Consider the following 144,179-nt stretch of genomic DNA (forward strand, 5'->3'; position numbering starts at 1 on the left):
CAGATTCAGAATCCTCAGAGCCCAATGTTTGCACCTGTTTAAGTTGGCCAGAAGGGTTGTTGGGCCCCTGCTTCATCCTTGGCTCAATCACACATTCTGGATCCATCTCATTAGCAGCAGTAGAAGGAGCTGGGGTTAATAGTTCAGTTATTTTAGCACATTTTTCTGCATTTTTATTTTTATTTATTTATTTTTTTTGCACAACTCTTTTTTTGGTACGTTTACTTGCTCTAATGAACCAGCAAAACAATCTGAGTTGAGTTTGAAGTTGGAACATTACGGTGATGTAAGCCTACAAAGCTGCAAGCAGGAGAGGAATGAAATATTTTGGGGGTTGCTGTTTCATTTTTTTCATTTTTTAAATTAACAATATATAGGGCCTACTTATGTTTAATTAAATAGGGTAAATAAAAAAATAAAAAATTCCCATTTTTCTATTTTTAATTCATTGATTTGTCAGCTCATACTGTGTGTGTGGAGATTGTACTTTTTGTCCTTCCTTAAGGCAGGATTGGTTTTGAGTATGGAAAATAACCTAATTGATGGCATGTTTCAAGAACTAAAAGTCCAGCGGCCCACCAGGAAAAGTCCCATCTCTCCTGATGGCTGATCTGAAGCTGCTACTGAATATAAAACTTTATCGACAAGAGATTTGTTTGAAGTTATGGTTGGGCATCTTAAAACCACTATTGCGACTCAACTATCGATTGAACAATTGTGTATATAATCAACTAGTTCTGCAGTGAATTTCAAGCTCAAACTGGCCATTCACTTGGAAGATTATTTACAGCCACCAAATGTGAATAAGTTATTATCGTTTAATGGCACAAATCCTTGTCATTGCTTTATCATTGTTGGATGCAAGTGTGTTTTCTAAAATCACAATATCGCACGATTGTGCCCATTTTTGCTTGATTTGTTTGTACGTTTGTATTTCTGATTACACTGCAAGTCACTTGCATAAAAGAGATTCTAGGGCCAGAATGTCATTGGAGTCACATGAAAATATTCAACTGCAAATTGAATATTTTCAATTATATACTGTAAGCACACAATAAGGTTCCACTCTGAAGTGTAGGATCGATCAAATGCATGTTTTTTAAATGTTCACAATAGTTAGACTAACCAGAAAACAAGCTCCTACAAACAGCATGGTCCATATTCTGTGAAGTCTGCATTCAGTTGCTCTCTGGTGGCCATAGTGGACTAATCCAACAGAATTGGCTGCAAGCTAAATTATTGCTGCAGTGGTAATGAACAGCATACTGTGAAAATTAATAAAGCCCATCTGGGCCTGCTTCTATACCACAGCATAGCATTCAGCACTTAAAAATCACTTGGAACTGCTGGGCTCCAGACAACGACAAAAAATAAAATAAAGGTACCGTGGGAACCACTGGCTCATAAACTAAGAATAATGTCAGCAGAATGCAAAAGAAACAACTACAAACAACAACAAAAAAACATAAGTAAATAAATAAGTAAATGCACTTTTCTTTTGACTGTTCCATTCTTCACATTAGGCTGTCTTCCTTGGTCGCTCCCCTTCTTGCTGTGACAATGTTCGACAAAATTGGGATATATTCACTGTCTTATCAGCATTGTTTCCAATGCAAACAGTGATCCACCTTACATCTGGAATATTATCTGGACTACGCTGTTGTGGCCGGGAGCCATAAGGTCTGGGTATAATTGGCCTGCAGACTTATACATCGATATACTGTAGAGCATTACAATGTCCTCCACTGATCTGGAATAAATGCACTATTTTCAGATGCTATTGATCCTGTAGATTTACTTCAAATGTCAGTTGAAAAAGTATTTTACATAAACTTAAATCTGAGGTATAAATTGGCATTCACGTGATTTCAACAGAAGAATGCAGAAGAAGCTTTTCAAAACTATAGGTAAAAATATTCTTTCAGGCACTCATTAGCTGCAGTTAGGTTACTAATCCTGCTAATTAGGCTGCCACAATTCCTACTTACCTCACGGACATAATACAGTTAAGGTTATTTTTCTATAATGGTCTTAAAATTGCAAGACACATTTATTTGGTTTTGTCTGATTGATGTAATATTGCACAATATTCAAGGCTGGATAAGAGTAGTTGATTTATCCAAAGTTAAATAGTCTATCAAATTAACAACAGCCTAAATGACAAAAAAAGTTAAAGATAAAATAGTTTTGTGACATAAATGGACCATCCCTAACCAACTAGATACATCCATGTATAAGCTCAGCCATGAAACAACATCGCTGCTTTCAGAGCATAGCAATAGGAATGATTCTCACAGCTTGGTGGAAAGCCTTCCAAAACCATTCACTCTGCTATATGATGGGTGTGAGGGTAATCTAGAATAGCCCTGACTATCAACTCAACAAAAGCCTTTAAATTTTATTTCATGAAAAGGAAGAGGCATCACACATCTTCAACATGTTCCAATGATAACACCTTTTTTATAACATTCATCTACCTGGTCCAGAAGTACAACGCTGGGATAAACAGTTTATTGAATTCTCGCAAATGAAATCAGTTATCCGAACAAAAATCTGTATATACATAATTCTAAGTAAAGATGACTCAACAATATTCCTCGAAATATACCTCAGAATGGGAGCAAGACTCAATTTACAAACAATTGCCATTCATCCTCTGATATACGTGGTATATGAAAAAAATCAACGGTCTGAGCATGTTTCATGAATTCCATATTTGTTTTTCACAGGAACTTTTAAAAACAAAGTATGAATTTTAGAAAAGTTTTGTGAATGAGGCCCATTGCCTCTGCATCTCTTTCCATCTGTGCTAGGCATGCTTGCAAAAAAAAAAAAAAAAAAAAAAAACCACATAAATTGGTTCTCCGCATCCGCTGGCAGAGTTCCAAGACTCATTCTCCCTGTAGTCATTGGCCTCATTCCAGTTGCTTATTTTATCCATCCTCGTCTCCACTGTCCTTGTGTAACCTGGAGATCGATCAAAGGCCATCTTTAATAACTTAATATTTTAGAAGTTTTTATTTCCCATATCGTTGTTACTACATAGGAAATGCAATCTACCAAAAAATCTTAACACTTTTTCTTTAAAAACAATATTTAATTTTACAGTTTGTACACTGTCACGTTTATCCTATGCTCCTACCATTGAATGCACCTGGCAAATAACTCAATAGTTGGCCCAAGAACTACGGCATGGATCTGCTGATACATAAACACTCAAGCTGCCTTGTTTTCAAAACCTTTTTTTCCTCACTCTTGTATAATTTCAATCTTTTCCTGATGCAATTCATATATTTTAGGCTATTCATTGGCCATACATATTTCATTTCTGAAATATGGGATTGTGAAGCCCCTTGACACATGCCATTGTGATTGAGGGCTATACACAGACATTTCAGGTCACATTTTATTTACAGGTATGTAATGTCATTTCTTAAAGGGACAGATGAGAGAACCCCCAGCCTCAATCAGCTAAGGGGAGAAAATTATGTCTCTTCCCTCTGCACAGGGAAGAGACATACAGCCAAAAAAGCTTTGGAGTGAGTCATCAGTAAAGATGAACACTTATGATTGTATATCCTTTTTTTCCCCCAGTTCTAACTCTTACAGTATGATAATCCAGTAGTTAAGTGCAGATACTGTACCCCCATAGTTGTTAGGTTGCTCTAAATGGTAAATGGTAAATGGACTGCATTTATATAGCGCTTTTATCCAAAGCGCTTTACAATTGATGCCTCGCATTCACCAGAGCAATTAGGGGTTAGGTGTCTTGCTCAGGGACACTTCGACATGCCCAGCGCGGGGGATCGAACCGGCAACCCTCCGACTGCCAGACAACCGCTCTTACCTCCTGAGCTATGTCGCCCCTTTAAATAAAACCAGTTACTTTGTCAGTGTAGTTAGTCTTGTTTAAAGACATTTCAAGAACATGAGACTGCAGATGGGGCCTTTATTTATATGCACTGACACTTCACGTGCAACCTTCTTCTCTGAGGTGTTCCCGTGTGTTATAGGCTGATGGATTCACTCCTCTGCATTGTGATCCATGTCCTGGTCTAGGCTGTGTGTTAAAGTAGTTAATTGTATGTAAATAATAACTTATGACATTGCTCATTTTAACATGAGAATAAGACATGCCTGCCCCTGTAAATGGCTAACACACAAACTCGTTATGACATGGCTGTAATTGTTTAGGGCACTTGGGTGTGGCATGTTACATTACAGGCATTTAGCAGACACTCTTATCCAGAGTGACTTACACAACATTTTTACACAGCATTCACATTGCATCTATTTATACAGCAGGACATATACTGGAACAATGCAGGTTAAGTACCTTAATCTGGGGCACAACAACAGTGCCCTACGTGAGAATTTAACCTGCAACCTTTAGGTTATAAGATCAGTTCTTTTCCCATTATATTACACTGCCGCCCAATGGCATGTTAGCATGTGGTGTTTTTCTCTGGGAAATGATTCAGCAGATGGGCCTATAGGGCCATGTAAGCTCTACCAAAGTCACAAAAGTCAGGGTGGAGCTAAGGAGTGAAGAAGAAATATGAGGGAAAAAAGCAGGAAGTGAGAATAAGCAATTGGAATGAGCCCATTGTCTCCTGGTGCACATAGGAGGTTGTGAGTCGGGGGAGTGATTCTGCAGGCAATTTGATAAGCGTGGCCTGGGTGGCACCCTCTAGTGGGCACAATTGTGACAATATCCCCCAAAAAATACATCAGAAAGGATCGTTATCAGTCAATCGAATGCTTCCAAACCAGGGCTTAAGCAATGGTACCACGATCTGATTGACAATTTATCACTTACTGTTAGGATAATGTTCGAAATCAATACACATCTGAGTCTGGTGGAACTATTTCAAAGCACTTCTGTAAAGATTCATATATGTCACAACAAATGCTATGCTTTTGTAATTTGTTAAATGATTGCATGTTCAATTTGAGAGAATGTAATATATCCAATAATGGCCAATATTGTCGCTTGTAACTTGGCCCACAACTGATATCAGTACTTTTAATGGCAGGCCTAGATTTCGAAAGTGTGAATTAATGACTTATATACAGTGCTTTGAATGTTCATGTAACTTGCCATTTTTGTATGTTGAAAACGTGGTTTTCTTCATTCTTTTTTTTCTTCAAATACAGTCTATTGAGATGGATGATCAACATAAAAAGTTAAAATCTGATTCCTATCATTTCTAATCCAAGACTTGAAAATCCAGTAAACACTGAAACACAAGATCTCAAAGTTCAAACTGAGGGCCTATCAGGACCGGCGGTACAGTTTGAATGTAGCCGAAACTGTGCAAAATGTTCTGAATGTGCTGGAATACAGATGGGTGGGAACCGTTGTTATTCACGCTGGTAAGGAATGACACTGGGCAAACAGAAGCACTTTTAAAATATTTTTTGGGAGCTATATGACAATTATTGCACCACCGAATGTGTGAAAATATTGGCATGGCTCCCTGTATAGCAGAGGGACTTTGATGCTTTTAGCAGACTCCCTGCATTCAATACTTGGCTGTCGTCCTGGTATGCCAATCACAGAATAACTTTTGTTGATAACTAGGACTGATTCTGGGAGAAACCCATTTTCTTTTGTTGCAATGGACTCCATCCAAATAGACTTGGCTCTGTGGTCTTGTTAGGAAATATTCAGAATATGCTTAGAAATGTCTGTGACTGCACTCTTAGTACCTGTTTAGAATTCAATGTGATTAGTGATGTAAAACTCAATGTACCTCAGTCTGGTTTTGTAACAAAATCTGGAGAATGCTACATTGCTACAATTGCTACATTCAATCTGTTTGTCTTGTCCCATCAGAAAAACATATTCCCTTGGTGCCAAAATGGCCAAAGTAATTTTATAAAAATTGCTACAAAAGGAGCCTGCTGAATCTAGTGTTATTCAGAGCACAGTTAAGCTTTGCATTACTGGATATAATATCACTGAAAACCACAACATTTATAATCAATGACCTCCCTGAGGAGAACAAGTTAAAATGACAAGATTGACTTTGCTGGTGATTTTAATTTACATGGAAACTATGGCATAGACTCAAAGGCTGTAGAGTTCATTAATATTTTGCAGGAGTAACTCTTGGTCCCTCTCAGATAATTAGGTGTCATATTGCAAGGCCAATTCATTACTATGGGGACACTGTGGATTTGGTCATTTCTCAGGAGTTGATTCTTGATGTTATTGTATTGGATCATATTTATGTTTCAATCCAATATTGTATGCAGAAACCCCTTAGTATAAAATGAAGTCTCTTAGACTCAATGAGCACTCCATCTATATCTATGGTTAATTATGTGTAAAAGCTCCATTTATTAACATGTTGACAGTTTCAATGGATTGTCAACCATTGACATTGGTAGCATCAAAAACACTAATGCAGTGGAAAACAAAAAGTATTTACATCTCGGTTAACATTTGCAGTGAAACAGTGTAAAACTCACAAATAGTAAAGTGACATTAAAAATCAATAAATGTGCGACTAAAATAAAGTGTCGCACAACGAGGCAGGCCCGCTTTTCAATTATTTTCATTAGTTGAAAATGGATATAATCCTAGAATATAGATTTCTACAATAAATTTGCTCAGCATTAACTGGACTAACCAAACCTCTTTATCAAAAAGTTAGAGCTAGTGTGAGCTCCCCCACATGAATGACTTTGCCCTTCCTCCCCTACAGGTATCCACCAGCCCTCCAAGAAGTACAATGACATGTGTAGTTTCCAATTATACTCAAATTTCACATCAGCACACAACCTTTCAAATAGTCACCCTGATCTATAGGAACCACCTAAAATGATCTGTTAAACAGTTTTTAACTGTTGACAGTTAAAAACAACTGCTGCCATTTCTATATTTAAAGATCTTAAATTTATTAAAGATAAGCAGTTGTTTCAGGGTGGTTTCAGATGAATAAAATAATAAAACCATGAAATAACTTGTGTGAACCACGATTAGATCCTCAAACTCATATAAGCTCCTGTTCTGCAGTATATTTGGTTAACAGCTCCACAAAATTGTCTCTGATGCAATCCTCTACCTGATCCTTCAATCCCAATTCAACAAGATTCTTTGAGGTTTTTTATTGTCTCTGATAATGTGTTGGAAATTTGAAGTTGCCTGAAGACTGTTATAGTGAAACCCTTAAGAAAAATTATTTGGACCGCTCTGTCCTCTGAAACTTATACCAGTAGCAAACTTTGCTTTCCTCGGTGAGAAGCTAGAAAAAGTAGTCTTTGACAACTATATAGCCTTTTTAAATGAAAAAGAGCATTCTGAGAATGTAATTCAACTAGACCCCAAAACAAGCAGGAGCTGAAGATGGCTGTGGTACAGGAGAACATACTCAGAAGTTCAAACTTCATGCAGATGTTCTAGCGCTTAATGCAGAAAAAGGGCCAAACATCTGAGAAAGAAAAATAAGGTTTTCTTTTGCTACAGAAGTGAAGTGAAGTTTGAAAACATAAGTGCACATTTAAACAGTAACTGAAACTGCCTTTTTCTGAGAAATATTGCCAAAGGCATTTTATTTCACTGATTCAGCAAGGTTGATGCATGGATTACAAGCATATTGCATGTGATGCATATTATTGCAAACAGACTTGATTATTCCATTTATCTTTTTTTTTTACTGGTCTTCCAAAACAAAGATTGATAGACAACAGCTGGGGTTTCTGTCAGGCTGAGGGGGAGGCGTTGCAGCTATTTATCAGTCCTTATTGAGTCTAGCGCCTAAGCATGGATATATGTTCTCCTCTTTTTAAGTTCTTATTACTAACTGTGTACAGCCCGATCTAGCTAATAAAAGTGCTAGCGGGAAGTCCTTTTTTCTTGTGTCTGTTTACAGGCCACCTGGGCCTTACTCTGATTTCTTAAGGGAGTTTTTATCACACCTTGCAATTTCAGCAGATAAGGTTATAATTGTTGGTGATTTCAATATACACGTGGATAAAAATGGTGACCCTCTAGGAACAACTTTTGCCTCTATTATTGATTCCATTGGTTTTGTACAGAATGTTTGTGAGCCTACTCACTACCGTGGCCATACCTTAGACTTAGTTTTGTCCCATGGTATTAGTGTGGTAAATCAGATCATTTCCTCATTACGTTCAATATTAAGGCATCAAATCCTCCTGTATCAGACATTACTACAGCCGATCAGTAAACCCTGAGGTTATTCCAAAGTTTTTAAATATGCTTCCGGGGTCATTCCTCTCCACAGAAGAAAAGGCTGATGAATATGCTGATGAAGCCGCTCTGGACCAATTGACTAACCAGCTAACCCTTACCCTCAGGAACACTTGATGTTGTTGCCCCCCTTAAAAGAAGAAACCCTAGTCGGAAAAAGCACACTCCATGGTATAACGATACCACCCGGGCCCTGAATCAGTCCACTAGAAAATTAGAGCGAAAATGCCGGTCAACAAAGCTTGAAGTATTTCATCTTGCATGGAAAAACAGCTTTCTTCAGTATAAGCAAGCTCTTGCTTCTGCTAGATCTGCCTTTTTCTCAAAACTAATTGAACAAAATAGACATAACCCAAAATTTCTATTTAGCACTGTAGATAAATTAACTAAAACAATCATCAGAGTTTTCATCTTATCCCTCCGATCTTAGCAGCAATGACTTCATGAACTTCTTCGATCAGAAAATTGAGGCTATTAGAGACCAGATTTACAAACTGTCTCCATCATGCACTATTTCTGTTCATGTTAATAAACAGCCCTGCACCTGGTTACAACAGGATGATTTACAGACAGCAGTACTAAGCTGTTTTACGCCCATTAGCATGGTTGAGTTATCTGAATTAGTTATGTCTTCAAAACCGACAACCTGATACTCGATCCTATTCCTTCAAACTGGATTAAAGAACTATTTCCAGTACTAGGCCAGCGTATACTAAAAATTGTTAACACATCCCTAGTCACAGGACACGTACCTGAGTCACTAAAAGTGACAGTCATTAAGCCATTATTGAAGAAACCAAACCTAGAACCCGATAAATTGGAAAATTATAGACCTATTTCAAACCTTCCATTTCTATCAAAATTATTGGAGAAAATTGTTGCTAAGCAACTAAGTGCATACCTTAGCTCTAACGGTATCCATGAAGTATTCCAATCTGGGTTTAGACACCACAGCACAGAGACCGCACTTATCAAGGTTACAAATGATTTACTACTGTCAGCCGACCGTAACTCTGTGTCGGTTCTTGTGCTCCTCGACCTGAGTGCAGCTTTTGACACAATTGACCATGGAATTCTTCTGGACAAACTCCAGGCCTGTGTTGGACTTCATGGACAGGCACTCGCATGGTTTGGATCATACCTATGTGACAGGAAACAGTTTGTCAAATTAAAAGAAGAGTCTAGCTCCTCAATAATGAAATACAGTATTCCACAAGGTTCAGTACTAGGACCAGTACTCTTCTCGCTATATATGCTACCACTTGGCAATATTATCCGGGCAAATGGCGTAGAGTTCCACTGTTATGCGGACGATACCCAGATTTATATTTCAATGAAACTTGGCGAAGCACTGCCGCTTTCACAGTTAGAGGCCTGTATTATAGATATCAAGGTTTGGATGCTTTCAAATTTTCTGCTCCTAAATTCAGACAAGACTGAAATGTTGGTTTTAGGTCCCAAAATATTAAGGGAGAAATTGTCTACTCTCACCTTAAACTGTGATGGTTGTTTGGCTGAACCTAATATGGTCGTTAAAGACCTTGGTGTCACCATTGATCCTGATCTATCTTTTGATACCCATATAAAAAACATATCCAGAATTGCCTTCTTTCAGCTGCGCAACATAGCTAAAATTAGACACTTCCTGTCAGTCGATGATGCTGAAAAATTGATCCATGCGTTTGTTACGTCTAGGTTAGACTACTGTAATGCCCTGCTTTCTGGCTGCCCTAATAACTCGTTAAAGAGTCTCCAGCTTGTGCAGAATGCAGCTGCTTGTATCTTGACCAGAACTAAGAAGTATGAGCACATTACACCAGTACTAGCGTCGCTTCACTGGCTACCCATTAAGCATAGGATAGACTTCAAGGTTTTGCTCCTGACTTTTAAAGCTCTGCATGGACGTGCACCTGTGTACATATCGAACCTGCTCCTACCTTATAAGCCCACAAGGTCACTGCGATCTCAAGACGCAGGCTACTTGGTAGTCCCAAGAATTTCCAAGAACCTAAAAGGTGGTAGGGCTTTCTCCTACAGGGCCCCACTACTGTGGAACCAGCTTCCAAAATTTATAAAGGAGTCAGACACAGTCTCAATATTTAAATCTAGATTAAAATGCACCTCTATGCTCAGGCTTACAATCAGTTGTAGTCTGGAGACAGGGTGCGAGAAGCCTGTAGTCATAGAGCTTTGTAGGTGGCAATCCTTTCCTTACTGTCATCTGTCAATCAGCTGTGACCCGACTTTACATGGGCTGGGTCTTGATAGGCGGGTATGGTTGTCTACCCCTCATGACTGCATGGGCTCTCCATCCCTGTCCTAGTAGATATGCAGCCATATTCTACTCCTGGCGGGGTCCCCCCCAATACATACCACTGCCACTTTACTCACTGTCTGCTATATTGCAAATTCCCTAATTGGCGTTTCCACCCTCTCCCCCACGCTGCCGGCGGGGCTCTTGCCCCAACCCTCGAGAGTCGTCTGGTCTCCCCCACCTCTGCGGTCCAGCCCCTCCTTCGTCATTGCCTCCACCCTGCCCACAACTGCCGCCACCTGCTGTTCCCCATCACCGCCACCCAGCCCCACCCATCATCTGAGCCACATCACATATCATATCCTGTGCATAAACTGGCTGACAAGCTGGTCACCAGTCGGCACCCTGAGCCAACCAGAGGAGGATGGGTTTCCCCCTTGAGCCTGGTTCCTTCCAAGGTTTCTCCCCATCTGCCACAGGGAGTTTTTCCTTGCCACTGTTGCCTTAGGCTTGCTCCTGTGGGGGTTTAGGCTAGGGTTGTCTGTAAAGCGTATTGTGACAACTGTTGTAAAATACGCTATACAAATAAAATTTGATTGATTGATTGATTGTAAAATTCTGAAACATATACGAGGAATTGATGTCTGCAGTTTTTCTAGGTTGTTTTTGTCTTGGTAAAAGTCACATAGTTGGGAGCTGAAGAGTCTAAACTTATGAAAAATGTACAAAATAAAATAAAAAATGTTTTTCCAGTTATAACTGAGGAGAGACTTTTTTTTCAGTTGCATCAACAATGGTAGGGATGGACATATTGCTATGTTTAGGGATTGGGTTACAGCTAAGGTTAGGGTTAAGGTTACACCTTGGGTTAGTGTTACGGTTGCAGCTAGGGTTAGGGTTTCACCTAGGGTTAGGGTTCGAGTTAGGGTTACAGGTTGGGTTAGGGTTACAGCTCGGGTTAGGGTTACAGCTAAGGTTTGGGTTAGGGTTGCAGCTGGGTTAGGGTTTGGGTTACAGCTAGGTTTAGGGTTATGCTTACAGCTAAGGTTCGAGTTAGGGTTACAGCTAGGGTTTGGGTTAGGGTTACAGCTAGGGTTTGGGTTAGGGTTTGGGTAACAGCTAGGGTTAGGGTTATGGTTACAGTTAGGATTAGGGTTTCCGCTAGGGTTAGGGTCACAGCTACGGTTAGGGTTAAGGTTAGGGTTGCAGCTAGGTTTAGTGTTAGGATAATAGCTATGGTTAGTGTTAGGGTTAGGGCTACAGCTAGGGTTATGGTTATGGTTACAGCTAGAGTTAGGGTTAGCGTTATAGCTAGGGTTAGGGTTACAGCTAGGGTTATGGTTTGGGTAACGTTTACAGCTTGTGTTAGTGTCAGGAGTCAGGAGCAGCCCCGCGCTGCCTCCCGCCACCTAACAAGGTTTTTTTTTTTTTTTTTCCCAGGAACCCACCCACCACCAGGAGATCAGGACAAGGCAGGTAAAAGGGAAACTTATTTAGTGGTTAATTCAAGTTAATAAAAAAAACAGAGCACGCCACAATCTCGCACCAACCCCGCCCTTCCTTCTTCCCCCCTGCTTCCTCTAGCACTCTCCCACTCCGGCCCTCCCCTTCCCTTCCATGGAGCCCCGACGCAGGTAGGAGCAACACCCCTCACACGCCACACACTTTCAAGCCGCTGGGGTTCCCCTCACACATGCCCACACTCCGCAGAAAAACAGTGTACCCACTCTGGCCCCCCTGCGCCTCAGCCCCGCTCCTGGAGGGGGGGACCTCACCCTGCCGTCTCACAGGGGGAGCCACTAACACAGGCGGGGTCTCACACACACTCACACCTCACACTCCCACACACACACCACAAACAACATAAGAATCAAAATCAAAGAAGGGATGTAGTTGGCCCACGCCTCAATGCTGGGCCACTCTACATCCACAAAAAAATAAAGAAAAAAAAATCAAACCCTCAAAGGTCCACTGTCTCCCACTGTCCACGTCAGTCTCTGGGCTGCTGGGCGGCGCCTCGGACCACTCTGCTGTCCGCTGCACGTTATTGAAATCCCACTGTTTGCCACGCAGAGTCCCTGCTGCGCCCTGCAGCTGGAGAGCGAGTTGGCGCCGGCTCCGGTCCTGGTCCGCGCTTTACAGTCTCACAGAGTGGGAGACTCGCTGTTCCTCCGCCCTCGTCAGGGCTTGTCTAGAGTCTCCCCTCGCGGCGTTGGTCCTTGCCAAAGTAGCGCAGTGTCCTTGCCACAGGACCAGTCCGGCTCTGCACAGCACCGCTCCTCCCCGAATCCCACCACGTTTTCCACTTGGTCCGGGCGCAGCTCGCTCCTCGCGGCACCAGTGCAGCGTCCGGGACCGCCAGCCCGCCACCACCGGGACGGGAGACAGCTCAAACAAAAAAAGAGAAACAGAAATAACAATAACAAAAGGAAAGAAAACCCACCCTCAACAAAAACTAAACTAAACTAACTTAAAGCTTAATAAAAATAAAAAAAAATGAAAAATCCTCATCGGAGGAACCCAACATCCACCCCGGCGTCTCTCGCGTTCTCCCTCTCACCTGCCTCCTTATCTCTGCAAGCTTGTTAGGGCAAACACGAAACAGCTGCGCCACGCCCCCAACCCCCCCCCGACCGGCGAATCGGCTTACGCCCCGATCTGCATGTGCACCCAGACTCCAATAATCAATCCCCCAGTGAATCCGGCACAGCTGTCAGGCTACCTCCTGACATTAGTGTTAGGATTTCAGCTAGGGTTAATGTTACGGTTAGGGTTACATCTAAGGTTAGGGTTAGGGTTTGGTTTAGGGTATCTGCTAGAGTTACAGCTGGGGTTAGGATTAGGGTTACCGCTAGGGTTTGGATTAGGGTTAGGTTTACAGCTAGGGTTAGCTTTAGTGTTTCATCTAGGTTTAGGGTTAGGGTTAGGGTTATATATGCTCTTTATTGGTCTTTTGAGTGGACATAGCCTGTTCAAATGGATTAAAAGTTTGAGGTTCCGTCCACATAGCGTGAAACATTGCATTGGATGGCAACGTCACCTTTTCCATCAAGCATCAATTTTGTATTTCTGCAGTGACAGATTAAGCGCATCATGTCAAAATGAACACCCAGACGAGATGTGCTCAAGTCTTTTTGCATTCGAATGTAATGGGCACAAGCATGCAAGTGATGTCAGGACCATTTAAAACGCTATTCTCACTGCCACTTTCCACTGTCCTTCAGCCTTTGTGCAGTCATTCAGTTTATGCCACAGTGAGTTGATTAGTTACAATTAGCTGCTACCCAGTTATTAAAATTAATATTTTTAAACTCATCTTGTAGTTCATGTAAAGTTGCAAAAACTATTTTGAGACATTTTACTGTGAAAAATAACATTTAGAATAGGATCTGCATATATTTATAATATTTATAGTTTGTAAGTTTTGGTTTGAGTGTGATTAATTAATTAATTAATTAATTAATAAAGGCATGTGGTGCATTCCAGAGGGTAGTTGTGAGTTGTACTGTTGTATTTTGTGTATTTGTAAGTGTCTATTTCAACTTGGCTGCAACCAGATTTTCTCTTGGGGACAATAGAGATCTATTAATTGCTTAAACTTTTCAGAATGGAAACAACCTGCATGCTGATTCTAATCAGGGTAGATGGTACCCTGCTTTGTTGGTACATTCACTCTGTGTCTACATTAAGAGGATAAATACTTAAACCTAATGTCTTTGAGTAATAAAACAAAGTTTGTAAAACATAGACCTGATCTGGGAAATACATGACACACGAGAGATTGAGTCAATGAGAGGACAGAAAGCATAATTCAATTCCCTCTATCAGAGACAAACCAGGCCATTTATATGCTATTCTTTAGTTTTTTTAATTATTTGGTTTACCATCGAGTAGTGATTACCCTCAGCAGAATGAGTAGCAATTACCATTAGCAGGTTTGCCGAAATGGCTAAACATAACATGGCAACCCTACAATGGTAAGGTCTGTTTTTCATTGATCTGAGGAACATAATCTGATTTAAAATGCACATTTCAAGATTATTCACAACGTCCACGGCCTACTACAATTTAGATGACAGGTGAAACCATTTGTAGTTTTGGAGATCACAAAAGAATCTTCTGACCAGAGGAAGGCTTTTTTGTTTCTTCAACCTTGCCTCTAAAAAATAAATCACATTAGAATTTTCCAGCACTTAATGGCCGGTGTAGATTTGGCAAGTTTTACTTAATTAATTACATAGAGTGATTTGTATGCGTGAGTAACTTGGCATTTTTTCGCGCTGAAAATATTTTTGTTCAGATATAAATGCTTCTGGAAATGCAAACTATATGTTATTTTCTGCAGAGTACTGTAAAACTGTATGTTACAGTGTTGAAGGTGGACAGCTTCCATTCAAGTCTTATTGAAAAAGAATAGAAGCTCGGTAATATATGACTCTGCACACTGACACAGAAGTATAGTAATATACAGCTGTGCAATAGGTAGGGCACCATCAATATGTGAAAGAAGCCTTTCTTAGCCCTGAAGTGTGTGGAGAGATTTTGGAAGGATGCCAGAGCTTGATACTGAGGAAACTCACAGTATTGATTCATCTGTACAGCCAAGCTGCAAACTGGGAAGTAGAGACTTCCTTCACTCTGCTGCATTTGCATATGCATGTATTGAAGTATGGCACACAATTCATTGTATCCAGTACAAAAATGTAGCACAGATAAAGTGCTAACAGTACATATTTCTGAAGTAGCATTCATCCTTGTGATTAAGAAAACAAAAATACACAGATGGGTTAATGAACATTTTTTCCTGTTGTGTTTGACCGATTTTTCATATTTTGTAAGACTATAGAACATTTGCAATAATGGTATGGCTTTGCTGTATGTTGATCTTTAAGTCTTGGAGAAATATTATGTACTTTGTTAAAATCAGTTAATGCCACTGATCTTGTGATTTTGTGCCCAAAAATCATAAAGGATAAAAGATCTTATGGTCTTTTTCACAAATAATAAATATTAATTATTAAAATACAACATGTAGCTGCTTACTTTTTAACCTGTGATTAAATTTTGTATACTTGAATACATTAATATCAAACATGATTTATTTGTAATTTATATTTATATTTAATTTATGATGACTTGCAAATTTAAGGGCAAGTTGCTTACACACAATTTTGTTGGGACAGACTACTGGTATCAAGTCCAAATATGATTAACATCCTGTGTCTTAATTAGTATTACAGTGACCATGTTGGTTCAAGAAGAAACAAGTCAACCACCTTTTGAAACTGAAATGGTTTTCAGATACACAGTGCCCCCTGCTGGTGCAGAAAAACACAACACCGGAAGACAAAATATTTATAAGTGCAGCAATGCTTGTGTGTGCACAGCACACCACTATCTAAGGGTGGCTGTATCTATATGATATAGCCAAAGCAGTTGTGCAGTACATATAGGTTTGTGGACATATATCATGAAATGATAAACTGCTAACTTTGATAGAGAAAAGTGCACAAAAAGAACAATATGACTGTGATGAAGAAAATAGTTCTGTGTATGCTGATACATATGCTTTGCACATTCTACTCTGAGGATTGCTTCAGGGGAAACAGTGTGATACTGCTAGGTCTGCATGTTTAATTTTTTCAGTTCGGAATAACATATATAGAATCAAAGGGAAGTAAATCTAAAGTCCATAAATAACCCTTAAATTAGAAGTGTCCAACTAAATGTCTGCGGAAATATTATGTTCCAGTAAAGACAGTTCATTTTTAAAATATGTACTGAACCTCAATTTACTCTGCAGAGGATATCTCATGCAAATCAAACTGTTTGGTGAAAAGTAATATTTTTTAATACATACGTTTCTGTATTTCTGTTTTTGTTTTGGACAATCTACTAGTTGTGTACAAAAAATTTAAATACTAATGGAGCATCATTTAAATAGAATGTTGTTTCGTACAGTTTGTTCATACAGTTTATGCATATTGATAATTCTGTTGGAGGAATAAGTTGGGACACCAGTTTATCTAGGGCATGTGACTTCAACTTGCATTACTATCTAAATCCCCATACAGTCAGTGTATACATTGGATTGTTGCAATCACCTGACTAATTATACAATCAGGGATCAATTGTGACCTTTACTGCCCAATATTATAAAAAGTTCTGTGGTTCGATGCACTGAATGTGACAGTGTGAAAAATACTGCTGCCAGTCATTGTCTGTGCTTAACTCTGTCATCAAGGGTACGAATATACGCAAAGCATGACAAGAAAATATTTCCGACAATATTATGGACCTACCAGAATGCTTCACTGTTGCAACCAAGCGTGGTTATGGAGTTATTTAGGTTGGCACTACATGTCGACTTGTCCATTTCATAAGAACAGAGTGAAAAGATGATTTATTTGACCATACAAAATTTTCAACTTCTCAGACGTCCATAGATTGTGTATTGTTACGTTGTGATGTTGTTAGAGTACCTGACTATAGTTTCCTGGTCTGTGGAGTTCTTGTCAGATCATTTTTAGTGAAAATATCTCAGTCAGTTTAAAAAACTATGTAGTCAGCTGCTCTGCAGTTCTTCTTTACCTTGCACCCACTGTTGGCCTTTGATGAAGATGTATTCACACTGAGTTCTCAGAGAAGATGTAGGGGTTGGGGGCTTTAAGTTTATATATCCCCCATCCACCCTTTTCATTACATCTCCGAGAGCTGTGAAGTACAAATAAAACTGAAGAAACTGTTTGTACACAAAAGATATGTGGAAGTTGATTGTGTAGAACCTGAACCCCCCTCTCCACCCAAAATGTTAATGCCTGAGGAAGATAAAAATTTTAAAGTACTCATTCAACCCCCTCTGTTCTGAATTTGGTTCAGAATATCAGATGCCCTCACCCAACCCCCACAAAATGAATGACATCACTTTTTAAAACTTTATTTGTGAACTGTCAGCAAGTTGAGTCATCTTACTCACTGAAGCTCCTGTAAAATGTGTCCCAACAATCACTCCTCTTTCAAGGTTAGTGAGGACTTTTCCAGCTTTGTGAACCATAATTAAAGACACTGAGCCATGTCTAGGTTCTTTATACATTGCCCAATTCATATCAGGATGCTATTTTTTAACTAATGGATGAGCCATCATGCAAGCTTTCTGTATACTTGCTGTGCCTCATTTATCCTTTTTCCATTTCCCCCCACAAGGAATACATTCACCAATAAAAAAAACACATGAGCTGCTTAATTTAGCAGTTGGTAACTAGTTTTCTTTGTTGCAATTATTTGTAAGAGTTTTGATTGAATGGAGTTTTATTAAAATTTGGCCAGATGGATCCATGTGTCCCAGGCTCATACCTCTTCACTTTTAAATCTGGTTGAAGCAGTACAGAAAACTCAGTGAGGGCAGGTCAAAGTTGAAGGCGGTGATGCGAACGAAGTGTGTGTGAAATATGTCACACTTCCACAAACCACCCTGACATTTTTATCACTGCTACAGAGAGTGCAGTTCCCAGAAAATAATGTGAGAGCCTTGATCTCTCAAAATTTGGTCATCTGGGTGTGAGACTAATGATATCACCTATTCTCAAAAGGAAGATTTCAAGTTAAATTATTTGGTTACTTCCATCTACTTGCAGTGGACTTTCCCATGACCTCTACAGACTTTTACACAGTAAAGACTACATATCAGAATGTTACTAGCCATTAAAAAACTAGCAAGCTATTTCTCCTTTAACATATTATTGCTCCTAAGTTGAATATTAGATCTGGGTGAATGGGTTTAATGGTGTAGCTGTGAATTCTTTCATTACATTAAATTACATTAATTTAGCAGACACTTATCCAAAGTGATTTACAGTGAAAGAGAACATAAATGAACACCTGTCCCAGACTTGGCTAATATTCCCACAAGTGTGTGCAACATCACTAAATTATTAAATGTAAGTAAGCATACTTTGTCTGAAAAACATACCTATCCTTATCCTTTTTCCCTGATTGCCCTGAAAAAAGTTTTTATCATCATTTATTTTTTATTGGTTATAAAGGTAAAAATAAAAATTGAGCTGTTCCTATACAAACTAGGAACTTCTTGTTTAAAGTATAAAAAACGATTTAAGGCTCTGTAATGATAAAAAATCAATATGTGGTAGCCCCTCTATGCTCAATAGATTATTCTGTTTACCAATGCTCATACATGTTCAGTGGCATATTTAGCTCAATACCCTACAATACAAGTCAAGTTGTATAATACTAAGGCATTTGTTCACAATTTGTATTCCTGACAGATTGCATTAGCAACATCCTCATCATATTCTGAAAGCACTGCAATTCCATATAAAACTCTTATGAATTTTGTTTTCCACTTGCTTAACATAATCATTCAATGATGTAATAATATGTAATATATTTTACATTCAATTCGTTTCGTATTTAATTCACATCTGTTCCTCCTTTTGAAGTGCCCTGTTCAGCCAAATGTTACTCAAATTAAAGTGTTCTATTTGATATTCAGATGAACTGTACAGAAGTTTCTTTTTGAAAGTCAAATCTGAATTATTATAAAATCCTTCCAATAGACTGACAGTAATTCTGTTCCAAACTGGTTTTACTTCACCTTTTGGAAACCAGCTGATTCAAGATTGTCCTATTTCACCTGTGACCCTAATGAAAATACTGTACATTAATATAATCTACTACAATGACTGCTGTACCATTCAGAGCATGCGAGCAGAGCAAAGTCTGAGCAGAGCACGGTATGGAGCGGACTTAATTTGACCTAAGTGCGGTGCAGGGTTTCGAAAGGATGGAACATCCCTCTGTTCTCACTCAGTATCGCTCACTCATAAGCTTTGTACATGAGCGGACAGAAAACTCACCCACACTGCCATGTATGCTGCCCCCTTTTCCCCAAACTCCTACCCTGCAGCAAGTAATTAGCAAAATTTTCTAAGCTGTTAGTTAAATAGTTTTGCAAGGAGACCGACAAAAACATGCACCATTAAAGTATATTCAAAAGAGCAAAATGAGGATAGAGAATGTGATGACATGGGCTTCACAAGCAAAGACTCACTGGAATCTGAAGTGACATATAACCAAAAAAGAGATTTTTTTTTTTTCAGAATGCAATTGAATTATTGTAAAATGCAGATTTTGAAATGTCCTGCTCTCCAAAGCATTCTATGGGCTAGAAACAAGTTGCCAGTAAGCTACTGTGAATTAGTTTACTGTTATTGCTGTAATGTGAAATACAGTAACCATTATCTGACTGTAAATACAAACACAGTATAACACTGTAATTGCCCATTGTAAAATGCAAAACTGTACTGTAACCACTGTGCTAAAGACGAATTAATCTGTAGTAGAGCAGTTAGACACCCCCACTATCGCTTCCACCTCTCCCTCTCTTCCCCAGAATGTAAACTCATGCTCACATGCCAGTTCCAGGCTGCCATCCCTTGTGAGACATTGCATTGCCTATCAAAGCCCCCACCTTCTCAATCCCACTTGAAAAATACATTTAGATAACTGCCTTAAGTTTTCTCTTCAACAGATAAAATGCATGTTCAATTGGATTTAGGTCAGGTGACTGACTTGGCCAGTCAATAATTTTCCAGTTTTTGCCTTTGAAAAACTCCTTAATTTAGTAGTATGTTTGGAACCATTGTCTTGCTGTAGGATGACGTTAGGAGGTATTTGGTTGAATCTGAGCAGATAAGATGCTTCTGTGCACTTCAGAATTAATTATGCTGCTGATCAATATTGACACAAATGAGATGCAGTGAACACAATCACTGTGAATCCCCTGCAAAAGTGCTCAGGATAAAAGGAATAACATGGTTACAAGCATTCAAAGGGAAGTTGAACCCTGCCCTACTATTACCAGGGATTAACAGCTAGTGCGTAGAGGCTGGGAAAACTCCTGAGGGAATGGGTGTCCACTGACCTGTCGAGGGATAAAGCAAACAGCATTCTAGCCAGGCTCCTCAACTTGTATTTAACCAGGAGCATTGTCTGGAACTATGTGTCACTTCAGTGTCCAGCTCTGCAGCATGAAGCCTCTGTGTGGGAAGGTATTCTCAAACATCTAATTAAGGATTTGGGATGGGAACCAAAATAAATGTTTCTTCATGAGATTACTATAATCCACTCCATGTAGTGCCAGTGCAGTAATAGAATGATTATTATTATTATTATTATTATTATTATTTTTAATTTGAACCAATCAAAAACCAAATCAAAATAAACAAGGCTACCTGATAATATATAAATTCTAATTATTTTCATTTATTACTAACTTCATTTATTTTATCTTAATTTAATACCTCATAAAGCGTTATTTATCTAATTTGTTATTTGTCTGTTCAAATGAACAGACTCGTCTAGTTAAGATGGAATTTTTAAGCAAGATTCCAAATCTATTGATATTAAATAATGTGAATTTTACTTCAGAAATGTAAGGAAAGAAAATATGAATCTTCATTACAGTTTTCTCCAACTGAAAAGACACGTAAATTAACTTAAATGGTCGTAGGTTCGATTCCCGGGTAAGGACACTGCCGTTGTACCCTTGAGCAAGGTACTTAACCGGAATTGCTTCAGTATATATCCAGCTGTATAAATGGATACAATGTAAAATGCTATGTAAAAGTTGCGTAAGTCGCTCTGGATAAGAGCGTCTGCTAAATGCCTGTAATGTAATGTAAAGAGGAGGAGTTCCCAATATAAAAATTAATCTATCTCTATAAATATTTTCAGAATTGAGCCAAATACGAAAACCATTAGTTATTCCCCACCCTCCCCATACAGTATAACAAATAAAAACAATCAAAGTAAGTCTGAAAAATTCAAACAAAGGAATAGAACAAGAAGCATGGAACTACAGCTAGTGTTCAATGATGCAGCTAAATTCTAAAAGCCAACTTGAAACAGGTGAGTTTTCGGTCAAGTCTTAAAACATTCAATACATTTTGTCTCTGTTATCTGTTGCGGGATTTTATTAGCTTGGGGGCATAAAACAAAAAGAAGCCTCAGTCTTTTTGTGCTTTACCTTTTGAACTTGGAGTTGGCTGGCCACTGCAGATCTGAGGTCGCGTCAAGACCGATATTTTATTAAGAGATCAATATGTGCTCAGGTGCTAGGCCATCTACCGTAACAAGAGAACCGTAAAATCAATTCTATTAACAGGTGGACAGTGCTATCAAAACTGGTGTATTATGTACCATCTTCTCGGTTACTGTCAAAATATACGCAGACATATTTTCCAGTAATTTTAGCTGTTTTCTTTTTTTTACAGTGGAATGGGCGAGGGGGAGTTGGGGGTTAGGGTGGTTGGGGGGTTCGAGGGGGGGTGAACAATGCAAAGCTGTAGTCCAATCTGCTGGTGATTAAGGTATGTACTAATTTCTGTGCATCAGCCTGTGGCAGGAAATAATTTCAAACGTTCCTGAAGTGTTAAAATCTACTTTCTTCATGTGGGATTTAAAGTTCAATTCAGCATCTATCAATACGTCCAAATTTCTCCTCTTTTTATGTTTAAGGCCAGTGTCTCTAATGTTTTCCCTTTGATCTGTTAACCCAATGAGTATGCTTCAGCTCGGAGACTGCCATGCAGTTGGCAGAAAAGCAGTGGGCCCACACCAGAACCTTATGGAACTCCATAAGTAATTTTAAATATTTATGATATATGTTCTCCTAAGGCCACAAAAATCTGTCTACTTATTAGGTAAGTCTAAAACTAATATAGTGAATGATGAATGATGTCAGGACAAATTACATTGCTACCAGCAAGTACAGCAGGCATCCGGTCGTTAATGTCCAGAACTCTTTCTCAGAGGTGGTAAATGTAGGTTCAGAAAGTAAAAGTCCTCCCCAGTATTTTCTTTCAATCACTGGATTTGCTGATTAGCATAATTCCTCGGCCAGGAGGGTGTGAAATCAACTGGCAGTGGGCTCAGGGTGGGACTTACAGTTGGGGCCTAGGGAGCTCATCCTCATTGGCTCAAACCACATTATCAGCAGAGAGGGGGTCATATAGCCTCTGACTTTTCCAGGCAGCATCGAAGCACTGTGACCAATCCACTCTCAGAGTCTTAGGTGTGATGATGGGAGAAGGACAGGTAGCTGAGGTTGGGATCCAGTGAGGCATGGAGGAGATGGAAAGGAGAGTAGAATTCCTCCGTTGCCATTACATTGTCCATTGAAACATTGTTTAGATTTTTTAAGTTAATTATTTCACATTGCAGTTAAAATTGTTTAAATGCATTCAATACACTGGAAGGTGGAATTGTTTACCACAATTAACATATTGCACTCAAGGCATTGCTTGGCCAGAGGGAAATCGATTGTCTTTGCGTGAGAGTTCATCCAGTTAATGGACCATAGAAAAACTAAAATAAAATAAAATCAATCCATCCAACCATACACACACACACACACACACACACACATATATATATATATATATATGTATATACACTCACCGGCCACTTCATTAGGTACGCCTGTTCAACTGAAAACTGCACCCACTAACGCAAATATCTAAACAGCCAATCACATGGCAGCAACTCAATGCATTTAGTAATGTAGACATGGTCAAGACGATCTGCTGAAGTTCAAACCAAGCATCAGAATGGGGAAGAAAGGTGATTTAAGTGACTTTGAACGTGGCATGGTTGTTGGTGCCAGACGGGTTGGTTTGAGTATTTCAGAAACTGCTGATCTACTGGGATTTTCACGCACAACCATCTCTAGGGTTTACAGAGAATGGTCCGAAAAAGAGAAAATATCCAGTGAGCGGCAGTTCTCTGGTCGAAAATGCCTTGTAGATGGCAGAGGTCAGAGGTGAATGGCCAGGCTGGTTCGAGCTGATAGAAAGGCAACAGTAACTCAAATAACCGCTCGTTGCAACAGAGGTATACAGAAGAGCATTTCTGAACCCTCAACACCTCGAACCTTGAAGCAAATGGGCTACAGCAGCAGAAGACCACACCGGGTGCCTCTCCTGTCACCCAATGAAGTGGCCTGTGAGTGTATATAAATTATGCAACAGATAGGACACTGTCACATTCTTTTGGGAAGAAACTGAATCAACTTTAGTTTTGGATCTCTGAATAAAGTGTCCTACTTGAGGCAAACTACCTTGGAATGGTGCTTCCTGTCTTTTTCGTAGATACAGCTTTTCCCCTCCAGATGCATCTAATAAGGCCTTATTTTACTCACAACCTCTAATGATGTAAGCACATTTTTAACTACTGGTTCTCCTGTGCCAAACGACTGGCGGAATTGCTTTTGGCTTCTTAGAAAAACAGTTGATAATTTTCAGATTGGTTTTAGGATTGCACCCTGAACACTCAGAAGCTGTTGTAAAAGTCACACAAATGATCTCAGTATTTTCTCTGTATATTCACTATTTTTTAATTATGGTTCTCAGTTAGCATAGTAAAATTAAATTTAATTTAATACTTTAGAGATGTAGCAAATACACTTGCTGTTCTGTGAATGTTCTTAGGTCTAGCACTGTTGCTGATATGACCCAGGGTGCAGTTTTGCATTATAATTTTCTCTGGATAGGAGCATCTGCTAAATGATTATAATGTAATGTAGGTATCTAATGTGGTAATCAGAAGTGCAAGCAGATGCAGGCATTGATCCTGCAGATCTACCACCTGTCCTTCACAGGATGTCCACCATGTTGGCAGCAATAATGCCTCATGGGAGTTTTCCCCACTGTGTGTGAGGAAAATTATGACTTCATATTTCTCTTCTCGGGCGGCACGGTGATGCAGTGGTTAGTACTGTTGCCTCACAGCAAGAAGGTCCTTGGTGCGAATCTTGGCTGGGGCCTTTCTATGTGGAGTTCGCATGTTCTCTCCGTGTCCGTGCAGGTTTCCTCTGGGTACTCAGGTTTCCTCCTACAGTCCAAAGACATGCAGGTTAGGTGAATTGGAGAATCTAAATTGCCCCTAGTTATGAGTGTGTGAGTGAAAGGTGTGTGTGCCTCTTGCCCAATGCATGCTGGGATAGGCTCCAGCACGTCCCACGACCCTGACGAGGAATCACCAGGTATAGATAATGAATGGATTTTTCTTCTGTTCCATGGCAACTATAATAAATGACCATTGACACAAACATATATGGCAGGTGTTGATTCCACCTGTGGTGTGTACAATAGTTACTTTACCATAGATATTGGACACATGTTTAGGTAATTTTGGACTTTTGGCCAGGGACATGGTTATTTCAGTTTTCATATTAAGTGCCTAATTCACTCTGAGCAAGCGGGCCTATATTTCAGCCTGTAAGCAGAGAAACTCCGGAGAAACAGCATGAGCTCATCTCTGCACTTTCAATATTCATGTGCTCTTTGGTCCTTGGAGCTTCCCCGCAGTGCATTCATTTGCACATCTGTTCTTCTTTTGACACCATCTGGAGCCATGAGGAAAAGCTTGTCAGGAGATTTAATAAATTATATTACTTAATTGATGCTTAAAGATCACAATTAGAGGAGCTAATAATAATCTCCTGTCAGTGTTCACAGATGCTCAGCTGTTTGCTACAGCACAGTCCTGCAAGGCACATGCGCAATACTCCAAGCAAAGTTTTGAAGGTTGCCTGTGGAAATGCATTATGGGTGAAATACCTTCCTGAGGGCCTCCGTTCATAAAGGCACTCACCACAAGCGCTGGCTGACCCCTACAGCCCAGACATTATTAGATGTAATGATGATATTAGCTGGCAGCGTATAGACAACATTGACTATGTTACATCGGGGTGCATTTATGTTGGCTGGTGTTTATCGCCTCATTGCTGTATAAGTTCCCTCTAGTTACTCACCCTGTACTTGAAGATTATGAGCTGTCACAAAAAGATGTGCACCTCCTTCAATTGGCTCTAGGTCTCTGGTAATATGCTGTATGACGCATAGAGTAGGACAAAGTCACCAATTGGCAGGCAAGTGTTATGAAGGAGTGTTCTCGAAGCACAAGGGTGTGCTTTAACGCCCCTCGTTCTCACACTACACAGGAATGACTGTCAAAGGACTAGTTTAACCACACATATTAAAAGATAGTTTACCATGAAGCTGAATGTTTGTTATTCATTTTCTAACCTCGATAAATATATTTTGACTTGGCAAAGAGAGCTCTCACTCTTTGCATATTCAATACATGTCAAAAGGTCCACAGATGAGTTGGAAACCATACAACCACAAAATTTCTACTTTAAAAGGGCAAAATTAATGAATCAATGAGTCATTTTGAGGCTGCATATGCAAACAAGGCTATAACCTCAATCTGAAGTGTCTATGGAGTCCCAGGTGCTCATGTATCTGAGGAACAGGATTTTTTTCAAATCATATTGCAACTGTACATTGTATATTTCTGCTGTTGTGCACCATATTGAGCTGCGCAAATCGGTGTCAAAAGGTACTATATGCAATTGTACAATCGACCATCTACATCATTTGAATGTTGTGACATGAAGAGGAATAATGCGCTTGCACAACATTGCTTGTGTGACTCTGCAGCCACTATAGCTTGTTGGCTTTTCTTGAAAATGAGATCATAAGTAAAAAGGAATAGATAATTTCCTGTTTTAGGATTATCCACCCCTTTGAACATTCAGATAACATGACAATTCTTGCTCAACATTGATACAGTTATGATGTGTATAAATTCTCTTTACTCTCTAATTGGTGTGAACAAAACTATCTTGTGCTGAATGTGCCAAAACAAGGGAGGTGATAATAGATTTCATAACAATTGAAAACCTTTGATGGCCCAACTGTGATCGAGCATGAAGTCAACAAGCTTTTGGACTCTTTGAAAACCTGATATTAAATATAATTTTCATAAATAAAATTAAGAATAGTTATTTTAATTTATTCACAATTTATTGCTCTCTTCAGACATCCTTCTGCGTATCAGATTTTTCCTGCTGCCAAGGCAAACGCAGTCCTGAAATGTTCCTCTCTGTACAAGAATACATTAAACTGTGAGACCCCCCTAAGTGTCATGGAGCACTTGTTGTATCAACTGGTTTTGCATCGATTATTGATTTGGTATTTTAAGCACGGTCGTCCATTTCCATCATTTCTTGATTTGGAGTAATTTTCCCTTTATGTATGCGCTTTTGTTTTTGAAGCGTGATTGTCCTTGTGGGCCACCGTAATGTACACTGTAAGTACAAACATAAACACATCACAAATAAACAAGAACACATATACTGCATGTACATACACATCAACCCAATAAAAGCATACGTGAAAATATACAGAGAAACATTATAGGCATAAAAACACAAGCCTGTAAAAATTCCTCTCGAATACAAACTACTGGAGTTGGGAAAGAATTAGCTGTCATTGTTCTAATGAAGTTCCCTGTTACCTTCTCATTTTTGCTGTACATGGGATGCCATCTTCACCAGCAGATTTATGTAGCTCTGCTTCAGCATATGTCTCAAATGTATGACTGGGCGGCTCAGGGAAGACATTTTTGTCAGCATGGTCACAAAGACTTTGGACACAATGGATGATGTCACCCTAAGGCTTTGTGGAAGCTTCACACTCGTCATCTTGAGTAGCATTTGAAAACAATGCTCAGAGGGCTGCAAGCAGATACAATGCCTGGAGATGGCTTTGCAGGCTTACTCTATTTTTAAATCACAAATGGATGTGAGGTGCGATTTGAGGTCACTGCAAGAGAGCAAGGCAAGCTGGTCAGCTTATCATTTTTCTTTCTGTGATATTGTTGATTGTGGCCTCCTCCTGTTCAGTGTTTTGATAATATATAATTGCAGTCAGATTTCTCTGGCTCCCTGGGCAGCAAGCTCAACCTGTAAGTGATGCATGCTGAAGTAGGTGTTGCCTCAAAAATGAAAGTGTTGTCTCCAAGGAGACAGTTTCCAGCGCCATGTTTCACCTGATGCCTCATCACAAGGTTCTCGTAAGCAGCACTAAACAGCTTGGCCTTTGGACTGATGTTAAATCCCCACACGATTGAATAGCTGAAAAAAAGGCTCAAGATAATCCTGGCTTAATTTGTAGTGACGTAAATCCTGACAGCGTCAATTTGGGGTATCTACAAGGTCTTGAAACATATTTTGGACACTTCTGCAACCTACAATAACACTTCTGCAGCAGTTCAGAGCACCTGCCACACTGCTGCTAAATGTCCTCAATGTACTCCCATCTGATTTTTTCCTCCACCTCTCGTTTGAAAGAAGCCATGTTGAGCAGTATTTTGATGTACTACTTTAGTACAGGGGGAGACTCATTTTAGGTTAGTCTCTGTTATAAATGCTTTGTGAATCTAGTCATGAATGCTTTAAAGAATGAACTCAAAGCTTTCTGGTTTTTTTTTTTTTTTGTTTGTTTTGTTTTTTTGCGAATAAAGTTTAGCATTTACTTCTTAAGCTTTTGGTGATGTTGAAATTCCAGTGTCCTGTAGGCCCATATAGGCAAACGGCTGGTGGGGCAGCAGTGCACAGAGTATGCCTCAATGATAAAATTGTGAAATGGGCCCCCATGGGCCACAGAACATCTCTGCACACACACACACACACGCATGCACATGCACACACAGGCAGGCAGGCATACCCCAAATGGTTTCAGCTTGTTGTGTGACCAGGCGCAGCAGCACAAGAATATTGTTCCAGGTGGTGAGTTCAGATATCCTGTGTGTCCGTTTTGGCTTTCCCTGACAACAAGTGGGTCACTCATTAAAAGGGGCAAACAGACAGATGTCAGTTCATGTTTGTTGCAAACAGTAGCAATGGAGGAGGCCAGATGTCCAGGGACTTTCCCTGAACATTTCTTGGCATTCCCAACAGCAGGCTAGCACCTGCTGATACCAGACAGTCAGAGGGTAAAATCTGAAAGAAAAAAAAAAAGAATGACTTCCTATGTAGTAATCAGCTTGATGTTCACCTAATTTATGCTAGCAAGACAAATAAGCTCTCTCCTACGTATTTCATAAAGGCACAAGTTTATTGCATTTTATGATGGGAAATCTTGATGAGCGCCATAGATAGCATCCCAGCAATAAAAAGATGGTGTATTTTTTCCTATGTTTGAAGGCATTGTTGGATTGTAGTATGTAAGCTGAAAAGTGTGCAGGAATGGTGGTGCATCAGTGCTGTCAGGACAAGGGGTGTCTCTTTTTTGGGACCCTGCCCCCCAAAATGTCCTCTGTGTCTCTAGCATGTGACATGAACAAAACACATGTACTGCTTCTACTCTCAGAAAAGAGGGTTCATCTGTGTCTCCATAGGGGATCCCTATCTAGTTCAAGGGTTCTTTGTCAGGCAAAATGGTTCAATCTAGGAGCTTCCATATTTTTCATACCTACCATAGAGGGTTTCAGAAAGAACTAAAAAAAGCAAAAATAACCTTTTTGTAGGATGATGGAATGAAGGTTCTGCATGTTCAGTTTTGCTCCAAGACCTCACATCATGAAGAAGTATGGCTATATGGCCCTTTGCATTTCAGTGGGTCTATGCCTATGATAGCATGGAGCTTGTGCAGACACTCTGAGTTCATGTTTGCTTATTATTGGCTACTTAGCCAATCAGTTAGGAAATATGCAACTGGAATTTTCCAAGACTCATTGAACTGACATCTTTTGAAACTGGTAAAAAAAAATTGTCATCTGCTTTGTCACAGCCATGTCCAGAAATCCAAGGACAGCAGTGAAACTATGCCTGGACCTGGGTGTTTCAGGGTGTAGCAAGGCAAGGTACATACTGGTATGCTTTTGCTGAGCAAAATAATTTATATTTTTTCCAGAAAAATCAGCATACACAGGGGACCCCAGGTCCGAGTATGGGAACCAATGCTCTATGAGATTTAAAAATATTTTACAACGGTTTCATGTCAGCTATATACGCTACATATAATTAAGCACCACATATTTACTGATATTTCTATGCAGTCATTTTGGGCCAGAACAATTCCTGAAAGACACACAATTCAAGTTTAAGTTCAGGTAATTACTTTGTGGTTGTGTGATGTTTTATCTGAACTCTTTGAGTTTGCATGAGGTCAGAGGGCACAGAACTGCATGCTTCAAGGAATGCGTCTGTGGTCATTGTAGTTATTTCTATGTGCAATCCTAAAAGTGTCAAACTATCGGTGCTATACTGCCTTAGAAATCGAAGACTCAAAAGACCTTATGGTAATTTGCCACTGCTAATAATGTAGAGATCAGTACAAGTGCAATGGGTGGGGTGAAATGCGAAACAGGATGTTGATTACAATTATCATTTAAACTTGCATTAGCAAATCTTAATAAAACCAATTGGATTGATTTCTGCTAAACATTTTTTTTTCAATTCTGCAAACAGTAATTTAACAAACAATAGATGCTCTAGCCTCCACCTCAGATTCTCTATGGATCTAGCCATTGAGCATTTGGGATGGAGACCAACATTGTTCCACAGGTTTTTCCTTGAGCTGTTTTAAAGCTCCTTAGTCTTCATGGTGAAATCTTTGCTTGAAACGCTCTGTCTAATAGAGGGGGGTTTTATTTAATTTATTTCCATTTTTATTATGATTAATAAGAGCAAACAACACTATTATTGATCTATGCCATTGGAATATATATATATATTTTTTTTTTTTTGAATTTGTGCCATAGCAAATGATTCTAAAACTTTGCATTAGGTATGAAGGTATGAATATTTTCTCTGCTGACTGTATGTGTACTAACGGGAGATTGTTTCCTTGGTAACTAAAGGTGACCTATAGATCTATAGTTGCCACAAAGAACATAAATCATAATTTCAATAGTTATTTTAGAAGTCCCAAGCCATAAAAGAACGCATCGTAAGTTCTTATGGTCTGACCCCAGGAGCCATCATTGGCTCAAGCCTGGGCTATGCCATTAGCTGACTTGAACCAGGGTGTCTACAGTGGCAGAATGCAGTATAACTGCTTTAATTCAACAAAGGATGGGGTGCATCCTTGTTTTAGCGCTGAATTATTTCCTTTACTGACAAACATTAACACCAGCAAACACTGCATTACTTCTAAACACATACCAGGTGCCCAGTGGCTGCCAAGATGTATCAGAGAGATGTCTGTATCTTTCATAAACATTTGTTCTGCCATGCTGTGTTGCTTGTAAGGTATATAAAATAATACACTTTAGTAATCACTATAAAATGATATCTTGCTTGAAATATTTGTTCACAATTTCTTTAAGCTGTTTGTTCCTTCCTCCTTAAGTGAGTTGATAATACCTGTGTAAAAACTCACGAGTCATTTTGCTCATTACATGTTGATGTCTCCAGCAGGTGGTGCTGTAACACAATAGTACAGTGCATTTAGCATGGTGCCATTTCAAATGTTTCTAAAATACTTTTTTGTTTTTCAACAAGTATTTTCAAGTATACAGTAACAATAAAATAATATTGTTTGATATGATAATAGCCTATACATCCATCCATCAAGTTTTACTAATATTGTTTTGTTTTGTAGCATATTTACTGCATACTTACAAACTTCAGAGTTTCTGAAAAGTGAAAAGCATTTTGTGTTTGTATGCCATATTCATTTATTCGTTTGTTTGTTTGTTCTTGCTTGCTTAGGTTATTTTTATGTTCTTTTTTTTCAGAAATAATCGGATTAGTCTGAACACAAGAGGGCGTACAAAAACAAGTTTAACTGAGCACTGGTAATTGACTCAGACTAAAGATGTGATTGTGTTATGAATTAGGCGCCACCTGTAGCTAGAAATATGCTAAAAAATAAGGAAGGAGCTCATATCCGGTTATTGCCTTTTATGTGGAAATATGGGTTTAATAGTGCATACGGACGTCATATATTAGTGACACATTCGTAAGCAATGAAATGATGTCTTAAAAGAAATGGCTGGATATATTTTTTTTAATTGTACATTGTTCTTACATTTTAAGAGAACACGCTATCAGTAAAATATAAATATTTTACTTAAAAGCTACCGAAATAGCTACATGCGATAATCAGAGAGCTATCGATACTTGTCTCACGTGAGTTAAGGTTTTTGCGAAGTGTTGTAATTTATTTATTTATTTATGTACAGTCAATGGTTTCTTTTTGTTTCTTGCTGGTCATACCTTCCACTGAAATGTGTGGTAGAAATATCTGTGTTGGCTAGTAAATCCGAAACGAACAACTTGAAAATGTAGCCTAGTTATAACTGTATGGCGTCTATCAATTAAATGCAGTACGACTAAAATAACTTGCTACACACGAAGAAGCCTAACACTCTTCTTTCTCGAGCTAGGCAATAAAAATCAAATTTGCAACAACCTGTACATTCCGAAGATTACACAGGAATGTTTCCTCAGAATAGCACACTTTTCGGCAACAAGTCCAAACACCATTGCTGCCCCACGACCCCTCCCATCAACCCTGATGTATTTTCACAAAACACCTGTCTCGCCAGAAGGTGGTGTTGACTCCACCCCCTGCAAGTCAACACGTCAAAAACGTAATTTTTAATTGGGTTGAAGGGACCCATGATATGTAAATTACAACACATAACTCCTCCTCCGCACCTGACCAAGAGTATTTACTGCTCTAAACTGCATTTTGCCAAACTGCCACTATAGCGTTACTCTGCACGATGTTCCTGTCTTGGACTATGCAATAGGAAACTGTGAGGTTACAGTGATTTGTCGCTCACTGAGAAGGGCTGGGACCGTTATATTTATAAACCCGTTTCCTTCACTGGCTGGCCTATTTCATTTTCAAGATGCCACGGTCGTTTCTTGTAAAGAAACATTTTAACTCCGCTAAGAAGCCAAATTACAGTGAACTGGACAGTCCCACAGGTAAAACTAAATATATTTTTTTTCATTTTCTCACACATTTTGCCGACGGCATTGTTGAATCTACGTCGCCTTAACCTACACACATGCTAGTTGTCACAAAGAGACTATTTACTAGTAGGCTATTGGAAAATGTCATAACTTTTCAGATGGTCTGTATATGCTAGGCTATTTCTTTGAACTTCTTGTCGAGTTGAACTGCTGTCTAATCTATATGTCATGGACTCCACTCCACTGGACCTGGTTCTCTTATGTGTTCGTTTTCCTGCATCTAACTAAAATGTATGTCATAGGCTACGAACAATGTTCCGTATTAATTTGTAAATATATTTTGTTTCATTTTGCAGTGTTAATTTCACCGTACTTGTATAAGGGCTTCCCGGTGCCTGTCATTCCCCAGCCGGAGATTCTCAGCTCGGTGGCATATAATCCTATCACTGTGTGGACTACGAGCAACCGGCCGCTATCCCCTCTACCGAATGACCTCTCTCCTATCTCTGGATACCCTTCGTCCCTCGGACGTGTTAGTCCACCGCCGCTTTCTGATACTTCGTCTAAGGACCACAGTGGTTCTGAGAGTCCGATAAGCGACGAGGACGAGAGAATCCACACCAAACTCACAGATCCGCATGCCGAAACTGAGAAGTTTCAATGTAGTTTGTGCAACAAGTCCTATTCCACGTACTCAGGACTGCTAAAGCACAAGCAACTGCACTGTGATGCACAGACAAGGAAATCGTTCAGTTGTAAATACTGCGAAAAGGAGTATGTCAGCCTTGGAGCTTTGAAGATGCACATAAGGACCCACACTTTGCCTTGCGTCTGTAAAATATGCGGCAAAGCTTTCTCCAGACCGTGGCTGCTTCAAGGACACATCAGAACGCATACCGGTAAGCACATATTAACTTTATATTGACCAACAAATGGCCTAACCAGGGCAAGCCATTGAGATATTTTTTTTAAACACTGAAAGTTATGAAGCAGTATCTAACACCAGAAAATGAGTTCTCGCATTCGCCTAGTTCAGAGATCAAATGGTTAATGAAATTTAATACATGCATTTGCGAATGTTACCGCCCTTAGCTAAATAAGAGATTTGCATCACTGTCAGTATAAGAACAGAACCATGTTTTATACTTGACTTACTTGAAATAATACCGGAAAACGATTAATTATATCATTGAATGTGTATGAAAGCTTTTTATTTTTTAAAAACAAGTAGCCTATGTGCAACGCAGTCCATCAGCTTTGCAACCGTAGCTACACACCATGGAAGCTGTCCACCTTTCTTTTTAATGTTAATGCTAAGGTTAACAGCGTTCTTCCTACATTGTATTGTAAACTGTATGATTGAAATGCGGAATTGTTAATTGTAGCGGCATAGGTTTGAGAGCAGTTTCATTTTCTATTCCGCATTGGCGTATGTTGACGTCTCTTGATTTTCTTTGTTTTTCTTTTTTTTTTTTTAAGGAGAGAAGCCCTTTTCGTGCCCACATTGCAGCCGAGCCTTTGCAGACCGGTCCAACCTCAGGGCGCACCTACAAACCCATTCTGATGTGAAAAAATACCAATGCAAAAACTGTTCCAAAACCTTCTCCAGAATGTCTCTTCTACACAAGCATGAGGAATCTGGCTGTTGTGTAGCACACTGAGACGGGATAAGCAACAGAGACCTTTACTACTCCAGTGGAGGATATAATGAGGTTCTTTAAAACATCTGCGTGATCTCTTTGACTGAAAAACCAAATCCATGTCATTTCAATGTAAAACTCAGTATAAACTCTTGTCACATACATTTCATTTAAACAGTATTGTTTCTTTTTACTTTTTCCATTGCAATCAGTGTTCTTTCTACTGCCAAGTGCCTAGTTACTCTTACTGTAATTGTTCCATTGGATGGATCTGACTCTGCATTAGGCCTTCTCAAGTGTCGTGATGTTCTAACCATTTTCAATTATAGGATTGGTATCAGGAATGGTTACAGCCATTTTTATATTTACCTTGCACCTTTTAAAGCACTGCACGACACATTCCACATGGTTCGTGGTAGCTATACAAAGAGGTGGTTTCCAGCCCATAGGATTTATGAAGCCATTGCTGTATAGGGAATTTGTGCAAGTCCTTTTTTTAAAGAATGAAAGTATTTAAACGCAATAACTGTTTGACAGCACTCAAAATAGCAATACTCTTGTCAAGTGCCTTAACTCAATTTGGCATTTGTGTAATGTTTGTTTCTAAATAATTAAGTTTTGCATTTATATTTTTATATATTTGAATGTATTATGCGTGGATGAAATGAGTGTATTGTATCTAGACTGTTTGAATTGCAAAAGCATGAATGAATGAATGTTATTAGTGTTTTTTACACACATTTTAAATAAAAAAATGCAGGAATTGTATCTAAATGTTTGAGTTTTTGTTCACCAAGGAAGACTTTGAGTAAAATGACTCCATTATTATTGACATGCTAATTTGCACTGTGGGTCTGCAACCACACAATACCTGTGAATTCTCTTGCAAATGAGTGATGTTTCTCTTCACATTTGCATTTATAAAGAATTACAGCATGTTATGCTCATAGCAACTCTAACAATTGACAAGAGCTGTTAAATTCTAGCATTATGAGTGTATTTGTAACTCATGGTGTATTTCTGACCCATGAGGCTTTCCAACTTTCTTTTAGCGATGGATAGCCTCTATCATTGCATCTTTTGTTTTATAGAGGTATAAATGAAAAATAATTGTTTTTACAAAAAAAGGTTGTACATGCTGATACATCTTAGTGTGAATATTTCCCTGTGATACAAGATTCAATACTTTTCAGGATTTAATAGATAATGGATCAATTTTTCTAACTGATTCTCTTTTTGCTGAAGTGAACTACCAGCTTAATTTGTCTAAAATTTGAGTAGTTTATGAATTTTCTACAACCATCTCAAGAAACGGAACAAGGCCATTTGAATGGGATTGTATGGGAGGAACATATTTTAGGAAATCACTGACCACTTAGGGGCTGAACCTGCTCCTTGTGAACCTGTTCAGACATCAAACAACCTTGAAATTTAACACATGGATACAATATTGACCTGCAGTCACACGCTACTCTCTTTGAAGGCTTCAAATACCCCTGCCCTTTCATTTGATAGTGTAGGTGTTACTTTAAAGAGTAAAAGCTAATCACAACACCTGTGAAAAAGATCACCTATGAAACTGCTGGTAAGGACATAGTTTGTAATGTTAGTTTATAATAAATTTAAAAAATCAGCCTCTTACAGGAGTACAGTATACATCATAACATTCAAAAATGCAGAGACATGTTTTACTTTTTGCCATGTCTAATTGGACTGTGGCCATTTAAACCTGTGTTTTTTGCAGAGGTGTGGGATCATGCTTACTACATATATAAAATTTCAAAAATGGTAAATATTTTCCACAATAAATATTTTATGAGATGCCAAAGGATCATCTGAAGAATGTGCTTGTATTCTTGACTCGAAAGTGACTTAGAAATGTGGTTTTTTTTTATCTGAGACAGTCAATATACATACAGCGTGAAAATTCTCAGAGGTTTTAGACAGGCATGTCTGAACTAACAAGCGACAATTGTAGAGTAGTGTAGCAACTTGTAATTTCATACTGCACTACTTTTCATACTGTCTACTCTTTTAAATTGTGTGCACATGAAGAAATGTCTTTTATAAATTCTGTATAAATGCTTTGTTTTTAACTGTCATTTTATTATGTTGTAGAACTTTTCTGTTGATTTCTGGTTAACTTAGGATATTGCTAAGATCTTTAACATGTAAACAATAGTGCAGGAAAAAAACCATATGCATTATTAGCATGAATAAACTCACCCATAACTAGAAGGTAGAGTAATATATCAGCCTCAGTGCTTAAAAAACATTGAATCTGTGTATTATGCAGAAATACAGTGACAAATTGGAAACATACCTGGTGAGAGTTGTGAAAAATGTACACTGACAAATGAGACCGCATATTGATGAGCCTGAAATACAAAGCTTCAAGTGCAGGTGTGCTGTTAGACATTTTTAAGGAAGCAAAGTAACTTGCCTGTGTTTGAAAGCTCTGATATGTGGTATATACAGACTTTCATTTACAAGTGTATGGGGTTTTACGCAGCTTTTTCTTTCAGGTTGTGTGGAAAGAAAATGGGCTCCCTTGTGACAATGGTTGGATTCCTAACAGTTTGAGTCACCAGCAGGCACTTACCTCAGGTGTCTGCAGAGCCCCCATTTCATTGGAGAAGAGGATCTGAAGGATATCCAATCTCTCTTTCTGAGGCAGAAGCAGGTGTCAACAATCCTAGAGAGCCTCAAGCCTAAGCCACCGTAACACACAGTACGATTCGTCTGCAGTGACGTTGCACTATGGGTATCAGCCTATATGTTAGACTGCTTCCATAGGTTGTAGTGCTGCACCTTGAGTATTACAAACTCATTATTTTCAGAGTACAATGTTCTGGTAATGTTGTAGTTACAGCTTTATGAATTGCACACACGTTTGCTTCAAGATTCATGAAGAAATACAGTAGGGTTTTCAGAACACCATAAATAAATGTAGCTCCAGATGTCTTCTTCATTTTCATAAACATGGGGTGGTGATGGTGTTTTTTTCTGTTTTTTTTATTAATTTATTTATGGGGGTGGGGTTTACAGTCAGTTATGAGGACATCACAGTCAACTAACCAAAAAATGTAATGGAATTTGGTGGCTTTAGAAATAAGCTGGAGAACTTGTCCATTTTGGCAGTGGAAAGTTTTAAATAAGCTGAATGCATGTTTTGCAAATCACATTTATCTAGTTTATGGAAGATTGCTAGAAATACAACCAAATGAGCAGAAATACCTGTATAATAATGTAACCACAATTTCAGAAATAATAATATGAATTGTGTACCTTAATCCTGCATACACACACTTGCAGTTATAAAGCAACTTGAGCAGTTACACTGATACGTTAATTCATGAGAAACTATTAATAGAAATAAATAACTATTAACAGAAATGCTGTGTAATATAGACCTACATGTGTTGAATTACCATCATTGCCTAAAGAAGATGAAAGGCTTTGCTGAATACTAGGCCAATTGAAAGCTCCAGCCATTGACTTTTCATTGTCTGTCTTGAGTACTTCTCATTCATCCTAAGTCATGCCAAGCATCGTAAATAAACAATCACTTAATTGACCATATTCCTCCTGCTCGTCTCCTTTGTATTATATACAATAATTGTGCAACTGTACATATCACTCTACCGTTTTACTGGAGGATAGACAGAATACCAATGTTTTCCTGCGCCCAGGGTCTTTATGGTTACCATCAGAACTCTGACTTCAGAATAAAGCCATACCCAGACAGCTCAGCAGCAGCCATTTAACTTTTCCCTTATTTATTATGCAAAATAGTTTCAAGAATTAGTGAGCACAACTCTCAAAATGTTGGGAAGGAAATTGAAAATGTCACTTATTTGTTCATTTACTGAGCGTTAAGGACAAATCTCATTTAGGCAGCTAAGAGTGGTTCACATTGACAGTTGTGAGTTGATGTAAAGGAGAGGGGGAGGGGGGCATCAGGATTGGTGCATTCTTTCAGACCTGCTGACTGAAGAGTGAATGGACAGCATGATTCCACTATGACTATTAAGTGGAACAAATAAAATTAAGAATCTCCTCTGAGGCCTGATTGTTCTTCGCAGAGCGTGATCCACGAGCCCTTCTCAGAGCTGACCTGAGGAGAAAGAGATTATTGTTTGCTCTCAATTTCTCCAACTGCCTGAAGGGATGCACCCTGTTTATAGAACCCAGACTTTCTGCTAAAGAGTGCTTTTATTTCATCAATCTGTTCAGATGACCAGATTGTATATTTTATGGAACAGTTTAAATAGAGTCACCAAAATGAAAGTGAATTTTTTTTCTTCCTTTTTTGACAAACCAAAAACAGGTCCCCTTGTTGAAAAGGGAACTTGTAAGACTGTGTTAGGAGAAAAAAGCTTACAGGTACTTTAATGCTATAACAGGTAGTTTAATTATGTAACTTGTATTTTATTATTGTAACGGGTAATTTGATGTCAATGCAGGTAGTTGATGCTGTTACAGATATTTTAATGCAGTTACAGTTTAATCCTATAAGTAGTTTATAATAGAGTAGTTTCTGTATTTCATATATACTTCATATTCATTGATGTTAAATTGTCATCTTGGCTGGTTTAACTTTGAATCTTCGAATTTAATCATCTTAATTACCACCATTCATAAATTGTCTATTCATATTTGAAACCTGTGAGAATATATTTTATATTACAACACATCGATTTAAACATTCTTAACTGGAAAGTCCTCAAACAAATAATGAATTGGTGAACTTTATAAACTGTGTTTGTAATATAAATAAGGACAAATAAGTAAGGACAAATGTTGTTTGAATCCAGGCCAAAGAGGTAAGTCATTCTGGAACGCCCATAGAGTGTGGATGACATGTAATGGTAGTATTTAATCAACATCAATTGACATGTAGCATACACGTCTTACATATTGAACATGACTTAAATAAATTATTAGTTTGATAGTCCATCAGACTTAAAATATATGATATGGGCAATAGCACAAATCATTTTCCATGTCTCTTTTCAATATGATCTCCAATGGAACCATGTATATCCCAACTATACAGAAAGATTCTAATACAAAGATTGTTGTCTTTTGTTTTTTGTTTTTTTCTTTGGCTGTCACAAGTTTCCAAAACCACAGGATGTGCTATGTAGCAAACAAAGTCAATGATATTCCCTGACATCGTTTAGATTCATTATTCAGCTGGGTTCTTCTCACCTTTTGCTTAACATGATCAAATATTTGTCTATTTCACATTGATCTCTCTTTAAGGAGATATGCTGTGTGGTGGAAACCACATGCACCAGGCAGTTTTTCACTGAACTGCATTAAAAGCATCCACATGGTCGGTCTTTCTTCCACATTTTGGTCCTTCTTTGATGTACCCCACTGAACGTGCATCCAAAAACTCTACGCTTAATATGAACCAAATGATAGCGCTGACAGTGAGGTTAGCATGGCATATATGATCCAATTTTAATGGATATATAGATGTATAGATATTTGAGGGTATAAGAAGTAAAAATGAGTAAATACATTGTCTGTAATCAGTAACACATTACAGTTTGATTTGTAGGGAAATTGTTTGTTTTCCAGCAATGGTCAGTACAAGTGCAGAGCTTATTTCCATATCAAATATCTGGAAATTGGTGCTTGTAGGTGACATACAGTTAAGCCATTATTCTAGTTTGTGGATTGGCCCCAAAGCCTCAGTTCAGATCTGAACTGTTGTGGCTGGCAGCCCCAAAGGGCCTTGCGTAATTAACCAAAGTGTCACCCCAGGAGGAAGGGACTTCAGTTGGCAAGATGTCCAGTTGGCAGTATGTCTCACTGTGCACAGCATCCTCTTCTGGTCAATCTTTTGGTTGGTTCAGACAAGTCAATGACTCATTTTGGTGTCATGATACCAAATTCATCCATCATTAATTTACAATAATTTGTCAATTACATTGAATATTGCAATTGTGTTTGAATTGTTATTGACAAACATACTCATTGTAAGATCACTGGAATTAAAATTATGTAGCAAGATGGTACTGTAAATGGTGCATTAAATCATAAAAAAATGTATTTCTGTAACAACTGCTCTCACGCACATCCGGGTTGAACTTTTCACAATGTGCTTTACCAAATCAGGCATATGAGCACAGTGTTTATACTATATAAACTCTCATTAGTTTTACTGACACCATGACCATCTGCCCTCCAAAATGACATCCATCTCAATTTTACATCACCTCTTCAATGTTGGAAGTAAAGAAACGGCAAAGTGTTTATCCAACTGTACAACTAAATATGTCACACAGCAACAGTCCTTTGCTAACAAAAACAGTCTGACCCATCATGTGACTGCGACAAGCCAAATCACATGCCACTTAACCAATTTGAATTAATACCACCAGAATCATATGCTGTTGTGCAGCATTTCCCTCCTCTAGCCACAAGTGCAACCCATCAAAAGTCCAACAAGCAAAGATTGTCCAAAGGGCAAGTGAACAGCTGGTGAATATTTATATGCTTTGTTTAATTTACATGGTCTGGTTTACTTTGAATGGCAGACATTAAGGACTATCTTCAGGACTGTTTGTTTTCTCACAATGGTATTCTATTCCTTCAGGCAGCATAGTTTGAGAAACCAGGCCTTTGCATTATGCCCTTAATTCTTCCCCCACAAACAAAGTATCCATATGCAAATGAGGTCAAAAACCATCATAAATAGCAGTAACATTAATTTTTTTGCGATATGATTGTATATGGCTTGTTTGGAATGCAATAAATACTTACTGTGTGTAATGCATTGCTGCAGCAAAATTCACCATAGAGTGTGACATAAAACATTTTTCCTCAAATATTGCATTGTTTCCTCTTCCTGCATAATGCATTATTTTTCATGTTAACAGACAAACTTATACAAACAGGTGAGACTATCTTTTTAATGTGAAGGATGCTGTCTGTTATCTTTCTTTGTGCTTCTGGTCAAATTCTCACCATATATTTCATAGCACAGGTTTATGGTGGAAAACAGCAATATACAATTCCTGTTTTTGTGTGTTTCTGGTGTTTTCATGTGTGCATTTACTTTCTTGACATTTACTTCACACATGATCATAAAATATAATCATATGCTGTGAGGCTATGAGTCATCATAGCCCAGGCCAGGATATCCATTCTCTCAGTGCTGGCACATTTTGCGCAGAACAGGCAACAGCTGACAAACATGCAGCACGAAGGTTTTAATCTGTAAAACCAAACATCTACAGCTTCACACTTTCCCCCTTTTACACTGCCTGGAAATGACTGGAGACAATCAGCTATATGTTCACACCTTCCTGCACTCAGTTCTTACTATCTGTAATTATAGGCCAACTCCTCATTGGAGTCACAACTATTAGGCCAAGAATGAATTGCATTACAGAGCTTTGCTACTAGTTAAATTACATTGGAAAATAAAACCTGTATATTTATTAAATGTATTTTGCCTTTCTGATTTCTGAATTTCATATGTGAAAATTGACAAATAATTGTAATAGAAGCACGCACTTGCTGACATAAATCATAACCAAATTTCAGTGGAAATCTGTCATATTCATGAAAGGTCACATAAAAATCTAATGGAAGTCTGATCCTGTCATAACAAACTTTTAAGAACAGAAAAACGTATAAGCATGGTCTAGTTGCATCTCTGTTGTCTCCTGACTCAAGCTAAAATACTTTATAGGACTGTGGCCAGTACTAGAACAGATGGCATGTCATTTTCAAAATTATCCAAAATCCCTCTGTCTTACTCTTCAGCAATGGCACCTGCACTGAAAGGTGCACTGAGACATACATTACATTAAGTAAGCACACATGACAGAGGCAGTGCAGCCAAGTAAATAAGCAGGTTGCCTCAGATAAATACTTTTTACAAATTCAGGATATAATATTTAAGAATAATAACTTAGATTTAAGAACAAGGAATTTAGGTACAATTTATATTTTATTTTTTGTTAAATAAGGCAAAAATATTGGTAATGTGGTGAGACAGTTTGACTCATTTCAAGATTAAAACAAGCTAACATTTTCTACTCGAGAGAGAGGAAAGAAAGATTTTAAGTCTCATTACAAGACTAAAACACTTGCAGTGTATTTTGTAGCCAGTGTGGTACTTTTATTATCCGCAGTCCAGAACCTGACAGCATATTAGAGGGACAAACAAAAAGCTCTTGAAAAGATGAGCTCCAGGCCCTTTTGAAAAGACAAGCCCATGCTCTGTACAGCTCGGCTCAGCTGACAAGCCCTGACAAGGCAGAGACCTCCACATGAACCAGCAGAGAGCTTGCTAGGATCACATGGGCTGAGAGCAGCTGCCCCTGTTTCACGTATTAAAGCAAAAGATAAAGTCTCGTCACATAAAAGAGGCAGAGATGTTATTGTCTCACCATTCCATAAGTGAGTTGTCCTGGACCATATTTCTTGTGTTTTTCATAGGTTCAGGGAGACACAGATTGCAAGTGCAAGGATTTTAGACATGCGCATGCTCACACATGCACAGGCTCTCCTCTCAGGAGCTCTTGTTTCCTGTGATGTTACTTCCACATTCATTTCTCAAGAGACATAATGAAGGAGTCTGCATAAAGATGGCAAAAAATATAATCTCTGCACTGCATAAATATGTAATTACTGCCGATGTTCTTGGCATTAGACTGGCGATGCCAAACCTCACACACACAAACAAGATGGGTCATGCATATTAAACACGCATGTACAGATTTAAAAACCCGGTGCACTGGCCATGTAGTTTGGTGTTCGATATCCAGATAAATGATATCTGTAGATTTGTTATTTTATTGTGTTTTAGTTCGATTTCTAGCTGTATGACTTTATAAATCAAATATGTAATTCCATACTAAAGGTAATCGGGATAAAATGTCTGTTAACATGATTGCAGATGTTGTTAAATCATTTCAACTAGGCCATGCAAGTCAATTGCACCTTCTACTGCCAATGCTAACAACCTAGCATTTTTAAGCAATTTGAAACTGTGGAAGGACATTCCCAGACCATTTTATTTGGTGTGATTGGTTCTCATAGGGAATGGCTTTACTGACTGAGCCACTCAGGAGCTCAAGATATTTGTACAGGTGAAAGGCACTACTCTCTCAGCAATGGAGGATTATAGACCTTCTATGTTTTCATATTTCAAGGGTGCAATTAAACAGCTCTAAAGGGTGCATTTCAGGGGTTTCTCACCTTGATCATTCAAGATCAAACCTGGTATTCGGGTATTCTGAAATAAAAAGATGACGTGTGTCTCCTAGAAATCACATTTTATATTCTCATCGTCATCTCAATAGCAGTATTTCTAGTTTGAGAGTCTTTATTTGTAAATAGTACATCCTTAATTATTTAAAAAATAAAAATAAAAAGCAGACTTCAACATTCCACCACTAAGCCTTTCACAGATAAGAAAATGCACCATAGGAATTTCTGAAATAAGTCACAACTACTGATTGTACTGACTGCCCACAAACTGATTCACATACAGGGCATAGCGAGTAAGACAATAGGTCATAAATTAACTATATAAAAACAAAGTTTATTAAACATAAAACTTCATATGGAAATTCTGACAATTTTTCATTTGAAATATAAAATGGGACTATTTCAATTTTGTAATGCTGAACAGCACGAGTTGGGCTATTAGTAACAAGTTCCAACATTAAAATGCATCCATCCAGTTTTATAAATGAAACTAAAATTACCAAAAGTATCTATTAAATGTATTTAATTCCCAAAAAAAGTATGTGAAATATATGAATTATAGTCATCGCCTTCGCAAAAGTTTGCATAGCTTGGTCATGGTCACTTGATAAACACATTTGTTAAATCTGTTCAATAATAAGCTGTATAGTCTGAAAAGCATACAAATATTCGTCTTGGTATCACTGTCACACCTTTACTACCCATCACTTGCTCACTTCACTATTCTTTCAGTATCTAGCTCTGGAACAATTTCAGAACAGTACTGACAATACTAGTATTGTGTATCTTAGTGCTCTTTCTCAATCAAAATACATAATATTTCTCATTTCTCATGTTAATGCACATTACTTCTGTTCTAAGAGCAGTACTATGATGAATGATTAAGAAGTATTTCTCTGAGGCTTGAGACCACATATTGTGCTCAAGGCAAACAAAAGGTGTTACAATCAAATGGTTTCCTCTTAGCTGAATTATAGTATGGCCATCTGTGAGAAAATCATCACATATTACTTTAATAGCAGCCAACTGACTGCACACCACATTGTTTACTCAGGGAAATGTATTTAAGTAAAATAGTTAACAAGATTATGCAAAAACAACTGTAGTGTACAGGTCTGTGAAAATATTAGACCGAGTGAGTCACCCAAGAAACAGTGCTTTTCCTCATGCCACTACTGACATCAGCAGACACTTCCCCAAAGATGTGTAACATCTTGTTATGCTCCCACATATTCTGATTCCCACGCTTACCTACAATTATAGGATTGAGCTGTGTCTATCTACCTCGTTTCACGTAACGTATAAATCATCTTGTTTGTCATCTACTGCCTATTGTTTCTCAGTAACTGCTTTACAAACAGAGCTAATGTTGGTGTGTGCACAAGTCAACATTTATTAGTTGAAACGAGGCTGAAAGAGTAAAATGTTTTTGAATATTGTTTTTTTATCTAATTAAAGGTGTTCTGTACTAGTGACAGACTTACATACCTAACTGAATACAGTCCATTTACATTGCATATTCACAATTTATAATCGTTATTTCAAGGTTCAATTGAAATCATGCACATTCACATGTACTTTTAAAGATCCATATAACTAGAACTTCGTTTGAGAAACCACAAATGTTAAAAACCAGAGTATGCCTCATGTTGCAACACTGTAAATCTAGAGCCTAGAGTAGAATCACAGGTGCTTAACGCATCAGAGTGTCCTCAGATCAGTGGTGGAGACATCCACATGTATGTGTATTCTGTTTCCCCTCCCCCACCAAGCCTGTATTGAAGACAATTCCTGACACTTAACACCTGCCATAATAAGCATTTTCATCAGCAGGTTTCAATCTCTGCACCTCCAGCACAGATGTTTCCCTTTGCCCACCTGCATCTCAATGCTGCTGAAAGTATATTGTACCTCTGTTCCAAAGATCCATATTTGCTATGCTCCACACTCAGTGCGTTTACATGCAAAGTTGAAACTGATCTATATTAATAGCTCAATTTGGCCAAAGATGAGATTTGGATTATTGTCGTTGTCCCAATATACATGACTCGGAAAGAATCGATTTATTGACCGGAGGTGTGTCTGATGAAGGCTTCTTATAAATCTTGCTTCCTCCAATTTTGTCGCAACTTTTTTGAATAGTTCGTCATTCCGCATTTTTCTTCCATCCATGTATTTTAAGATATTTAACTCCTTTAGTTGCGATAGCATGAAGTTGGTCTCCTCGTCCATCCAGAAATGTGTTTTTTTTGCCATGATACTAGGGAGGGCACAACGGAGCTTTATGTCGCCAGCAGTGTATGTACGTGAGCTCGACAATGCATTTCTCACAAAAAAGGTTGTTTGTCGCCTTTTTTTACTTCATTACAGTGGTGACAGAAGTGACAATAATTAAGTGGTACTGTGCTGTTAGCCTTTATTGATCGCCGTACAAGGTTAATGTGAAGTAGCTAGCACAATCGGACAGCACTAACCCATAAAAATGTACTTTGAATGGTAGGCTACTTGCTGAATCGAACGGTAAATGTGAAAAACATTCGAATATAGTCAGCGGCACCGAAATTTTCTGTCACACCCTCAATAAACGGTAAAAGTCCCAGTAGAAGATTGAATTAAATCTTTTAAAGTTATATATTTTCTGAAATGTTATCGATTCCGCTTGGCCACAGTAGTTGCTATGTGAATTACGGAACATGCGCAGAACGCCCAATTTTTGGCCTATTGAAGCATATACATGCCGTAGTAAATCAACTCCCAACCGCATTATCTAGGTATGTTAGTCCGACTTTGAAAAATTGGAATTTGTACGATTTTAATACAATGTTTACATGATTTTTTAAAAGTCCAGTTTTAGCCGGACTAATACAATAAATCAACTTTTGCAAGCATCATGTAAACCCACTGATTGACTGAGGCCTAACTTTTTGGCTGCAGATTTAGGTCATGCAAACTCATACATATTACAACCCACTGTGACCCATATTCACATCTACAGCACATATTCTAACATTTCTCTTCATTCATATACTAGAGTAATAATGTTCAAAGGCGTGGACAGCTGGACAGGAAATACTTCTAGTGTGAGGTGTTAGTATGGAGTGGCAAAATGTTATTACAGTAACTGTCACATTGACAGACATCCATCAACCATTGTTGCAGCTGAGTGACGGAGATACACCAGGGATGACAGGGGAACAGCAAAGCCGCTAAATTAAGTACACGGGTCCTTTTCGTTCCTGGGCTGGTTTTTACTCTGCTGTGGCACAGAGGAGTACACAAATCCACAGACTTATACTTATTTTAACTGCTGTCTAACAAAGCTTCAGTCAGAACAGCTAACACTTTCCTTTTCACTTTATTGCACTAAATATTCCCTACCTTGATCGATACATGTCTTTTTCAAGTTACTAGAGGGGGGATGGATATAAGGATTGTGAATTAAGGTATGACACTGATATATGCTTTACTCTGTGGTGGTTGCCATGAATCAGCAGTACCGATGCCTGCTTCTTTATCAGAGGACCAACATCAAGCTTTGATGAGAGCCAGAGGCAGCAGGGAGGCTTATGCTGTTTGATTGTGCTCATTCCACGGCAGTGATCAGAGGGCATACCAGATACCCAATATCAGCAGTTAAACCAACAGGCTACTTAGGCTTCTCCAGCCGTTGAGGTAAGACACTGATTGATGTGGGATTAGCTGAGGGGTCTGATAGCTTTTGGTGAGAGTGCTATTCTGACAATTAAGACCTAATGGCATGCTGGGAGTGGGTGCTCTGCAGATGCAGCTGTCAATTCCACTGCCTTTCATGTGTCTATATCTATTATATCTATCACACTGTTTATAAATGTATAGCGCAAAAGCATTACATCCTTTGTATGACTGACATATAACAAACAAAATCTGAATGTCAAACAGAACAGAACTCAGGCGTGCAAAACTATGTAAACAAAATCAGAATTTTTGATTCATACTAAGAAAGTGCCTCAGGGCATTGCAACATCGTCTGGAATTTCTGACAGTCCAACCAGTCAGCAGATGTGGTATTAACCATAAAGTCAAACTCCACATGGTATGGGAGGTATGGTTTGGAACAAAAATATACCTGTGTTTTTACAAAGATTGGGCAAGCTGAATGCTTTCAGAATAAAGTAAATATGTGACCCCCACATGGTCAATAGGGCAGTTTTACTGATTTACCACATTCATATGATTTATTTGTCATTGTTGTTACAATCACACAATTCATTTCATATCTGAACAAAAGTATAAAACAAAGTAATGTGCCTCAAAGTCATAGTGGGTAAATAAAAATATGCATTCCTTTTTCTCATTATTACTCCATGCTTGTACCATTACCTAATTATAATTTACTTAAAGGGGGGTATGTTCCCAAACTGAATTAACATACTGCCAACATATTGGCCATGGAAGAGCTCATAATCTCCATGGTGTCATCTAGCTGGGGCATTCATACCTGCCAGGAGAAGGAGGAATGTGACACTGTAGTGACACAGAGCAGGACACAGTTGGATGCAAACCGCCCCCACCCCATCCCTACCTCCCCAGCCCCCCACCGCTGGATCTCTGGATTCCTGAGCTCTGCTATCTTCAGAAGCCAGTGGAGACAAATGGCCAGGGCCGTGTTGCAAAGCAGCAGGTGCTCTGCTGTAATATGGCCTCTCTGTAAACCCTTTTCACACATGCAGCCTTACCCCAAAATGTTATAGCACATTTAGGGGTCATGTGTGAATGAGAGCTTACAGAATTACAGAAAACTTGCTCTGGCAGTTTGCCAGCTCAAAGACTTGTAACGTTCACAGAAATGTTCTGCTCCAGCATTAGTGTGAACAAAGCGGTGACATTAACGAATCAAAGTGCTAAACTCAACTTTAGCTTATTTTTAAGTTTAGTGAAGACGTCCATTCTACTAATTTATTACTTGCTGTGGCAAAAAATAAGGAAACAGAGCACATACACCAAATATATGATTCCTTACTGAATAGCTATGTAATACATGCTGTCACTGTCATGCACCCACATCATAGTTTTATAAGCTGTTCTGAAGTTCCCAGAAGTGTGTGTATGCACATTAAATTGTTCTAGGATGTTAGCTGTTATGATTCACTTTTTCTTCATTAGCAAGCTATCAACATGCTCACTGGCTTGTAAGCAAAAGTTTAACTAAATTATACTTAATTGGGGTTACATGTTCCATATGTGAAAAGACTCTCTCTAAAGCCCGCAGTATACTCAAAATGAGACAAAACTTTTTTTCTTTTTTTTAAACAGCCAATTTCGAACAAGAGATGAAACAAAAGGCAGAATGTGTGCAAGCCCACAGGGTTAAGTGTTGGCATGCAGTTTGCAAGTTTGTGGACCTGTCTGCAATTGGTCCATCCAAATATCAAATGGTTGGTTGCGTCACAGTTGACTGACCAGGGGCAGAGTTCAACTTAATTTTAATTTTAATTTTATCACTGTACTGTCCCTTTTCAGGTCGTCTCTATATGGGATACTGAAGATTTTGGGAAGTGGTGTCCTATCCGATAGGTTTGCTACAATAGAAGAATTAAATCATAACTTCATCCTCCTTCAAGAAGAATAGTTTAACCTCATTAATTAGCCAAACTAAGGGCAAATTTTTTCTGCAGAAAGGTACTCAAATAGAATATGGGGCAATTAGTAATGCTAGGTCGGTAGCTAGCTACCTCGGTGCCTCATCTTTTCTTTGGCTACTTATCTGTCCAAACGATTTGTATCCATAGTTTGACAAATGAGGTCAAAAATTCTGTGAAGGTATGATTTAATTCTTTTATCATGGTGGATTTCCTGGAATCTCCAGTAACCCATTTAGACACAACCATGGTAGCATCGTCATTATGACTGGAATACTTTTGAGATTAATACTTTTGAACGAAGAGCTGCTGAACTCATGCAAGTATATCATCATATTTATGACTGATCACTCAGAGATTTTAAAGACAGTGAAATGTGCTGAAATTCCAAGCAAGACATTTCCATGCAGTTGGGTGTCAATGATCCTGAGTTGTGCAAAGCCACTTAGAAACATCTGGGTGCAAGTGCTCCTCAGCAATGTCGAATGAAATAAAACAAAAAATGTGGAGTTTGTTTTGAATATACTGACAACGGTGTTTGGTGACATGTTTGCCGGTGGGTTTTTTTTTTTTCTTCAAAAAGGTTGTACGTCATTAGGAATATACTGCCTACTTAAACATAGCCACCCCGTGTCCAGGAAAGGGGAGGGGTACTAGAGACCCACGGTGTTATCAACATGTTTGTGCTTTGAAGCGGCTCCTGAGAGAATCTGGGTTCTGCGTACACAGAGGCATCCCTGGGTGTGCGTCACAAGAGCCTCCTGCATGATGTAATTACTGTGGGGTCCGCTGCGCAGTCAGTGATAAGGAGCTGAGGTTGGGCTATAGTTCAGGGAGAGGTGTGTGCGTGCCGTCTGGAAGAGCTCTTACTCACTCGGATGTGGCACAGACATTCAGGAGGGGGAATCCCAGTGTGGAGAGAAAAAAAACCAAACAAAGCCATAGATTCACCAGCTCTGCCCATTTCACAGGGATCTGAACAGCGCCTGGTGTCTGGATAGCAGGGATTCTACAAGTTGAAAGCTTTTCTGCATAGACCTGTTAAAACAACGGCATATTTCAGACTAATGTAGTGTATGATGTCTGTGAATTTTTGGCATTGTCTTCAAGAACAATGAACATACTAAGTACCTGTGAACAACAAAGATATATGTATATTGTTTTTGTTACTGCGCCAGAAACATTAAATGTTTGCTGGTGTAAAAATACTTTACATTAGAGTTTACCAAACAAGAACTTATGTTTGTTGCAAATGGTAAAATAGGGACTAGAACTATGGTCAAGAACAGTTGAAATTTAGAGTAGCATAATAATTTCCACTATATCAGTATACAGCCTCTAAGGCTCTAACATCTTGTGGATAGATTACGTTTCCATTAAAGGCTAAACTCACATTGGACGAATGGTGTTTTTTGAGACTAAGAGCTGGGACTAAACACTTTATTAACATTATTAGACCTTCTGAACAACTGAAATAAATGCTTTAAGCGGGACCTCTATGACCTGTAGCGTGGATATACAGTATATCTGGTAACAAGATATTCCACAAAGCAAGGGCATGATGTATGAGGGGCATACTACCATAAATGTTTTCTTAATTAAAAAACAAATCAATTATCAAGCAAATGTCAATTACAAGACTTAATTCAATTCAGCTATAATGTCAACTATATTACTGTATAGACTGTATAAGAAACTATTAGCTGTATATCATATTGAACGTAAAGCTATCTAATAAACCTCAGAAAATGCAATGCTTTATAAAAATGAAACACTGTAGCTTATATTTATATGCAAGTTTAAAGAAATGTGTGCACATTAGAGAATGTTTTGATGTAAAGAAAATATTTCTGTCATAAAATCTTAAGTAAAAAAAAAAATACTGCTCCAGATGTGAATGTTGCAGTGACTGTTGTCAAAAATGTCTCAAAGATCTTTTACCCTATGTCCTTGGATTTTATGACTTGCAGTGTGGCTAGATGTGACATTCCAATTGAGATTTCTCTTTCAAATATATTTCCAAGCAAAATGTTTCTCTTTAGTGGAAAGATGCCCTAAAGCGAAAACATTTGTAAGGGCAATCCATAGTTTCTGTTCATCATAAGAATTTAACTGGAGACTTTATGAAACATCATATCTCATTTATCAAATCACATTTTCTTACTCTAAAATGGTAGAGCATGTTCAGTATTCTGATAGTCTAAGCAGAATGAAAGTCTAAGCAGAACAGAGCACATAAGATGAACTAGAAAAACTAAAAAAGTTAATACACCCTTGCTTATAAGAAGAAAAACATGTAACAAGTTATTACTCGATGAGGCATAAATCATACCAATTTAGGGCAGAGCGTTTCACTCAGTAAAATTTCCCACAATAATAATTACAATGACCACAGATTCTGACTCTCGACGTTATCATTTCTTACAAGTTGTTACATCCAACCTCATGTAAACACAAACATTTTTTGTTAGGAAATTAAATATTAGCTACATAGTGTAACGTCTCTAATAGTGTCTCTGATTTCGATTTAAAATGAAGAGTACTGAACTGTGTAGCTGACATTAGCTAGGTTACAACACAGGAAAATCACTCAATGGCTCCTGTTACCTGTTATGTAGCTAACTATGCTTCAAGTCTTTCTTTAAAAGTAACACGTTAGCTAGCTTTCCAGCAACATAACAGCTCACTGCAAAATTGCAAGTTTATTTAGTTACTGTAAAGGAGTTGAAAATAGTCAAAATAACCATACATTATCACAGAGGGATGTATCACAAAACACATTCAACAAATGTCTATTCAAAGTAATGTCAATAAATATACAGTAATGGCACATATTTCAAGTCAGGCATAAAATCTGTATTAACAAAAACCTCAGGATTGTATTGGTGTGGCCAGGCCCCGCCCGCTCGCCCCACCACCACATATCCCCCCCTCAACCTTTTCCAAAATGTACCGCCCACAAGTAAACGAACACACATGGGTAGTGTGGCCACATCTATCAATCGAGAATGGCAGAGGGCTTCATGGCTGTAATCCAGTGGTTCTCACACTCGGTCCTGGGGGACCCCTGTGTATGCTGGTTTTCATTCCAACCTCAACAGCAATCCCAGAACAAGCTGTTAATATTTTTTTAATTATGTGATTTTCATGTTTTAGAGCTGGGGTCCCCAGTCTTATCCAGAAAGGGCCAGTGTGGGTATACACACCTGATCCTGATCCTACTAATGAAGGTGCTTAGCATTGTGATTGATTAGTAGAATCAGGTGTGTGCGCCAACACTGGGCCTTTCTGGAACCCCAGCTCTAAAACATGAAAAGCACCTAATTAATAAAAATTAACAGCTTGTTAAAATTCTACAATTGCTGTTGAGGTTGGAATGAAGACCAGCATACACAGGGGTCCCCCAGGACCGAGTTTGAGAACCACTGCTGTAATCGGCAAACACTGTCATGGCTCTGGTTCCTGATTGCCAGTCGCAGCCTGCTTCCTGGTGTTAGTTCTCACCTGTGTTCAGTGCATTCCCTGTGTTTCGTGTCTCATGCTTGCTAATTCTGGTTGTAATGGGATAATTGTTTTCTCACATTCTGCACGTCTGCTCGTTTTCGGTAATTGCCTGTATGTGTTTCACTGTGTATTTAAGTTCCTGGTTTTGTTTAGGTCAGTTTTCATGTTCTCTTGAATGGTTGTCCTAGCTATTAGTCCCGCATATAGTCTGTCACAGGCATCTTACCTCTTGTGCCTTGTTAGGGGTTCAAGCCCAAAGAGCTGAAACCCTATTGTTTTTGCTTTTGTGCTGGTTTATTATTAATCTTCAGAAATGTTTGTGCAAATTCCCGAGAGATGGTAAATGGTAGAGACATGAAATTATGCCCATTGATTGGAAGTTGTGTGCAAGTGCTGCCCAAGAAATGATCCCAATCAGCCTGATGGGGGCATCATAATTAAAGGTCAAAATTTTGAACTTTGAAAAGTCATAACTCCTACGCCGTGAGTCCGATTTACACGAAACGTGCTACAGACATCCATCTATCCCAGAGGTGGGCAACAAGGGCCATATCGGTTTCTGGTTTTCATGGCAACTTCTGACCTTAATTACTTAATTAGCCGTAACATTAACAGCATCTGACATTTTAGCTACATTTCTTGATGAGCGCATGAATGACCACTGGAGCCTGTTCTTTTGTCCACGTGAACTATTTTACTGTGATCTAATCTACCAGTGAACCAGTATTGGTGTATACAGCCAATGAGCTCCTTTAGCCAGGATAATTGGTGGAAACAAAAATTTGCACACACACCGATTGGTATTGCCCACCCCTGATCTATCCTCACTCTACAAATTTGCTTCAAGAATCACTAAAGTCCGTCTGACTAGATTTTCTGCCATTTTGAATTTTTTGAAAAACACATTTTTGACATCTCTTCCTAAACCATAGGTCCAATTGCTACCAAATTTTCTGTGAATCATTACTGGACTTGTTCATATCTTATTGCGTTTTGAAGATATTGACCAATGAACTTCAAAAGGGCATGGCTCAGTATATAAATAAACCAAAGTCAACAATCGTTGGGCTAATCATCACAAAACTTGCAGGATATGTCCACATAAGTACCTGAAACATACCCTGAAAGTTTCATTCAAATCGACCACTAGGGGGGCGCTACAAATGCAAAACATGAGCCATGGCATAACACAAATCAGACTATAAATCAAAAATGGTTTGCCCAATCATTACAAAACTTGCAGCATATGTTTCATAACACTGTTGAACCATGTGTGTAAAACTATTTTGAAATCGCCCAATAGGGGGGCGCCACCAGTCTACGGGCAAAGGTTGAAGGTCATAACTCCAATGCCGTGAGTCCGATTTACACAAAACTTGCTACAGCCATCCATCTATCCTCACTCTACAAATCTGCCTCAAGAATCATTAATTAACTGACTGAACTGACTGACTGAGTTACTGACTGAGAGAGTTAGTGTCATTACCGGTCATAAAGGTGCTTCACATCTAAAAATGATCATTCAAGAATGTAAATTGGAACTGGATTTACCTCGAATGAGTATATATGGGTATATCCTGGTATTATGTGGCACCTCAAGTGTACCAGTAAAATAAATAACAATTACAAACAGAAATATAGCCATTAATTATAAGTGTGTCGAAGGCTCCCTTTTCCCATACCCAATACCTATCATTAAATAGTTTTCATGCAGACACAAGAAATGACACAAACCGTCATTTATTTATTTAGTTCGTATATGATATGATGACTATTTCTTATAGTTCTTGTATGACATGATGATGGTCCTATGCTACTGTTAGTTTGTTGTGCAATTAAACCTTTTCATTCATTCATTGAGAATGAACATATTGTGTCAAGTCAAATTCCTTGTATGTATAAATGGACTTGACTATTACAATTACTCTGATTCTGACTAGTTCTTATTGTATTTTGCAGCTTTCACCTTCTAACGGTCCATGTTGGCTTGAACCCCGGAATCGCCGCTTGCGGCTATATTTTGTTGTTTTGTTTTTGCTGTTGAAAATCTTTAGTAAAGACCTATTGTTTTACTTGCCTCCACCTCTGTATTGGTCTCTGCGCCTGGGTCCTATCCTTTTGTGAGCCCTGACAAATGCGGTCACTTGTATATGAGCCAAAATAGCCTCAACTGGGAACAGCCCCAACAACAAGTTTCAGGAAGTTTCAGTCTCTAGTCATGACTTTTAAAGCTGTATGTTTTTGTGAAATGGTCACTCCACAAGCGGGCGTTTGCACTGATCGTGCCAGTGTAGCCATAGCTTTTGAAAAACGCCACCCATTTCTTCTTGCACCATTCTTGAGAAACTGAAAAAATGACTCTATTTACATTACACTTGATCTCATCCTCTATGTTTTTGTATCCAGTAAGAGCTCATACACTGAGTAAATTTGGTATGATTGCAATGCACACTGAGGCTTTATAACAAGATGAGAAAATGAAAATGATAGCTGTATACCTCTAGGGGTAATACAACTAGCCTAGCCAGCCAGATAGGTAGCACCACCACAAAGGGATGGAGAAGGTGAAAGACTGGGAGAGGGATATGGTTGTTTGGGGGATTAAGAGCAAAAAAATAGTTAAATAAGCAGTTTAGGAATCTCTACTGATAACATGGACAACAATTCTTAATGCAAAAGGAGTATTTCACTCAGAATGAAAGAGACAGTTTTAGCAGGAAAAAATACTTTATATGCCTCAAACTATGGGAGGAGATATGCAATGAGATTGAAACATGTATTGGCCATCATGTCAGGTCCGTCATGATATCATTAAGGACCTGAAACCAATAGCTCATTATTTCTCATACTGGTGATGATGCTTAATACCAGGGACAGATTAAGACTGTCAGCCCACGGAATTCTTAATTGAATTTGAGGCACTGAGGCTATTAGGAAAATTTTGGGAGCCTGGTTTTTAAACATTTTAATTTTGGGAATTTTTGAGATGTGAATTAAAAACCTACGTGAATAAATTTGATTTGAAAAAGATTTGATTTGAATTCAGTAAAGAAATTAAATATATTAATTTTGAAGTTAAAAAACGGAATCTGTTAAATTCAATGTGTTCTTAAATTCAAATGTTTTTTTAAACTTATTTTATTCCAAGTTGGATGAATTAATGAAAATAATAATGTAATTAGCTTAGAAGCATTTTCCGATAAGGTACAAAGGGCTACCTTTTGGTTGTTTTTTTTTCAGTATTGTAGCAAAAATCAGTAGATGACTATACATTTGCACTACTGGTAAGACATTTTTGACAAGGTTGGACAGATTGGCAGAACACCAGTCAAGATGCATTCTAAAAATAGGTTCTTCCCCATGCAAGCAATCAATTTGGAATTGAGTACATTATGCGATCACTCAATCTGTGAAATAATTAAAAATCACCATCCGTAGTAAATACTCATTCAGATCTGTCTCTCTTCATGTTTTGCTCCATTTTACTTTGGTTAATTTGTTGGTGTAGTTTTCAAAAATGTATCTACACTTACATAAATGTTTTGGGAACTGGTGCCTAACCTTAACCTTTTCAGCAAGCTGTGTGAAACTCAAGCATGTGAAACATCTTTACAATTTCTTCACTTTTTTAAAACATAGTGTGGCCAGAACAACTGTTATGAATTTGTGCATGTTATCCTTTCCCTTCCATTAATATGGCTGAGGGAATCAGTCTGCTTGCTCCTGCTGTGAGAGTCAACACATCGTTCCCAGAGCCACTCTGGGTGAATCAACACAAATAAGCCCGAATATTGAACCATATCTCCGACCACATTGTATAGTGTCTGTGACCGCCATATCTATGCTATAAAACAATGATGACCCCCACGTCTATGCTATAGAGCGGTGGTGACCCCCATGTCTGTGCTATAGAGTGTCTTTAGAGTTCAATGTAAGAATGAATGTAGTCAGCAGCATAGCAGTGGTTGGCCAATTCCTCCACATCTGCCTGTGAAACAAGACCAGGTCAAAACCTAGTATATGGCTGGACCTCACCGGCCGACCAATGGTGTAACTTCATAACTCAGCCGACCGATGGTGTAACTTCATCATTCATCAGTCACAGACATTTGCATTTGTAGGGCTGGCCCGGCTGTTGTGGTCCAGCCAAAAAGCAGCTGATATTAGTTAAGATCATGCAGGAGCAGTGAACAACACTTCTGTCATGTTGGTCCCAGGACAAGTATGGGTGGTGACTGTGTGCATAGGAACAGTGCAAGGGCAAAGCTCAATCAAATATAATTAAGGTTGAAACGCTGTTTTATTTTGAACTATTTTTGCATTGTTTTGACAGAACAGTCAGAGAGCTGCAGTCAGTTTTTAGTTTGACTTCAGTGAAATTGGATGATTTTCGAACAAATGGCAAGTTTGAAAATCAAGATCGTATTTTATTTAGTGGAATGGAATATTTTGGAACGTACAGAGATGCAGAATTATTGATTTCTTTGATGGAAGGAGAGATGATTTAATTGGCAGAAATCCAGTTCACTTAGTGCAAACTACAGCTGCTTGGCTTTTCCTTTGTCCCTTACTTTCTCTTGGTTTGCTGTTCATATTTCAATTATTGTTCACCATTCATTTTGTTTTGATACAATTTGAGTTGCATTCAGATGTAATGTCATTGTAGATTTCATCTAACTAACAAGTACAGCGCCCTGAAAAAGTAGAGCAGAATTCATGGCTCCTTCAAAACAGCAAGTCGTCCAGGTCCTGAGGCAGCAAAGCATCCCCACACCTTCACATTACCACCACAATTTTTTTACTGTTGGTATGATTTTCTTACTGTGAAATGCTGCATTTGCTTTACGTCAGACATAATGGGGTGGATGTAATCCAAAAAGTTCCACCTTGGACACATCTGTCCATTGAACATGATCCCAAAAGGCTTGGGGATCCCTCAGGTGCTTTTTTGAAAATGTGAAATGTGCACTTGGTTAGTAATGGTTTCCACCTTGCTACACTCCCATGAATTTTTGCCTTGTGTCTTTCTTATGGTAGGGTCATGCAGACCAACCTTAGCTGTGGGTCTGCAGTTCTTTGGATGCTCTTCTTCTGGGATCTTTTGTGACTTCCTAGATGAGTTGTTGCTGTGCCCTTGGAGAAATTTCAAGCCGACCACTTCTGGGATGATTCACCACTGTTCCAAATGTTCTCCATTTGGAGCTAATGGCTCTCGCTGTGGTTCAGTGGAGTCCCAGAGACTTAGAAATGGTTTGTAACCCTTTCCAGACTGATATATTTCAACAACATCATCTGTTCTGGAATTTCCATTGATTGTGGCATAGTGTGCTTGTAGAAACTTTGTGGTGACTACTTCACTCTGATGGTAAGGTTCAATATAAGTGGAGTTTGGATTCAACAGGGCTAACTGCAATTAAGCCTGGCTGTGTTAAATCGGCTGAATTAAATTATCAAATAAATTTGGTTAATTGGTTGAGTAACTAAAGGGGTAAATACTTTTTCTTTATTTTCAATTACTTGCATTCATATGGGCATTTGATAACTTTTTTTCATTAAATGAATGAAATAATAATTCAAAAAATGTGTTTTGTGTTTCAGTTACTCAAAAGTCCCTTTGTCTAATATTACATTTTGTCTAAAGATCTGAAACAATTAATTTTGGCAAATACATAATTATAGAGGAAATAGGAAGGGTGCAAATACTTTCCATGGCCCTGTACAGAATGCCAAATCCTAAAGAAATCATAAGATCAAGAAAACTGTAGATTTTTCAGGCCTTTAAATATTTTGTTTAATAAATGAATAATAATGAATATTACTTTTTAAACAAGCTGTTCAATGTGGTTACAGGCATGACAGATGTTTAAAAAGTACCACACCTGTAAGTTTAATACATATTTTACATCTCTCTCGCTCTCTGTCTCTTGGCCAATATAATATTTTTAGTGCTGTTGTTAATTTGTACTAGTATTGGTACTGAATCTACCTCATACAATGACAGGGAAGAAATAATATTGTACAGTGAAACACACAAAAAACTCCGAATTAAATTCAGGACATTTTCCTTGTGTTTCCTGTAAATAGCAGTAAAATAGACAATGGAAAAGATGTACTGTCTGGCGGACCAGATTATTGATGTGCATGTGTCACATCCTGGTTAGTCTATTGTAATGCACTGCTGTCAGGCTGCTCAAGTACTGCTCTCAATAATCAACAACGCTGCAGCTAGAATCCTGACTGGAACCAGAAGGTCACAACACATTGCTCCCATCCTTGCAGCGCTGCATTGGCACCAATTCAAATATTGGATTGAGTTTTAAGTCCTCTTATTTGCCTATAAGGCATTATATTGGTCCTATTTTACTGACTTATTCCAGCCTGTGCACTACATTCCATTGATGCTAGCCTGTTGACTATTCTCAGCTTTTCCAAAATGTCAGTGTGGTAGGTCCTTCTCTTATAGATCTCCCAATTTATGGAACAGTCTTCCTGTCATAGTTAGGGAACCATAAACAGTCACTGTTTTTAAATTAGCACTAAAACTTAGCCATATATATAGCCATTCCTACACATACCTTCTCCCCTCAACCTCCGTTTTTTAAAATACCCCTGGCATTTTATTTTTATTGGTTTCTCACAGTTTTAAATTTTTATCAATATTTGTGTGTTCAGTTTTATCAGCATTTGTGGACTGATGTCCTGTTGTATTCCATCCTTGTTAACACTTTGTCTATTAAATATATTTTTCTGTCTCATTTACTCTTATTTTTTCTCCTTGAATTGTACAGTGCGTTTAGAATGTGGTGTTAAATGCACTTGAAACTAGTAATGAGTGCTATGATATTTAAGGGGTGCAGTAGACTAATACAATATAGGGAGCTCCTTACACCTCCTTACAATAACAAGTTTACCAATTCAATATGACCCACTTTATTTTTTGTTGATAAAACTGAACAGAATTAGATGAATACCATATTGACTCTAATTTCACACTTCTAGAGGGCAGAATTTCTAGAGGACTGCAGTCAAATATTCAGTGTTAAAATAACTCTTACAGAGTACATATGGTCCCAACTTCTGTTAGAGCTGAATTAACATTGAATGTTTTACTGTGTGGTACCCCAAGGAAGAGGAAGGGAAGAGGGAGCTTTGTGTCAGTTAGTGCGTTTATATTCACAGTTGAAATCGATCTATATTAATAGGTTGATTTGGCCAAAGATGAGATTTAATTGGATTATTGTCGTTGTCCCAATATACATGACTCGGAAAGAATCAATTTATTGACCGAGGTGTATCTGACGAAGGCTTCTTATAAATCCTGCTTCCTCCAATTTTGTTGCAACTTTTTTGAAATGTTCGCCATTCCGCGTTGTTCTTCCATCCATGTATTTTAGGATATTTAACTCCTTTAGTTGCGATAGCATGAAGTCGGTCTCCTCGTCCATCCAGAAATGTGTTTTTTTCACCATGATACTAGGGAGGGCAAAACGGAGCTTTAGAATGTCGCCAGCATTGTATGCGCGTGAGCTCATTTGTTTGTCGTTTGTCGCCTTTTTTTAGTTCATTACAGTGGTGATAGAGTGACAATCATTAAGTGGTACTGTGCTGTTCGCCTTTATTGATCGCAGTACAAGGTTAATGTGAAGTAGCTAGCACAATCGGACAGCACTAACCCATAAAAATGTACTTTGAGTGGTACTCAATCGAACGGTAAATGTGAAAAACATCCGTTTATAGTCAGCAGCACCAAAATTTTCCGCCACACCCTCAATAAATGGCAAACGTCCCAGTGGAAGATTGAATTAAATCTTTTAAAGTTATATATTTTCTTAAATGTTATTGATTCTGCTTGGCCACCATGAGTGTATAGTTGCTATGTAAATTACGTAACATGCGCAGAACGCCTAGGCCAATTTTGGGCCTATTGAAGCATATACATGCCGTAGTAAATCAACCCCAAACCGTATTATCTAGGTATGTTAGTCCGACTCTGAAAAAATCGACTTTGTACGATTTCAGTCAGACTACAATGTTTACATGATTTTTAAAAGTCCAGTTTTAGCCAGACTAATACAATAAATTGACTTTTTCAAACATTGTGTAAACCCACTGAGTGACTTTTGAGCAGACAGACCATGCAGAAGCAAGGCACCCAGCTCCCTACATTCTGAACTGACTGCACCTAGTAGCAGTTTTACTCATCATTTTAGGCATAAGCCTACTGACCATAGTAGATTTCACGATTTTCTTGTGATAAAATGTTTGAGATTCATAGATATTTGCTGGAACTTGACCAATACAATTTTAGATCTTCAGGATTGTCCCTACATAGTGCTGATGCAAACCTGGTGATGGTAACTTGCACATATAATATAAAGTGTATGTGTTTGTGTGTGTGCATGTGCGTTTACATATACTGAGATACATTATAGGAGGTGTACTGTTATCATGCTGATACTATGGACCCAGCCAAAACCAAAGCTGCTGGCCTTTATTAATCAGCACTCCATATACACTCTGTTAAATTTTCATAGTTTACACTTCAATGTCTGTGCAAGAGTATGCACAGACGTTGAAGTTTACGAGAGCCCGGCACTGCCTCTGCCATTCCTCTGGAGCAGAGAAGCAGCTGAGTGCTGGGATAGAGACGGAGCTGAAGCAACGTCTGACCTTGTCCTTCGTTGCTGTGGGTCTGTGGGTTTTGGGCCTGGGACAGGAACTCCCTGTACAGACACTGTGTCTGCAAGCGGAGAAACTACTTCACAGTACAACACTTTGTTCGCTGCCACCAAGGAAAACTTAGACAACAAAAACACACACGCTGGAAAAATGACCATTTCAGAGGTGCACTTTCCCCCCGAAAAACATGCTTTGGGTTAGAGTGTTAAATAATGTTCCCATTTGAAGGAGCTGGAATTCAAGGAATAAGTCTCAAGTCTCAAAACATAGTGCATGTCGTTAAGAACGCATAAATCAACACTCAGCAAGTTACTTATCACTTATTATGTCAGACTTTCAAAAATGAAGATAAACATACCAGGTTGGAAAGTCAACAAAACTACGCCATGACCTGAGTTGAATTTATTGTAGCTTATATGATTCGTTTTAACAGAAAAAAAATCATAGCTGAAGGAAATTACAAGTTAGTAGGTCAAAACACTGATACTATGTCCTATCCAAATGGTCTTAACCACAACATATTTGTTCTATTTAAAATATCACATTTATATTCTTCTATTCTAAAATGAAAACAGGGGCAAAAATTGATTGTAAATCTCAAAATGGGATTTTGAAAAAAGTATCTCTAAATATAATAGGTCAAATGCCAACAGGTTGAAAAATGTGTTTTTTATTTTTAAGCTCACAACTCGCAATTACTTTTGCATTTCTTAATTCTAATTCAGTAATATTTGCAATATTAATGCATTTACACACCATAGTTTCAGGCCTTAAACTGCGGCATTTCCTTATGTTGTTAAGCCTGTGGTTTCTATCTCTCATCACAGCAACCTGTCTGCATTTTAGATTATTACAACATGTCTGAAATCTCAATCTGGAGTCACTTTGTTTGACTGTTTTCTGAAGACTTACAATGTTTAGCTGAGCTCAGAAGCACACAGCCTCCCTAGAGTACAGGTTCACCATTGCAACTCTTAGAAAATAACAGTGCCACGATCTTCCCATTACTGACTCCCATTACTGAAGTAACTCATACTGGATTTATCATTTAGTTCATGAATGAATACATGCTCCATTGGCTATAATGGCAGGTATGTTGTAATTACTGAAATTCACTGAAGTTTGGAACACATGAAATTAACAAATGTTGGAATAATGGCAGTCTTCTAGGGTCTTTCAGAAAAGGATTTTTAAATGCCCAGCAGTTAGGCTAAATACAGGTACTTCATTCCAACAGCTACATTTAAATGTAACTATTTTTATGATTTAATCTCAATAGCTGACAATCAAACATACAGTATAATGCATTCAATTTTGATCTTCAATATTTGTAAAATATCCTATATTCCAGTCATTACAAACTGGGTTCTTTTCCAACCCAGGTAACACTTGCTGGAATTTGTAATGTGTCCTGTCCTGGCCACCAGACTTGAACTCATTAAAGTGTAAATTTGCAAAGTGGGAAAAGCAGCGCCGGAACCGCTTGAGCCAATAAACTCCCAGCCTTGTGCAATTTAAATTACCTTAAAGTCATGAGTCTAAATATTTAACAAGTGGAGAAATATTTCTATGTATCGCTGTGTTGCCGTCTCAGAACTTCATTTACTTACACTCTCCATCTGAGATGGTGACATGTGCTGAGGTTGTGTAACACGGTGGAATTAGTCGGAATTAAAGTTTGTTTTCGAAAGAGGCAGGATTTGCCTAAAAAAGCACACCTTTGCTTGTGAGGGGTTAGTCCTGAGCAGGCCCTGCCGCAGGAGGTGTGGGTGATGTGTGAGACCACAGGACACGAATGAGAACCTCTGCTGGGATAAGCAAACAATTAACAAGGAGAGGCGGCGGCGGAGAGCTCTTCTGGCAGCCAGATGAGGATGCTCTGAGGTGCAGGTTCTGTGTGTCTCTGGCTCTGCTGTGTTCAGGGGGCCACACGGTGCTCCGCAGGTCAGCTCATCCCATCACCCGCGACCAAATGTCTGTGGGGGTCAGTGTTTATTTTTTCTTTCTCCACCCCTGTGTCGACATTACTTTAATTTACAAATACAAAAGCCCATTGAGGTTGTAATGTTACTCAAACACAGGGCTAAAGAGAAACCTGCTTCAATTTCTAGGGTTATATAATAATGCAGTTATTCCTCAGGAGCATTAATTAAAAATGTCCTGAACAGTAGGTTAAAGAGTACTTAAACCAAGTGAAAGTGGCAAATCCCTTTTTTTCCTCACATTCATGAACATGCTTGTGTCTCACAAGGCTAAGCATTATTTTATTTTATTTGGTTTCCTACGTTGTTAATATATTGTCAGCACATCATTCTAAAACACAAGTATATTCTACTGAAAGGAAAAACCACGTCTGTCAACATGCTTTTGTTATTTGCACAGAGCTTCTTAAGGTTTTACCCTAAATCTAGTTACCTCATGCATTTATACTAATTACCACAAAGCACTGTTGAGAAATCCCCTCTTCCTCAGATGCATCAGGAATTTTAGCATAAAAAGAAAAATCCAAGACAAATAGCTACATATATATCTTGACTGCTAGTGAATCAACAAAGCAAATAGCAGAGATTTCAGTATCTTGCTATTTTGGCTGTCACTGGCTAACTATCTTTTGAAGCCTCCAAGTTGTAGCTTATGTATGTGGTCATTGTGGTTGTTTCTGTAGGACACCCTGAAAAGTTCCAAACTCTCGGTGCTGTATATAGCTATGGGACATGCCGCCTCGCCAAGGAGTAACTTTTGCAGGATGGCATACCTGCCACCCCAATAAACATTTAGCACTCAGTGATATTAAAACCTAATAATACCCATTGTGCTGTTGGTTGGTGGGCTATTACGATAGAGTCATTTTGTCAAACAGTGGCTATGTAACTAAAGCTAGCTTGTGGACTACTTATAGTTGGTAGAGTTGCTCATTATAACTGGATATAATAAAATTGAAAGATACAGTATCAGCAAGTTATGTCACCAAGGAGACTGGGATTTAAGTGAGTGCTCACCTTCTTTGTAAACAAGTTCAATGTGGGGTCTCATGGTATGGGGAGCTGGAAACATTAATTATTTTACATCACAATGAAAACATCAGAATTTTGTAAAATTTTGTGCAAGGCTGATGTTTCATACATCATGTCCTTTTTTCCACTGCCTTTTCCCCAAACTGCAATGCATGGACACATTTTTTTAAATATATATTTTTAAATATATATATAATGTTCTAGTAGTTGCTAATGATGTTAACTTGTCCTAACTCCTTGGAGAAAAGTATCTTCAATGTATCTTTGAAAACCAGGCTATTCTAGTTTTTTTTTTTTCTGTTTGATGAAACATGATGGGGTTTGCAGAAGAGGGCTCGTCTGAAAGAGTTAAATCCGGCGCCATGCAAGACTTAATTTCTCTGGCCCTCGAGCTGAACTGTGAAACATGCTGGCTGTATTTGCAGTTTCTAAAAACACTGCCTCGACAGAAGTGTGGAACACAACGTGGATGCTGTAAATCCACCAGTCAAGAGACAGTAAAAATTTATTGCCCGTCCAGGATGGTGGTGCAAAATTACGCAAAATGTGGGTGACACCATGGTGGTTTGAAAAGATGAATATTAATCATTCATAAAGAATATCCATGTAAACAATGTAGGGTCCCTGCTGAGAGGGAGACATGACAAAAGCCCTGTTCACTTTTCCATGGGTGAAATTCTGCTCTGGCACTTTTATGGGATGGTTCTGTGAACAGCCAGTCATATTAGCAGAACTTAAAGAGTTTTTTTTTTTTTTTTTTACTTCACACTGCCGGTAGTGTGCAGCACTGTTTACTCAACCTGAGAGGGGAAAGATTGGTCTTACCCAAGAGCTGCTGTGAGAATTAAATCTCTTTATGAAAACTTGCCTTCAGTCTTTGCTACTACAATAAAGCAAGTTTTTTGGAAAAAAAAAGTCAAATTATGCTTATGCAGAATTGGAATGCAGACCCCCTGTCCTGGTAGTATTTTGCCTTAAAAATGGCCCCTTCATGTCTGATACCAGTTTTAAATCAAAATGGAAACAAAAGGAACAGATTTAACAAACTATTTTAATTTGAACACATTCAGTGATAATTGGTTTGTAATGCTGAATACGCATCAAGACTAAAATAATTCAATCAGAGAGCAGCTGACTAAGAAACCTGTTCAACCATGGATTTGTGCTTAAACTTCTCTTTCGTTACATGTAGATCTACCTTTTGAAAATCAATACCGCAGATTACTGTACTCAAAGCGCCAGACGTAAGTAGTTGTGGGAAAGGAATGTGCTGAAACGCATGGGATATAGGAAGTGAATCAGGGCATATATGGGATTAATTAGCTTTGGTTTGAGAAGGATCCCTCAACCCTGGTTTCATTGCCTGTGACTTAAGAGGGCTTCAGCAGGGAAGAGAGCTGAAGGCCTACTTGGGCTTGCTCCAACTTTGGGGTTACACTCCGTTATACATCATTGAGGTACAGTTATGCTGCAATAATACATCAGCAATAATACTTAGCAGTGTTCCCATTGACGGTAACTATTGCAGCCATGATACATGTCCCAAAGCATAAATAATTGTATTTTTTAAGACATATGAAAACCTGTCCTTTTCTATGGAGACTGCAGAGGTCAATGTGTGTATATAGAAATCAGACTTAAGATAGAATCTTTGTACTTACACACAGACTTGTAGGCTTTAAAAAGACCAAATTTCCAATTGAAACCCTACATCTTCTCACTGTTGAGGCAGCTACAGAAAATTCATTTGTAAAGAGAGGCCATTTTCTGTGCTTGAAAATATGTATGATGTGGGTCCATACAGCAAATCAGGTCTGCACCTGCATCCACAATCTTGAGATGACGGTTTAAAGTTGAGGGTGTCATTCATTTCTAAGCTAGCTGTTTTCATATAAATTCTGTTTTCATACTTGTTCATGCCTGTAGCCACCTCCAAAAGGATTATGATTAAAATCTAAATTTAAAATGGAGCCCCTTGGCATAGGTTATTTTTTCAACTGGTGATCTTGTTCTGTTATTCATTACCTACTAACATCCAAAGCACACAAGTGTGCAACAGTTCAGGTCAATTGCTATTTTTGTTCAAGAAAGGTGTTAAAGTGTAAAACTTAGAGGTGCCTTAGAGTGTAGGTAAAAGTCAAGGGTTTCATCTTTTTGTTGTGCAGTATGGGGCATGGATCCATTCCTTATGGGAAAGTTTCTGTGACAAATTCTAAATCACAGTATTTTTCTATTTCTTATTATTAATATGGAGTGTGAACAGACTGCAGTGTTCATTATCAGTTGTGTCTTTAGCATCAGAATTTCTCATGCCATACACACTTAATGTTAACTCTGTTTCCAATAGATGGCAAGTGTATTATTAGTATGATGCTGAGTATGAGACTCGCTAATTTCTCTTCTTTATATTGTGTTATGAGCCCACTGTTCAAAGCAGACTTCTGTTTTTTTTTTTTTTTTTTATTGAAAAGGAAGCTAAATGGCTATAATAATAATAACAATAATAAAGCATAGCATCTCCCTCCGAGCAATACTGGGGATTTTTACAAATAAGTCATTCATTATCTGAGGAGGAAGTAGTTAAACAAGTACAATGTTTTCAGTTCAACATTGAATTTTTAAAAATATTTATTAGAGTTTCTTGTTTTACTGGAAGGGCTGATTATTTAGTTTATCTTATTGCATCTCATATCACTTAAAATGTCCTTGAGCAAAATTGTACAACATGGATACTAGGGGACAGATGCGGCATGCAAAATAGCATTTAATGGATTTAGTGCTGGGAGAATATGACAATTATTACAGAAAAAAACCATAGAAATCCAAATCTGAAGATTGTAGCTCTGCATCAAGAATGTCATTTTTTTTCTCCATCTGTGCTTTCAATTTCGTAGGATTGGTTGACCTGTTAATTAAATACTGGATGTATGTAGCCTAATGACTTTAGCCTTGGCGAGCTGTAGTTCCTCCCAGGAAGGAATGTATATGTTATAGACGTACATCCTGAAAACTAATATTTCTCAAGTGACCTGTTGATGATGCTCACCAGGGTGCAGAGCCAGTGAAATAGAAAACCCACGTCTAGGAAGTCAGCATATGGGTAGAGGATAACATATCCTCATTAATAAAGAGGACATTAGGAAACACATGCAGATGTCATATCAGATGTCTATATGCAAAGACTAGCTGTTTTGTTGATTTCCTAGACTTGGGTAAGGAGCTTACCTTAGGTTCTTCAGGGCTAACTGCAGATTCTTGATATAAAGCCCAATTTAAAATGATGAAAATAACTTATTGAGGGGACAGATTGGGACAGCAAGCCATCACTCTTCTGACCATACACACCCACCTGGTTTGGAGATTCTACCAACAACATACCTGATTTTCAAAGGAACACAACAGTGGTACAACCTGTGGCCATGTTTTTGCTGTATAGGGAAGACAGTCCGAACAGGAATCTCAATCCCTAGTACAAAATGATCCCCTTGAAAACAAATATAACTGATGAGTCACTATGTCTAGCTGTAGATGACCTGAATATTTTCCACAGTATGTGTTAGAGTTGAAGAAACTCTGGAAAATTTCTTCAGGCAGTAGCACAATTGAAGCTGACTCTAGGTAGAAACCTTCACGCTATTATCTGTGTGATAATGTTGACACTGAGAGAATTAGTGTAGTATACGAAGATGTATTTTCTAGTCATTTGGATTGTGGAGAAGCTAAGGGGATTCACTGTCCATTCTCCCTTCCTTACAAAGTGGTAACCTCATCAGACTTTCAGAAAACTGAGACATGTCTTCATAAAGATGGAACAGAAGGGGATTTGGAAAGTCCGTAATGTGAGTTTGATTCACCCTTAGTCACAGTGTGGCAGGAAGGCAGAGGTCTGTACAATTCTACGGATTAAAAATAGCTGAACATATCAGTTGCTTGGCAACACTTAATGGATTTGTGTGATGAAGGTAAAATTGTATTAGCTATATAGTTATTAGTTGTAATTAATTTGTTTATTAAACTTTTGGTCTATGTGAATATAAGATTTATACAACATTTACAGTCCTATTTAGTTGACATACATATCAAAGTGATGCTACATTCACAAACATATTAATATGTAATTAATAAAACATAAAAATGTATTCTCGGTAATATTCATCTTACTATTAACAGTGTTCTGTGTACAAGAAACATTTTGTTTTGGATTCAATAATATGTTTACACACATAAATTTGGCCCATGAACATTACAAGTTGCCATTACAAGATGCTTTCAGAAGAGGAGGAACTGAGGATGTATTGACTGTTCATTTGAAGGCAGCTTTCGCTCATCTGTCCTTTTGAGGAACAACTCAAATGGAAGTAATCGAAACCTTATTTTGACAGAATTTGGCAGCATTGGAATAAGTCAGAGAATCAGTTCTAAGATAACAAGATAGCTCTAAGATAGTTGTCATTAATAATGTCCTTACATTACACCACACCAACCACATAATTAAGTCAGGATTAATTCAATGTCCAGGTTATGAAGTTCTGAATAATCAGTGCCTGTAATACCAGGTTGATCTGGACATATGGCAGCAGTCACACAGGGGTGTTATTCTATCATACATACAAGCAAAGCCAAGGTTGAACTTTTATACGTTTTGTTCAAATGCAAATAACTGAATTGTGTTCCTTGCCTTTAAAAACAAAAAAGAGAAATTCTTGCTCAAGTTTAATTTAAACAATAAACAATAATTTGTTGATTTTATTGATGTGACAGAAATAATTTTGTCTGGTAAGAGTTTCTTGGAATTGCTTGTTTCTTAGGAATAATTCTTACTTTCTGACCATCAGATATACTAAATAATGATTGTTTTGAAAGGGCGTTTGATGCATTGAACCTTATAGTTAGGGAGTAATACTGACCATGCCAATGCAGACTATGGCTCTGAGTCAGCAGGGTGATGTACAGTTGAATGAAGTGTCACTGCGAGGCTTTCATTCCGCAGGGTGCTCCTTGTTCATTGCTCCATAGGCCCTCTGGCAACCTGGGTCCTGCGATGTGCCTGCCCCAACTGCAGCTGGAGGCTTTCAGTTCGAAAGAGAAGCAGTGGCTGCCTGCACTTACTTTAGAGAATCCACTGCTAATGTGTGGCCCTCCTGCATTGACACAGGATGTTGAGAAGTTGTAGACACGGTTGTGATTGGACATTGAAACTTGGGGAAAAGAACAAACTAAAATGAAAAGGACTGTTCGTTCATGTAACTGCGTTAAAGTGCCAGATCACCTCATGCATTCTTTTAATGCGCTAGCTCCTCTCACTCTTTATCCTTAAAGAGTGTAACAGTTAATCTTCTGTAAATGCAGTGCTCAGTTCTGTCTGTGACGGGACTTCACATTGCATTCAGGAATCTAATCAAATCGTTGAATAGGCTGCTTCTTCATAACATTCATTAGCATCTTCTACAAACAGTGCATAGAGCTGGTCACCATATGACCTGAGTTGCCCTGTCAAGTGTGACCCAGTTTTGTCTGGTAAATTTATGTTTATTGACCTGTTATGCACCCCCTTGTTTTCCAGGAGTTCAGCTTGATATCATTTTAAGAGGTTCATTAATCATTTCCCAGTTTTTCCAAATATTTTACTTAATTGTGTTTTTCCTGGGTTTTGATTCTGGAAAATGTCCATTGTGAAGCTGTTTTGAGTGCTTTGACATTGTACTTGTAAAAAGCAGAAACATTGCGACACAACTGAGGCGATACTCAGCATGTGAGATGATCCTGAAATGTACAAACTGCCTTAGTGGAAATAACAACCGAAAATGTAAAGTGACAAGAAAATGTATGTCAAGACTGATGAACGCAGGTCTAAATGAGAGCTGGGGGCTATTGCATAGATGTAAACACAACAGAAACAGGAATTGTTTATGGCCTCATTGAACTGTGACTGGCTAATCCGACTGGTCAATATGACGCACTGTCGCCACGTCTTTGCACAAGGTGCAAAGATTCCAGCATTTTTACGCCTCTTCACATCAAATGAAAGGCTGCATGCTTAACACTTACAAGGATGTTTACTAGGATTAGCTACTAAAATAAACTAGTAAAACGAATATGCTGAAAATTTAATGTAATGCCCATTTTCCATTCATAGAGTGTGTGCCGGAACTTCAGTGAGACTGTTATACATGACATGGTACACATACTTTATTCACTTTTAAACGCTATTTTCACCCCATTCGAAATGCCAATCAAAATCATTCCTTTTGGCTCTGTCATTCTTTATTGTAATATTCCTGGGGAAACTACAGTATCCAAGAAAAAGAGCTGTCATGGCCAAAAGGAATTCTTTATGTCCATTGCAAAGTTAAGCCAATTTTCTGGAATTCAGATATGCAGTTATTTAAGATTATTATTTTAGCCAATAACAAGACATCTTCAAGGGCATTTAGGGAAATGTTAACATGTAGAATATACATAAAAATTCAGGGAGTGAAAAATCTGTGAGGCTATTGTTATTGTTTTTACAGTTACTAAAGTCCATAGCCTGTATGCCTGTGGGGGATATTATAGTGACACTGTCTGTGTATTGGGTCCTCATTATTACTGAATTTGAGCCTTGTATTGAAACTGTCAAGAATATCACTTTCATTCAACAATTCATATCTTCAGTGATATTCATGTCATTTTACCACATCATGTTGCCTTGATATGCTTCAGGCTGTGACGGCAGAACATGTCAAAAAGAAGCAAGAAACCTATGGGAGCACAGAGAAATAAGCTCATAGACTCCTCCAAAACCACTGATGGTAACTCCTTTGGATGTTGCTAAAAATGCAGAGTGATGACATCTACAATAAGATCACTTTTCCTTCTAGTTTGCATGATCATTTGAACTGAAAAAAAAGTTTTGTTCAGGTTGTTTGGAGCTGTATGTCAACCCTTCATAATGATGAAATCATACACGGGGCTGTATTTTCTGGATTATTTTTCTCAGTTTCACAGAGTGCGTGGGCACAGGCACATCTAGTACCTGGACCACTACAACTGTAAAATCTTGCAAAATACGACTTTTGAATCTCATAAATATGAGATTAATCTTGCATTTAAAAACTTGTATTTCCTTGCTTAAAATCTCGGATATTGTGGGAAAAATATAATGTTCTGGCCCTATCCGTCTTGCATAGGAAACAGAGCCAAAATAAAATCCTATTGCATTGTGGTCTGTAAGTAGCTACAATACACATAAATAAATACATTAATTGCAAAAGGAATTCAGGTTCAGTTTTGGTATTTTCCTGATTTGAAAGAAGGCAAACCTAAAAAAATAATAATTTGAAAAAATGCCAGAGTGTTGAAGTACACTTTGCTTGTTGTCCAAAAAATTGGTGACCATGAATATGAACTTTTGTTATTTTTGTTATTAGATAAAATAAATTATTTGGCAACTCTGCTTGTACATACATTCTTAGTAATATAGTATGATGACAGAAACTACAGGATTGTGAACAATGCCATATAAGAGCTTGTAAAATCATAATAAGGATACTGTGGTACATGTGGTGTTTTTGAAAGGATCAGCTTAGAAATACACTACGAGTCACTTGTAGTTTGCTTCCATTTGTGGCTTTATTTGAAAAAGAAGCCATCTAAACACAATTAAACAATACTTTTCTCATAGCAGAGGAGCCACCATTGCCTCTCTAAGTAGGACACCACCCTTAACCTTCCCTGTTCTGAAAGGGAGACTTTACAGCCCCTCAGGCTACAAAAAAAACCTCAAGCTGCACCCTTACAATGGCAAGATGAGTCACGCAAGGGTACGTTCTTTTAAAGCTAATACACCTCCTGTGAATCCAACTATGACAAGGGAGAGAGCAAGAGGGAAAAAGGCAAAACAGTACAATGCTTCACCTTCACGCCGGTAATTACAATATTGACAACCAAATATGGTTGGATATAGGTCTTGCAGCTGAAGACATGAGTCACGCTCCACTCCCTGTCTCCTGCGAGGCAGGTTATCTGCCTGCAGCAAGCCGCCACGCGCCTCATGCACCTGATTGTCTCATCACCGCATTCCAGGCAACAAAGGCGGACGTGCCGGGACAGGGCGCCCAGACACTGATACACTTGTTCTGTGGCCGCAGGTGTAGCTGCCTTCTGTTTCGTGTGCTCCTTGGGTGTTGCCGTTCATGAGGAACATTCTTAAACTTAGGCTAGCCTCCTTCTGCTTCGTCCTCTCCTCCTCTTTATATTTTTCTTCCAGGTAGTTTGATTTATATTTCTGATGAAAACAAGTAACAATATACAACCATGCCACAGCCCATAGATTCAGGTGCCAGTGTGTATGTGCTTGGGAGACTGAAAAAGGGGAGTAGTGAATAAATAATTTACAAAATAACTATCAATTTGCAAAACTGGTGACAGCACAGAAATAGAACATAAATGAACAAATAAAATGTTAAATGTTAAATAAAATAAACCAACAAATAAAACGTCTCAACAAAAAATGTACCAGAAGATTAATAAATAAATAATGAATAAAATAATTATCTTACATAGGCTATTTCTTGTCTTATATGATTAAAACAATTTTAAGTAGAGAACATGTTTCAAAAGATAAAAGCATAAAATGTATGGTTGGATTTCATTCTCTTATTCATTTGACTTTCATAGTTTTACCCAGTTTGGAAAATGAAGGGAGAGAAATCTGTAGTGACATTGTAAAACCACAGGACGAATTCCCTTTTACTGCATGTATATCAAACAAGAAAGAGAATAAAGAAGTCTGCCTAATGTTTTGTGGGTGGCATTACATGTTAATGGTTAATGGTTAATGGACTGCATTTATATAGCGCTTTTATCTAAAGCGCTTTACAATTGATGCCTCTCGTTCACCAGAGCAGTTAGGGGTTAGGTGTCTTGCTCAGGGACACTTCGACACGCCCGGGGCGGGGATCGAACCGACAACCCTCCGACTGCCAGATAACCGCTCTTATCTCCTGAGCTATGTCGCCACATGTCTGATGTGGGGACATTGGACAACAACAACAACAATAATAATTATCATTATTATAATTATTTGTATTAGTATTAGTAGTAGTAGTATTATAAAGAAGAATAATTAATCAATAACCACAATCATAATCATAAACCTCATCACCACTGCCACATTAATTCTGAAAGTCCAATGCATCAAAACATTCTTATTAAATAGGAAAGCTTTTGAATTTTCTCATTTTGCCAACAAATATGTGTGTAATCTCTTTGTACTTATTGATCAATCCAATTTGTCCATCTGTTTACATTGTTCAAACCTGAAGTGTGGCAGGCAAACTCTTGTCAGCATAATAAACAATCCGACTGAACACTGTAAACAACAATTATGTTCACAAAGTCAAAAGGAAATAATGTCAGGGGGAAAAAAATCAGAAGGTTTGAATGTTTTTTAAATACTACCTTATTTTGTTGGTACACAAATCACCTTTTAATATATATATATATATATATATAAATGTTTTTGCTTATGCATATTATACACAATGCAATAAAAAGCAAACTGCCAATGCATATATAGAACAAGTTCTACTCTCTCATCACATTAAAACTTTGGATAGGTCAACACCTATTTTAGGCCACATTCCCACATAAACAGTGCAATTTGGAACAGCCTAAGATTGAAAACTTAGGCTGGTCCATTTTCTCCCTGTTTTGGTTCCCCAGATCATTACTGCTAAATGTAACCCAGTATGAATGTTCACAAATTCAATTACATGATAATTACATCAAAATACAATTATGAATTACTGTAACATCAACAGATTAGCATATTTTCAACCTCATTTCAGCTGTCCTAATGGCTTCCTGCCTCCTTGAAATGCTTGGGACAGCCCACAGTAGGAAGAGCTCCAGATCCCATCCAAAATGACCCACAGCAGTCAGACAGATGAGGTCTTGCAAAGTCCCAGGGTTTCACATGACTGCATTACATTACATTACATGACATTTATTTGGCAGAAGCTTTTATTCAAAGCGACGTACAAAAAGTGCATTTCATGGTCATAGACAACTACTAAACACAGGTTCAATAAGATACAATATTGATTTTGTACAGCTATTTCTAGCCAAGAACACAGTTTAGTTCACACAGTGAACACTATTCTGACCTAACCTCTGCAAAGCCAACTAGGCAGAAGAATAAGCTGAATGATCTTTTATACAGTATTAGGACAAATACAAATTACCAAAAAGTTCTGGGATGGGGCAAGAAGAGAGGGACATTGTACTTGTAAAAAGCAGAAACATTGCGGAGAGGGACAGGGAGTTCGTTCCACCACTGGGGAGCTAGGGTGGAGAAGCTCTGTGATCTCTTTGGTCAGGTGGGAGGGGTTACAAGGTGCCCTGCTGCCGCAGAGCGGAGTGGTCGAGCAGGCACATAGGATCGAATCATGTCCTGCCAGTAGATGGGGGCTGTCCTGTTGGCTGTGTAGGCAAGGGTCTGGCTTATGTTTTGGTCCCAATGGTTCACATGAAGGCAGAATCGTGATGATGAGAACTGGCCATTCAGCGAATCTAGGCTCATAATTTTTCCTGTTGTTTGGAGAACATGCAGCACTGTGTTACAGTAAGCCTCCTCCAAGGGACACTTCTCAACTGTGCTGACCATCGCATAAGAAAAATCCCCTCCTCATCATCAGATTATGTCCTTACACTTTCCTTCATCATGGTGAGGTCATATCCTGTTAGCTGCTACCTCTGCAATGCAATAGCTTTATACATATTCTAATGAGGAAATATTAGGTTAAAATTGTGTAATTATAAAAACAGTACTCAATAGAGTTATTTTTATTTTTTCACGAAATGTACATTGTTCAGTTGTTAATGGTCCTAAAAACATCTTTCAGGTTTATATGAAATAGGCTAACCTGGATTTATTATTGAATGTTACAATTTACTGTGGTTGTGAAATTTTAAAAAATCAAAAATGGGATTCCTGATAAAGTGCTCAAGAGTTTCTCCATGAATTAACCCTGGAAACATGTTTTGTTTTTGATCTACACAATTTTTATCAATTAGCAAATGGATATCTATTTGCTGCATTCCAAACCACTCCCTCTTGTCCATAGTGACAAAAATCTCTGACCCCTCAGCAAGGGAAAATGAAGACATTCTGAACTGAAAGTGAGGGAAGGGTTTGGAATGCACCTTAGTCTCTAAGAGTCATGTCCAACTGAAGACTTACTCTTAGTTCAACTTTTCAGAGTTCATTATTTTAATGCAAATTTTTTTATTTTATTTTTGTGCAAAGGGGCCCAGGAAGTAAGAAACACACATGAAGCTATACATTAAAAAATGTCTCAACAACATTTTTATAAAGAAACTAAAAATGTGTCTTAACAACATTCTAATTTCAAAATTGAATGTACAGTATGAAAAATTGAATAGTTGAATAGTTCTTGGGAGACATTGGTCATTTATACAAACCATGAAAGAGAGCAATTATATGAAGGAACATTTAAAAATTGGACTATTCCTTCTTTATGGTGTGCACGTGTAGCGGGTGTAGCTTGATTGGTTTGCTAATGAAGCACAGTAAAAGTGCAGTAAAGTGAGGGTGATGACAAGTGGGAGGCCGTGTTCAAATCCCACCTCGGACTTAAGCAAATCTCCAACTCGTTTGTTACAAACGCATCTGAGCTTGTACCACCTAGTCTCAGTTAACACACTCTAGATAACCAGACTTCCACCTATTCACAAATGGCAAAATGAAAGTGGCTGTTGTTGCTTCAAGTTTTATCCCAGAGCAGGTTCCTGCCCCTTCCAACAAAAGAAGTGTCAGGAAAGGATCAAATTACCCCTTTTATATCAAAGATTGCTGACAATGGGATATTCCAAAGAACAAAAAGCAGTGCTGATGAGTTAGGGGACTGAGGAGTTTTCAGTAAATGAGAATAGAGTGCACGCTTGGACCTGTTCTGGCATCAAGTTATTTCTGATTGACACAGGCACTTGCCTGTGGCAGGTGCAGAAAGCAGGCAGGACGCTGAATGCTTCTGATGAGTACCCAACCTGCTGAATTGTCAGGACAAGTTTGAGGTTCACTAACCACTCAATTCAAAAATACTTTAGCTGCAGTTTATTGTGTGCTGCAAGACTGCACCTCTACAAGCCTTGTCAAGCTTGGCAAGCTGATTTGTGGAAAACAAAACCTGTAAACAGGCTTCCAAAACACACAATTCCAAAACTCTCCCTTTAATTCAAGAACTTGAAAGGAATAACATACCAGGTGTGATATATTTATCAACAAGACAAGCAAATGCCAAAAGGTTTAAAGTATAATGTATAATTTAGGTGAATGACTATGAGGAGGTATTTGTCAATTACATAAAAAGGAATTGAATATTAAATATTAAAAGAATTCTAAAGTCCATTCTACATGATGGACATAAACAGACTTATATTTTTGGGCATTCATTTGTCATGTCTGTGGTTTATTTTAAAGTCCCCTTTTCTTCCAATGCTATATTTTTGTCCTCGTCTATCAACAAACAGATTTTCTTTGCCCTGAAGGTATTCTTTTTACATTCGCAGGGCACTCATGTCGAACGTACTTGAGCCATCAACAAAATAGGAAGCATTACTTTACCTACATATATGTCTCATTCACACATGAAACTTTAAAGTATCCCACTCATATGGGACATTAACAATATGATCTACTTGTTCATTTAGCTCCAAAGAAGTACAAGAGCATAATGATACAGTGTAATTTTATTGGTGATAACTCTACGAATATGTATTACTGTTGTCGCCAAATACACTTAGCAGGTATATAATGCTAAAATAAAGCCATGGTTATTGCAGTTTGTAAAAAATATGGCCCCCTCTGTAGTCATATCAGAATGGCACCTGTAGCTGCTGACATAGCTTGTAAACCCCAAAGCTATGTAAACAAGCATGTCTGGTCGTGTAGGGAGAGATTCCTGTAATCGCAGTCAGACAATAGTGATCTGCGTGGAAGCCAGTGAGACAAAGATTGAGTAAAAATTTAAATAGGAAGTGCGTACGCGAGGTTCCATTTTAAGAACCCAGAGCCCCAAAGATGCCTTGAATGACCCCGTGATGAACACCTAATATAGCCTTCCACATAGTCACTCATAAACAGAAGGACAAAAAATGTCTCCAAATTTGACAATTAGTAAATGCAGAAATATGTAAATTGTGTAAGCATCTATGATGATTTATGTATCTGCATTATATATCTATCCATATTGTATACTGTTCAAAATATTGAATAATAACAACAGTGTCCATTATTTGTATATTTTTAAACATGAAGCACAAAGTATTTTCCAATGAGAAAATAAAGAGAAAAATAATACTGACTTGTTAACTTTCAAAAAGCAGTTCCAGAGTTTAGGGGCCTGTAGCAAAAACACACCATAAAATGAAATTAAATCATTTTTTTAATAGGGTGGCATAATATGGCGCACAATATTGTACAATAGCATGTGCCAAAGCTCATAATATGGCCAGAGTAGTGCCCCTAAAATGGCATCTGCTGTGAATGAAAAAAATGAAAGTAAGTTTTCTCATAAACATAAGCTCAGTTAAAATAAAATATGCGCTGCTCATGAGAAGCTATTTTGATTTTGTTTTTATTCTTATTCCTTGAAAACCTTGGGAAACAGAGTAGGTTATGCTGTCTCTCCTTTTTGTTATAAGAAGTATTTCAGCAGCCTTTTTAACTGGCTGTATTCAGCTGCTGCCAGTATTATTTGCCAAAGACTGAGACAGTGGTGAAAACCTATGGCCTAGATCAGGACCGTACATATACCAGTTGGAGACAGAAGTAGGAGAAGGAGGGTTTTGGTCATCAGGGTATTCCTCTTCACCACTCAACAGAGATTTCTCTGGTTCAGTGTGGGCCTGAGATTTGCTTGTCAATTGTACAGCTGTGACCGCTCAATTGGTGGACTTTAAAATGGAAATTTTAATATGTTATTTTTAATAATCTGTTAATTAAAAATAATTATTTACAGACAATTATTGCTCTTTGTGTGTATGAATAAAATGTTTGTGAATTATGTGACCAGTTTAAACTGGCCCCTCCCAGAGAGATCTACAGAGAACTATTCAGACAAAAAAACTGTCAGCTGGATAGATGTTGAATCAGCCTATTGAGTAACCAGTACAGCTCAGCTGAGTCAATCAGTTAAAAATGGAGTGATAAATTATATCAAAGACTCTCAGAACTAATTTACAAGTAGTGTCCCCAAAAAGTACAAATACTAATATGAAGTGGCTTAATAAGGTGTGGCATCACTGTCCACTGTGGCCATTCTATCGCAACAAATTCAATCAACAGCATGTTGACGGGGAAGAAAAGTTTTAGATAATGTTTGGCCATCTCCCATAAATGCTTCAAACTGCGCCATGAAAACCCATACCATTACTGAACCCCTCAGTGTTGGAACCAAACATTCAGGCCTGTAGCCTAGGCTTCTATAGCTGGATGCCACATTTTCACTCATCCATTTGTTGACAACATGTCGAAGGATGATTAATCTAACTATCATGTTTCTCCACTGCGCAGCTGTCTATTGCTTGTGCTGTCTGCACCACTGTACTCACAAATGTGCATTGCCAAGTGTAATGAGAGGGTTGTGTATTGCAGAATGAATATGGTATCCTGCCCTGTTGGCATAGCATTGGACTTGAATAAACTACATGCTCATGCCCCAAATTGAAATTTTCAGTCTGTTTAGGCATTGTATTTTATAAGTTAATCATGCAATTAAAAACATTTTATGACATTACTCATTAAACACAATAGGTGAATAATGAGAATACATGCCAGAGAAAAATGGATATATCACAAATGCTTTTTGGTGCAAGCAAAAAAATAATAATTTTGTACATTGGGTTATCGGGTGGGAAGTTGTCTCCATCCGACAAGCTGTGACATCACAATGAAGAATAGCATGCTCTTCAGGGTTCCAACAGAAGTCCTCTCAGTAGTCTAAGTAGTGAATAAACCCCCCATTTTGATGCAACAGCTGAAGGTTTTGAAGTGTTGTCCAATGGGTTTTGAGGCATTTGGCTGGATTTGAGCAGATAATTTGTTTCTATACACTTCAGAATTCATCCTGCTGCTGCTGTCAAACGTCACATCATCAATACAGACAAGTGAGCCAGCTCCAGTGGCTGTACATGCCTAAGCCATAACACTATCTCCACCATGTTTCACAGAGGAGGCGGTATGCTTTGAATCATTACCAGTTCCTTTCTTCCTCCACACTTTTTTTTCCATCACTGGAGTACAGGTTATTTCTCAACTCAACTGTCCATAAGACTTTGTTCCAGAACTCTACTGTTTTTTAAAGTACTTTTTTGCAAGCTCTAACTTGGCCATTCTGTTCTTGAGGCTTGCCAGTGGTTTATATCTTGCAGCGAAGCCTCTGAGGTTATCAACCCTAGACCTTTGGTTAGCTTTCTTGATCATGAATAATGATGCAACAGCACATAGCTGGCCAAGAAAAAGCTGAGCAGCCAATTGTCCGATTACATGAGGTGCCCTAAAATGTGGGGGGGCGGGTGCACTTTTAAAGGGCTCTAATTCCTACATGGACCGTCCGATTTGGTTATAAACACCCTAAAATTGAAGCTGACAATCTGCACTTTAACATTATATTCATGGTTACATTTCAAAGCCAATGTACTGGAGTACAGAGCAAAAATTACAACAAATGTGTCCCTGTCCAAATACTTATATGGACTGCTCTGTACATGTAAATACAATGAGACTACAGAATCGGTGTTAATGTTGTGTATAGTTCAAATAATAAATAGTTGTGACTTTTGTCAAACTTTGCCCTGTATGACCACGTCTGGCAAAGGCAGCAGTGCTGGAATACTGTGTGCTTAGTGTTATTACTGCCTTAAAATGAAATAAATCCTTTTAATGTATACTTCTCCGAGCTGTTCTGCCCTTGTTCTCATGTTTCTACATAATATATCTGGGGGAAAGGGCCAAGCACAGACCCCTCTGTGTGTTGGAACTCAAAGGAGGAAAAGTACAATATTTTTTAGGAATTTAGCCAAACGTGTGTGCTTGCGTGCGTGTGCATGTGTGTGTGTGCAAGTGTCTCTGTGTGTGTGTGCTGTATATAACTTACACAACATAAATATTGTATACTGTGTGCATGAATGTATGAAACTGATATTGATATGCATTGCAGATGTGCATTTGTATTTGTAATGAGGAATGTAACCAACTACTATAATATTCCTCTCTATGTAGTTGTTGACAGACTGGTCTTGCTAACACAGACTGATCACGTCCTGCATTGACATTCTCGGTCACCTGAGGAAGAGTTACATTATTATAGGCATTTTAGCAGACGCTCTTATCCAGAGCGACTTACACAACTTTTACTTAGCACTTTACATTGTATCCATTTTTTTATACAGCTGGATATATACTGAAGCAATGCAGGTTAAGTACCTTGCTCAAGGGTACAACGGCAGTGTCCTTACCCGGGATTCGAACCTGCGACCTTTCGGTTACAAGCGCAGTTCCTTACCCACTGCGCCACACTCCGTCCTCCGTTCTAACTAAGAGTTGTTCTTCTGTTTGCCTTACATATCACACTAATGCATGAGCATCACAGTCATCAAATGTTCACTTTTGACTAAAATTTCCGACCTTATTTACAGATGTCTTTCATATAGATATAAATGCAGATGTCACTTTAGTCACTGTTCCTATTGAAACACTATCCAGTTGAGCAATCATTGTGACTAAAGGTCCTGCCATCCGTGCCCCAATAATGAACCCTCTTGCAAAGTCACAAAGATCTTTTCCTCTTGCCACCTTGATCCAAAATTGAGTTCAACTGGGCCTTTTTATACATGCCACAGAGCATGATAGGATGTTAATTGCTTAATTGTATCATGCAGCACACCTGTATGGAAGCATCTGCATTCCTCATGTTTCTCCACTTATTTATTCAGGTCTTTCCTTTCACCCGTTTGTAGTGATATATATGGCTGTTAAAAGAAACTTTAATCATACATGTTCAATTCATTGTGTAATGTAGGCATGCTTACATCATGGATTTAAGGAATTGCATCTTATATATGTTTTATGCTTTTTTAAATCTTTTTTTTTTTGGGGGGGGGGGGGATTTTTGTGCACAATTGTAAAACATTAGCTTCAACAAGCTAGTGTGCTATCCACTCATATCTACTGAGAAAAGTGGTTTATAGTAGTGCCTAATTTGAATGAGGTATGCCAGACAGAGATACCACAGGACCTGATGTTAATCACTCTAACAGTGAAGTATTTAATACCATGACTGAATGCTGTATTTCAAAGCGCTCCTGTTCTTTTTCCAAGCTGAAAGTCACCAATCAACAATCAGATCCACATGACTTGTTTCAGCTTGTGTTCCAATGTTCTAAGACCTGAAAGACCTTGAAAACAAGCTGGTAGATTCCTCACTCTTAATCTGGCATAATTTAGAATTCAAATATAAAGTTAAGGAATCTACACAAAAATCTATCAGTTAACATGTACATACATCATCTTATGCATTTTATTATGACAAAACACATGTAGTTTCATTTGGAAGTATTTTCCATCATCAGTCCCTCTCAGATCTACCCAAAATGATATCAGCCTAGCAAAGCATCACAACTTACAAGGGTGAAGTTCAAAGCAAAAGTTAACATTATGATGTTTATTATATAGTCAAACCATGCTTGTAATATTCATATGTCATACACTGTTATTCACGCGGAATGGGGGTGCAAAAAACATTGTGCACATTTGTTCTGTTCAATTAATCAGATGTAACTTCACCTGAGAATTACCTCACATGAATGAGTTCCAACTTCACAAGTGCCCCACTCATGAGAAAAGGTGGGCCACATTTACCACAACAATGATCTGGCTTCAGAGCCTAACTGTGACTTCTGTGATTGCATTGGTGAAATGAATATGTGCAACAAGCCTTGAAGTTTAGTTTAATTATGATGTATTTTTGTGTTTTCAGAGGATTGAGTACTAACAATGTGGCAAAATCTTTGTTACAATGCACTCGTGTCAAATGTACTGTAAAGAATTTAGTAAAAGCAGACAGGTTAGACAGGTTAGTTCTTAACAGCTTGGAGTTAGAACGTAGCCTTCAGCAAAGTATTGTGTTAGAAAGATAGCCACGGGGAAAGAAGAAAAGGAGGATTATTTTGGCAAAAGAAGAATCTTTACCCTGTGGAGAAATGAAAAAGAACAGGAAGCAACTCTGTACAGTCCTGGAAAGGAGGGGCAAGAAAAAATGTTTCCTATGTGATAAAGGCAGAAAGGTGTAGTGAAAATGTATTTATTATTTACATTATTTTATTCACAACTATCAATTGTTCAAGCCGACCTTTAAACACTTTTAAGCCTATAGTCATAACATTTTGTAATGACTAGCTATTTATTTTTTAATGTTTTTTTTTTTTAAGTCTCTCAATGTATATTTGGTTGTGAGACTTACAACTGATGATGATGGTGTCCTCTTTCTCTCCCCAGCCACTTCTCTTAGGTCAAGACTTCCTTTGAGTTTCTCCAGATTCAGACATAAACCGTAATCTATTTACATGTATGGGCAGAAAAACTATGTACTGAGATATAAGATTGTTGTGATTATATTTGTGCAGGTATGAAGCACTGAGGTAATGACAACCTTTGCAAACTGCTTATTTAAATTTTGAATTCAAAAAGTATGTGTATATACACGATATGACATAAATATGTGGACACCCCTTGGTTTGGGGCTGTTTTTCATGGTTTGGGCTGGTTCCCTTAGTTCCAGTGAAGGCAAATCTTAATGCAACGACATGCTAGACAATTCTGTGCTTCCAACTTTGTGGCTACAGTTTGGGGAAGGCCCTTTCTTGTTTCAGCATGACGGGCACACAGCGAGTTCCATCACATTGTATTTGAAATAAAAACAATGAATGTGAAGTTAAAAGGCAGACTGTCAGCTTACATTTGAGGGTATCCTAACTTCCATATTGGGTGATCAGTATAGAAATTACAGCATTTTTTTATACATTGTCCCCCTGCATATATACACTGAATGTTGACTTGATTTTTATAGTTTTATATTTATTCATAGTGATGTGATGCAAGCAATAGGTACTCACATTGCCAATTACAGATAAAGGCATTCACTGATGTATGGATTATTATACAGATGTGTTTGGCAAACCGTGGCAACACACACACAAACACACACATGCGCACAACACGCACACACACACAAACACAAATGTGTGAATGTTTAGCCAGACCCCTGCAGGCCCTGTAGACAAAGTTCCCACCCTCCGTGCCCCATCAGTTTGCAGTGATGGGGTGTGACAGGAACATCCTAATCTTTCAGGGCTTGTTGTGAAATGCTCTGAATTTACTGAGATGCACTGATCTGGGGAAAGATTACATGGCCTGCAGGTTCTAAAGAGTGCAACTGTCACATCCCTTGCAAGGCTCAGACTCCGAGCCTGAAATTATCATGTCACCATTCTGCACACATCAGCAGGTTCCTTATTTGTTATAGGACGCTCTCTGCTGGGGAACAAAAACATGAACCAGTGGGGTTATGAGAATGGACCTTCCCTCTTCAAACTGCTCCAGGTAATCAGTCCACTATAGCTGTGACTCGCTCCACTGCATCATCATTACAAACTTACAAACACAGTGGTGTAAATGTCAAACAGTCCCATGCCAAGAGCGCAGAAACACATTTAGCAGATCTTTGTGATTAAATCAACAAATTTGATTTATTTTTATTTATTTATTTTTTTAATAGCTACTAAGGCAATCAGAGATTGGAGAGAGGACTTGATCAAATATGAAACAGACTTTTTGTAAATAAATTAGTCTGGCCTTGCCCTAAAAAGTGCCTCGCCCATATTTACATTATTAAAAATTGCTTTAAATATCCTTTAATCAATTCTTGTTTATCCAAAGGGCTGGTTAATTTTTATGCAGACCCGTCAAAAGGAGAAACCTGGGCAGATTGAGGTGAGCACCTTACTAGGAATGACTTCCATTGCTTCACCTACATAACTGTACGAGTCCATGCGTATAATAACACACTTCTAAGAGGATGGAAAGCCCTGCCCTCCCAGAAAATGAAAATCTCTGCATTCCTGAACACTGAGCTGCAAATCTTGGCGGCACCGCGAGCAAGTTAAAACACGCCGCTCCCCAATCGTTGCTTTTGTAAATACTTTTAGCAGACTTGTTGAGGTGCCATTATGCAGAGACTGGGTTGTATTTTGTTTCCTGAAGACTCCAATCACACCCTCACCAACCTGCCTGGACCCGGTCTGCGCAGAAGCACAGCACATGCTTCTGCATGCGCGCGGGGATGAAAAAGGAGACCAACAGTGCACCTGTTAAGTCTGTAAGCACTCCCTCTTTGACTGAAGCACAGCTGTATGAGGGCAGAGAGGCTTCACTGCTACCATCACATAACACTGGGTTGTCCCTTGTTCCTTAAAAATAATATTTACTCGGTGCTCCCTTCTTTTTAATGTTTCTTAATCTCAATAGGGTATGTAAAATTCACCTTCTATCTTAAGTAATATAAAGGCATTTAATAATGTTACAGTTTATGTTGAGAGTTGAACCAGATTTGAAGCACATTTTAAAAACTGGATATTGTGGCAAAAAGTTTACACATGCTGAATTCCATAAATTCTGGTCTGAACTGAAGCTGAAAAACTTTGGAGAATTAGTTTTTTCCAGATACATTTTGAAATATTGGTTTCTGGGGTATGTTTGATGTCATCAAACTCAAAGTCCTCTGCTGTAAGCCTCTTCCCCTGCATTTATGCTCTTTAAGCAATAGCAGCCTTTGGAAAATACACAGCAAAGAATGTGTGGAATTGCAAAAGTGTTCATTTTCAGTGTAACATGACACTACTGCACATTCATCGGGTGTTGCGTAAAACTAGAGTGGCCCATTTTGTTTTTGAATGAAATCCCAGGGCAGCTTATTTCTTTTTGGCTTAACATGAAAACCCACTGGTCATCATTTCAGGTTTACAATATATTATCTTAGCCATTTTACCCAGATAAATTATTGCCACAATCTCTATTTTCGTTTCTATCATCAGTTCTTACGAAATCTAGTGAACTACAATTTATAATTCTGTATTATCCTCATATTTTCTATCTTTTCCTATTAAGGAAAAAACATTATGATTGTACTGAGAGTAGATATACCGGTAAGCTGTTATAGCACTTATATTCAAAGACAATGGCCTATTATTTTACATTATCCACATTAGTTACATGGTGTGGATAAAGATGAATATGAACATTTGCATGTCAAACTAGCTCAAAAGTCAATTTCTAATTTAAACATCCAGACAAAATCATTTAGAAATGAAATGCCAGAAATGTGGACATCAGATATAGATAAATTTGGATGTAAACAAGTAAGTATTCTGGTTGTATTAGCACCATTCCCATTGATGTTCAAACAATTTATTTTTTAAAGAATGCCAACTGGGGCCATGACTATTTCAGCTTTAATGTGGACTTCAAGACAGTTGAATGACATCCAAATTTTAATTTGTATTTTTTTAATTATTTATTTATTTAATTTAATTATTTAATTTTTGTTGATTATTACCATACACTTGCGTTGAAAGAAAATACTTGGATAATGACGAGCTCTTATTAGCTTAACTTTTTCAATATTAAATTACAAAACAAAAGCCTTCCTTATCTGTCTCTAAACCAGAGAGCCTCAGAAATGTAAACTTCTTTATGAAAATGAAGTCACACACTAGAGAATAAACATACTGTAGGTCTATTTTTAACATTTTCTTATGAGAGTTAGGCCTGAGCTGTCAAATCCTCCCAAACTGGAATCAATTACAGACAGGAAAGACATTACAGCATTTCTTAACATTGAGTTTCACCTTTCACCTCTTTTCAGCCAGCTCTTGGTGGAAAGGCTGCCTCTGGCAGGCCATGCAGGTCTGTGGAGGGAGAGAGAGAGATCAGGGTGACACAAACCCACTTCTGGAGGACAAAGTGTTGTTGTTGCCAGTATTTTTGCTGTTTTATAGACTTCAGAAATAGAATTACTGCATTATTCACTGTATTTTGTACATCTCATAGTGAACATGGTTGGTTCAAAAGGATAGCGTAAATCTGTTTTTTGGGGTTTTTTTTCAGTGTAGGCCATGGCTCATATTTCTTGTAAAGGTTTTTTGATTTTTGAGTAATGGTGAAATTCTGCCTGAAACTATTTTCAGACTCAAGGTAATGAGGGCAGTAGTCTGGCATTTTCACAGGTCGGAAACTAGTGAATTTAAAATGCTGTGCGGCCAAAACAAATTCATTTATTTAGCAGTACGATGAAGGTGTGTTCGAGTTACCATGAGTTCATGGTCAGAACCCTTAGCTAGACCATGTAATTGTGAGTTATTCTCATTCACCACAAAAAGGATGAAAAAAGAAAAGAACATTTTGGCTCAAAGTTTCCCTTTTAAAAAAGAGCCTTTTTTGATGGAGTGTTGGAAGAGACGGGAGTCAGGCAGACTGTCCCTGACACAGGAAGTAGATAACACCTGTCAGTAGAATTTAAACCACCTGCTTCCTCAAGGGAGCCTGTAGCCAGCTGGCTTGGGGGGAAAAAAACTGCTTCATCCTTTTGCGAGAAGAAAAAAAGCTTAATTCAACCCAGTACTTTTGCAGTTGGACAGAAGAAGTTGCTTCATGTGGGGAATTCCCCCAGCATAAGGACTGTGTGGAGAGACCACCTGATAATATAATTATTTATCCTAATGTAAGTGGTTCTGAACATTCCCCAGGCTTAAGAAAATCACATCTAGCCAAATTCTGGTTTAATTGCCCTTTCAGTGGTAGTCAGCTGCCTTACATCAGTCTGTGAATAGTTCCTTTAACTAGGACAAAACAGAAGACGCAAGCAAAATACAACTGTAAAAGAAGGGGTTGACCTCTATAAAATATCATCTTAAAATATATAACTTGAAATATGTTAGAAGCTGTTTCACCACTCGTGAACCTGGCAGTGCCAAATGTCAAAATACAATTGGTCAACCACTCTGTGTCTGATGCCAGTCAAAGCAAGATTGACATGAAAAACAGGTATTATAAAATCACTGCTGCACTACAAGTAATTTTCAAAAAGATGGTTCTTTATCTTATGATATTCTCTTCAAGCCTCAACAGAGGAGCTTTTAAGCTTAAGCTATTAAGACATTGGCTGCCAGTAATATTACTGTCTACTTACTGTGGGTTTTGATAATTCTGTCATATTTAATAAAGGTTTCTACTTCAGATTTTATTCAAAAACAATTGTTACAACAATATGTCTGACACAAGTCTTGGACCTTGTTTTGGTTACAGCGTCAGCGCAAATGTGCCTGGGCCCTGGAGGAATTGCTCATTTCCTCCTGCGCAAACAGAATTTTTCACCGTCACACGGTTTGGTAATTTCACAGTCTGCAAAAAACCCCATTCTACTGCCAATCTGTTTGCCAAAACATTTGCAATTGTGGAAATTTGGTGTCAAATAATTTTTTTGCATTTTAACCTACACAGACCATCTTAAGTCAAATGCTGGCATTCTGTGTTACTTTGGTGGCTTTGACCTGGCTTATTCTATTAGGGTGAAATTCCCAAATTCATGTAGTCAAGCTATTTAGTCTATCAGAGCCCCAGAAGGCAAGGCCACATAGTCATAAACATTACATTCAAACCGTTAAACCCTTCTTCCCCTATGCGCCTATCCACGCACAGGAACCTAATATCTTTGTAGAACCAGTAACTTTTCAGCCCTTGTAGTTAGTACTAAGTTGGTCTAATTTTAAATCATGTGAACAGTATTAATGTAACTCTTGAAGCAAGACTATTTTATTAAGTTTGATGGTAAGAAAACTGCCCTTATTCCTATCAATGGCAACTGCATATGTTGAACAGAAACGCATGGATGATTGTGACATACTAATTAGATATTTCCATTTCTTGTGGTTTCAAACAGATGCTTGGAAGAAACATCTACGGCAATCCTAACAGAGCCGAGATGTCTAAAAGGGTCCTACAGACTCTGTTGTTAGCAATACAGGCATTTGGCAGGCGCTCTTATCCAGAGCGACATACAACAAAGTGTATAACCGTAACCAGGGACAAGTGTGTTGAAAACCCTAGAGCAGTGGTGTCAAACTCGTTGCCATGGAGGGCCGTGTGTATGCAGGTTTTCATTCCAGCCTCAGATCTTGATTATATAATTAGTTAAATTATTTGCTGAATTAGGGATGCAGGTTTGTGCACAATGGTGACCCGACGTCTATGGTGACCCGCATTGTCTAAATAAAAATTTTCTTATATTCTGTGCTTCAATGCAGTTAAACGCATATGGCTGAATGAGTAATTGGACTCAATTAAGGCAGCATTAATTGGTTGGAATGAAAACCTGCATACACACGGCCCTCCATGGCAACGAGTTTGACACCACTGCCCTAGAGGGAAGTACAGTTCCAAGTGCAGGGAGCGACCGCGTAGTTTAACTTGGACCCTGTAGGTTAATCTGATCAACACGAACAAAAGCAGCAGCAAAGCAGTCTATGCAAATAATACAAGCAATAATTAAACAAGTAGGCACGAGTGCAATAACTAAAACTGCTTACCTAGCTACATACCTAAGCTAGCAAGAAAGCTAAATAACAAAGCATCGTTTATACATTGTGATAGTGGACTTTGCATGTCTGCAGAATCAAGTCCTCCTCAGTATTTTGTTCCAATCACCTGTATTTCCTAATTAGCACAATTCCTCAGCCAGGAGGTAGCACTGATTAGGGAAGTCAGCTTCAAAATATGGCAGGACTGGACTTTCCACCTCTGAAAAGACTACACTCTTTAAAGCCTTGGGAAAAATGCGGACACTTGGGTTAACACCTGACCCTTATCTGTGACATCAGAAGACACTTAATGGCATAAGAAATTAAATCATATGCACATCAACCAGAGGTACAGATTTCCAGCTCACACAATCCTGAAAACCACAGAGAAGCCACACCCCTGAAAATTAGCTTTATCATGCAGTTATAAAAATATTAATACGCCAGGCATTGATTAAAAGGAAAAAAAAATAAATTGAGAATAATATTGTTAGATAATATCCTTGAATTTATATTTGGACTCTCTCAGCCACAAAACTTAATCCTTGTACTGTCATGAAAAGTTACTTCTATAACTTAAAAAGATATATTATTTAATTAATAATTTAATTAAAGGAAAATTTAAAGTGGGAAAAGAAAGTTTCATGATTTTCAAAGAAACATGCCTCTTGAGGAAACGTGAGGAAAAACACACTTCTATGTTTCGTAAATCCCCTTCATGTTATCCATCCTAGTAAAGCCACATCCCCTAAAATGAACAAAAACAAGCTGGAAGTTTTCATTCATAAGAACAAAAAATAATAGATGGTTCCATTTGCAAAGCTATACTGCATTCCTCAACTTACATGGTATAAATGCATTACAGTGGATATGTATCAGACTGTGACTTTGAAACAGTCGTTTTCAGTTGTAGAGCTCTTAATTTTTGTTTATGTAACCAACAGAGGAATCCTGACGTTTTTTAACCAATATCCTTTTTTTTTTTCTAAAAGAGATGCCATTTTTAAGATGGTCGCCTCTATGAGGGTTGGTTTAGAGAATTATTATTTAAAGACCCTGTGCAGTCAAAATCATGATTTTAAATGCGTATATTATAATCAAAGACTATAAGGTTACATACACATTGGCTTTAAAAGTATTTCATACATGTATGTAATGAATTAGATTTGTTTTCCTAAAAACTATACAATGCTCGACATTGCCACCAAATTTGTGACGTCGTGAATATTTCTAATTTGCATTGACCAATGCGCGGTGACCAAAACACTCACCCAGTATGAATATTTATGTAGTGTACGCTCCCAAGTTCAAAGCCGGTTGAACGGACCTGTTCCGGTAAGCATCCATTCGGGCTGGATGACGATCTGCTATTAATCGAATCAAGCCTACAAACCATGACGTTACCGTTAACCTCATCTCTCCAATTTACTTGCGGTCTGGCTATTTACTGGCTATCGATAATTTTGCTAATGTAGCAATGAGCTGTACTTATCTTGTATAAATATAACGTTAGCTGGCAATTGTAACGTTACTTTATTTTCCAGGGACTGTTATAACGTTACTGCCGCAAAAAAACAGTCGATAATGTTATGTGCTAACGTGGGTTATCCTATTACGTTAGGGTCCTATATTGTAGGCTGTAAGCGATGGGCTCATACATATATGGCTCAATATTTCTAATGATGCTGTAGCCTACTCATTATCCATTATTACGGTTGTATGATAACTAGCTAACGTTAGCTAACAACTGGCGTTACATGGAGTGAGCACTGATCCAGGTCAGTGGGAGTGAGCAGCCCGGGTGGTCAATCAAAAGTGAATGCCTAAATAATTAGGACAGAACTGAGACACCCAGCCAGTCTTGAGTCTGCTATATTAAGAAATTCCGGTTTTACGTCAAAGCAGGTTTTTTTATCTTTTTAAAGTCTAATAAGTAGAAAAAATGCATATATATATATCGTAGTTTAGTAACTAAAGGAACAATTTAAATGTAAGAAGAGTGAGGCTGCACAGGGACTTTAATGAGGATGCATGCTTAAAATCTGCAAACAGTCCCATGATGCAAACCGCTGGCTTGCATTAGGTTCCACTTGCTAAAATGATTTCCTTTTTAATGATAAGAAGCTACAGTATATATTTCTACAGGATATAGCCGTGAGATTTCCCCAAAGTTTAAGTTCAAGTGGTGTGTTGTGGTGTGCTTGTGTATATTTTTTTAAAACGTGGTTTCAGTGCTTCTGAAAAGAAAACATTTTGTTATCAGTGAACCTAAGAGGAATGAAATCTTTAAAAGGTTTGGAAGGAGGGGATCTATTTCATGACCACTCAACCAACCAACCGCCGGTTCTCCTAATTACTAGAATGCCTGGATAATGACAGTGCAAAATATACCACAAAATCAAGTACAGAAAAGAGTTAAGCAAAGAAATATTTAGATGAAGTGATTACGGAAAATCTGATGCCCTGGTTTCCCACTCTGTTACATTCCTTCCCATCTAACATGGTATTTCTAAAATCTCAAATCACCCACAGCAAGTACTTTCAAAAAGCAGGGCCAATTTATTAAAATTACTCCTGGCCCCACAGTAGCATCTACCCATGAAGCCAAATTCATACATTGAAAGCTCTTTCTCTGGGACACCGATTTAAAAGTCCCAGGTGGTTTCATTTGTGGCTGAGACGTCAACATAATTTGCTTTTGTGCCAGCTAACAATTGTCTGAGTTTAATTTAAGTGCAGATAGAATTTTATCTTCATGGGAAAGCATTATGCTTCATCTCCTAAAGTTAAAGATACAACTGCTTAGGATTTAATAGCAAGTGTAAAGCGTTTAAATTTTATTATTATGTCCTCATTAGGCACACGGCCTATTCTAATTTAATCACTTGCCATAACAAGGAAGATTTGTTTTCAGCTACTAAAAGTTATGGAGGGATTTTGATTAAATGTTTGCAATGAAACGAGGAAGAATTGCTTTAAGATAGTAAATCACAGTAAACAAGGACACGGGTATGTACTCTATCAAGAACTACAACAGTCGCAGCAGAAACAGCAACAACAGTAAAAATAAAGGAAAATACAAGCAGTGATTTAGGGTGTCAAGCACAAATGATCAAAAAGCAAAAAATAAGCATCTAAAAACACATTTAACATGTTTATAACTTTCTGTGCATAAAAAGTATAAACAAAATGAAAGAGATTTAACTGGATCTAGAGTGTTGAGGAATAGACAGCTAAGTTTAAACAAAAAATGTTGAGGTCCAGATTATCTGAAAATAAGTATGAAGCAAAAAACATTTCAAGCATAGCTCTGTTAGCGTCACAACTGAAAGCAATTATAACAACTTTGCATTGGGCAGTATGCATTGTCTGTTGTTGGACTCAAACCCAAAACCTCAACATTTTAAGACTGATTGTCTTACAGCCTTTGTCACAGAGAAGAACACTTAGTCGCAGTGGAGGAATTATAACATAACATTGTCTAAGGCTGCTCTTTGGGAGCGTTATGAAGTTTAGTGTGAGCAATGAATGGGAAAATGGTGGCGGATGATTCAATGTGTGCAAGCACTGCTTCGCAAGTGTGCCACATGCTAATTGAAACACATCAAACATAATGGCCCTCAACATCACACTGGTGTGTCCATTACAAGAACAAGAAGTAGATAGTCAGGGAGAGAACAGCTCCACCTCCCCATCGCATTGAAACGCCCTTTCCATGCAGATTCTAATGGTGGGCATTATGGTTCTTTTCAGGGACCCAGATTATTTGACTCAGTACACTGAAAGGATTCGTTCACAGATTAATCTATCGGTTCCTTCACTGCTCGCATTCATAATCTTGCAAACAAGACTAATAGTCATGGTTTAGACTCTCACTGGTTCAGACTCTCATTCTTGTTCACTGACGCTCTTCTTCATGAACGAGAGTCATGCATTGACTGAAAACTAGGCAGCTGAAAGAGATAACCCAACTCAGTGATGCAGGCTGATTCTCAAACTGCTTCAGTGAAAAACTATTCAGAAATGTGTCACCTACTATCCTTTGTTGGTTAATTCCTATAGTAGCACAGACTGTTATGTAGGCCATATCTGCATAGGATGTCATTTTAGAAACCTTAAAAAATGGGTTTTTAGGTGCAAAAGAATAAATAGGATTTATATCTATATCTATATGACTGAATGCAGTGAACTCAGAACTGTGTGTGATCATGCCCTCCGTGCACACAGTCCTGTAGCTTTGCGTTCTTCTTTGTTAGTGCCTTTGCTGGTGCCTTGTGCCAATTATGATTCAGTGTCACATCGGAGCAATGCCACCATTGTAGTTACAATTAATGTTTTCTGTGCTGACACCGAAAATATGGCACAAAGTTTGATCGAGGCAGCTGCCTCAGAATTCTCTATGGAGGGAAACCCTGGCTGCAACCGTCTGAACTCGTGTGCTGAAGACAACCTGAGTACGGTGCATGGGAGTTTTTGTATCTGGCAGCCATGTTTTCAATATGTCACCATACAGTTTGGAGGCCCATTTTGATGGGTTGTGAAGTACTCATGTGGGTAATCCCAATGTATAACACGTTTTGATCTTCTTTGAATTATGTGTAAAGACCCTTTCCTATTACAGTGCCGTAATTACAAGATAGTACCTATGAAAAAAAGTAATAATGGGTAGTAATTTTCTGCTGGTCACAATTTAGGGTATGTGAGAATGTTCCTGTTCGAGAAAAGATACTTTTGATGCATTTAAATTCGCAAACAGGCCAAAGACAATTGCTGTATTAGATCTATCATGTCACGAACATCCACACACTCTGGTTACTACTTCCAGTTATTCAAATTTGTAAGCTATCTTGCTTGCTATCCAACAATATTTTGTGCTAGCCAGTTACTTTTGTCTACCTAGTTCACCAGTAATAAATGTAATGCAGCTTGCTTAGTATTTATCTATTCTCTCTTGTGCTAGTTATGCTCTAACACATAGCTAATAAGCCCTTGAACATTTCTCGCTAGCTGGCCAACTTTATGTATTTTTAGTTATGCGTTAGCCTGAAACACCGCTAGGTGTCCAATAGAAAAACTTCCTGACCAGTGCAAATACATTTATTCCAGTACAACTACTTAGTTGTGTCTGTCCATGAGGCTCCTTGCTTCTGTCAGAGCAAAATGTAACTAGCACCTCATTAACTTACTAACACCTCACTGCAATTTTCCTTTGTACTCCAACAAGCCAGCTACATTTTGCTCCTACTGTACCCCACTGATGTCAGTCAAAATTACTGCTTTCAAGTCATCAGCATGATGGCAGCTATTGTGTGACATCACATGAATAGGCTATGGGGAATGAGGAGCCGGTATTAACAAAACAGATTCTGAACTAAAGAGGTACGTCACTGCTATATACAATGAGCTGTGTAGCAGAAGTAAGATTTTGTCACCAAGTGCTGTATTCTGAAGTCTCTAGCAATGTCTTGAATTAAAATATTAGCATTTATTGGGTATTAAGTTTGGTTTCTCAAAAATAGTGACTAAATCCTAAAGAAGTAGTTATTGTACTCATGTTCTGAACATTAAGTTTGTTAGAAGATTACAAATGGCCCTATTAGTAATAGCAGTGGGAGTGTGCTCTTACGAAACCAAGAGACAGGTGTAAGCCAGGATGGAACAGAACTGATTGGGAAAGCATATTTATGTGATTCACTTGGCCAGTTCCAATGCTCCAGCCCAGATTCCCCAGGCGCCCCTGAGCTAAGGGTTAGTCAGAGCGAACGACTGGACTGTGCTGGGAAAAAAATCCCAGCACATCAAAAGCAGGGGCAGACAATAGCGTGGGAGGCAGAGTCTGAGCGGTAACCAGTGCCTCTGACTCAAATTCCATCAGGGAAGCGAACAGGAAGCTGCGCTGAGCCAGGAAGGACACTGCCCTGACTCTTCCTCTGCCACTTCAGAAATTACACTGCACAGATCCTGTTTTTCAATGCTGTCGCCCACCATTGTGCAGCCCAGTGAAGTGGGGGGAAATGGAACAGTGTGTACCCTTTATTGGGCAGACAGCTCACCAGCATGATGGTGCATGGGGTTAATATCATCACACTCATGTCATCCATCCATTTATTTGACTTCCAGACTGGTGTGGAGGTTAGTAAATGATCAAAAAATAAAATGACTTTTTCATATTTAGTTTAGATCCATGGACTTATAAGGGTGTATCTGTGCAATAAGATAATACCTACTAGGATCAATACATTCCAGATAGCTATTATTTATGTTCTTGTTTCCCTCATGCATTCAGTTCCTTAATCAAGCATTGACTGTCCATTATGATGTGAAAAATATTATATATCATTACCTAAATCAGTGGTTCCAAAATGTTCTGAGCCCACCCTCATTATTATTATTATAAGTATTGCAAGTTCTTACACTCTAAATTCATGACTGGCCACTGCATGACTTTACATATATTTCAGATATTTTATATACATCTCTAGTTAACGCTAATAATCACAAACATATTTTAATATACAGTATGAAACAACTCACTCCGCTGTTTATCTCAGAAAACACTAACCCTAAACACACATCTATAAGTATTACCATCTCAGGTGAAAATTCTATATTTGGAAAATACTATTTTATTTTACATTTGTTATTTTTAGAAGTAGACTACTTGAAAAGTTAAAAAAAAAACATGAGTCAGCATTCTTTTAATATGTTCCAGTCATCCCTGCTTCTGAAGGGTCACATTCCAGATAAAGGTTTTCAAAATAAAAAAATAGTCTTGGTATTTCTCTGTATGTTTACAGTGGATTAGACGTGCAGGGAAGTGTTTTGAGTTGGAATGTGTTTTTTCATATGGAGAGGAGTAAAGGGTTCAATTTGCAGATATACTGTAACTGTGGTCGTTCTACCTTTACATTGACACTGGCATGATTATCAGATATATACAGTATATATATATATATATATATATATATATATATATATATATACAGAGATATACAGTAACTATATTAAATGTAAATACGAACTATCTAACATACTAGTATGTGTGTATAAATGCATACGTTATCTACCTTTATCAACAGACAATAATTCATTTCACAAGGTTTTTCCTGGCTCAAAATAGGGCTTAGATGGTGACTTTGCCTGATGATGACTTCAGTCTGCCATTGTCAACTTGATGTGTTGTCTTCCTGCATTTAACTACATTTAGAATGTAAAGTTTTGTAAAGTCTTTTAGAGACCACTGCAATGCACTGAGATGTAGGCTAGAAAAAATCAAATTAAAACCTCTGGCAGGGATTTATCACCACTTGTGAGCTAATGCCCACTTTTTCCTTCCAGTTTGCCAGTGCTAGGCTGAAATCATGGCCCATAATGTTGTCTATCTATCAAGCTTCATTTATGGTACAAACAAAATTAAAAATAGTATGTACAATATATTTGGTGCACCAGTTTAATGTGAAGCTAGAGCAACGCCAACATTTTTTTGATGGTGCATTTTTATTTTATTGAAATATTATTGTACATTAGTATGTTGTATATTAGTATCTTCACTGGCTATACAGTACTTGCCACTTAGGGCACAGAAAATAGTCATTCAAATTTACTGTGTGCTGCTAGATGAATGGAAAGTTTACCTAGGAGTGGTCATAAATAGTAACACTTGTAAAATGTTGCCCGTTTACATACTGTAGAGGGGATGATTACATATTTAGGTATGTGTATCTCTGTGTGTCACAATGTTTTAGCATTATTTTTCAAAGTGATGTCAATGTTTCATCTTAAACCATCATAAGAGCCCTTTTTAGCATTTTTTTTAAAATTTGGAGATGTTTTGGCCAGGTTTTTGGACCCCTAAATATCTTAGACCCCTGTACTAATGAAAAGATAGTAATTCCCACTTGAAAATGGTGCAAAAGTGAGTTTTGTGAGTATATATATGAATATATGAATATATGATTGTTGATTTACAGAAATGTACCCTTTGGCTAGATTTTGAGACACTAAGGGACACCAGGGTACACACTTGAGGCCAATGAGTTTTTTCAGGACCTGTGTCACTGGTCACTTTAGTGCAGATTGTTGCAGGTCTTTTACTCTGCCAATGGCAACTTAGTACTGATCTTTTTGTTGTTTATCCATGTCAGCGTTTGTACAGTTCATTGTAAATTGTTTTATATATTTGACCACTCAGTATTTAATTTCAAACTAACGGAGAACAACTTTATTTTTGCATTTTTTTCATGATAATTGCATTTTTGACACTTTATTTCTACCTAATTTATGAGTATAAAGTAATCTAATCTATTGCAAATGGTACAAGTGTCTTGCTTCATTTAAGCACGCTGTTAGTCAATATTGCCAGCACGACAACAGAAAACTGGTAGTGCCGTAAACAATAATCATATTCAGAAGTGTAAAATAAGTCATTAAAATGGTTTGTCCTCAAGGATCCTAAAATCAACAAGACTGTGTTTTAAAACATACATCACCTCCAGCACGCAGCTCCGAGCAGTCATTTCTCAACAGCACTTCAATTGTGGAATGTGTGCTCCCCAAGTGGGGCAGGATATCACTGTCATCGACCATCCAGTCAGAATATGAGCATATGCTCTGCTTTTAATTACAAAGGAGCAGGCAACTCAAACTTAATCTTGAATCGACATCGAAAGTTCTGCGTTCTGGTTTTAAAGAGAACAAATAACCAATCTTATCTAATTTTGTTTCTTCTTAATATGTTTAATATGTTTAAATATGTTGCTGCTGCATCATCCTTGATGACAAATTTTACTCCTTAATTAATTTGTGGCTCTGAGTTTGTTGCAGGAATTTAGACTAAGAATAATGGCTTGGGGTACATGCCATTGAAATCGAAATTGCTTTAGCCTCTATGATTTAGATGTACAAAGTAATTGTAAACTAATAATTCTGAATTCAAAAAATGTATTGTGGTTATTTGCAATGAATACAGCACAAACTCTGCACCTCACTGTATTGGGAAACAATTAAATTGTACAAATGGGTCACCGTCTGTAATGTAAGATCTATGCACAGCAACAGCGTACCTGTAAAAAAGTTATTATACTAATAAATATGTTATTATAGTTTGTGGCAATTACAGTTTTAAACACAATCCCCAAAAAATATTCAAAATGCATTTTTGTACATTTTAAATAATGTTTAAAAATGTCCATCACAGAGTGTTTGTTTAGACTGCCTGACTAATTTTCTTTCATTCACTCAGGTTTCCTTGGTGTAATTATCTTGCATGGGTTATCTATGCTGATGTAATGATGTGCCACTGAGATCTATGGGGCCATCCACAATTCTGCTGTAAAGCACAAGAGTGCTCCCCGCCATGGAGAGAATGTTCTCCTTTAAAGCTGATCCAGTGAATCCCCTCAGTTTAAATCTGATCACATTCCGTTAGTCTGCAGATTCAAGGTTTCTTCTCAAAGCCTTTATAAAGAATTCCTTCCCTCTGACAGAAGTGGCTAATAAAATAACTAAAATGTGCCTGCTTAAGAAAGAGTGGTAGGCACTGTGTGAGATCTGTTTTGCACAGGGTCATAGGTGGTATGTGGGAAATGACATGCTCTGTGGGAAATGCAGACAATTTGAGGAATTCTGCTTCCCCAAGGCTTGATGATTTTGAAGTAATTTACTGCTGTGAATACATTAATGAAACAAATAAACAAGAAAGCTGACATTCCTTACTTTTTCAGTGAGCTAAATTATGAGAAGAATACTGTGCCACCCACAAGGAAAGTTGTGAAATTACAGCATAATGTCAATACCATTCAAAAGCCATTGTCTCTGATACATAGCCATGCCTCATATAGCCTCATAAAGCCACAGAGATATGTCATAGGTCATGGTACAGTATGTTGGAGACTCACAAGTTAAATTAGAGTCTGAGAGTCAGTTAGTTTTTCTCAGAGTCACAGGCAGTTATATGCCTCGGACTCACACGCTAAGTTATGTCTTATGCTGTAACTCTGTCAGTTACTCTGTCTCAGACTCACAGGCTGAGTAATGTTTCAAAGTCTGCTGAATAAGATGGGAACCTGCAGCTTTAAGAGTGGGGTGGGGGGGTGCTCTAACAAGGCACTCGCGTCTCCCCAGCCCGCACTGGGATCGCGCAGGGCCCTTCTGCAGCAATCAGCCTGCCTGTCTTGCTCTAATTGTTTCCAGATTTGTGTGGGAGGTCAGGGCCCCGGAGTACTGATCCATGCCAAGTTTATAAACAGAGCAGTGTTTCCAGATGGCCACTGGCTCCAGACTGGCTAGCAGGTTGATTGGGACCAGAATAATAACAGGTGGAGAACAGACAATGAATTCCTTGACACTTTTTACCTCCCTTGTGTCCACACACTCACAAGCAGTCACACACACCATGCACACCATTTACACACGCACACGCGCACACACACACACATTATACAAAGACACAAATTCAGGCACACAGCATTCATATGAACACATTCACACACGCTTGTGCACACACACACACACACACACACACATAGAATCAGAGACACACTTATACACAAACTCACAGAATACTGACGCCCTGGCTTTCAAAGCCCAACCACAGGCACCACTAACACCAGAGCTGCAGCGCCGTGCTTTCATAAAAAATAAAAGGGAATGGAAATCCCAAAAACAAATCTGTAAACACTTCTGCTAGTTTCTTCAGTGCAAGCACAAATAATGCAGCTCTGTGCTGAATGAAAACAATCCTAGAAAGAGACATATTTCCTCATGGTCCACTGCATTCGCCCTCAAAACCCAAGGATATTTATTCCTTTTGTTGGAAACCATTAAAAGTCATTCCCTCTTCAGTGCCCCGATATTCACTTTACAGCATAAAAAAATTTATTGTGGAAGCTAAAGTTACATGGAGAATTATGTTTATGTTTGGAACAAGTTGGAAAAATGCATAGAAGCCTGGAAACATAACTTCAACACAATATTCCCCTGTACAAAAGTACTGATGTATGTATTTATTAATGTACTGTACTAATATATGTAGAGACATTTTATCATACCAGAACTGCCTTATCGGATTCTTGAACTAGTCATTTAGTATGACACCAAGGCCTATGGATTTCTGTGTTTTTTCCTTAAACATATTGTTTTTGGACCGTGCCAGTGCCGACCGTGGCTGGCAGTCTGCAGAGTGATGCACAATTGGCTCTAGTGTTGCCCACGGATGGTAGGGTTTCAGTCAGCTGGGATGATCACGTCTCATCACACACCAGTGACCCCCACTGGTGAGTCGCACACCCGCAAGTACAAAGCATAAAAAAATACTGTTCTGAACAAATGGGTCAGAACTTCAGTCACGGTCATTGTAACGCTGAAAAAATATTAAAAACAGAATGAAATGGCAAATAATTTGGGTCATGGGTTTCCATCTTCACATACCAAGAGGTTGATATTGGACTTTCTGAAGCTCCTTGTTAAGCAATGAACACACTACAGTATCATCGCAATCATCTAATTTAATTGTTCAGTTACCACATGAAACATGCACCCTTGTGCAAATACGTTCTACAATTGGTCTTTAATTTTATAATTGGTTGTGTTCTTTTGACTGGTTACTGCTAGTAATTGAAATTATAGTCCCTGCATTGATGCCTTGTGGATAAGGGCTGAAATATGAGCTAAATGTTCCCAGATCACATGTTCAAAAAATGAACTTCAAAATATACTTTGCAATCTCAATCAAAACAAGATTTATTTACTATGATTAACAATGAAAAGACAATATGAAGTAATATGTTTAGGCACATGTAATGGAGAACCTTGATTTAATAAGCTTGTGGCAGATGTTGACATCACCCCTAGAGTTCGTAGCACCCACAGAGTAACTAGATTTTTTTGGAATTGTCCAGACTGAAGTATCTTTAGCGAATTGGTCCAGTACAAAACAAACAAAGAGAGCAACGATATGAGAAACTGGTCACTTTAGTGCAGATTGTTGCAGGTCTTTTACTCTGCCAATGGCAATTTAGTACTGATCTTTTTGTTGTTTATCCATGTCAGCGCTTGTACAGTTCATTGTAAATTGTTTATTCTGCCAACAGAAAACATTTCAATGGTGTTTCTTTACGTCAGTGATTACTTTTGTATAGGTCTCAGTAAATTGTTTATGTCAGTGGTCAGTTCAGTTCAGATCACTGCATGTTGATAAAATATATTTTGTCAAAGAGAGGAAATATGATTATACTGTGGAGCCATGGGACAAGTGGTCACAACACAGGGGTCTGGAGAGACAACTTCAATCCCCTGTACTAACATAATAGTGTCATTTGAGTCATGTGCCACATTTGGCATTGTTATTTAGATTTTTGAGTTATATCCAGAGTATGTATTAGATTGCCCCATACCCTTGCTGTGTTTTGGAACTGATCCCCAGTGTGAAAGAGAACACTGTTCTATGTCACAGAGAGCTGGCAGGACCTGCAATCTCCTTGCCAGGACTCCACACAACTAAGACACTCCACTGGTACAAGTCACAGTTGCAGTCATTGTATAATGCCACAACACACTGTAAATCCTAAATATTTATCACTGTATTGAGTAGATATTACAAATTTGAATAATACTACTTCTTGTGCATATAAATATGTATGATATATGAATAGTGCACCGTACTAACTGATGGATTGCATTTATGTAGTGATTTGTTCTCAATCTCAATTAAACACCTACTTGGGGGATGTTAACAAAATGGCTACACCTACTTGGGGGATGTATAGCAGGCATGTTTCTCCTACTTGGTGATGTATAGCAGGCATGTTTCTCCAGAAGGCTCACCACACATGAGCTGAGGTAAAGAGGGAGGGAATTATGAACTAGGGTATGATTAGGTGATCAGAATGAGAGGACCAGGTTAGAAGCTTGGTCAGGAGATCAGAGAGCCCCCTGCTGTTTGTGATAAGTGACACGAGAGTGAGGACTCCTACTGGCTCACCAACAGTTTCAAAAGCCACTTTTGCCTCGCATCTAAGTATGAACCTAGTCCACACCTGCTTAGTTTCAGGCATGCAAGAACAGAGCACATGGTGCACTGGCAGATGTATACTGTATTACTATGTGTTGTAGTTTCAGGGGTGTTGAGATCTTATGGTTAATGTTTATTTTGACCCATACATATTTTAGTTCATGTGTGTCAAGCACAGTACATTCAAATGAACCAGCTTACAAACTCAGATTTGTAAATTCTTATAAATACATATATTTTGCAACTTGTTCCATACATAACAGTAACTTGTTCAATGTTCTGTAATGAAAGCGCTTATTACGCCATTTTATTTACAGCAAACGATATGGCTGCTACTCAATATATAAAGCATAAAAACATTGTGAAAAAGTTTATTTGTTGTTCGACCAAATATTTGAATGTGTGATCTAAGCGACTTTGACTGCGCTATGATTGTTAGTGGGAGACATGATGGTTCCAGCTGCTCTCATGGGATTCTCATGGGATTCTCATGCACGACAGTCGCTAAAGTTTATAGAGTATTCTGTGGGTGAAAGTTCTGTGGTGTGTAGATGGGCATCTCTGAAAGTACAATGCGTCAAACCTTGAAGTAGGTTACAGCAGCAGGAGATCAAACCAGGTTTCACTCCTCTCAGCTAAGTATAGGAAGATGAGGCTACACTCGCTATGTGATCACCACTACTGGATGATTGAAGATTGTAAAAACATCGCCTGGTCTGACTAATCTCGATTTATGCTGCAACATGCAGAATGACTTGCAGCATTACTTATGATTAGGGCTATGGCCTGCTGCCTCTTATACATCCAAAATAAAGTTATAAAATTTGAGGAACTGAATATAGTATCCACAAAGATCTGAATATCTAAGATGAGATCTAAAGTTATAGCACTGATACTGTATACATATCCATTCTGCAGAAGTCATTTTTCAGCCGGACAGCTCCTAGTGGCTCTGGAGTAAAAGCCATGAATTACCAATCTTGGCTGCTTACAACATTTCCAAATTGAGCGCCTTTATCAGAATGCTGAATTGCACAAAATGGCAGAAAAGTTAAACTGGCTGCTTTCGTAGGCCTTTGATATTTGGGGAGTGTCGCCCAGTGCCAGATTCTATCAGTGACTTCTCTTTGTTTTCCTTTTTCCAGTCTGGCACCAACACCTTAAATGTGAGGGTGACTTACTCCCAATTTATTGACAAATGCTATCTGAATCCCCCTCTACCACCCCCAGTTCATTGTGCTAAAGGGGTATTATCAGCAAAACCCCAAAGACCTGAGATCTTACTGGCAGAGGATCAGGTTCAGAACATGATATGATGTGAGCAGTGGTTGCGAACTGGGAAAGGAACAGACTGTACGGTCATTGGTCTGTTTTCACTATGGGGTCCCTTCTGGAGCTGGGGAATACAGGGCCATGATTATGCAAGCTTTACAGTGGAAGGAAGTCAATTAACACATCTTAACAGATCCAGCTCTCACTAGATACAAATCAGCATGTTATGAGTTTGAGCACCACGTCTGTACACCCACATCTACAGGTCAGACAGGAGAACGTTCAACACTCGCTCTTGAAGACGCTTTTGAAATGTTACAGATTTTGGCTTAAGACAGCACCACTGTGAATTACTGTTTAATATAACTTTTTTTATGAAGTTATAAACATTAAAATTCATGTGAAACAGGCTAATAGAAATGATACAAACTAGGATACAAACTACCAGTCATTTTTATATGGGCTTCAGAAGAAACTATTGTAACCTGAGCATTTATGGAGAGTTAGTAGTATTTTTCTTTTATTGTATAATGCAAAATAGTGTTTTTCAGCAAAAATCTACACCTTCCACACAGGTTTAAAATTGAGGATAGCACAACAACATAATGTGTACTAATAGCCTTTGGATTAATCCAGCTTGTCTTTAGACATATTATAATTTTATTTTGTTTTGAGAAGCTATCAATGGTTGAAATTTCAGCGTGATTTCACATAAATGAACTTGACATGTCCTGTAATTGGCTCAAAAGCAGATTCCTGCATGGGGAGCTGTCGGGAAAATTCCTCTTTGGCCCAATTATGGGAAACCTTTTAAAAGACAAGAATTGTTTCGCATGTGAAATGACCATGGATGATCCACTAACAACGTTATTTATGGCTAACATCTTTCTGAGGAACTCGTGAGAATGGAAAGTTAGGAGCGAAAAGACTGCACAGGGGAGATATAGGCTTCCTTTGACATACATACATCACTGCATGAAAAGCTGCTAAGTGTTGGCAAAGAAAGCAGATTCTCACAGAATATGAGCAGGTCAAGGAATGTGGGATTGAAGAGAGGTGCAGGGTAGAAGATGAAACAACGTCCCTTGCAGAGGAGTTCCTCAATGGATAGTTTCAGCGGCTCAACCCCACTTCCTTTGGGGGGTGGTGAGTTGGGGGTGTGGGGGTGGGGGGTAGACAGGAAAACCCCTCTTGAGATAGGAACGGAACTACGATTGTGGCTTTGCTCCATTCAAATTTGAAATGGTGGTTAATTTCAAATCAATTTCTGTCTCCAGCCTGTAAGGAGATTCAAAACAGGCAAGGCCACTTTAATGTATGTCAGTGAAAGTCTTTTCAGAAAAGCTTGAGAAAGTAAATGAAAGTGAAAATGCAATTAAAGGGAAGGAAAAGAAAGGACCTAAAGCAAGTGATAGGAAACAGAGCTCAAGATGCTGCCAGGCACTGTATGATTTATGCACAACAGGGGATATAGACATCCATTAAACAGGCGCCCATCCCACATATATCCCAAACCCACAAGAGCCTCCTCATCACAGACAATCTGAAAACAGCCCTGTCTGAAATGGGAATCTCAGCCTCTCTCTCTCTCTCTTTCTCTCGCTGTCTGTTCTGTCTGTCTCTCTCTCTCAACCTCTTCCAGTAGTAATGTCAGGGACTAAGCAGAATTTGAGTCATCTCCCTTGTTTTCCAGATGGTTTTACAGGAGATTATTTCTGAAGACACTGTGATTCTTTCTGGGTTCTAGCAGAAGACTCTGTTGTTCAAATCTAGTCACCAGACGGTCTCTTGCGCTATCAAAGGCATGGTTATCTGACTGGTGTCAAAAAGATGGAACCTACAAGCCCTGAAGGCATTTAATGGCCGAGCTGTCCAGCCTGGGGGGTGGGACAGTTTAAATGCGACGCCACACCATCTCCTGCCGAGTTGTACTGGCAGTGGGGAAGGTGATTTATTCTGTTTGAGTTTTAAGGAGCCATAAGGAAGAGATTACATTTAATGGCACTCACTGGCTAAGGTGAGATTTGAGACCAGAGTGACGCGCTTTCCATTTACACTGCACTGTTTCATCACTGGCTTTTCATAATCATGTTTTCTTTAATTATCTTTGTGTCCTCATGTGCTTACCAGGAGGTCACAGCCAATGGTGGGTCCAGTTTCACACTGCTGTCACATGATACTGTGTGACTAATGAGATGGCTCCATGCTTGTCCCCAGCAGAGAAAATGGGTGATAATTCTACATTTGAAGACAAGTCCTCTGACAGAAGCCTTACAAAAATACCTCACGTTCCAACAGATCCTTGCGAAAGCCAGAGTTTATTTCTTAAGATTGTAACTTACATGTAAAGATTTATGTTACACTGTGTAAAAGGTGATCAAAATATGTATAACATAATATATATTATATGTGAAACCCAGGATTTTTTCCAGACCTTTCAAAAGTTACATGGTGGAGGATTGCTGTTAGGGGAATTTTGACAAATGAACCGCAGTTTTATCTTTTCCAGTTTTATTTCATTTTTGTTTTGTTTTATTGCCAAAGTAAATGTTTTCATTAATTTTAATCAGACATTCAGCATTCACATTGAAATACTGATTCACAAGCTCACTTTTAAAAAATGTACTTTTAATTGCTTTAATTTATGTGAAAATGTACAGGTACAATGACTTAGCTAGACACAGCTATCATAGTGTTCCTATTGTCTTTAAAAATGGCTGTTGAAAATCGGTGGGCAGGGGTACTACCAGGGATTTTGGGTCCCATGAATATATATGGAATGGGTCCCACCACTCCATCCCTGCACAATAACAGCACCAATTTTTGAGGGCCTCTGTCGGGCAGGGCCCTTGCAATCATCCAAACTTTCACCTTCTCTATATGGCACCCCTGTTGGGTACCATGGCGGTGCCGGGAGTAGCTCTGTTGCTTCACAGTGAGAAAGTATCAGGTCCAAATCCTAGATGAGGGCCTTTCTGTGTGGGGTTTGCATGTTATCTTGGTTTTAGCTTGGGTTTTTGCCAGATACTCTCTTTTCCTCCCACAGTCCAAAGACATGCAGGTTAGGTTAATTGGGGAGTACGAATTGTCCTTGGGGAATGAATGTGTGAGTGAATACCCAAAGTCTGCTGGGATAGCCTCCAGGACAACCCACCCACCCCCATGTGATCCTAACCAGGAGTAATTGGTTTAGGAAATGGATGGATGGATGTTGAAAATCACCAGCACTGTCTCTACAGCTTGCCATGTTATTTCTGAATTCATCTATTAAAGTCAATCTTAAACAAAAGGGCAGGTATGGGTGCAGATCTTTGTTTTAGCCCAGCATTAAGACTCCTGATTCTACTTAAGGTCTTTAATTGAAGGCTTGATTTGTTAATTAGTCGAATTAGGTGTTGTAGTGCTGGGCTAAAATAAAAACCTATACTTGCAAAGACTCTTTTTTGATAGGATTTGGCTTCCCTAGTCTATTACTTTGCAGAAGCAGGGACCACATTTTTAAAAGCTGTTGATAAGCCCATGTGTCTGTTAATCCATCCTGGCTATACCTATGCTGCCGTGTCATCTGCCAGTATTCTTTTCAGCTAATTGAGTTGAACCAATGCCTACGCTGATGATATGATAGGGTAGCTCACCAGGTTTACTGGAATTCAATATTTCTGACCAATGAATAGTATAAATTTCTGAATCAGACTTCCCTTCCACTGTTTCTTTTCAAATTAAAAACAGTTTTGAATGTCATGTATTATTTTAAAAATAATGAATGCATTGCCTGTGTGCCTCCAGAAATGAAACCCATTTCTTGTGGGTCTCTTCATTTTTTTGGAAAAGAAAAATGCGTATTGGTATTTCTGCTTCCAGAGGCGAAATGCTTAGGCATTTCCGACTTAGCTTGCCTGCGCAAAAGTGGCAAGAGCATCATTTACGTATTACAAGTAGAAAGAATTTCATTGGTCATAGTGTTTTAGTGACATACATTGTACCCAGTTAAACCTGCCTACTGAAAACCTGGTGTTTAGCTAAGAGGGAAAGCAAGCCAATTTCAGTACAGGCTTTTCTACATTTAAAAACTATTATTATTATTTTATTTTTTGCAAGAACCATCTTAAAATATTTCTGGGTGATCTGTCAATGCAAAAAATCAGCATCAGCAAATAATTAAGATTTCAGTTTCCTGGGAATTTAAATTTTAACTGTAATGTGGGTGATAATGTGGGTATCAGTTTTTTTAATATGCCACTGAGCAAAGACAGAGGATGCAAACTTTTGAGACATTGAAAATACTTTGTGTTTTTCTTCAAATTTTTATTTTTTAAAATATTTTTTATTCAGCTTCTCATGAAGCTTTCTCTATACCGCTGTTGATATTTTTGCATGACAACATGCAAACACATTTACAACAACAAACAAAATGACAGTCATAGATTTCAGCCAGCCGGTGACAGTATGAACGCTGCAGTGTTATTAGTTGCTAAAGCTTGTTCCTAAGTCAAGCTCCTTTTACTGAGTGAAATCCTCTCATGGTTTAAATAATGGGGGTGGAGGAATGGGTGGTTTGGGGAGGGGGGTGGGGGGTACTTGGGGGTGGTGCTGCTTTCATCGGCTCCTCTCTCCTCTGCTGGCCCAGGCCAAGGTTGGCCCCTGTTTCTCAGTAAGTTTACTCCACTCCAGATGTGTGCCGGCTCCAGCGTGGCTGCCATGTACTGTAAATCGGCAGCTGAGGGCTCGTCAATCTGTGGGGTAGAGCACTGTGGTGTCGTCAGCCCCAGCCACTGGCATAAACGGAAATTTGTACTGCTGAGCTCCCATGAGGATAAGGAGGAAGGGGGGAGGAGGCAGGGGGGCTACAGAGGGGCAACATGGGGGTGGATTTTGGAACGGAGGAGTCAAAACTGGAATGAGTCTGATGAGCAGCAAGGGAAATGCCTTGCGCTCGTTTTTGAAACCCATGGCAAAAAAAAAAAGTTTGAATCTTTCTCCCTCCTGCTCCTTTTGTTTGTGTTTGAAGTTGCCAAGATGAATGTCATCTTTTCTGTACAATAAGGTAGACTCTAGTCAGTACATTTTGGAGCAGTAAAGAGGGAAAATGTCTGCCATTTGCTAACTGGAACTTTTGTTTAAAGGTGTTGAAAAATGAGGCCCAATAAAAATGACACTTCCACAGTTAGGAGCTGAGTTATTGATGCAGTGCGTCATGTGATAAGGTGGAAAGTCTTCCCTCAGAACCCGAAACATTTCATTTATTTATTGCATTTCCTCCATGTTAATTATTTTTCTTCTCACATCCCTCTTACTCTCCTACTATTTTAAGTTTTGCTCTATTTTGTCAGCAACATGGAAAAAGTTGAAACCTGTTCCTTATACTCATAAGGTATTTACTTTTCTGACCTGGAAAGTGCATACTATTTTAAATTAAAATAATCAGTCCCATCTATCAAAAAACATGGTGCATTACATGTCCAGGCATTTATAGACTAAGGTTGTTTGTAAAAAAAAAAAAAAGACCCAACATTTACAGGGGTTCAATGGGTGCCCCGGTATCAATGGGGTCCACTACTGCTAAGAATAAGCAGTGAAAATATGCAGATTTAGATCAATGCTGTTGAATAGTGATGTTCAGAATGTGTCCTGTGATAACCACAGCTTGCAGGCTATGAATATACCCTATACTAGCTGTTTATCTATGAAGCTATTTCAAGTTTTCCTAATTCAGTTAATGTAAGCTGCCCATCGTTTCTTTCTTGTACTTAAAGTAATAATCTCGAAGATTTTCATTAAAATAAATGTCTGTTAAGTCACTATCTATCGCCGAATTATGTAACACAATGGTGATTGAGCATATTATTATATTAATTTATATTATTATTATTATTATTATTATTTATGATTAAAGAACTGGGTGTCTGTGGCGACATTCTCGGGAGAAAATCACAAGCGGCGCATAGTTAGTGACGCGTTTGCCATCACCCATCATGGTTGGTCCGCCAGAGAGGGTAGGCGTAGCTAACGCAACAGACTTGCTCTTCAACTGACTTGTGTGTGAGCGGCATGCTGTTTTTTCTGGTGTCTGCTAGCGTTACATTAACATAGAAATGGAGGGGAGTTATAGAACCCTATAAAGTTTTTGTGTAACATGACAGGTCATATTATTTGTTGATGTAGATTTCGTATTACATTTGATAACAGTGTAATGTTACTAAATTACATAGCTATTTGCACAGCTAACGCTAGCTACCGGACCATGTCAAGAAAGGCAACATTAGTTTAGACAACGTTGTGCACAGTATCCATCTCTCATATCAGCTAATGTTGCGTTAGCTAGCTAGCTAACGTAATTAACACAATCTGATGTCAGCTAACAATTAGAAAAAACGCTAGCTAACGCTACCGACCGGTACCGACCTCGCAAACCGTCTCTCGAATGCAATGCTATCTTGTTGCAATGTAGCTAACTAAAGGCCAGTTCAGATCAATGATTCGCAACGAGACTGGATGCAACTTGCAAAATTCCAAGACGTCTGATTGTAAACGTTCTAAAACTGCACTTGGCGATTTGACAAGGTGGGTCTTTTGAGACCCCAGGCAACAGCTTCAGACGCTCTGCAACTAACCAGTTTACACCGCTGCAATTTTCTCTGCAACATTCTAAAACCGTTTCGTCTCGTTGCGAATCATTGATCTGAACTGGCCATAACGTTACCATTATTTACATTGCCATCAAGTTAATCAATATATTATAATGATCGGAATAAAGCCGGGGTATAGATGGAGCAGAGCTGGGTCTGATTTCTGTGTAAAGATGTCAAGCCGGAGAAAACTAAATAAAAGAATACGGCAGTATGGATTAGCGTTGTTATTTTATTACGCTTCCTCATATGTTCCTTCAGCCTTGATGCCCTTTTTTGATGAAATCTCCTTTTGTTTTTGTTTTATTCGTCTTGTTCTGGTTGCTAATTTAGCACCCAGCTCAGCTTTAACATTAAACAGTTTAGCTAGCAAAACCAGAAACACCAGGGTTAACATTTTGCAAGGTAGTTGTTTCAAAAATATCACACAACAGTCATTCACGAAAAAGACTGTTTATTGTGCACGAGATACATAATTGCACGAGCCACAGCGAATCCTGCGAATTCTTCTTTGCAATGTAAAGATGTTCATACCGGGCAAAAGGTGGATAAAGAACGGTTGTGGAAATTGATCATCACTAATTCTACCCCAGGTCTGCTACAGCATTTTAACCCGGCTCGGCAGTGTAAAAACAGCTTAAGTTAGCCTAATGTTAGACAATGAATGAGTATGTACATAACGTTACTTTTATAACAACCATTGTTTATTCAATAAATAATAAGTGCTATAGTTGGCGTGGCCCAGGTGCCAATTGACTGACGTCACACAGGCGACACTGGTTGGATCCGGTTGGATCTATGGCAAGTGAGGTCCAAAAACACACCTGCAATTACCGCTTCTCGCCATTGGTACCGCCAAAGAGAACGAAATGGAAATCTTCGACATTGTAACTTTAATAATGCCATTTTAATGTCATTTAAACAAACGGTGTCAGTATTAGCCATTTTCATTTCACACAGAATTCTGGCCTTACCACATTGTGTATGTGCTGATATAATACACATCAATGCTTTACATCTAGCTTACAACCTCATAGACCTACTTATCTTTCATGACTCATGTCTGGAGTAGGCCACAACTACACATCTAGTACACATTCCGATTCACATAAATTTCACACTATTATTAAAACCCTCACAGATTCTATACAGATCTACTCACACTAATACCACACAGACATTGCTTAGATATCCTCAACACCACACTAAATGCACAGTAAAACTACACTTATACAGGACAGATGTATTCACAATAAAAGTTCATGCATACTTCAGGGAGCCACTCATAGTAAAATGTCTGAATGAAGCAGGTGGAGGACCTCAACATTGTATATCCATCTGTTTCTGTATTTTACTTAGCATGGACATGTTTACATCCTTTGATGGAGAGGCTGCTCAATATAACCAACAATGTTCCACTGAATGTGTGAACTGTAAATTGAAACAGTATATATATACTTTCTGAGGAAAGCCATTGAAGTAGGTTTATGTTGTTTCTTGTGAAGATATTGAAGAATATGTTTTCATTGAAGTTTAAAAAAATAGATCTTGATCCTGAGGAAAAAGACAACTATAATATTGTTGACTGTAATATTTGGGGAATAAGGTCCAGTGAGTTATCAGTGTTTTTTGTTTGAAAAAGAAATAATATTATTTACTACCCTAGTCCTATCAACTGTAAGTGCTGATTATAAAGTATTTTCACATGAAAATTCTGTACTTTAATATGCTGGGGAATTTATGTTCAACGTTCATCGCTGAGGGACATATGCTAATTATCTATGGTTGACCATGAAGATACAAAACTTCACTTCCAGATGCAAATGAACCAAAAGGGCATGTGGAATGCCAGCAGTGGAAATGTGCCTGTTTATGATGGCTTGGTGTGAGCTATGTGCACCTTTGTGTTTGCACCTGATCCACATTGTGGTCTGGGTTGGGTGTGGGGGGGGGGGGGGGGGGGGGGGAGTCTGGCACAACTCTGCAGGCTCTTTTAGGTGCTTCTTAGCAAAAGTATTTATAAAAAGTGCTGTAATTTCTAAATGCTGAAACCAAAATGTATTTTCAAGATGTATACCAAAATTTAATTTAAGAAAACTTCAGAATCTGCACTTTTGCAACTTTATGAGTAAAGCATCTTTGTGAGTCAACAAGTCAAAGCTAAGGACAACTTCTGATGATATCCAGGCTTTATAGTTCTATCCATTTTGATGTTGAAATGTTACCTATTAATCATTGCAATGAGATTTATGTTGATTGATGCAAGAATGGAGTTCTCAGCATGTTTTATCATGGTTTGGGAATTGAAACCTGCATTTCAGGGTTCTCCTAGGCATTCCAGACCACTCCTGGGCTTAAAGTTTGCCTCAGCTGTTATCAGCTCCGAAGTCATAGCGCTGTAGGTGGGATCACGCAAAAAACTATGTTCATTCAACCGCCTAATTTTTATGTTTTGACAATAAATACATAATTTCCATAATTGTGACAAAACAGAATTTTAATGGAATAGAAATTACTGAGTCTAGATTTTATGGCATTTTTTAACTTCCTACTGCCATTCAATTCAGAAGGTAACTTTCTTTAAGATGGTGGTTTTACATTTAGATTTTGGACCCAAATCCTCCTGTATTTTATTTGCAAAATAAATTTATACATGATATGTCTTGCAAATGAACAAGAAAATGCTTGCTCACAGTTATGTCCGCCTCAGTTTGCAATTGTTTTTTTTTTTTTAAGATAGCTTATAATTAGCTGCCGTGAATTGAAGGTAAATGTACCAGTTAGTTCGTAATACCAGTTTTGAATGTCCCATGTGGCTTGCAAGTTATATATATTATAATGTAAGTCTTTATATCACCCATTCTTTCTTTTATTGACTTTCCAGTGAAAACAGCCACTGAGTGAAAGTTATTGATATTTCAGTGTCAGCAAATAATGCAGCAAACACATATTGAACACAAAATTACACAAAAACCTCCACAGCTACGTATGTACAATATTATATCTTTCAGTATTTAGTATGTTCGCCCTTTGCTTTTATTACAGCTTCAATTCTTTTCGGGAGGCTTGCTTTGAGTATTCAAAAAAAGTATGCTGGAATATTTTTGCATGCTTCTTGTAAACACCTCCAAAGTTCAGCCTTAGAAGTTGATTGTATCTTCTGCTTCTCTTGATCCAATAATCCCTGACACATTCAATGATGGTGATGTCTGGACTCAGGGGTGGCCAGTCTATTTTTCTGAAAACACCAGCATCTTGATCTTCTTAGCAGTGTGCTTGGAGCCATTATCTTGCTGTAGGATGAATTTGCTCCCATCAAAAGTTGTCCATTGGGTATTGTATGATATGTCAAGATTTGTTTGTGTATATCAGCATTCATGATGCCTTCAATCAAAACCAAATCGCCAACTCCAGATCTCATACAACCCCAAACTTGCACGGATCCTCCACCATGCTTGACTGATGGTTGTACACTTGGTTCTGAGAGTCTTTCATTATTTTGGTGCCATACATATTGCCTCCTTCTGTTACTTCTGAATTGTATATAAATAAAACAAAATAATAATAATAAAAAAATAGTCTTTCTTACTACCTAACCTACAACCAATTACTATTTTATAAATATTAATTTATTATTGCATAGTTAGCAGCAATCATGTTGGCTGTAGGCTTTCTTTGGGTACAAGAAAGAAGTGTTACAATGCAATGTCATATTCATTGATAAATTATCAAGATAAATTATTAATTGTCATTGTATTTGAAAACATTTCCATCACATCATTATTTGCCCACCTAAAAACATATCTTTTTTTTATTTGGAACCAAATAATCATTTTGCTATCAAAATGAATACTGGTATCTGCATAACTGAGAATTCCTAAAGGTCAAGACCATTCAGAAATCTGGGTTCATTCACAAAAATATTTTCTTCAGGCTTGGAGCTCACCTGCATCTAGTTGGTAAATATGGAATGTTTTAACAGCAGGTGTCTCAGTGTGAATTGAGACGTTGTTGAAAAAATTGAGGTTTCGGTAGATTATCTGTGTTGTATTAAATATCAAGAAAATGGTCATGTATTTGCTCCTGGTTTTCTACCTTATTTTAATTCTAAATGATCTCTTTGCATGAACTGGTTCATGTGTTGCTCACTTGTATCAGAATCTGAGTTTGACTCCAGTCCCTGGGTTGAAAGGTCACAAATTTATAGGCAGTAACTGTGTGTTGGGCTCCATTGTAAATCGTGGAGACGTTCAGTCCTTGGCGTCTCTCTGAAGCCCAAACAGTTAAACCTTTGACCCCTCATGTGTTTTTTTTTTCTTTATCGTGAGTGTTAACAACTGTGATAGCAAGTTAAAGTACTTGTCATTTGAATCAAGAAAATAGTTAACTTACACAAATCTGTACTGTTATACTGGTAATATAAGTGTTCATAGAAGCACATCACACAAAGTATAAATCTTAGTCAGCCTCCCTAAATAAAGAGCCCTGGCATGAAACGTTTCAATATCAACCCGTTTTCTAACAGGAAACACATATCTGAAGTTTTTCTTTAGTTATCAAATTGTGTATTGTCTCAAAACTCATGTAAGGAAAAACCAAATATTTTAAGAAGACCCCAGTTATTCGGTAAAGAAAATTAATATTCCCTTTGGAAGTGGTATTTTTTATTTTGTTTTTGTTTTTCATTTTTTTATTTTTTTTATTTATTTGAGTATAAAATGTATTGTTAAAGAAGCCAATAATGGGTTCTCTGGATAAAAAATATTAATGGCTGTTAATTTGTTACCAAACTCCATCCCACTCACTTGAACAATTGAAGGACTAATAGTCTCCTGAATAAGCCATAATTAGAGATACTTCTCTTTATAGCCGGCAGTCACAAAAGACTCTGCCAGCCACTTGGTGAGCCAATTAGATGTGCATTGTAGGCCATTACAGTGTGGGCCAGTGAAGGATAGTGTTTTATATGTCACCTGGGAGCACCGCTCACAGACTGGGGGCAAGGCTTCTAACAGCGGGGTATCTTGTAAATTGCCCAGCCCTGCCGCCTGGGCTGATATACAACAGGGAAGCTATTCAAGCCCCCTTGCATGGAATGCCTTGGACACAGGAGGGGGCCAGCCGGAAGTTAGATCTGGTTTAAAAAGAACACAGGGATGCTCCTCGCTGTGACAGTGGCTTCTTTGAAAGAAGCTTTTCTGTGTCTGTCTTCTGTGTCTGCTGACATGGAACAGACCTGCACCCTCAGACTTGCACAAAAAAAGTCTGTAAAAAAAAAAAAAAAATCAGCCCATTATTAACTCTGTTAATAATCATTTATCTATATATTTACTAGAAATATTGCTCTTCAGAGATTACTTCCCAGCTTGCTGACTGTATTTTAGTGTCCCTCAAGCATTCTCCCTTAGTTGCTGCATTGTTTTGGTATGTTAAACATGTACCCTTACAATACATGGTACATGGCAAATAAATGTTTCTGTATGATTTTTCAGTTCTTCTCTAATTTATAATGTTGTGCAACTACTATCCTAACTGCACGTTTCATTGGACGTGTGCCTGCAGATTGGGTCAAGAGTTAAGTTTCTTCAGTAAAAATGACCAAAGTACTCCGTCATTTTTATAGGCCAATAACAAGAGGGAGAGCTCCTGATAATCTCCTGAAATAGCTCCTAATAATATCACGTAAGCCTTTAACATAAAAACTGTCTGTTTGCTTGTTCGTTTGTTTGTTTGTTTTGTGGGGGACATTTAATTACTACGCTGTATTTTTTTCAGAAGTACAAAGTTCCTCAAATTGGTCCTCAATGTACCTGAAATTGTGCAAAGATATTCTAACTAGAGTGGTTATTTCCCATCTGTAAAATGACGATCTGACAACAAAGTAAACGATATATTATAAGAAGTCCTTAGCTTTGACTAAGAGTATTCAGTGTAATCACTTACTATTTTCACCACAAATCAGCAAAATTAATTTGCTAAACCATGACCTGGATTAAAACAGCATTTTCAAATTTGCAAATCAATAATTGCAAGTGCACAATTTACTAACAGTGTCTGTTTAAAAAAAAACATGCATTTTGAGTTAAAATGAAGTGAAATGTTGAGTGAATCGAGGACATGGTTCAGCCTCTCTCTTCTCCATTACAACCACAGCAATGTAGGTTAAGCCCCTATAACCCCATGTCTGACTACACTAATGTACATTATAGGGTGCTGGCCTTTTCTATATAGGGTATTTTGTACATGATCATTAAAATATTTAGAAAAACACCCTTTCAAATGATTTTTCAATTTAGTATTTGTGTATCCGTAGTGAGAATATTTAGATTAGTATTTAAGACAGTGTTTAATAGTTTTTCACTGTTTTTCCTCTCTTTTCAAGATCAAAGCAAAGATTTATGACTTTCTGCTCATTTCTGTTCATGAAAGTTATGGTATGTAAGGCATGTAAGATGAAAACGTTTTGAAAAGGGACTGTTGAATCACATGCTGCTCTGCCTCTTGTTTGTTTATTTTACTAAAAGATTGTGAACTGGGCCAAATGTGAGCTGGGCCTGAAGAAATAAAACATGAGACCTGGGGGTGGTTTGTTTTAAACATTAGGGAATATTCAGTGATTTCTATTTTTGTGATCAACGCTATTTTGAAGACAGGCAAAATGTATGACATACGATGATCACACACGAACAACATACAAACAGGGCAAGAAAATAAAAATGCAGAACAATTGTGTGTGTGGGTGCGTGCATGTGTGTGTGTGTATTTTACATAAGGCATAAGGGGGAACTGAGGACAGCTAGTGAGCTGATCATTAAGGCGGTTTTATATTTATTATTGTGAGCTTGGTCTGACAAAGGCAACGTTGTGTGAAGTGTGTAAAGGCGGTCTGTTATATGCCTCAGCCACAGGGAGCCTAGCCTAACAATGCTGCCATTCCCCTCCCGTTTTATCACCTCCAGAATGTCTCATAACTGTGTCTTCTGCAAATCACAGTTAATAATTTTACTCTACCTCTACTTTTCAAACTCACCCTTCTCAACTGGCAGCTTTGAGCATTTTGCTTAAAGACATGTTTTAAAAGCTGGTTATGCTTTGGAATATATTTTGGATGTGCTCTTTGCTGGTGTTCTTTTCCAACACCAGGTCTGATTCTTAAGGTGATCTTTATCTGTGCTTTGTTTTATATAGTGCAGTTTTAACAGAAGTATGTACAGTTCAAAATTTTTGACTGTTACCAAATCTATACTGCCATTAATATCTGGAAATCAATGAAGTCAGTGGGTGTAGTAACTTTTGTTGACTGATTTTGTGTTGTTTTCTCGTTCTCTGTCTCTGAGGCTTAGCAGTACAGCAGGGGGCCCTTAAGAATGATTAGAGAATGCCTGAGTTGTTATTATATTTGGCCCAAAGAGAATTGGAAGAGTTTCCAGATCTGTGGCTCTTCAAGGGGTTGCATTCCCATGTACTCAACTGGAAAGTTTTCAGGAAAGCGTGCGTTCTCGCAGTCTTCTTGGTTGAGCAATGGTTTTGCAGGCTCGCTCTTAGACCTTGCTTAGATCATCTTCAGAGCCTGGGAAAGAGATGTAATATAAGCGAGAGAGGAAACAGCGATCCACCCCTCCCCCTTCCAGGCCTTCTACAGTCTCCAGAAGAAAAAAACAGCAGTGACTTCACACGTCTTTTCTGACCCCTTCTTTTAAAGCCAATTTCTTTTTTCGCTTCTTCCTTTCAGATTTTTTTTTGTTTGTTTTTTAGCTGAACCTCATTATATTTGTACTTTTAATATAACTGGCTTCAGTGCAGGTGCAGGCGCAAGAAAGGTTTGACAGCGGATGTGTAGCAGCAATCTCATTTGCTTAAAATGAGTCTTCGGGGGCTCAGACATAGAGTATCATCACTAGCAACATCTCTGTAGGGGAAGGGGGTGATGAGCAGGTCTGTGTTAGTGCTGTGACTGGCAGAGAAATGGAACTGGACCAAGGGCGCCCCCAAAAGAATACACATCTCTGACCCTTACCAACCGGAGGCGTAAACTGTAGCAATTTAGTTTGTATGTGCAGTATTAGAAGTAGAAAGTGGATCTTGCCAGATTTTATCTGGTCAGTTTAATTAAGAGTTTAATTTCTGTTGCAATATTTCTTTTACAGGATAAAATATTAATAAACAGGGAAGTACATGTGATTGAAGCCATATTATCAAAACACTTCAGCCTCAGCTCTCTGGATATGGATAGTTTATACATCCATCTGAGCAGAGATTATATTCTCTGTACAGCTTAACTTGCTGTCTCTTTCCCTCCACTTTGTCCCACCTCCGTAACTCAGCAATGTTTTGATTAATTTTTTTAGGACACAGTGACTTTACCGAAGGTATGCTAAAAAGACACTGTGATGAAATGAGCCTGTTTGTGGTTTTGGATCCGTGGGGTGTGAGTGCACGGAACACTATGTGAACCACACAGTGAGACAGAGGCACGGCGATCACAGAGTCTCAGCAGAAAGGATTGGTAATCAAACATCTGCACTCAAAGCACAGCTCCCTTGGGTCTGACTTCACTGTAGCCTCCTTGGAGCCTTCCGCCATAGCTTGGAGGGCAGCAGATATTCCAAAAACATGCTAAAGATGTGCGTCACTGAACCATTACCACACAGTTTTACAAGGACCCTGGTTTCTCCTCCATTCAGTTTATATTTTAGCAGATTTATCCTTTTTCATTCTTTTTGAATTCCAGTTACATGGGGCGCAAATGTCGCACCCTGTAGTTACATCCACATTTCTTTTCTGGTTAAATGAATTTAGCCACTTGGCAGCAAGCAGTCAGACCAGTGATATGTAGACTAAATTATATTATCTGAAACATCTTGATGATTCATCCACTTACTTTTCCATTTCATTATTTTGATTATACATTTTAAAGAATGCTATCTCTGGGGCTGTCAGATTGTATCCAGCTGAGGGATTAGTTCTGTTTGCAGTAAACCGCCACAGTTGGAAATTGCATCCTGATTCTGACAGTGTTGTCTGTGCAGCCATACTGCAGTATCTATACAGTCAGTAAGGAGGGATTCAGCTGACGGTATTTCCCACAACATTACGCAATAGCGACTTCTCTGGTGGTCTGGCTAACTGCAGTCTGCCAGCAGTTTTTCTGTAGACATGTAACTGCAGAATAAAACTTTTGAGAGTGTCAGGACAACAGCGAAATAGTTTCAAATTGTGTGTTGTGTGACTTTCACACTCGATGTGGAAAATGTCAGTGGAAATGCTAAATGAAAATGCTGTGCAGGTAGTGGAGGCGAATGGAAACCTTGAAACTCAAAGCATGCTGAAGAGTGTGTACAATAGTGCAACAAAAACTGCCAATAACTGAATGTGTTTATCCCAAATCCCAAATATTTTTGAAGAGAGAAATAATAGTTTGCATTGCATTTGTGGGAAGATGACTGCCCTGCTGACTGGCATTCTCATTAGAACTGTTCACATGATACTGTGACCGCAAGTTTTAAAAAAATTTCAGCACCCGCAACTGAATGTAAGTCTTTGTTCACTTCTCATATTTAATAAATACTGACTCCCAAGGCAAAAGGGCATAAAGACCAAGACACACATCTCCTAAGAGCTATGTGCTTAGTGCCAGCGGTAAGTTTGAGATGTTCCTCACATTATTATTGTGTGTCAATTGCAAGCCACAGAGACTCATTCTTTTAGAAGTGTTTCTCAGTTCCCATCCCATAAATTCCCTATTCCTTTATAACTGTATTACAATCATATACTTGAATTGTAGAGCAGCAATATACAATTCAACTGGGCTCTAAATGGGTTCAAATGTAAATATTATTATTAATATTTTATCCTGTAATTTTGTTGACAGTAACCTGTTGACTTCATATTCATGTGAGAAGAATTTTCCTATTCTCTGCATGAGCATCTTCATACGGTCAGTGTTTTCCATTCAGTGGTGACGAGCTTGATACAGGGCTTGTAGCCTTGGGCAGAGTTCCATGCACATCAATCTGGTGGAAGGGCTTCCTGGAGAGGGACACAGAGAGATTTTAATGGAAACTCTCACCAAATGTTAACCCCCTCCATCGCAGGGGTTCCACCATCCCCCACTGCTCTGAAATGCCTTTGTGCTAATTAACACCACTTTGATGAGCTACCCCCCTACCCCCCCAAAATATTTGCACATTGCAACACATCTATACAACCATGCTTGTGTCGTTCTGTTCAATAATATGGGCATAACTCAAGTCTTAAGACACTTAAGAAGCATTAGCCTGCTTCATTACAAGTACGTTTTGCAAAGGTACAACCAGAGAATTGGGTTAAAGACTGCTGACATAGTAATAACCAAAAAACCAAACAAAAAAAACAGACAGGAACAGAGAGGGCAAAAAAGAGAGAGGAGTGAGGAAGCAACAACTGCCAATAAAAAGATATAATAAAAGGAGTTAATTGAGCGAAATGGGGGACTCTGGGGCAGGCTGTATGAGAGTGTGTCATTTAGGAAGAATTAGCCTAGTCAAGGCCCGGGAGTTGAAAGGGTGATGGTGGTGATGGGCTGTGCTGTGAGCTGCTGAGGATAGACCCGCAGTGTTTGTGCAGAGAGGGCGGCCAGCCGGAGTGGAAGGGGGGCAGGGACGGGGGTTTGGGCCTGGGAGACTGTAACTCATTGTAGCAAGAGCCTATTGGCCTGGGTGGTGAAGATCCTGAAGTCCTGGACATTCATCAACCTGCCGAGCAGCGCCGCCAGGCTGGAGCCAGGGACCGGGCTCCCCCCCTTCCTCTCCCCATCGCCGTGTCAATATGATCCAATGCAACTGCGCTGAGGCAACAGCCCCGAGGAGACAGACTCCGTTCAGTGCAAATAATCAGAGTGCTGACGCCTGGGCCCACAGCTCGCAGAGAAACGCACCACGGAGCGTGGGGATCCCACAGGAAGTAAGGGGTAGAGCTCTCCCACCAGGGCCCTGTCAGGCCTAACAAGATTAGGTAAAGATGTGGCATTTCTCACAGAGGAAAAGCAGGCCCACATGGTGAGCTTCTGAAATAGAAGCCTTAACCCTCCCACTCTGCTGTCACATTGGAGCAGACGGACCAATGTCCCGACACCTAAAAGATGGGTGCGAGTTTCCATGTTTATGTGTCCATAGGCAAGTGTGCTCTCACACAAGTTATTCGGCACCAACCCAACATGGTTGTGCTTGACTCCGAGACCTTCTATAGCGGGTGCTGCTATCTGTGCAGAGGCTGATAAGACTGTGGTTCGGTGTTCTTGTTTCTCTCAGATGTACCGAGATGGTTCTGTGGTGTAGTGAGGCAAAGCATCTCTGGTCAGGGTCAGTCAGGTTTCAGCTATTGACAAAGTTTTAGGAAACTACTGTATCTACATTTTCAAATCAGAAAATGAATCGGCAGAACTCACTCTCTTCCCTTTGGTTTGCAATAAAACCAAAAGCATGCCACAGTTCACTGCAGTAGCACTGCAGAAAATGTTACATTTCCACTTGTTTTAATACATTTCAGAGTAAAAATATCACAGTATAAAATGTTACATTTTAGAACCTGACATTATATCAGAGAAAGATTTACAGGAATTGACATAACAGGTCGGTGCATTTTTACTGTTGTGACCATTTCATAATGGAAAACATTTTCATATGGATTCTGTGATTCCTTCGGTGGCACATATTGTACATAACATAGGACAGAGCTTTTAGTTCTTAAACTGCTATGAGAGTGTAGAGTGAGTGATGAGACAGCAGTGACACAGGGAGTACACACTGAAAACACAGTGATGATGTAAGGGGTGCATAGTGATGACACAGTAAGTTCACAGTGACGACAGAATGCGTTTGCAGTGACGGACTAGGAAGTATGCAGTGATAACATAGGGATGGTGCAATGAGGATGCAGTGATGCTGCAGCAAGAACTTAGTGAATATATAGTGATGTGCAGTTAGGACTCACTATAAACAGGCCAGTTGATACCTACTGTATTTTTTGGATGTCAGATATCTACACAGTTACAGAATTTCATAGTCACAGAATTTCATGGTTAATTGCCTTGATCGTTGCATATCATGCAATGCCTTTACACTACACTGTCCTCATCCGACATTACATCTATGTGCTTTACACGAGGTTCCTGTTTCCTGTCCCCTCACTCACTCCATTTTTTTCTGAACAGGAACTATAAATGACACCTCTTCCACAACCAAGCAGCTTCAGCACTTGTGCATGAAGAAAGTGCTCTGGTCTGGTCTTTTGGACATTTTGTTCAGGAATTCTCTGCAACAGCATTTCCTTGCCCTGCATTTAAACAGATGATCGTTGCTAATGGAAAAACCCGCAAGCATTGAGCAGAGCTGCAACAATAAACCAGTAATACTTTTTTTAACCATGATATATTGCTTTGATATATTGTAAAACAACCCTCCAGAGCATTGCTGTCTCAATACTCAACATTGTCCTACAGTATATTGTATATTGTCTTACAAAGCTTTGGAATATAATAGTACTGCATTATTTTATTGAATCTACAGTATATTAGTTTTAACATATTTAAAAAGTAATGTCAGTTGTTTAATCTGTTGTATTGCAAACTGACCTGACAGAGCATTCTAATGAGAAACTTATTTTAAACAAAAATGACCATTAGAATCCAATAATTCTAAGCTCTCAAAATATTGTATGGGACACCCCTGTATTTTGAGGTATCGAAGCAACTTGATGACAACAATTTAAATATTAAGTAAATATTTATGTACTCACTGCTTAATTAGTGTTTCATTACATAAAACACACTGAAATAAAATAGTCTACTGACATTCAAATGGGCTAGAGTAGCATTAAAACATTCTTTCTGGTAGCACAGGTGTCCATAATGGCTTCCATATGTAAATACATTTTGAACCAAAAATCTAAAACCTGAGGAAGGCAGATGCAATAACAACAATAAGAACAATAAGATTATACTGTGTGGACAATTATGCAGTGTAAAAAAGATTCTATGAGGTATAAGTCTATACCTCAATATTTTGTATGTTTTATTAGGGGTCAAAGCATTAAATGTACTGGAACCCTCATGTTTTATTTGAGTCTTAGTATTTCCGTCTATTCAGAAAAAATTTCCCATTCCCATTTAAACCAGCGTACTACTCCCTGAAACATGTCCACAACCACAGCCTATAAATGTACAGCCAATGTCTTTCCATGTTTCGCATCTCACTGAAATCATAGCTGTGATTATGTATTTTGAATTAGGTAGTGCATACATTTTTTTTTTATTTGGTCTGTGAGACTACTGGAAGATTCCTAACCAGGTGATATGGAAATCAACAAGTGACACTACCGAAACCTCACAGACCTGGGTGATCACTCAAAAGGAAAAGCATGTATGGTCACATAGGAACAGTATGAAGGAGACCATTGGTCATTAACACAGAATGTGGCCATGCTAATATTTTATACAGTAAAAACATAACCTCTGGTGTGGAAGGCATGTACTGTTGGAAGTCCTGTACCTTTCTGATTATTATTGTTGTTGTTGCTGTTGTTGTTATACCAGGGGTTTGTTTCTGTTGGCATCAGGATCCCTTGTCCCTGCTGAGAGAGATTCCTCTGTAGTCAGGACAACGCATAGCTTTCAAAACCTATTTCTGTGTAACATTGGTAATTTGTAATCAAGCAAAAAGAGGTGTGTTAATAAAGACCTGTGTTGGAATTGAAAGGGATTCAGTCAAAACTGCCCTTGTCCTTGACTAACATTTAAAAGCCAGTTCTTTTTCGTCACATTTGATGATATCAGTGATCACGGAAAATAACTCCTCACACTGAGTTTTTGAGGAAAAGGTGTAACACTTCTCTTTACTTGTAAGCCCAAGTTAAGGACAAATGTTTTGGTTGTTTGAGTAGCAGATGTAATGAACAACAACATGCAATGAAATGTTCTACAGGAGAAATGTCCAAATTTTTCAATCAGTGTGCTTAACCATTTTAACACAAAGTACATGATAGTTGTCTACCTCTCTTTCCCAGATAAATCCAAAATGTAAAATATGGAGTTTCAGCAAAATTCCCCTCCAAAATGTGGAAATAGGTCACAAAGATTCATGAGGTAATGCTGAAACAGAGGAAATCCTGCAATACAGATTAAGAAATTGGAACTCCCATGGGGCATCCTGAAGGGACGGGAGGGGAGGGAGCAGAGGTAATGACAAGTGGGAGATTCCAGCCAAAAGGTCCCCCCCCTGCAGTCTGGATCCCCAGAGGATCAGCTTAATGCACCTGCTGATGGAAAAACCTCTCTCTCTCCCTCTGATCAACACCTCCCACTGTTAACCTTGCTGAGACAGGACTATATAGCCTCTCTGCGTGAATACCAGAGTCAGACACAGATAGGTCATAACATGACTCAACAATTTGTTATTCCTCACAGCATTTTCGTTTGTATCAGCAATTAATTGTTTTGTTGTTTTGGGCATCATTTTAGGATAAATTACTTTCTTTCGTTTGTTTTCTTTACAACATTTTATTATCTTTCAGATCAATGTCAATGTACCTGAATCAAAATAAATGAGTCTTGTTAAACATTGGTTCAATTATAAATTCAACCGAGAAACAGATTTCTGAAAGCATAGACTAAGAGGGTGTTCTGCTTCTTTGGTTTTTCCATATTATACATAATGGAAGTTATTTTTAAAGGAAATATTAATACAGGTTTGATTCAACTTGGTCATGTCTGAAGAATGATAATCATTTCAGATTTAATTTTAGTGTTTTAATGTATTTGTGGCTAAATAATGCAACATGAAAATGCTTCTAATTTGGTTTTTCCATTTAGCCCTGGACTTATCCCAGTCATAACTGTTGTGCTAGGCTAGCTTCCAACACATTTTGCACTAGCAGTGTTTTCACACTTAATTGTCTTACCCTTATGCTACCTCAGCCCCAGGCTAGCTATGCATTTGGGCTAGCTTCCAAATATTCAATGCTACCTTTCTTTAATCAGGGTATAACTTGTGGATTTGCTAATCAATTCAAAAACATAGTTCTCATCCAAAAGTGTGTGTGTGTGTGTGTGTGTGTGTGTGTATAGTCATTATAATGTGACCTATATATGAAATACTGAAATACCATAATCCTGTTTGTTAACTGACACACACACCAGTAACCTTAGTCTTCAAAAAGGAAAAGCAAGTAGTTTTCATTTACCTACAGGAAGCTGAAGTAGAATATCATTAAAATTATTCAAAATTCAAAAGTACTGTACATTTCAGATACTGTAAACAGGTTTCCAGGTATCTGTTGAGGGTTGAGTTAGAGGTACATCAGTCAGATTACGGACTCTAAATGGCTGAAATGGTTTTTACCACATGGCGTAAGCCTGCCTCTTATGAAGTAATACACTGTAGGTGCTGGGCTTGCCATCCATCACAGCTCCTAGCTAAGCACTGGATATCATTACATTATAATGTGAAAATATGCACTGGATGATCATGTTCTGAAATCATGATGTTTATATTCCTGACATGGGCCCTTCATGGACATACTGTTTTACTGTAGTTTCCACTTACTAATGAATGGTTCTTCTGTGCTTCCTTGTTTACCAATATTGAGGGTCATTTACAATGTAAGTGTAATTTAGTTACGAGCTATCAGATGACATTATGTGCCAAAGTCCTGAGGTTATACAGAGGGAAAGACTCCAGGACTCCTATCTTCTGCTCTTTTCTGCATTCTTGTGATGTACCACACCGAGTCATTCCTACAGATCTCAAGCAATATAGCCACTAACAGGGCCAGTAGCCTACTGCTATGGATCTCCACTTGAGCCCATTTGGATGGCACTTCTGTTCCTGCTCCTGAGCATAATTGCAACTTTCTAAAAAGTCACAAGCCACAATGCTTTCCTTGTGGAACTCAACACCAGTCCTGTTGAGGGTGAAATGTGGAGGAGTACCTTGAGGGAGCGCACAGTGGGTGATAACTCAGAGCTGACCACGTCACAGTCTGTGGAACGCAGCCCATGGTTATCAATAAAACAGCCTGCTGTCCAGCCAGGACATATTCACAGCTGTAATTAGAACGCGATGAAGGTGGAGCCTTTAAATTACATGTATTTGCCGTTGGGGGTGGGGGGGGTTGCGGGGGGTTGCGGGGGGGGTGGGTGGGTGGGTCATTTTCAGACATTGGACACTTTTCCACCCTGTGAGAAGTGTGAGCTTTGGAAAATGAAATGCTGAAGAATGTTTTACAAAAACAGAGCTGCTACTTTTTCAGTCTTGGGGCATCTAAGTCAAATTAAGCTTTTAATGGAAACAGCTGAAGCGCCACAAATTACATTAAATATCCATCATTGTTAAGTGTTATAAATAGTTTATAATTAATAGGCAACATAAGTCTGGTTTACAATATGAATAACAGGTGATTGGCTTATCCCTGCATCCCAGCAAGCAAGTGTAAGGCGAACAGTAGTGGCCATCAACACAGCAGTAAAATTAGCAATCTGTTTTCACAAAAAGTGTATATGAATGCGTGTTCTCTTTGCATCTTACAATGTTTCCTTGAATATTGTTCAATATGGAAAACTGCTCAATGTTGGAAAAAAGCTGAACATTGGTTTAGTGAGTGATAAAAAAAGGTTGAGAAACACTGGTTAACACAGTTCATGAAATACACTAAATTGGGAGTAATCCAACTGGTTGGCATTATCTGGAAAAATGCAATCACCAATTGCATTTAAAAAAGTAAACTGGCACACTGCCTGTTACAGCAAAATGCCACCAATACTTTTTGATTTCTTAATAGGTAACCTCTGAGACTGGGGAAAGTGTATAAACTTTGCCATTATTCAGCAGAATCTGAATATGATTGTAATGCATTAAAGATGGTACTTCTGTTACACTGGCAGAAGAGGGGCAATACTTATGAAAATTAATTTGAGGGGGTTTATGTAACACCCAATTGCATTAGAAAATCTGATTAAATTCTGAATGTAGCCAGCATCCATGCCTGGTGGTGCATAGTTAGCCATAGCATCACCCAGGGAGAGTTTCAGGCCATCCCCTTGTGCAATAGCTACTCCTGTGGTCTCTCAGGCTCCTGTGCTTCAAGCCTTCTTCTTGGATGCCATAATATACAGAATTGAGATGGTGATTTTGTGCCAGGAGATTTTGTGCCTTTCTGCTGAATTGCCAGAGGACATAGCAGTGAGGAGACAGGCCCATGGATATGATTGGGTATTCGGGGGTATTTGCTGAAAATAAAACATCAAAAATAAAAATCTGTGAAATAGGGTGGTGGGGGTATTATGGTTTGGGCATGTATGGCTGCCACAGTTATTGACTTGTCTTCACTGATGATGGAACTGTTGATAGCAGCAGCAGAATGAATTCTGAAGTGTACAGAAGCATTGCTCAGGTTCAAGCAAATGCCTCCAAACTCTTTGGACAGTGCTTCATCCTACAGAAAGGCAGCGATCTTCACGCATACTGCTAAAGCAATAAAGGAGTTTTTTAAGGCAAAAACTGGAAAAGTCTTGACTTGACATTCACCCAATCTGAATCCAATTGAACATTATTATTATTTTCTGTAGGGAGGTGGTTGAGCATGAGACTTAAGGACTCTGCAAACCTTCATGGAACAGAGCTGCTGGCCCAGATAAGTGTCATATAAAAGGATGCATTGGTTGGATGACTGAGTTTAAAGTTTTTGAGGAATGGTTCTTAAAAGATACAACATCAGTGAGGGAAAAAAAGAACACAGCGGTTGGTTGATGAGCAGGTGGCTAGTCACTCCCCAGTTCAATTTAATTAATAAATGTGTCGAATAGGGCATTTTGAACATATGTTTTTGATACAATTGCTTTTGTTTCATTATGGCTCTCCTTCAGAAATGTGTTCCCCTGGATTGATTTTCAGAAATTAAATGCAATCTGTTCCATGTACAAATGAAATAAATTAAATTAAATAATTATACAAATAATAATATTTGTATATTCTTATTTGCATATTTTTGGTTGCCCTGGATTGTTGCCTTAATTCCCCTGCCAGTTCTGTAATGCCCCTATTGTTCAAGCCATCATGCCTTTTCAAGGCATTAAAAGGTCCTCAAAATTTAGAATTGTGTGTGTGTGCATCATGGCCCACCAAAATCATTTTAATTGAATAAAGAATCATCTGAGGGATGATGGGAAGCTCATCCTGCTATGGCACTGTTCGAGTGTCTGGATGAGCCTCATGATCTGGTATTAAATCAGTACCATGCCAGTGGCTTTAAGTTTTCTGATCACAGAGCTGTGAGTATGTTTCACGAACACAAAGCTTGTGAACATGGTAGAGAAATGTTCCAGTTGGATATCATTGCCATTCCCCTGCCTCCCATTGTTTCAATGGCTTGCAAACACCAGAACATTCCATCCAGTTGAGTGCAAATGTTGAGCTTCTTGGATCATTTTTGCTGTAACTGTGATCATACAGCATGTGTGTCCAACCAAAATAATCACTGTATCTTTACTCTAAATATTTATTTATATATTTTACTATTGTGTCATACTTTTTTGTTGCACAACAAATGGATTTCATAAACTGGTGGTGGATTATTTAATTTGCATTTCATTCCAAAGATTTCCCTTGAAAGATATGTTCACCCACAATCCCATTCCTGTGACCTTAGGCCCTACTAATGTAAACATTTTTGGTGGGACAGACTGTCTGGCTGTCTTCTGGCTCCAGGGCTTGTTAGGGAATAGAGATTTGCAACACAGAGCTAAAGGAGTGTGCAAGATGATGATGATCTAAACTGAAATTGCTGATCTGGGAAAAGAATAAAACCCAAATGATATACTGATTTATACTGTTAGAATGCCTCCACCCAACTTAACAATATTTTGTGATTTTATGTTATCTCTTAACATATCTTAGTAATAACATATTCCTAACATGAAGATAAATGGTTGTGATATTAAGGCATCCATATTTCTGAAAATAAAGTATAAATAAACTGAAACATATTGCTTGTTTTCTGACCATGCTGAACTTTGAAAATCAGTTATTGCAGATTAGTATGTTTTGGAACCATTATTTTGTAACAAGACTAACCAACTCTGTGCTGTAAAATTAAAACATTTTGTAATTGTTCATTTTATACATGGGATTAAAATGTCTCCAAAACAATAGTCCTTGGCCACATGACACTATTACAGCAAGTTGACTTTTTAAAGGTGCTAATTTCCTGTATGTGCCAATTCGCTGGTGTCTACCAACATTCCATTGCGTGGAAATATTCAAATTGTTTCAGCAGACGAAAAGCCCCCAGGGTCTGCTGTGCACTTTGTCTGAGTGCTACTTCAATGCAATCAACAACTGTCTATCTGGCCAACTCACCATTGAGTTTATTTGAGGGTCACGCAACCCAGGGATTCCCAGGTACACGGCCGCCTGGAGACATCAGTCGGTGGGAGTGAAGCTGCCTCACATCCAGGCCCACTTCACATTTCGGCAGCTGCTTCCAGATGATAGGGGCACAGTGATAACGCAGCTGAGTCAGACTGACTGCGGTACAGCGGGGTGTCTGGGAAAACAGTGGGATCTCTGAGTCTGCTCCACATAACCACGTCAGTCATCGCTTCTCTGCGCCTGTCCTGTGCAGCTCTCAGCTAACATTGCATTAACACAGTGTTGCTGTAGCCTTGGGGCTGGTTGCCTTGACGTTACAAAGTTGTGAAAACGCAGCACATTTACTGGACAGAGGTAAAACTGTGCCAAATTCAACATTTCTCATATCAAAATGGACAACAGCTTTAATTAAATACAGAACAAATACAGTCGTCTGGGCTTCTGCCAAAAATACTGTTGGGTGGATCTCTTTCTATGCCTCTGCAGAGAAAGAGGTGCCAAAAACCTGTGTGAAAAATCCTGAGTTGGTGATGATGCATTGAAAACTTGACCTGGAGGTACATTTATTCCAGCTTAATCTATGACTCTGAGACTCTTCTCTAGTCCTCTGCTTTTAAGTGCATTAGTCACCATGTCCTTCATTTATTCTTTTTTATTGTTCATTGCTTTTTTCAACTATGGTCAAACAGGTCCAGCTCATATTGTGTGCAGCAACCACGTGCAGTATGCAGTATTGCATTCCACTTAAAAATAGTGTCACTAAAAATCAACAATATGGAAAATATTCAGATTCTTATTCACATTTCACTAAACATATCTAAATGTAAATTGGTCACACACAGTAAGACAATACAATCACAAAAATTAATATAGCAGTCAATGCAGTAGTTAAAACACAAATAGCTAGACCCGTCTTGATACAGCATGGTACTATTTGGCAAGTGTTGCGTAACAGAATAAGAACAGAGATGTGCATCGGTCACTGATAAGAAATAGATAACTGAGTTGCATTATGCAGTATTGAATCACAACAGATGTGTCATAAATAGGGAATGGCCCCACAAATCAACTCATTATGTGATTCATCATTATACCAGACGTTGATAGGAAGATATAATGTACACAGGAATTAATTTAAACGTACATTAGAGGTGTATTGACACATATTCGTACTCAACCATTAGGTATGGAACTTTTGGTTTTAGAGTCTTCCTTTAACTTTTTTTGGACGGAACTTAAATTCAAATATCTGAGGTCCACCCAATGTCTTAGGGCTCTATTTTCTGGCTGGCACATGATGTGTGGTGAACATCGCACTGGCAAAATGTCAATTTCTTCATGGATGTGCCCGAGCCCATGTGGTAATTTGGTGACTCGCCATATGATGATGTGTGAGGACAGACACTATTCGGGGGGGGGGGGGGGGGGGCAGTGTTGATCAAGCAGTGCACTGGAATTTTGTTGCAGCACATTGAAATTTTGGTGTTAGCATGGTCTGCGATTCATGCCTCCGTCATCTGCCTGCTAAGACCAAGTCCATGGCATGAGTCGCAGCCTAGCGTTTGGCAAGTTGCTAATTCTGGAGCTTTCCCAATCAATGCACACATGATCATGACCTATTAAAAAACCAATCAACCGTTTTTGTGGATGTGAAACCCCCAAGCAGAAAAAATGTGTACTTTGCATTTATTGTTCATTGTGTATCTTTATAATGTTAATTCCTGTATTTATTTCTGTTTTTAATAAAGTTAATGGCTGTTCATATACTGCACTGTGGTCCCGGTGGTACTGTATTCTATTACTTTTCTTACACCCATCAGTAATGAGAAGCATGACAATGAACTCAACTAGAAAGGAAACAATCTTTTTATTGGTATACTTTTCAGTTTTAGTGTCACATTTGGCTATACAAGCAAAAAAGCATTTCACACAAAGCACCCACAAACATCATGAACCAGGTAACTCATAAAACGTGAAACTTTATCATAAAACAAAATTATTTGCTACCAAAGTGGAGAAACATTTTTTAATAGAAATGTTGCCAAACCATGCAAAATGTTTCTTTTAATTTCCACCTACTGGGCAAAAACCTCATTCATCAAAGAACAATAAACTGAAATGACATGACAAGACACACTACTGCTAGACTACTGAACTGCCTGAGAAGAAGTGGTTTCAAAAACAAGATGCTCAGCAGCCTAATGTGCATCAGATGATGTGCTGAACAGCAAATAAAATTACAGAATCAAATGAATTAGGGTAATTACTAGTGGTGTGATGACATTACAGTGAATTACACAAGTTCCTTTCGTACAGGCCCCACCTTTTATACTCGCCCACTGGCCCCACCCCCACCAGGTCCTCTACAGATTTTAGTCATTAAATCTTTTAAATGTGTTTAGTGCCTAACAGTACAATCATATTCATCTCAGGTAGGCTATTGCATAGGATTAGATTTTGGGCTGATTTATGATATTTAAGCACATGATGTTTCAATCTAGACCATGAAAAATTCCAGTTTCAAACCACGTTTTTGATGACTTAAAAGGATTTGAGTTCCATGTTTGAATTGTTTTTTAAATAAACGGTGAGGATATCTGAGAGATTTCATTTTTAACTAAATGTTTCCATTTCATATATACAGTATATATATATATATATGCCATGAAAAATCATTTGCTCCTTCTTGATTTTCTCTATTATTATTTTAAAAAGCTAATATTAGACAAAGGGTAAATGTGAGTAAACACAAAACACTTTTCAATTGCTATTTCGTTTAATTAATGAAAAACATTATCAAACACCCACATGACACATGAAAAATGAATTGCCCCCACAGTCACCACAAAGTTTCTGTAAGCACACTATGCCACGATCAAAGGAAATCAGTCTGGAAAGGGTAACAAAGCCATCTAAGTCACTTGGACTCCATCAAACAACAGTGAGAGTCATTATCTCCAAATGGAGAACACTTGGAACAGTGGTGTATCTTCCCAGTATTGGCTGGCCTGCCAAAATTTATCACAGCGACAACTCATCCATAAAGTCACAAAAGATCCCAGAAATTACCTCCAAAGAACTGCAAGCCTCTCTAGCCTCAGCTAATGACAGTGTTCAGTAAAATTTACCAGAATATCCCTATGATATTCTTTGGAATGCTAAATCATATTTTTTCTGGCCCACCATTGCAATGTTCTCCATCAATATGGAAGGATGCTTATTCTTCACTGTGACTTTACAGGCTCTCATAGTTGCCTAATGACATGGCTGATGCTGAAAACTGCAACTACAGGTCTTGCAGTTGTGTGGAACCAGAGACTGTAAAAAAAAATGGACAAAGCTACTGTGACGTCACCCATTGCCTCTCCGTGGGTCTGTAAAACACGTTTTGAAGCTCAATGGCGGGCGCGGCCATGTTCTCGATTTGTGGCCAAAACCATAGAGTTAAGCGGTCTTGTGATTTTTACAATGTGATTGACAGTCCGGTGCGGAAAAGCCCATCAACCTGAACGAACGATTGCAGAACGAACTTGAGGCTAGCTGACTGTCTGCCGTTGTTTTAAAATATATGATCAAATGTTTACGGAGTTTAATTTCCATTCGTGACTGTACTGTGTCATGTAATCACGTTATATGTATGACATTAATAATACAATTATGTTCAGTTATCTTCAATTTATGTTTCTCGGCAAAACGAATATGCTTAGCTAGCATATCAGCTTGCCAGTGAGCTAGGTAAGCTATCCGTGGTTAGCTCACGCATTAGCAATATGAACTACAGGGGAAGAACATCGACTGCACTGATGGTCAATCAATCAGAGATGTGTAGACTACTGGTGATTTGACTAGGCTAATTTTCATATAACTGTCTGGTAGACCTGCTGTTAACTAAGCAAGTTATCGTCGTAGGTTTTCGCCACAGTCAGTTAATGAGCCATTAACTGCTACTACTCCATCCGTTTGTGGTGTTTACTTGCTGGGTGACGCTAGCTGACCGATCGTTCGCAAGTCACTTTTTACCGAATAAAAATTAACACTGTCAGCGGTGATTAACAAATCTACCAAGTATTTTAATAACTGATTTACATGCGTGTAAATATGACAAAGCACTTTGAAGAGCAAGTTTTCCACCTGTTGCATAAAGACAAAAATAATGTACATTGAATTTCTAATTATTATTATTTTCTTGCTACCTTCTAGCTTTGTCACATTCGTGCAGCATAGCCCAGGTAGACATTTACGGAATGTACACGACTGAAACCGGATATGAAAACACCTATACTGGAGCCATCCGTAGTGGCGCTAGTGAGCAACCAGGAACTACAACACCAGGAAATGAGCTTCAAAAACGAAGTCTGGTTTTGGCCGCTTGTGTGGAACATTCCTAGATAACAGAGAAATAGTGAACCAAGATCCATGGTGTAAAGAAAGCAATACTGTACTGAATAGAGAGATCTGGTGAATAGAGATATATGATGAGAAGACAGACGATGAGATGTGGTGAACAGAGTGAACAGAGAGATTGTGAACAGAGATGAATTGAACAAGCAAGCGTAGTGAACAGAAACACACCGTAAGGAGAAAGATAGATCTTATCATATCAAATCACTTTTTTATAATCTGAAAACCTCTAATGTGTCAGCAAAGAAGGCTTTCTGCATTGAGCAGTATTTGTATCTGATAAGGACAGTACAGTATTTGACTGCCAATACACAACTCATTGTAACCTGGACAATAGCTATAAAGTCACTTAATGCCAACCAGCTATTGAAAAAAGCTAAATTTTGCATTCACATAATGCAGTTTGTAATTTTGAATTTGCTTGTTTGAAGGTGTAAAGTTGTTCTCCAGCAGAATTTCAAGGTACTAATGATTTCATACAAAATGAGTGATGGACAGTGGCTCATGTAGAAGTATCCACTATGCAAATGAAAACATATTTCTTTTTTATTATTATTTGACTAAAACCACTGTATGAGATGAACAGTAATGGCAGCATATTCATAATGAGATCTAAAATGGTTTTCACTGCATAGCTCTTCAATCATGACTCAGAAGTACACTTCAGCCAAATCTCAAACTTGACCTGTTTAAAGATGCATCTGCATCCTAATGCATCCTGTGAGGTCACAGTTTTTGCTCAGAAATTATTCAAGTTTTAACTCAAGCTTTCAATCAAATATTTTATTTATGAGGATTCAAATTTGGTACGTGACCTAGTTCTGATAAATGACAAATTATGAATAGAACCATAATATAATTTTAATGTAGCATTATAGAAGTGAATACTTCCATGGGGCTTCAATTTGCCACCAGAATTCCAGCATACGGCTCATGTACCTGAAACCATCACTAAAAATTATGTTTTTAAGTTTCCTGTTAGCATGTGATGCTAATATAGAGCCATGTGACAGAAGGATTATTGCAGATGAGTAAAGAGTTTTGAACTATGTGAATGAGTTAGTCCAACTTCTGCCTTTGTTTTATCAGAAAGTACCTTTAGTTAAATTAAATAGAGAATTTAGATTTGCAGTAGCTCAACAGCTTGAGCACTGTCAGTCCCTGGGAACAAACCTGGACATACTAAAAGATGAAGCTTTTCACATGGCTGAGAGATCATCCAAATTTCCTGATTCACCATCTAATAATAACAAGAGGGGGAGAGAGAGAATATTCAATCAAAGTTTTTAAGATTTACAAACAAAAAGTTCCTGTGGAAAATGTTTGCTTTTTTGTTTCAGTGCCTCTACAAGGGTCTGAGCCTGGATGAGAGCTATTGTAAGAGCGCTAATAAAAAACAGATGTTAAACTTGTGTCCTCAAAATGAATGGCCCTATTGGGGAGCCAGCTGAGTCCCTGGGGACATTCCAATGGAGGCAAAGCTGATTGGTTCATATTGAAACAACATGTCCAAGATAAACTAAGATTTGAAGAAAGGGTTCCTAGATGCTCGGCCCTTAAACAAATGGTTAAAGTTAAAGGGGGCAGCTTAGCTCATCCTCCAAGGAAAACAGTGAATTTTGCAAGTGACTGACATACTTGATGACTGAGGCGCCAGGCAACCTCCTGGACTGTGCCGCATACGCGGGATGCATGAGAAGAGAGTGCCAGTCCCTTCGCTGCTCGTGCACGGCTGTCACAAGGCCTGTGTCTGTTATTCCTTTTTCCACTGACGCAGTACATTATTTTCCTTCAGGAGCCCGCCCTGCCTCTAGGACTTTTTTTCCTCCCTCGCTATACAAAAATGGCAGTGGCTAAAAGGGTCATTAATATAATTTTAAAACTCCAGGCGGTTATGCATGATTGCTAAGCCTTCTGCGTTACAGTCTTGTCCCATGAATAGGAAGTGGGAATGCATCAGAGGCTGAAACCTGTCATTTTTCCCTCTGTGTTAATCTAAGTGAGAATTCAAAGTTCTGTGTTACATGATATGCTGGAGGCATGAAAACAACACAGACACAGTAGATGCTCAAGTTGTTCTCTGTGATTAATGTGCGGCACTGGCTTTGTGTTTATTGTTTTCTTTTTTAACCAGTTTGTGTCCCTCATATGTTTTTTGAAACCTCTCAATTTGCGGCGTCCTGGTGTAGACCTGTCACATTGTCACATTGTCCTGTCAATCTGAGAGAGTGCAGCTTAGCACTTGCCCGTCACCGCCCTCCTCAACATCAGCTGAGTGCACTTACTGTGTTTGAGTGGAATGGCTCAGGTGGAATGCAGGCACCTGATTGACACAGTTTTTTTTATAGTTTCACTTTTTTCAACAGTAGTTTTTAAATTGTGCTATTAAAAACAGTTTTTATAGTATCAATAATTACTGAATTTAAACAGACATCACCTGCAGATCTTTATTTTCTCAATCAATACATTGATAGATTACAGGCCAAATAATATATTAATTGGGAATTGAATTGTGTACAGTACACAATATGAATCTCTGTAAATAATCCAAAACAATCAATGCTTTGGAAACATTAATGCCAAACATACCAAGCCATACATACAGTACCAGGCAAGTATATCTATCAGTATCTTTTAAGTACATAATTTTACTCGTTAACATGTTTGACTTTTTAAGTTAGTTCAGTGTTTAATGTTAAATGTCTGCAGCTAATTTGCTTGCTGCATTGAAATAGTCCCATTTTCTGGATGCTCCAAGTGATTAATTGAAAAGAAACAGCCACCTGATCACAGGCAATTATAATAAACACACTCCAGGTTGGTCTGTATGGTAGGCTCTTTGCCTTGTAAAAATATATCTGGGTTTTAAGAAACAAACAAAAGCAGCTTGCCTCATCGATTTGGATGTTACCACAACTCACTTGATGGTAAAAAAAACAAAAACAAAACAAATGCCACCGTACTCCAAAAAGTTACTCCAATGTCGTGTGTACTGGTGATTACATTGAGCATACACATTAATTTCAACATTAACATATGATATATTCTGTTCAACATTAACATACAATATATTCACTTCAACATTAACATATGATACATTCAGTTCAGCTTTAACATATGATACATTCAGTTCAACATTTGCATGATACATTTCCTGCAGGATAATTCCTCAGCCCAGCACTCCCAGGGCAATAAAAACAGTTATTACAAAGTGACTGTGCTACAATGATCCAGGCAGCTCTCCAAATGAAAAATGCATATGGACTCTCACCATGGAGACCCAAGATGTCTTATTCTGACAGTGAAAAAGCCCAATGCAAACTACAGGTGCAGCCAGTTTTCACAATTATTGGTGTTTTAGAGCAGCACCAGCTGAGAGTATACAACAGGGTGAGCTCTCTATGGAAAACCACATTATACAGTGCATGACAAAACTGCTGGTCCTTACCAGTGTTATTTATTATTTGAAATAGCAGGATTATGCTAATATTTTTCTTTTGGTGCCCATTTAATAAATTAAAAAATGTCATAACTTTGAGAGCAAAGTAAATAAAAAATTAGAAACCTCATAAAATACGTAATAGAACTTATATATCTACTTTTTGTATAATAATATATGAGCATATTTTACTTTAATTTTATAGTGACAGTTGAATTCCAGTGTGGCAAGTAGTCTTCAGGACCTGGTAAATTTATGATTACATGTGAACAGGGTAGGACTGACTTTTTAACATCTACAATCTCTTCCCCAGAGTCAAAAAACAGAGAAGCAATACGATCTAAAGCTGTAGATAACATGTTAGCGAGTATATCAACACTATGCATTTAGCTAGCTAGAAAGGCTAAGTTAGATCCCTAGCTAACTATAATGTTAACTAATGTTAGACTAGCTAGCTACTTAGTCTACAGCAGCTACGCTCTTAGTCTTATTCATAAAATTAATTAAACACATTAGCAGGGGTCATCAACGTGTCCGTACAAGGACAAATGTGTCCGTGGCAAGACTTGTCTGTGTCTGTGGCAAAAAAAAAAATTGATTGGGAAAAAAAGTTTATTTTTTTCCCATGATAATATACGTTGCAGTCATTTTCTTGTCAAAATATTGACAATCTAATGTTTTCTGAGACTAATAAATAAATAAATTAAAACTTAACCACTTCAAGTTTTGTATGTCCGTGGTAAAAATCGCATTTTGACCAAAAAGTCCGTCACAAGCCAACACGGTGATGACCCCTGTACATTAGTATTACCTAGCAATTAGCTGAGCAAAGGCAGACCAATTTAAATACATAAAAACAAATTGTGAAAGGGAATTTATTAGCTATAGCTAGCTCATATTCATAGTTAGTGCTGGCTAGCTATATCAAATTAGACAGCTTGCTGAGTTAGCTGGCAAGACATGAAAGTTGTTACGAAGATCTTACTAAAAAGATAACATTGGTCACTTCAGCTGTAATTATCTAGCTAACAGATAGCAAAGACAATACAGTGCCTAATGTTAGACTAATAGAACTGGCTAGATACATGGTTTCCCTATGCTTTACTGAATCCTACGAGTTTTCACAGTGCTTGCCACTTTGTACATCATGTAATTTATGAGATTTTAGTGTTTTACAGAATGGATAAAAATGACATAACATTTTAGGAGCATACATTAATTATTGAGGACAGCATAATGCTCTCAAAATTGGTGGGGTGACTGTTCTTTTCCCGCTGTTATGTATACCTTAGGGTGCCTCCAAGACACCACGTTGGGTGTAGAGATACTCAAAGCAGTGGTTGTTTTTAGTCATATTTAATTTATACACACCATTGATTCCATACTTTTGAGAAGTCTGTTGTTAGAATATACTAAGCTATATCAATGAGTATGAATATAGCTTTTAATATTTGTGCAAACCCTCAAGTTGATGTTAAGATATAACATGAAAGAGAATTCACTGTGCATTCTGAGGCAGAGGTATTACAATAAAGACTTGAATAAACAGGATCATTTTACACCTCTAATGCCCACTCCCTCCCCCCTGTTACCCACTTTGAATATCCTGCAGGTGTCATAACATGGACAGGATGTATGTGGCACCATAGGAACTTCATGAGGAGCGTGAAAATGCCTGCCATCTCCGTGCACTTTCTGACCTTTGACATGTGGGCTCAAGCTATTTGAAATATATATTGTAAAGCCAGGTTCTGCAATTTGTGAAAGTGAATGGAATTGGAGGGACGGATAGTCGCAGGCAAAGCATAGTTGGAGTAGTGACTTCCTGTGGGGCAGAATTGTGCATACAGTGGAGAAGAGCTATAGATGTAGATAATATCTCTGCTCAGCATGGACAGGAACAGACTGTCTCACATGTCTGCTGCATGTGTGCTGAAATGTGAGAATCTAAAGGGATTTCTGGCAGACTCACCAGGGTCAGAATATTGCTGAACTTTTGCAAATCTATGTGTTTGTGGAGCCTTTTTGGACAGGCCATTAGCTAATGAAGTGTAGGGTGCTTTCAACACAGGAAACTGCATCGCAGCCACAGTTTAGCCTCCAACCTTCATTAATTGTCCTCTCACCCATGCCTCCCCCCTCAACCCACCCCCCTGCCGAAAAAACACAAACACACGCACATGCATACATACACTTCCTCTCTTTCTCTTAGAAAGAGACAAAATATGCACAGATGTACATGCATAAGTGTTTTAATTGGCACGCCTTCCACTCCAGTACAACTTTTGATTGACCCAAGGCATTGTATGAGCAGGACTGTGGCAAATTGTCACCAAAGCCATATCAGGGCAGGGGTTTCAGAGCGAGGATGCGCCCATCCTGTGACTTTAGAGATTTTGGGATTATGCAAGTTACTAAAAAGAGCAGCAGCCGTACACAATAGCTGGAAAGCAGGAGTGCAGTGGTGCTTTCCTCTGTCAGTGGGTCAGCGTGTTTTGTAAGCACTTCCATCCTGTGAAAGTCCCTGCTAGGCCTCCACCTGCTAGGGCTGCTGCAGGGGCCACTCTGACCCAGGCTCTCTCCCTCATTAGCCTGGCGCCAGCGCTCAATGGGCCCTGCACTTTGATTATTTGTGTTAACAGTTAATTTAGCGCTGCAGACACGTGTGCCAAAGCTGGCTTCGCTTCCTTATGCATCCCCAACAAATGGGACTTTTATGAGTTCCTTTTCACTGAGCCCCCACCTACCCCAGCCACCCCCGCCACTAACCCCCCCCCCCACCCCCCCACTCCTCCTCAACCCCAAGCCCCCACCCTCTATCCCTCCCCCGCTCGGCCTCTCTGCTCTGCAGTTCTAATCTCCTCTATCTAGCAGGAAAGAGCTATTTCAGGCTCCTCTGTCCCTGATGTTTGCATTATTAGAATTAAATTCAAAGGCATTTATGGGCTCTGGAGTTTTGCAAGGCTAGGCAGGGGCATTTCTCTGTCTGTTCTTTTTTAAGGGTTTTATGCCTGATGTCTGAGCCTCAGCTCCAATTCAAAATCAAATATGTTATAGCCCGTTGCAAATTAGCTGGTATTCTATTATATTGGGCCCATTGTGGCCTAGTAAAACCCCCTATTTAAAATTTTGTCCAAATCTGGTCACTGCAGTGCTTTCTGTCAAACACTGAACAGTCAGGATTCAGCACCAGAGCATGCAGAATATCAGTACACTAAAACCTAGACCAACATACTCCTCGCCTTTTATAAAGTGCGTGGCTGTCTTTATGCGTTATTTTGAACTTGTTATTATTGTGTATTCATGTAATAACTTACATAACACTGGGGCCTCATCTTATTAAAATGCGAATGAGAACAAAGGTGGTTTTTGATGTATAGGTTCGTATTTCAGGTCCTCTCCACTGAGAAAGTGATTTGAGTCACACACTAATGAAAATGTCTTGATTTGTACAAATTATGGAATTTGTTCAAGTACATTTCTCAGATAGTCTTTATATGTGGAAAAAATAAAAGTATCTGATTTGGAATTATCCTCAAAGTATAGATGATTTGTCAAGCATGTCACACAACCCTTATACAATATTAACATGTACTTATGATGTGAACTCCCCCAAATGCATCCAGTTTGGCTACCACCAACTGTAGCACAACACAGGATGGATGTAAGATTGGATCTTTACTGCCCATTGCTCAAAGGTGAATACATTACATTTACATTAAACTTAATACATGCAAAAATAAAATAAACTATCTTTCAAAAATAGTGACTAATGCACTAATTCATCAATCGCTCTGATTAATGGTAATAATTACAGACAAAATATGATTTGTTACTGCTCTTCATGTCGGATACTACATGGACATAATCATCATGCTTATTTATACACAATATCAACAATTTGTTATATTCTTGCGCAATTAACCTATGGCTGTTTAACTGTAGGCTAGATTCAAAGGAAAGTGATTCATTTATTTAATTCATTTAGTTTAAACTATGGATCAGTGTGGAGCTCATTAACATTGTATCGGTATTAAAAATAGATTTTTAACACGTGGAGACCCATCATGTGCATGTCAGCCTAAGCCTCTGGAAAATAATCCTTTTATTACAAGTCTAATTACAGTGATATTCATTGAATGATATAGGAATGATATAATTTCCAATTACCAGGCAATTCATTAAACAAAGATTTGGGATTACATTTCATCATATTTTCAATTAGGTGACTACAATATGATAGGGAGGCTTAGCTTGTTAATTTTGCCACTCTGGACAGTGATTACAATGATTAGTCCAATGGCAACTCATGGTGGTCCATATTTTAATAGGCAGAAGTATCAAAACACTCTACAGAATTTCTAGCCTGAATGTTGGCTCCTCCCTTCCCCTCTCCCCCAAAGCCCCGCCCTCCTCAGAGGTTAAGACGCCGCAGCAGGGGGAGTGAGGGGGAAGGCTTGGATGGCTTTGACGTCGACACTCAGAGGCTGGGAACTGTGCTGAGAAAGCACAAACTAGCCACACATATGAGCTCATGCCAGAACAATGCTAACACAAGGCCACAGGAGCCATGGAAATATTTGTACATGTTTTTTTTCTTCTTCTTGTCTTAAATTTAATCCAGTGCATCATCTTTTATGGTTAAAAACCACATTTTCATGTGGCTGGTAGGAAAGTTTATTCGGTACCTCTTCTTTTTGTCTTATGCATACCATATCTGAACCACCAGAAAAGAAGAAATGCTGTTCAGGCTCACGTTGTTTATATGAATTTCACGTAGGTGGCACAGTAGAATTTATTCATTGAGAAACTCTGTAAAGTACCTTATTATGTTCCTTGGTGTTAGTATTACACTATCTTCTCCCTTTTTTCAGTTTTGGCACAATTACCTGGTGGCTTTTTACAAAACTTAGATAGAGGGTTACTTCAAATGTCCAATGAGCAATTTTGGCCTCCGATTGGCCACCTGGTGTCACTACAGCAAATTCTAACAGGCCATAACTTCTGTTCCCTTCTACTTATAATCAAAATCATTTTTTCCTACATTCCTATCCTCTCATAGAACAAATTAATCAGTACCAGAGTATAGCATGTACTCGCAAATGTCTTTAAAAGTTGTAAAAACAAAGTTGCTATGCTTAAGAACTTGCCCACAGCAAGCCTATAAATTTGGGTGTGGCTTTTAATGAAAAGCTGATAAATCCCAAATGGTTGGACATACAGTGATGAAACTTGGTGTTTCTTTTCATAAGTAGATTTTGAATCTGCTATTTTTCCCCCTTGAGTCTCAGCTGTGCCACCCACAACCAACACAGTAAGCATTGCAGCTGAAACCTGAGCCTATCCTCCAATCCACATGCCAACTATGAGCCCTTGGGCATCTTTCTGCCATTTCTAAGCCAGTTCAAAGCCATTTCAAACCAGTGCCACAGATTGCTTGTTATCTCCTTAATAATATAACTAAAGATCAAACCTGCAACACCTTGGCTACACTTCAGCTTTGGCCACTTGAGGGCCCTACTGAAACTTAAACCTTAAATGAAACATGTACCAAATGTCCACAAATTAAAAAAAAAAAAAACATTTTCTTCTCTCTTGTTCTATGAAATGTAGCAAAGTGTAGTTCTGATTGGTTAAATAACTGTTTAAGTATATTTTTATTTTTACCCCCTGCAAAAATAGGATACAGTGCACTATGTGGTAAAGAACAGTCTTATGTTACACACATACAGTCATCATATTAGTCATTTCATTTTCTAGAAATGTGGGCTTATTGACAATAGATAAGAATATTTAATTACACCCCCAATCATTCAATTAATGGTGCTGTTGCATCAGCAGAGGGCAAAAAGGTGACAAGACCCAGACTACCACAGTGAGCATGCTCTCAGTTTTCTCGTCTAACAATCTGGATCCCCAGGCTAGGTAGCTGAGTAATGCTCTTCCAGAAAATTCATTTCAACATTGTTGCTGCTTGTTAGACATGATTGCTACAAAATGTCGTATAAATATACAGATATATTGTGAATGTTTGTTTGGCTGAATTGAATGTAAACTATTATTGAAGAACAGGAAATTGTACTGCAATCATAGACGTTCAAGACTAAATAACATCATGTAAGCATTTGGTGTTCAGGTGCTGGGTAATTCCATACATTCCACTAAAAATGAACAATAATTCTTTTTAGACACTCGAGAGGGAGCAAGTGCTCCATATCCAACGTAGTCAGAAGTTAGCACAATAATGTTCTGGAAACTAACAATATGAAATTATGTGTGGCAGGAAACATGCGAAAATCTATTTTATTCAGCTCTGTGCAGTCTGACTTACATAATTATGTTATTCTGTACATAGTGGAGGCTATAAATGAAATTAACTGAAAAGCAACAAATTCAAAGCAATGCAAAGTCTGAATGCAAAGTTCTATGGAATTTCTTCTGATGAAATTTCACACTACACCCGAACATGGTAGATTCCTGGTCCAATAGGCAGGCTTCATTCCTGACATCTGGGTGATGTGCTACCTGCCACGGTGCTTGTTTCACTTATTTTCACCTGATCCAAACAAATTCTGTTTTCGCCTACCACATATCCACAAATTTGACATTATTTGAAATTATGCATATTTCAAGTCTAAAGACCTAACCATTACTTGGTTTGCCAGCTAATCATTTTAAGGGTAATTGCAAAATTATAAGTTGTTTGGCAAAGTTTTAATATCTCACGTTATATCCATAAATATAAATAAATGGAATTCCAACACAGCCTTTAAGTGGTTTCCTGGCTCTGTAGCATTTAATGACCCTGTCATGTGCCCACAGTCCATTGTCTAACAAATTATTTTAAGTTCTACTAGCAGTCAGTTAGGGCAGATATTCATTCAATGGTCCACAAATGGAAGTAGATAATAACAAACTGATCAGCACAGTGATCACCCAGGGCTAGATGGTCCAATAATCTGCTTATGTGGTGAACCGTGTTGGCCTGGGTCTCTTTGCCATTTTCCATTCATTTCTATTAAATTATTGAATTCTAACTTGAATGCCATCTTGTGTTTTTACTTGTTTCATCTCACTCTAGGTGATAATAAATACTGCCACTTTGCTCGTTAAGATTGTTCCTATTTTTTTAATTGCCTCAAATTGTTTTCACTTGTAACCTCCGGGGCTTGTAAGAATTTACATGGCAGTACTTGTCAAGACACAAGGTTAAGCAGTGTGTCGACAGACTCTGGCTCAAGGTCCAGGATTCCCTCCTTTTCCTTCCCCATATTGTCCCGCATCCTGCAGGTCCAGCCTCCGGCTCGGCGGCCGTTGCCGTGACAGCGCCAACCGGCACTAGGCACAATGCACTGCCACGGGGACAGCTGCAC

At 38.4% G+C, this 144,179-nt stretch overlaps 1 protein-coding gene across 1 annotated transcript; it reads left to right on the plus strand.

Moving 5' to 3' along the window:
- Positions 1-32,036: 32,036 nt before the first annotated feature.
- On the plus strand, positions 32,037-34,679 carry snai2 (snail family zinc finger 2). The gene is made up of 3 exons (XM_035428304.1): positions 32,037-32,283; positions 32,628-33,170; positions 33,751-34,679. Exons 1-3 carry the CDS (start codon positions 32,205-32,207, stop codon positions 33,930-33,932), a joined length of 804 nt encoding a protein of 267 aa, XP_035284195.1. The 5' UTR covers positions 32,037-32,204; the 3' UTR covers positions 33,933-34,679.
- The last annotated feature ends 109,500 nt before the right edge of the window (positions 34,680-144,179 follow it).

This window comes from Anguilla anguilla, chromosome 8, assembly GCF_013347855.1.
Source record: "Anguilla anguilla isolate fAngAng1 chromosome 8, fAngAng1.pri, whole genome shotgun sequence".
Lineage (NCBI taxonomy): Eukaryota > Metazoa > Chordata > Actinopteri > Anguilliformes > Anguillidae > Anguilla > Anguilla anguilla.

What these genes read in the sequence shown, in the direction of transcription:
- snai2 (XM_035428304.1), top strand. Translation starts at nt 32,205, where the DNA reads ATGCCACGGTCGTTTCTTGTAAAGAAACATTTTAACTCCGCTAAGAAG. An exon ending in TGAACTGGACAGTCCCACAG is followed by an intron (nt 32,284 to 32,627) that starts GTAAAACTAAAT and finishes TTCATTTTGCAG; the next exon opens with TGTTAATTTCACCGTACTTG. An exon ending in ACACATCAGAACGCATACCG is followed by an intron (nt 33,171 to 33,750) that starts GTAAGCACATAT and finishes TTTTTTTTTAAG; the next exon opens with GAGAGAAGCCCTTTTCGTGC.